Genomic DNA, 116,077 nt, shown 5'->3' with positions numbered 1-116,077 from the left:
AGTGGCTTGTGCGGTATACTCTACGTATTGAATATTGTGGATTACCAGTCCGTGACTTGGGTACAAGGTGGTGTTGTGTAATTATTGTTATGTGCTTGATTCGCTCGACTTGAGGAAGCAAAGGCCTCATGGGCATTGGACACATGCATTATTGTTATTCTATCATGACTATTATATGACTGGATTCGTTGACTCACGTTGTATTATGGTCGTTCATTATCTTTTTGGCATGCCCAGATCCGTCATGGATCCAAATATAAACGTACAAGGCGTAAGCTGACTGTTGATATCATTCTACAATTCCTCAGAGTTAGCTTGGGACGTGGTCAGGAGGCTCGGAGTCCCAACGTAGTTGCAAACCAGTGGATTTGCATTATCTTTTATTTATTGATTTCGTGAGTACCCCGGGGAACCATTTACTCAACCCAAGTTCCAACCCAATGAGGTTCAACCCAACCAGACCCGAGGAACCCTTTTTTCCAACCCGAACCCGACCCAAGTTTTTAAGCTTACTAAAACAATAAAAAAAATGGCAGGTTTCACTTGTGTCAGGTTGCCTAAGCCCTCAATCCGAACTCAGCCTGGGTTGGGAAAACTCAGCTAGAACCTGAACCCGAGTTACCCCCTAAAGAAGAATACAGAGTAAAAAGACAAAGGAAAGCATGGCAAAAGACCATCTCTAATGCCTAGGTGGCATGTTCCTAGAACAACATCTCTGGGAGCCATATATGCCTTCACCTTTTTTAGTTCCACTTCAAGTCCAGACTCTCCCTGGCTTGACCGGTTCTTCTCCGTCTCCAAATTCAGCCCCTCATTTTCAGCCAATATGCCCTGCAGACTGCAGTGCCAGTCCCTTTGTCCCCCAACTTTGCCTTCATGTCTATGATATCTGACTTGTTTTGCTTTAGCTCTGACTCTAGTTTAGCTTCTCTTTGGTTCGATTCGGATTTTGTAAGCTCGACCAACATACAAAACTAATGATAAAAGATTGTCAACATACAAAACAGCCAACACCTAGCAAAATGAAGAAAGTATAATTATTAGGGAGAATGCTAAAATGAAGGATGTCCTTGCCAAAAACCAGCTACAAGGGCACCCCGTGGACCGTCTCACCAAAAAGTGCATTTAGTATTCATCAGAGAAAAGACCACTTTAGGATTTCATTAACCACCAAATGGTTGTATTGGTTTGTTATATATCTTAGTTAAAGGCTTCCAAATTTGCCTCCATGCTATTTGTCAGGGAACCAACGGTTTCTAACTCATTTCGTCAAACACCCTCTATGCAATGCAATTTGGGAAATGATAAATGCGCCCCTTTTCATTAATCATTACCCATGTGATGTACAACTGCCCCTTTCCAGTAATGATTAATGAAAAGGGCAGCATTTATCATTTCCCAAATTTTAATGAAAAGGTAAGGAAGTAAAACTTTCCTGAGCCACCTAATGACGTTCAAGGAATCTCCTTCAACCACCATCCCTTAATGAGCAGCCAGACCTGCAAAAGCCCAAATCACTTCCCCAAGCTCAATTCTTAGAACACCTCCTATCCCAACCAGGCCGAGGTTACCCAAACAAACAATGGAAAGAGGCAAAAACTTTTAAAAGCCCTTCCGAAACGGTCATTTATTTAGGCCGAATTTTCAGAATTTCGGTCGAAATTTCAGTTTTTTAGAAATTTGACCCAAAAAATCGGTTTTTTTTTTTTAATTAATTTAATATTTCACCGAAATTTCAGTAATTTCGGCCGAAATTTAATATTGAATAAAATAAGGCAAATGATTAAAAAAATGCAAAGTTTATGGTAAATTGTGAATAAAAGGTAGATATTATAATTTTGTAAAAAAATGGCTGTGAGGTGAGAGAAAATGAGGTTTGGGACAAATATACCCCCACTTTCATTTTCCCACCATTTTTTATGCTCTATTCCCTATGTTCACGTTTTTCTTTCTTCTTCCTCACCCATCCAACGTGAAAAACACCCAGTGCAGCCATTGACATCATTTGGAAGCTCCAATCCCATTGTATTTTGTTAAAAAAAAACATCATTACTTGTGAGAAATCTGAACTTCGGTGATAAACATAGCTCCAAGTAGGTCTATGCTCCTCTACTTGAATAGAGTTTAGCAGTTTATGAAGGTTTTCATATTTTGTTGGGTTTTAACATTTTATGAAGGTTTTCAGTTTTGTTGGGTTTTAACATTTTATGAAGGTTTTCATTGTTTTCATTGTTTTGTGTTGAAAAAAATAGAGAAATTACCCAAGTTGTTCTAGGTTGTATAATTGTTTTCATTGTTTTCTTGCGTTTTAAAAGAAAGTTAGAACCACCATTTTCTCTGTTGGAAAAAGATCATTACTTGTTTCTACCCAATTTGGTTCTTACTGGTTACGGGGTAGAAAATGTCGCTCCGTACTGGTTCCGGCGTATAAAATGTGGTTCCCCAGTGGTTCCGAGGTATAAATTTTGGTTCTGTACTAGGTTCAAGGGTATAAAATGTGGTTCCCTAGTGGTTCTGGGTATGAAATGTGGTTCCCTAGTGGTTCCGGCGTATAAAATGTGGTTCCGAAGTGGTTCCGGGGTTGAAAATGTGGTTCCCTAGTGGTTCCAGGGTATAAAATGTCGTTCCCTAGTGGTTACAAGGTATAAAATGTGGTTCCGTAATGGTTGTGGAATATAACATGTGGTTCCCTAGTGGTTCCGAGGTATAAAATGTGGTTCCCTAGTGGTTCCGGGGTATAAAATGTGGTTCTCTAGTGGTTCCGAGGTATAAAATGTGGTTCCGTAGTGGTTCAGGGGTATAAAATATGGTTTCCAAGTGGTTCCGGGGTATGAAATGTGGTTCCGTAGTGGTTCCGGCGTATAAAATGTGGTTCCCAAGTGGTTCCGGAGTATAAAATGTTGTTCTGTATTAGTTTCACGGGTATAAAATGTGGTTCCCTAGTGGTTCTAGGGTATGAAATGTGGTTCCCTAGTGGGTCCGGCGTATAAAATGTGGTTCCCAAGTGGTTCTGGGGTAGAAAATGTTGTTCTGTAGTGGTTCCGGGGTATAAAATGTGGTTCCCTAGTGGTTACGAGGTATAAAATGTGGTTCCATAGTGGTTGCGGGGTATAAAATGTGGTTCCGTAGTAGTTCCGGGGTATAAAATGTGGTTCCCTAGTGGTTCTGATGTATAAAATGTGGTTCCGTGGTTCCCTAGTGGTTACGGGGTATGAAATGTGGTGCCCAAGGGGTTCCAGCGTATAAAATGTGGTTTTCAAGTGGTTCCGGGGTATAAGATGTTGTTCCCTAGTGGTTCCGGTGTATAAAATGTGGTTCCCTTGTGGTTCCAGGGTAGAAAATATGGTTCCCTAGTGGTTCCGAGGTATAAAATGTGTTTCCATAATGGTTAGGAGGTATAAAATGTGGTTCCGTAGTGGTTGTGGGGTATAAAATGTGGTTCCGTAGTGGTTCTCGGGTATAAAATGTGGTTCCGTAGTGGTTCAGGGGTCTAAAATATGGCTCCCCAGTGGTTCCGGGGTTTGAAATGATGTTCCCTAGTGGTTCCAGCGTGTAAAATGTGGTTTTCAAGTGGTTCCGAGGTATAAGATGTGGTTCCCTAGTGGCTCCTGGATATAAGATGTGGTTCCCTAGTGGTTTCGGGGTAGAAAATACCGTTCCCTAGTGGGTCCGAGGTATAAAATGTGTTTCCCTAGTGGTTCCGGGGTATAAAATGTGGTTCCCGAGTGGTCACGGGGTAAAAAATGTGGTTCCCTAGTGGTTCTGGGGTAGAAAATGTGGTTCCCTAGTGGTTCCGAGGTATAAAATGTGGTTCCGTAGTAGTTTCGGGGTAGAAAATGTGGTTCCCTGGTGGTTCTGGGGTATGAAATGTGGTTCCCGAGTGGTCCTGGGGTAATAAATGTGCTTCACTAGTGGTTCCGGGGTAGAAAATGTGGTTCTCTAGTGGTTCCGAGGTATAAAATGTGGTTCCGTAGTGGTTCCGAAGTAGAAAATGTGGTTCCCTAGTGGTTCTGGGGTATGAAATGTGGTTCCCGAGTAGTCCCAGGGTAATAAATGTGCTTCCTTAGTGGTTCCGGGGTAGAAAATGTGGTTCCGTAGTGGTTCCGAGGTATAAAATGTGGTTCCGTAGTGGTTCCGGGGTAGAAAATGTGGTTCCCTAGTTGTTCGGAGGTATAAAATGTGGTTCCGTAGTGGTTGCGGGGTATAAAATGTGGTTCCCTAGTGGTTCCGGGGTATGAAGTGTGGTTCCTTAGTGGTTCCGGGGTAGAAAATGTGGTTCGCTAGTGGTTCCGAGGTATAAAATGTGGTTCCGGACTGATTGCGGGGTATAAAATGTGGTTCCCTAGTGGTTTCGAGGTATAAAATGTGTTTCCCTAGTGGTTCCGAGGTATAAAATGTGTTTCCCTAGTGGTTCCGGGGTATAAAATGTGGTTCACGAGTGGTCCCGGGGTAAAATATGTGGTTCCGTAGTGGTTCCGGGGTAGAAAATGTGGTTCCGTAATTGTTCCGAGGTATAAAATGTGGTTCCGTACTGGTTGTGGGGTAGAAAATGTGGTTCCCTAGTGGTTCCGGCGTATGAAATGTGGTTCCCGAGTGGTCCCAGGGTAAGAAATGTGCTTCCCTAGTTGTTCCGGGGTAGAAAATGTGGTTCCCTAGTGGGTCTGTAGTGGTTACGGGGTATATAATGTGCTTCCCTAGTGGTTCCGGTGTATGAAATGTGGTTCCCTAGTGGTTCCGGGGTAGAAAATGTGGTTCCCTAGTGGTTCCGATGTATAAAATATGGTTTCGGACTGGTTGCGGGGTATAAAATGTGGTTCCCTACTGGTTCCGAGGTATAAAATGTGTTTCCCTAGTGGTTCTGAGGTATAAAATGTGTTTCCCTAGTTGTTCCGGGGTATAAAATGTGGTTCACGAGTGGTCCCGGGGTAAAATATGTGGTTCCCTAGTGGTTCCGGGGTAGAAAATGTGGTTCCGTAATTGTTCGGAGGTATAAAATGTGGTTCCGTAGTTGGTTCCGAGGTATAAAATGTGTTTCCCTAGTGGTTCCGAGGTATAAAATGTGTTTCCCTAGTTGTTCTGGGGTATAAAATGTGGTTCACGAGTGGTCCCGGGGTAAAATATGTGGTTCCCTAGTGGTTCCGGGGTAGAAAATGTGGTTCCGTAATTGTTCGGAGGTATAAAATGTGGTTCCGTAGTGGTTGTGGGGTAGAAAATGTGGTTCCCTAGTGGTTCCGGGGTATGAAATGTGGTTCCCGAGTGATCCCGGGGTAATAAATGTGCTTCCCTAGTGTTTCCGGGGTAGAAAATGTGGTTCCCTAGTGGTTCCGATGTATAAAATGTGGTTCCCTAGTGGTTCCGGGGTAGAAAATGTGGTTCCCTAGTGGTTCGGAGGTATAAAAGGTGGTTCCGTAGTGGTTGCGGGGTATAAAATGTGGTTCCGTAGTGGTTCCGGGGTATGAAGTGTGGTTCCCTAGTGGTTCCGGGGTAAAAAATGTGGTTCTCTAATGGTTCCGAAGTATAAAATGTGGTTCCGGACTAGTTGCGGGGTGTAAAATGTGGTTCCCTAGTGGTTTCGAGGTATAAAATGTGTTTCCCTCGTGGTTTTGAGGTATAAAATGTGTTTCCCTAGTGGTTCCGGGGTATAAAATGTGGTTCACGAGTGGTCCCGGGGTAAAATATGTGGTTCCGTAGTGGTTCCGGGGTAGAAAATGTGGTTCCGTAATTGTTCCGAGGTATAAAATGTGGTTCCATACTGGTTGTGGGGTAGAAAATGTGCTTCCCTAGTGGTTCTAGCGTATGAAATGTGGTTCCCGAGTGGTCCCGGGGTAGTAGATGTGCTTCCCTAGTGGTTCCGGGGTAGAAAATGTGGTTCCCTAGTGGTTCCGTAGTGGTTACGAGGTATAAAATGTGGTTCCCTAGTGGTTGCGGTGTATGAAATGTGGTTCGCTAGTGGTTCCGGGGTATGAAATGTGGTTCCCTAGTGGTTGTGGGGTAGAAAATGTGGTTCCGGAGTGGTTCCGAGGTATAAAATGTGGTTCCGGACTGGTTGCGGGGTATAAAATGTGGTTCCCTACTGGTTCCGAGGTATAAAATGTGTTTCCCTAGTGGTTCCGAGGTATAAAATGTGTTTCCCTAGTTGTTTGGGGTATAAAATGTGGTTCACGAGTGGTCCCGAGGTAAAATATGTGGTTCCCTAGTGGTTCCGGGGTAGAAAATGTGGTTCCGTAATTGTTTTGAGGTATAAAATGTGGTTCCGTAGTGGTTGTGGGGCAGAAAATGTGGTTCTCTAGTGGTTCCGGGGTATGGAATGTGGTTCCCGAGTGGTCCCGGGGTAATAAATGTGCTTCCCTAGTGTTTCCGGGGTAGAAAATGTGCTTCATTAGTGGTTCCGAGGTATAAAATGTAGTTCCGTAGTGGTTACGGGGTATAAAATGTGGTTCCCTAGTGGTTCCGGTGTATGAAATGTGGTTCCCTAGTGGTTCCGGGGTAGAAAATGTGGTTCCCTAGTGGTTCTGATGTATAAAATGTGGTTCCGGACTGGTTGCGGGGTATAAAATGTGGTTCCCTACTGGTTCTGAGGTATAAAATTTGTTTCCCTAGTGGTTCCAGGGTATAAAATGTGGATCCGCAGTGGTTCCAAGGTATAAAATGTGGTTCCAAGAGTCTAACTTATTGTCCAATTGTGGTTCTAACATTCTAAAGTGGTTGTATCATTGTAAATGGTTGTTCATAGTTTGTATTCAAATTTTATGAGGGTTTAATAATGGTTCTTATCGTAATAGGGTTTGTGAAAATGGTGGAAAGAAGGGCTTCTTTTATGTTACACGTTGATGGGTACTTGAAGGATGACGTATCATTTCAGTATATTGGTGGGACGAAGATGTCTTTAATTGTGAATCGGCATATAAAATTTTCAGAATTTGACTCTCTAGTTCACCAAAAAATTCAGACCACAGCAACTGGTATCTCACAATCTAAAAAATGTCGATATGTCGTGGATCCATATCAAATCTTGTTGTACGACATTCGAAATGATGATGACCTAGCTATGGTGATGATGCTTTTTGAGAATAGCGTCTTCAATTGTATGAGCCTGTACATAACCAAAGAGTACAAAGTAGGAGGAATTAGTTCTGCACCGATCCCCATCCGGAGGTAAAATATTCAGTCAGGTGGAAATTTTCATTCTTTGAACTCTCATTCGATTACACTATTAGGTGATGTGAAATTTGTCATTGCTCAGGAATATGAGGGATAGAATTGAACATTATGAAGATCCTATTTGATATGGAAATATTTGTGAACCTTCTTCCCGTCCTCTTGAACCGCCATTGAACCCCATAAATAATTCCATCCGTGCAGCCTCAGCAACACCTAATCGAAATGACGTTGCTGGTCCGAAGAACGTACAAATATTGGGCAGAATCCGAGAAGATACCAATATTCCTCGGAATCCGAAAAGATATTCAGTAGACTTGAACCAAGACTATGAGGACCCTATTTTTAATGAGACAGAGGAAAATACAACTCAACATATGAGCACTGCCATGTAATCTTCTAGTTACTAATTACATTTACTTGGCCAGTTCTATGTTTCTCTCATACAATATTCATTCTAACGTAGTCCCTACTGTGCAGGCACGATGCAGAGTTCAGCAGGGATTTCCATAGTGATATGCATGTTAGTGATGGCATTAAATGCGAGGACGGTAACAGTATAAAGGGTGATGATTCATTTGGTGATGATGATTTTGTTGAGGACAGTGTGCGCGAAGGTGACTTTGGTAAGGAAGATGAGTGCGAAGGTGTACGCCTCCTCGTTGGTCTACAGAACGTTGTGGGCGACCCGTTGTGTAATACGTATACAGGGGAGCGCTTGGAAGTAGATGAGATGGTTGTAGATGAATTAAATGAGGGACGTATAGGACTTGAGGAGATCAAGGTGGGGGGAATCTTCCCGAATTTGAAAGTATTTAAGAACAAAGTCAAAGAGTACGCAATTGAATGGAAGTTTGTATTCGTCCCAGTAGATTCAAAGCCTACAAAGTATGCTGTTAGATGCAAGGATAAAAGTTGCCCCTTCAGAATCAGTGGGAGAAATTTTTTGGATCATGTTATGGTAAAAAGGTTTGTGCCAGAACATACATGCTCACGTACTTTGAGGGGTAATGACCATCCCCTTGTCACAGCAGCTTGGGTAGCAGACACCTGCCTTGGGTTATTTCCCTGCCCAGGAGACGTGAGGCCTACTTTGATAAGAGCATACATCAAGGATAAGTGGGGTATAACCATAAGCTATGTGAAGGCTTTCAATGCGACGGTCATTATACACGAAAAAATGTGTGGAAATGCCGAAGCGTCTTACCGCATCCTTCCTACATATGCTGAAGAGATGGAGAGATGCAATCCTGGCACCATTATGTGTCTATATCGAAGTCGGGAGCTATGGACGGGTGGAGATAATACATTTTGTCGTTTATTTTGGTCATTCGGCCCTAGCATACGGGCCTTCAGTCGAACAATTAAACCACTGATACTAATTGATGGGAAACATTTGCGAGTTAAGTATAAAGGAATTTTATTGGCTGTCACTGCTGTAGATGGTGACGGTGGATTATTTCCGTTAGCATGTGCAGTGGTTGAGAATGAGATGTATAAGAGCTGGCTATGGTTTCTTCGTTTACTCCGCCAGAGGGTGATACCAGCAGAAAAAAACAACAACGAATTCACTATTTCCTCTGATCGGATGAAGGGTTTGCCTAGAGCTATAGACGAAGCATTGCCGGATCATACCATAGCTACTGTATTCGTCACCTCAATACCAATTTCCTGAAGACCTTTAAGAGTCAAATACTTTACAAACTATTTTCGAGAGCCGCATATGCTTTAAGGGAGAGAGACTATAAGGAGACGATGGAATGTATTAAAGCGAAGAACGTAAAAGCAGAGAAATGGATATCTGAGATTCCTAAAGAAAACGGGGCTAATGTATACTTTAAAGGGTCTAGGTGGAATATGTTGACAACTAATGCCGCGGAGTCCTTCAACAACGTATTAAAGGGCGCACGGGAGTTACCGATCGCGGCTCTAGTCGATCACACTAGATGAAAAGTACAAGAGTACTTCCACCTTCGCCGCAAGGCTGCTTCTGAATGGAAAACGCATTTGACCCATAATGCAGAAAAATGGTTAGACAGATCATGTCTGTATGGCAGTAAGTTTACACCCCGGCCGTGTAGTTGGAATGAATATGAAGTGATATCGTCAACTAATACGGATCGTGTGGACTTAGAGAAGAGAACGTGTATGTGTGGTCTTTTCCAAATGATGGGATTGCCGTGTGGGCATGCCATAGCAGCCATGTGAGTAAACAAGCTGGATAAATATAGGTACTGCCAGGATTGGTTTTTGGCTTCAACTTATCGGACTACATATGACGACGTGATTCACCTTACTTTAGATCGCACACAATGGCCGGAGCCATCCCATGTTTTAGAAGTAGTGTTGCCACCACGAGTAAGAAGACAGCCTGGACGACCCAAAAAAGTACGAATGGAAAGAGGGCTGCAGTTTGGACAACATCACAACTGCAAATCATGTGGGGAACCTGGACACAACAAAAGAACGTGCAGAAATCCCCCCCTTGTAAATCGTCAGTTAAATATGACGCCCATCGGTCCATCTCACTCGATATGATTTCTCTATCAAACCCATCATTTTATTGATTGTTGCAAGTTTTTCTTATAGGTCCGGTGTCTCCTTCGCACCTCCTTTCTTTGCTTAGGGATGGAGTTGTTGGTTTTTTTGTACAAAGTGGCATTGATTTTGGGACACTTCATACTGCAAATGATATTTACTCACACAGGATTTGTATAAATTAAACGTTATTATAGACTTATAGTAATAAATTGGTTGTACATCTGATCGTGACTGTTGTAAAAGTGATCATCAATGTATCATTGGTGTTGGAAATATCATTGGTTCCAAACACTACCGAAAAGTCAGTCGCCCCACATTGTTTGGATCATCCAAAGCGTTCATTTGATGGCCCGTCACATATATAGGGTGTGCCCAAAAAATCAGGTCCATCGGATCATTTTAATCCTTCCATCTGTGGACCAACAAAGTGTATGTAGGCCTAGTCGGAAGTCTGAACCCAACCTCGGACTTTCGAATGAATCCTACTATAATCGCAATTCCACTGGACTTCATTCGGAAGTCCGACAATTGATTCGGACTTCCGAGCCGGAATTCCGAACAACCGTTCGACTTCCGAATGAAGTCTAGTAGAATCGCAATTCTACTCGAACTCTTTCGGAAGTCCGACGCTGGATTCAGACTTCCGACTCGGAATTCCGACCAAAGTATCGGACTTCCGACGGAAGTCCAGTGAAATTGTTATTCTACTGGAATTCATTCGGAAGTCCGACGATGGGTTCGGAATTCCGAACAAAAGTTCGGACATCCGAAGGAAGTCCAGTACAATTGCGACTCCACAGGTCTTCATTCGGAAGTCCGAAAGGTTTATCGGATGTCCGTTTCGGAAGACTTCCGACTGAAGACCAGTAGAATGGAAAGGCCATTCCAGTGGACTTCATTCGGAAGTCCGAAACAAACTTTCGGATTTTCGATCTAACACCAATTCAAATCCCAGTGTTTGGATATGGGAATAGGGTTCGGAGGGGTGTATGGGGTCTTCATTACCATTGCTTGTGTTTGAAAGAGGGGGCTACCTTATACAAAATGAAACCTTTAAGAGGAGTTCGCCCTAATATCAAAACATTGTAGTGCCAATATCCGCGAAAATAATAAATTGCAGATTACATTTATAAATAGTGAGAGACCAATGGCTGAAAGAAAAATTAGCACCTGCCTCATGGTTTCATTGAAATAGGGACTGAAACAAAAAGTCCCAGCTGTGTCAGTTATGGGTTGAAAATAAACATACAATCAACATTTAAAAGTTAAAACAAATAAAAAATTAGAGTGTGAACAATGAGTACTAGTACTAAAAACTCATATGAGACAATATGTTCTGTAACATCCACGACTTCTTCAACTTCCACTTCTTTGGCTTCATATTCTTCCTCTTCATCACTAGCTTCGCCATCTCATGCAACTGTCTCCAGTGCTTCTCCCATCTCTCCCATTCTTCCTGCAACTTCTTCCGCTTCTCCTGATCCTGCTCACTCAGAAGCTTGCTATTGAAGGAGCAGATGTTGAAGCCATTCTTCATCCACGACTTCTTCAAGTTGCCACTAACGCTGAAGAGAGCTAAGAATTGGAACAAGGCTTACCTGCAAACAAGCACAATTATCATAATGAATAACTAAAACATTTTGATATTTTCCAATTGTTTGAAAAATATCCACTCACCCTAGCAAGTTGATTTCCGCCACCTACTTCTGGAACGAAGAGAGCAAGTATCGGATCAGCTGGCAACCAATTGAAGTCTAATACATGTACAACCAACAACAATGTCTCCCAAGTAAGAATGTCAACAACTTATAGGAATACTGTCCCATAGACCCCATTCAACATTTCTGAAAGTAGCGAAGCTCGCATAGCCGTAATATCTTTCTGTGTGAAATCGAGGCTAGCGTCACGAGTAATGTATTCCATCTCTTTCAAAATGAACAGCCCACAGTCGTGGCTGCAAAATATAAAGAATATATGCAATAATAAGAATTAATCGTTTATGGAGGTTTCGTAAACTGAAGTAATTGCACGTAACATACCTGTTACCTTGTATGGGCCGATCGACCACTACATCAATGGGGAATGCACTTATATCAATGTCTTTCACCCTTCTGAACCATTGAACAAGGTAATCGACCTACAAACCAAGAATTCCGTACGTTAGGGCAGTAGTCAGCATAAATTACTTAATAATTGGCCTACGAATCAAGTTTAGAGTAGTACTCACAAGGGGTTGCACCCTTCTAAAATCCGTACGAGCGACTAGAGAATCATAAAGAAGGAAGGTACGATGCCCCATATCCAACACTAGAAGAACCCAATGAACCATATCTATGTTAATTGGAGTGAATACTTTTCGTATCTCTTGAAGTGGGATGTTCTGTAGACGATTTACGAATCTGGAACATGCATCGGGACGTTCACATCTTTCGTCAAGAATAAGTTGCTGCAACCAGAAAAAGAAATGTTAGAATTGCCCGCAGCTTCAAAAACAAAAACCATTACTTATAAGTGAATTTAATCTCACAGCTAGATGGGTAGTAAGGCAAATGCATGCTCCCTTTTGTTTTGTTCGCAAACATTCGTCCCGCAAGTTCAAGTAATCCGTATATACATTAACAATTTATAGAACAGACCATAAGTCAACGAGAAGGAATTTAAGAAGATATGTGTAGCAACGCATTATTCAATCTTTACGTTACTAAATGAACCATATAACATCTTACCGGAGATGATAACCACCCTCTACGATCGTTTAGTATAAGCAAGTCTTCTTTACACATGTGGTACCCATCACTGTGAATGACTCTGTCACTGCAAATCCAGTAAAAAGTCATCTACCTCTATGGACCTTTGGTCATATAATTGTACTGAAACAACCTATCTATGAAATTAATGGGAGAAATTAGAATTCCAAAACAATGTAGGTTGTACGAAAATTTACCTAGGTTCTAGCGCTGCCAATGCATCCACCTTCATCGTTGCAGGCCCGGTGACATTGCGAAGAGCATAAATGTATTTCCGGTTGCTTATGACATACGGTGAACTGAGTGCTCCACTAGGTTGTAACCTCCTTCGACGTTGCTTCACATTTTTTTCAATGCTCCCAATCAGCTTTTTACCTTCTTTCTTATTTGATTTCTTACTCTGACTGAGGTTCAAATCAGGATTGTCAAGCAAGATAACCATATTAGCTGCAGCATCCCTGACATCCCGAGTAATTAGGCTATCAATAGAGATATGTTCTACGCTATCATCAACTAAATATTTCTCCATATCATCTACAAAAACACCATCCCCTACTTCCCCCTTCGCAGTCACTATCTCGGCTTCGCCATCCTTATTGTCGGCCTCTCCTTCCCTCTTTCTCGTTATCTTCGTTGGGATATCATTCCCTGACTCCAAACCTTCCTTCTTTCTCGAATCTCTCCCGAACAAATGATTTTTTATCTCCCTCATTTCACGTTCAACTTTGGTTATCCTCTCCAACAATGATCTCTTTGTAACAGATTCATCTACTTCGGACTTCTCATGTGCCCCACTTCCTCTCCTACTCCTCCTCCTTCTTTCCATCCCCTGCTCTGCTGCAGTTGGCGCCATTGAATCCCCCACTACAGGCACAATTGGACCCATGCCATCCCCCACTGACCTCTTTGTAACGGATTCATGTACCTCAGACTTCCCATGTTCCCCTCTTCCTCTCCTACTTCTCCTCCTTCGTTCCCTCCTCTGATATGTCGCAATTGGCCTCATTGGATCCCTCAGTACAGGCATAGTTGGACCCATGCAATCCCCCACTGCAACCACAATTGAACCGACTGAATCGTAAGGAATATTAGCATCGTCGTGTTGATCATCGACTCGAAGTAGAGATTCTTCCCTTGCCATAGCTTCGTCCCTCCTAACCACCTGGAATACATTCCATATTATTAATTACAAATACGACTGTAAACATAACACGAAAGACATACAACGACCAACATGCATTATACTCTCACCTCTGAGACTTTCACCGTCACATGAAGAATACAGTTAATCAATTGTTGATGCTCCATCTTCGTATTCATCTGAGCGGTCCACTTAAATAGACGCGGATACGCATGAGGAGAATTAGGTGCCCATAATGTGGTATGCTCAAATAGCCATACCTGATATCAAACTAGATTAGATCCGCATAAGATAGAAAGAAAAAAACTATATGCAATGAATGAAAAATTACCTGTAAAAGGATAGAGCAACCCAATATATGTCCCTTTCCACGGAGTGCAGCATGTGAATCTAATGATCTGACCAAGAACTCATGAACGGGATAAGCCCATGCAACATTTCCTATAGTCTGCAGATCAATATACGGGAAGAGGCAAGAACATGCCTTCTGGTCCCTCTGCGCAAACAAGACAGTGCTGCAAAATAACAATATCAAATGCGTCACAGTCGACTTCACCAAGTCTTCTTCGTCTGAATCCATATCGGCATGAATAACCTTGACCACCTCGTCAAAGGTGGCGGTTGGAGCCCCAAACCTCCAACCATCCACAGTATCCCTGCTAGACCAATCTAATTGTGGCCTTTCCCCAATCATACTTAAACCTAATATTTTCGCTACATCACTAACTAAAAATGGGACTAGAATGCCGCCCAAACGAAATGCTTTCCGTTTGGAATCCCATTTATTTACCAATGTCGTCAAAATCTTCTTCCACAACTCCACATCTTCGAGGCCCTCATACAGAATCAAATCTGTAAATGGGGTCTCCTTTATGAAATCCCTATGCACATCCCGTAACCGAATATTTTTTAGGGACTCGTGAAAGCGTGACGGACAGCACTAGATAAGGCATATTTCGCCTGCAAAAAATGGCACTATTAAACAGTTGAGGTAGAAACAGGAGGAGATGCAAACGGAAAAAAGAACAGTTACTCACCATGACGAAGATGCAAATAATTGATGGGAAAGATCAACAATTTTCTTAACTTCGTCTGTATCTGTCGAAACCAGCAAAAATCACTTCAAACACAATATTAGTTTATTCAAACACCGTATTACTCCATTGAAACAACAAGGATAGAGAAACCATATGTAATCACTTAAAACAACACAGGGCTCCCAAGTAACTTGAAACAACCATACGTAATGATCATCAACACCAAATATGACAACCATCAGAAACATACCATGCAAGCAAGACACAGAAATAGAACCATACTAACATTTCATCCATCCATCCATAATAACATATGAAACCCGTATATAACATAACATCCATCAATCCATAATATCAACCACAACAACCATAATAGCATACGATCCATACACATGCCAAAAACAGTAAAGAAAGAAAAAATTGCACAGCAACGGTCTAATGATCTAGGGGCAACAGACGGCGGACCAAGTTGGTGAGTGAAGAAACCTGCTCCGTGAGTGAGGTGACCGCTGTGCCGTAGTCCTGGCGGAGGGAGGTCACTGCCGTGGTGTAGTCCTGGCGGAGGGTGGAGACCTCGGTGCATAGCCCAGTCAAAGCTTGCTGAATCGCCAATTGGTCCTGATGATGGGATTCTAGAAGCTGATGAACAGCGGTAAACTGCCCGTCAAGGTACTGACGATGTGCACGAAGCTCCTGCGCAAGAAACTCCTGTGATGCAAAACCCTGAGCCGGCTGACGAGGAGGGGGAGCAGGGCCCTGTATATCAAGCCGCATGGCCTTTATAGTTTTAGCATTGAACATAGTAGAGGGACTAAGGCGTTCTTCACCACCTTGTATCAACATCTCATGGTTGAAGACATGCGTGAGAAGCATCCCGAATGGTAGACTAGCCAAGGCCTTCGTCCTCGTGTCCTCCATGAACCTAAGGAGGATATAGCCAAGGTGAAGGGCCGTGCCGCGAAGAAGTCGGTGCATAATAAAAGCCTCAAAAGGCCGGACCATGTCAGCATTGCCTCCGCAAGGCGTGCTCGTCAGAATCTTGTGTAGGACTTTGCACATGGGGCTGAGGGAATTGTACGATACGTTGGTTGACCCGTCAGTAGGTGGGCCTTCGCAACCAAGCTCCCCATAGGCGGCGACCGGATCATGTATACAGGCACTAATGTCATCCATATTACCGGGCCAAAAGTAGATTTCGTCGCCTATGGTGAGAAGAGAGACAACTTCACAAAACTTTTCAAGTGTCATATGGATGGTTTTATTGTTTACTCTGGATTGGAGTCACAGTGAATTTTGAGAAAATTGACCCATCCAAAGGCCAGAAATAAGGGTTTCACATTAAAAACTTCGACATCTTTAAAAATGACTTTCCTACCTCGGAGTATGCCCTTCGTTTCTATACGACCGAGGGACCCAACCTCTACATCTTCATCCTCATTGCCCATATCCTCGTCAGAGGCAGGAGGATTAGGGGAGGGCTCACGGATAGCCTTCCCACGCCGTTTGCGGGTGGAAGACCCTTCATCTACATTCACATTCTTCTTCTTTGCTTCGCGCGCTGCATGACTATAGGGGTTTTGGCTAAGGTGCTTAGTGGGGTTCACAAAGTAAAAAGGGAGCCGCTTCCGGTCCTTATCTGCAAAAAGCAGGAGAATAAACTTGGAGGGGAAGATACTTCAAGTAGAAGATAGTTAAAAAGTTGAAAATAAAGATGCTTCGAAGAAAACCATGTTTCAGATAGTTCGTACGAAACCCACTATTTAGAGACTTCGAACCACTTCAAACCAATGTTAGGATAGAGGAACTACGGAACCACATATTAGAGAGTTCAGAAATACGATAATTGGAACCACATATTAGAAAGTTCAAACCACAATAATTGGATAGAGGAACTACGGAACCACAAATTAGACAGTTTGAACCAGTATTACTGGATACAGGGTCCATGGAATACTGGTTCCAACTTGGGCAGAATATGTGGTATCATGGATCCAACTTCCATGGAATATCGGTTCTAACTTTCAAAGCCCTAATTGAAACCCTTCAAACACATTCAAAACATTGCAACCATTGAAAAGCATTGAAAACCATGGAAACCCCAAATGAAACCCTTCAAACCATTGAAAACCTATATGCAACCATTGAAACCCTAAATGAAACCAGCCAAACCGTTGAAACGCTTTGAAACCAAAAATTAAATTATTGAAACCCTTTGGAACCAAAAATGGTTCCAACTATATACAAAAAAGAAACAAAAGATGAACCCATTGAAAAATGCTGAAATAGAGGATCCTTGTTACGTGCACAATCTGTAGCAGTTATTTAGTTATTTTCTTTTCTGTTATGTGTCTTAAGGGTCAGTCCCATGTATGTATTGGAGTTGGTTTTGAGTCATTGTGGTGTCAGTTATGGAGTCCTGTTACTAGTACATGGAGTCAGTTGTGGTAGTTGTCATTTGGAGAATGGTATTGTACTTAAACTCTTTTGTCATGAATGAAAGGCAGACAACTTTCTTCTCCTAAAAAGTATACTCTTTCCTGCAGGTTGGCTCCCTCGAAGTAGCCATATTTCAGGATAGGAAAATCCAACAAAAAGAACGTAAGAGATTTGGTATCAGAGCTAAATGGTTCTGGTATGGCGGACGGAACCCGCTTAACGAAATTGGATGACCCAGTCACAGAATTGAAGGAGACCACCATGAAAATATAGGGGGACTCTACAGCTTCACTGATGAATGATTTCCTTCGAAGATTTTCCACACTAGACTCCAAGTACGAACAGCTTACATGAGAGCCTTTTCAAGATAGAGCGGAGGATTCAAACCGCCAATCCGTGAATAGGCAACCCACGAGTTCACCAACTGATGGGAGTGGGGGGATCGAAATGCGGTCTACCAGGCTGGACTTTCCTCGGTTCGAAGGCGCAGATCCATCAGGGTGGGTTTATCATGCGGAACAGTTCTTCCGTTATAATCAAACACCCCCAATCAAAAGTTGCAACTAGCTTCTTTCCATTTAGAAGGAAAGGGGCTACAATGGTTCCGATGGATGGAAAAAAACGGAGGTCTTACAGATTGGGACACTTTCTCCAAAGCTCTTGAGGTTCGATTCGGGCCGACAGAGTATGAAGATCCTACAACAGCGCTTGCTAAATTGCTTCAGACCACAAGCGTATCTGAGTACGAAACAGAATTTGAAGCACTCGCGAACCGCACCGAAGGTTTGAACGAGTCATTTATGATAAGTTGCTTCATTGGTGGCCTTAAGGATGAAATTCGCTTCGACGTCCAGATGTTTCGACCACTCTCCCTCTCAGCTGCGTTTGGATTGGCTCGATTACAAGAAGAAAAGATGATAGCTCGTCGCTAGCGAGCCCAAATTGAAGGAAGCAGAGCCTCTTTGTCAACCGGTGCATTGCTCCCTAAACCTTCTAGACCACCAATTAAACGGCTTACCCAAGCTGAGCTGAAGGATCGACGTGATCGGGGACTTTGCTATAATTGTGATTAGAAAAACTCACCCGGACTTCGATGTAAAACTCAAAAACTTTTTCTACTTGATGGTGCTCATCCCGAGGAACCTTTACTGGAGGAAGTGGAAGGAGATGCCAATTTCGAAGCCATTGATGCAGCAAATGTTGAAGGAGATCCCACCCCTGAAATTTCACTACATGCCATTGCGGGTGCACCAACGCCTCAAACTATGAGGCTGAAGGGTGTTATTGGTCAACATCAAATGGTGGTTTTGATTGACTCGAGCAGTAAACATAACTTTCTTCATCCGAGTATTGCTCGTAAGGTGGGACTACCAATTAGTTCGGGTGGCCACTTCAGCGTGATGGTGGCGAATGGAGAAAAGCTTGCAAGTGAAGGCTGTTGTTTGGGAGTTACTATAATCATACAAGGTTTTCCCATAACCACTGATTTTTATTTATTACAATTACGAGGTTATGATGTGGTTCTTGGAGCCCATTGGTTGACGACCCTTGGCCCAATCTTGTGGGATTTTGCTAATCTCTTTATGCAATTTACAATTGATGGGAAGACTCACCAATTTAAGGGTGAGGTGACAAAAGAGCTAATTGTCACTAGTGGGGATGGCATCAAGAAGGCTTCTAAAACTGAAACAAGAGGAGTACTTCTCAAATTATTTAGTGTGGAGGGGACTCTGCCGCAAGTAAATCCTAACTCATATCTCAAGACATTGCTGGCTGAATTCCAAGATGTCTTTGGAGAACCAAAAGGACTACCACCTCAACGCCAAATGACCACAGATTTCCTTTGCTTAATGGAACTCAGCCAATCAGTGTTAGGCCATATAGATACCCTCATTGTCAGAAATCAGAAATTGAGAAGTTAGTAAGAGAGATGATACAACATGGTGTAGTTCGACCAAGCGAAAGCCCCTTTTCCTCACCAGTCTTGCTAGTGAGAAAAAGTGACGGAAGCTAGCGTATGTGCGTGGGTTGTCGTTCTCTCAATCAGGCTACTATCAAAGACAAGTTCCCAATCCCTGTAGTCGAAGAATTGTTGGATGAATTGCATGGTGCCACAATCTTCTCCAACCTTGACCTTCGTTCAGCCTACCATCAGATTCGAGTGCATCCGAACGACATTTGTAAGACAGCCTTCAGGACTCATGAAGGCCACTACGAGTTCCTTCTAATGCCCTTTCGGCTCATCAACTTTTCAAGGTTTGATGAACGAGGTTTTCAAACCCTACCTACGCAAGTTTATTCTTGTTTACTTTGACGACATACTTGTGTAAAGCCAATCATGGGATGCACACCTTTTACATCTTCGTACGACCTTGGAGTTATTAAGATCTCACAAGCTCTATGCAAAAGAGTCTAAATGTAGGTTCGATTGTCACAAAGTGGAGTACCTTGGTCATGTAATATCAAGAGAAGAAGTACCTGCTGACCCAAACAAGATTTCTTGCATACTTAGTTGGCCTTTACCTACTTCAACTAAAGCATTACGCGGGTTTTTGGGGTTAAGTGGGTATTATCGAAAATTTATAAGGGATTATGGTAAAATCGCAGCACCTTTGACAGCTATGCTAAAGAAGGATTCTTTCAAATGGTCTGATGTAGCAAGGGAAGCTTTTGAAGACCTCAAAAAGGCAATGGCTGAACCCCCAGTGTTGGCTCTATCCAACTTCTCCAAACCTTTCACTATTGAGTGTGATGCTTCAAGAAAAGGGGTCAGTGGTGTCCTCATGGAAGAAGGGAGGTCATTGGCCTTCTTCAGTCAACCCAGTATTTTCTTTTCATGTCTCTTTCCTCGAGAAGAAGTTGGGAGAGAGCATTCCAACCCAGACCTCGCTGCCACCAGTTACTGATGAGGGATTAATCCAACCTCAACCTGAAATCATCTTAGATCGTCCAGTTCTGAAGCGTGGGAATCGAACCATGACTGAAGTGCTAGTGAAATGGCAAGGAGCTGAAGTTGAAGATGCAACCTGGGAGCGCTACCATGATCTATTGAAGAGGTTTCCAGATTCAAACCTTCAGGACAAGGTTGCTTGAAGTGGAGGGGAGTGTTACGTGCACAATCTGTAGCAGTTATTTAGTTCTTTTCTTTTCTGTTATGTGTCTCTAGGGTCAGTCCCATGTATGTAATGGAGTTGGTTTTGACTCATTGTCGTGTCAGTTATGGAGTCCTGTTACTAGTACGTGGAGTCAGTTTTGGTAGTTGTCATTTGGAGAATTGAATTGTACTTAAACTCTTTTCTCATGAATGAAAGACGTATAACTTTCTTCTCCTAAAAAGTATACTCTTTCCTGGAGGTTGGCTCCCTCGAAGTACCCATTTTTCACCATAGGAAAATCCAAGATAAAGAACATAACAATCCTTCGAACCATAAATATGAGGGTTCGAACCAGAAGTTACATAGTTAGAACCACAATTGAACCAAAATTGACAATTGAGATAAATATTTCCACAAAAGGAACAATAGGAACCACTATTTTAGGAACAATAGGAACCACCATTTTCAGACTTTTAACCACTTCAAACACAGTATTAGACAGTTGGAATCAAAATCACTGCTTACAAGGATCCTTGGAACCATGCTTACTGGTTTCAAGGGTTCTAAAGTATGAAAAATCCCAAAAATAATGGTTCTGCCTCTTTCCCTTCTGTCAAAAGAGTGCAACACAAAATCGATAACGGTCCTTCTGCCAACAAAATCAAATAATACAATTTAAAAACAACAACCCACCAAAATGAAACCCTTAAAAACCTAAAAATCCTGAATGAAATCCTAACAAACAACAATTACACCTTTCATAACAAATGGAACCCTTTGGAACCCTAAATGAAACCCTTTAAAACATAGAAACCCTAAATTAAATCCTTCTAAAACATAGAAACCCTAAATTAAATCCTTCTAAACCATAGTCAAATACATGGAAACTATGAAAATTTTTGCTTTCTAAAATATATTTCTTTCATTCCATCCAAACCCTAAAAAAACGAAAATCAACAACATCAAACCCTTTCCAAACCATTTCAAACCATTGATAACCTAGAAATCAACTGAAACCCTTTCAAACCCTAACACAGGAACTAATTATAGTTTTATACAATTTCAATAATGGTTCCAACTATTTCATATCCAACCCCCCAACAACAAAACCCAAAAATTGAACCCTAGATTAAATGGTTTAAAAATAACCTTGGGAGAGTTCAAGTAGTGGGATTAAATGGTTTGAAAATAACCTTAGGAGAGTTGAAGTAGTGGTTTCCGCAAGATGAGCTACACTTTCCGACAATGAGCGAATCTTTCCGACGCTGACCGAAGCTTTCCGGCAACAATAGTGACTGTCGGCGAGGTAAAATGAGGAGGAAGAGGGACTACACTTTCCGGCGAGGACCTAACCTTTCTGACGCCGACCGAAGCTTTCCGGCAAGAATAGTCACCGTCTGCGAGGTAAAAGAGGGAGAACGAATGAAGAACACAAGTGAAAAAACAGAGAAAATAAGTGAAAAAACAGGTAAAGGGGGGAGAAGGGTAAAACGCATGGTTAAACTGATGGAAGGTATTTCTGTCATTTTTCATACCCTACCGTACCTGCCAGCCCTTTTCTCATTATTTTGAAAACCCCACCCTTCATTCAGAATATAACGTAAACTTTGCATTTTTTTAATCATTTGCCCAATAAAATATTATTTTCGATTTTTGTATTTCAACCTCGGTCGAAATTTCGAAATTTCAGGGTCCGAAACCGGTGCTGAAACCAAAATTTTAAACCTTGGTTAAATCGTATAGCAAGATACCCATATATCATAAGAATTGCTTAAACATCCCCACTTGCGATAATGAACAAAATACTCCTCATACAAACTAACCAGAATACTATAATCATTGTATGAGAAATGGCCAAAGTACACGTGTCATAAAAATTAACCAACAATTAACACCAATCCACCACATGCAATAAAAACCAACTCCAATCCACAACATGAGGCTTCTGCTTGAACTTCTGCAGCAGCTTCTCCTTGAGACAGCCCAGATAGTTTTGAATCCTTTGAGTATGCTCTTCATTATTGTATCCTTTTTATGCCCGTCTGCCATCATCCTCGGACTACAATCAAACAAGAGAGTCACAGATAATATAAAAACATCAATAAAAAAATAAAAAAGCAGCTAAGACACCTAAAACATAAGTCATTTATAGCAGCTTAGCCAGAAGTGTGCAACATGCTAGCATCTATAATTGGATAACACATGAAAATAGGGACAATTGGCTTTCCATCTAACATGACTCAACTTCTTTCACCCAAAATGTACAAGTCACCATGGAAATGCAGTCAGTGTTTCAGTAAAGATCAAACAGTGATTAGTTGATCATAATCAATCCCAATTACTTGTTAAAAATTCAAAGTGGAAATTGTTAGGCCCGTTCACATAACTGTTTGGCCTGTTTGGAAGGTATTAAGAAACTCTTAGATGGACTTCTCCAAAACTGTCTGCCTTCATCAAAGAAAACAACAGATGCACTATAAGTAGAGTAATGACAAGCTTCCCCTACAAACATTTACAAATAAAAATACACAGTCAAATATCTCGGGGTGCAACTCGGGTCAGGCCGGGTCTAATTTTTTTACAGGAAAACCTGAGTCGTAAACCCGACCCTACCCAAAAATCTTCACCAAATATCTCTAAATTTATGTCATCAAGCGTATAAATTTAAGGACACTATTTTCACATAACAGACATGCTCACCTCAATGAAAACAATTATTTCAATATATTGGAAAATAATTTTCTATGTTAATCAAGAGATATTTAAGAAAGTCACAGTACACCCATATGAGTCGGGTTTTCGGGTTTCGGGTTTTTTTCCTTTAAACCCGGTCCTACCAGAGATTGAGTTAGGTTTTCCAATTTAAAACCGGAACCTACCCAATACCCATGATTTCTAAACCCAGCCCATGTTATTTTCGGGTCGGGTCGATGCGGCTTGGGTAAAACCCAAGTTGCAGCCCTACAAATATCTAAATAGTCAGGTCAGTTATATTCTAAAATATCTAAATTGTCCAGTCAATTACATATAGCACACATGCAAAAGCTTATTCAGTTCTACTGAGATGGTGCTTCTCATCAATGGACTTTTTAACATCATGCGGATTTTATCAGCACATATACACAATGTTTATGTATTGCTCACCATTGATAGAAAATGAACAAAATTAGGACAATGATTGGGATGATTCTTCAAAGGCTTACAAAATTGCACCCAAATAGACCTCATGAACCATGTTGTTAAAACCGTACGCTTCAAATCGAAGATTCAAATCGGAAGGAAGAATCGTTTTCGTAAAAATCGTACAATTCGATTTTGAATCTCGCGATTTTTACGATTCTTATTTATTTGCTTTTTTTTGTGGTGGGCCCTTTACGATTAGAAATAAATCGTCTATAAACTCTTCTCCCCAACTTTTTTTGAAATGGAAACTCTTCTCCCCAACTTATAAACTAAAAGCAAGTAAAGAAAACCCCAACTCCATTCATCTCCTCCTCCTTTTTCTCCTCTTCTTCCCTTCTCCGTATACTTCCTACTTCTACCTATACCGGCCACAAGTTTAGATTACTAATCATGGAATTTTATATTTAATTTAATAGTTTTGAGTGAAAAATAGATAATTACTAATTTTCTTTTTTTTTTAAATGTTGCTTATATTTTTTTAATATTTTTTCAATTTTTAATATAAATCTCAAAAAATCTGACGATTTACGATCCTATATCCGATTTATGATTCGATACGATTTGAAACCTATTACGATTTACGATTCAATTCCAATTTTTATGACCTTGATCATGAATATCATAGATACATCTCTTAACATGGTAGCATTTTGGAACATGAAAGTTTAAAGAAAAGTAGTAAGTCTCTTACTGCTTTCCCATCCACTCTTCAAACCAACTGGAAAATAACCAAAACTGCTGATGTTAACCTCTTTGAGAAGCATGTCAAAATAATCCTTGAAAGATATTTGTCAATTGACAAGTAGGAAAGAAAAAATTTTAAAACGGCTCAAGGATGGTATGCTTACTTGCTCGAGTACTATATGCATAATTTTCAATGCTGCAATGACAAGATCAGGTCGGGAATATGTGCACATTTCTCAAACTCGGTTCAAGTTTTTGTTAATGCGCAGCTGAAAAAAAGGGTATATTGGCAATGTTGTCTACATTTGTCTCTACAGTTTACATCAAGTGAAAGGGAAAAGTTAAAACATCCTACAGTTTTGGTATTTCAATTGAGCTATAATATTGGATACTCGAACCAGAATTGGATGCCTCCCAATTGGTTTGAAATTTGGACTCTTTAAAAAAGGTTAAAACCAAGGTTACCTAGAACGCAGTTTGTTCTAGTACGCGGTACGGGAAAGGGTACGGAGTACAATGGTAGCCCAGTAGGCAGTACGATGAGGGTATGCTAAGTCGGTTAGCTATATGGGGTCGCAGGTCGGTTAGCTAATCCGGGTCGCTCTGGTGCTCACTCTCTAATTTAATGTTATGCCAAGAGATGCTAAAGCATTGGGTTTTTTTTTTTTTTTTTTAAATGAAGAGATGCGAAGGCATTGTTAGGAGTTATCTTAAATATGACGATCAAGCATATCAACCGGTGGCTGCTAACAATTTTTGGGAAAGGTAATCAAATTTGACAGCTATTTAAAAGAGAGATTAAAACTTGTAGTGCCAATATCAGTTTTTTAGAAAGGCAATAACATTGGATAACTTTTAAAAAATACGTTAAAACTAGTAGTGCCAATATCAGTAGGCTTGTGGTCGAATTTTTTGTTTAGGGTTTTAAAGTGGTTGCATGCCTTCCACGGTTTCCCTTTTCCCTTCTCTCTTATGCCATTTACAGCCCCCCTCTTTGCGAAAACAAGGAAGCAGGGAAGGAGGTTTTACAATATTGTACATGGATTGTATTTCGATTGGCGATCTTCAGTAGAAGTTTCTATCAGAACAACATCTGTTTCGGGTTGGTCTCTTTGCCTCTTCTCAATTTCTTCTTTTTTCGGCCTCCAATGAGGTATAAATGATTAGATTAAAGCTGGGAATGAGAGTGTTTTTTTTGTTCTCTTTCCCCCTTCTTCCCCTTCTGCCTCTCTCTCTATGCAATTTTCCCTTTCCTGTGGGTCGTCCGAGTTGCCATTTTTGGAGATCCAAGTCGAAAAAGACCCATGTTTCGGGTCGACGACCCCGGATAGCGGTTCGGAGGGTGGGAGGGCAATCCCGGTAACATTGGTTAAAACATGACATTGTGTTCACATATAGCTCCAAAAAAGCCTAGCTAAGCAATGAGTGCAAGTCAGAGATCGAATAGTGAGAAGGTTAATGTTATTTGATCATTGAAAAAAAAAGGTTTAAGCCTATTTGGTCAGTTATCTGTTAAGGTGTCTGCAAAGTGAAAAGCTCAGCTAGTTGACCAAATTAGGTAGAGTTCTAAACGTGGAGTAATCTCTTAAGGATTCTATGAACAAGTACAGGAAAGCAGGGGAGAATGGAATAGAGAGGTTAGGCAGGAAAAGTTTCCGAGTCAACAAAAGAGTCAATTTATGTAACATAAAGCAAATAGAAGAAAACCAAAACATTCCTAAAAAAATTAGAAAGACCCACAAGAAACTATTCTTCATACTTCTTTAGCATATAAAAAAAAGTGTCAAAAAAGAAAGGAAAAGAGAACTCGATATGAAAATGAGAGAGAGAGAGAGACACACGAAGTTCCTTCCCTACTGAAAAAGTCCTCAAATAACTAGAAACGGAGTAATCTTTCAGTATTAACTTTTAAAAAAAAGTTTAAATCAACATGAAACATTCCCTCCAAATTTGTTATAAAAACCGCCAGTCAATTATAGCAAATGAAATGGAAGTCCTTTGCTTAGCCTGCCAAATGGAATCCGGCACACACAATTCAGACAACAGAGAAATAAGTAAACAAATAAAAATTTATAAACATAAATTTAATTCAAGTAAAACTATGTTCATACCAATCTGTGAAATGTCTTGAACTGGGGCAAAATAAAAGCATGTATGACGTAACCTAAAAATTTTGTTTTGTAAGCCCATATCAAGACTTTGCCTAGAGTGAAAACCCACAAAATGGCCACATCTACAAAAAAATCAATTGATGCAAACAGAAACCCTAGACCTCATCAGATAAAAGCTCCATTTTAGTCATATACCCATCAATCGACAAACCTCTCAAGCAGAGGTGAGGGAAACCCCCAAAAGCATCCTACAAATCATCCATTCACAGACGATATTAGAAAGACCTACACCATGCTCAGCAGATTTCAAGGCAATCAAAGAATTAACTTTCGCTAAATCGATATATATAAAAAAATAAATAAATAAATGATACATAACTGGAAAAAAAAAAGAGCAACAGAGGGATGAAATCGATGAATCTATTTGATCAAACCCTAGAGAGAGAGAGAGAGAGAGAGAGAGCTGCCAACCAGGAAGAACAAAAGAAGAAAGAGTTAGAAGGGATAGGTTGGGAAAATATGAGAGAGAGAGAGAGGGAGGGAGAGAGGGAGAGGAGGAGGTATTTTACCTGCTATGTGTAGCCTAGGACGAGGAGAGGACTCATAGGGGAGATGTGCCATGGTCGACCGAGTTGAGAATGAATGCGATGAGGGTTATCCAAATGCGATTAGGGTTACCCAATATCTTTTTTTTTTAAGAGGGGTTATCCAATATCTGGATTTCTAAATATTGTGTTTTAAAGCAAATTTACAAATCAAAACCTTTCTTGTAATTTGGTTAATTTTGAAATAATGTGGATTTGGCTCAAATCCAGATTCGGATGCCAAAACTGATGTCAGACGCTGGATTTGGATTTAGAAACCCAAATCCAAATCCAAATCCAAGGGCTATCCAAATGGGCCCTTAAGGAAGAGGAAAGCCGCAAAGGTCCCAAGGTAATTAAGAAGACTGGGCTAAGGCCGTACATGGAGTAACAACACTACTAGTAGACTTGTTGAAACATCAGAGGATTGGGAATGGGATCACAGAATAATTGGCTAGTCATTATGGATACCATCCGTAAGCGAAAGATTGATATATGGTAATTGTGGAGTCGAAGGCCGCCGGTGTACTTGATAGTCTCATCAACAATATTGGGGGAAAATGGTATCGCTTGATGCAAGAGGTGCTGCTGGAGGAATTATCATCACTTGGAGGGAAGATAAATTCACTACAGAAGAGATCGAAGAGAAGCAATTTTCATGAAATTTGTTGGCAGCATGAATTCGGATCCCGGTGAGGTGGAAACTAGGCAGTGAAGTAGTTTCTAGTATGAGCTAAAGGAAATTTTTGGAAGTTTGCAAGGTCCATGGATAGTCGATGAAGAGTCAGACTCTCTGGAAGATTGACTACTAGTATGTGGAACTTGTCTGAGTTCATCCAGGAGAACGATGGAGAGCGAACTGATAGATCTACCTCTAGGTGAGAGATTTTACTTGGTCAAATATCCAAGAAAATACCATCTTGTATCTGCTTGATCTAGTACAGAATTCAAAGGAGTGGGAAGAGAGATTTTGCTCGATGTCCAAAAAGGTGTCACCTCTTCCAGTTCCGACCATTGTCCAAAGCTTTTGGAGATGAAGGATTATGAAAGGGAACAAAGGCCATTCAAATTCGACTTGGCGCGTTGTTAGAGAATCCTGGATTCCAAGGTAAGTTTAATTAGTATTGGAGAGGTCTTAAAGTAGAGGGTTAGAAGGGGTTTATCGTGCAGGATGCTGAAATTACTAAAAGCAAAGATAGAGAGGTAAAAAGCATATGACGAGAAACACAAAAATAGAAAAGACCTACTCCCATAGGAAATAGAGGCAATCGATACAAAGGAAGAAGAAAGCAAGATGGGGTAGACAAGGAAAGACGGTCGCTCAAGATGGAATACAAGAGCTTGAGAAGAGAGGAAATAAGTTGGCGCGAAAAACCATGAGTCATTTGGCTTAAGGTGACAAGAATTCTAAATTCTTCCATAGGATAGTGAATGCTAGAAGCAGAATCAACTCGTTTAACTGCCTCATATATCGGGAAGCATTAGTCGATGAGAACGAACGCATCAAGAATATGATCCAACGTTATTTTTCAAAGATCTATTTGAGGGACTACGAGTCAAGGCCTAAGGTGGGGGGTTGGCTTTATAAAAAACTAAGCCATGCACAGAGTGGTTGGAAAGGGCTTTTGAGAAACAAGAGATTAAAACTGAAATCTTCGGCATGAGGAAAGATAAAACTCGAAGTACCAACAGCATTCCAATGGCGTTGTACCAAAAGTTTGGTTTGTGTGTATATTGTGTGTGTGTGTGTGTGTGTGGGATGGGTTGCCCTTTTGACTAGGAGTATGGATTGCAAATGGTGGGAAGCCAAAAAACAGGAAAGGGAACTTCTCTTTAGGTATTAGGGAAACCTAGGTATAAACCCCCCTTTTCTCAACGAAAAAGGGTGTGACCGCTAGAGAGGGGCATGAGAGAGAGACAGCGAAAGAGAAGAATAGATTCTTCCAGGGTTCTTTTCTCATGGTTGTCTCTAGGGTTTTCTATTGGGATTTTCAAGATTTACTTTCATGTATGGTCTTGGTTGAGCAAGACAACGGTTATGGTTCGCAGTTTGCAAGGTTTTTTTTCTGAATGGTAGCAGATTCCATTAAAAAGAAAAAAGGATGGTCGACACAAGAGAAAAACAAACAAAATACAAAACAGGGGAGGATTTCACAAAGAATAAAAGAAACCACATAACAGAGCTATGGAGGAGGGAGAAAATCGAATAGCTCCAAAACCTCCTTCAAAACCCCTTCTCAAGCTAGCCTATCAGCAACTCTGCTGGCAGGCCTTCTAACATGCTGAAAAGTGACTAGAGAGTCGCCCACACGATCCTAGATCTCATCAAAGTATTGAGCAAACCTCCATGGATAAGCGTGTGATCCCCTAAGCCATCTAATGACATGACGGAATCTCCTTCCACCACAACTTTGTCCACGGTTTCTCTCTCCAATAATTTGATGCCTTCATACTGCAAGCACCTCTGTCTCACTAGAATCTGTGAATCCAATGGGGCCTGTAAAAGCCCATCTAAATGATCTAGTTTCATCGCTTGCACTCCCCCAAAACCGGAGCCATCAAAGTTAAGTTTCACTACGCCAGGGGCAGGAGGTTTCCATTCCTGCAATGCCATGGGCCCCTTCTCTATACTAGAGCAAATCTCCTTCCATCTATTCCATAAATCGTATGCAGATACAAATTTGAAACTGGGAAGGATCTTCACCCAGGATATCGTTAGGCCAATCGTTTTGAAGTAAAGGGACGAAGAACTATTTTCTTTTCCTTTGAATACGTGAACTCTTCACCAAGGATATCGTTTGTGGTTTGCAAGTTAATCCTTGTATTTTGCTTTCTCATAGAAGCAGATCGTGTTCTCGCCCGTGGATGTAGGCATCTTGGCTTAACCACAAAAAAATTTGGTACTCATCTTGTGGTTTGCTTCTTTTTACTTTCCCGTTTGTGCACGATCGAATAGGATTTTGCCCTGCAGGTTTTCTCAACAGTGGTAGCAGAGCTGTGGTTGGAGCGATCAATGGTTGAGCCGCGGTTGGAGCATTCGTGAGTATTGTGAGTAGATCGTGGTTAGAGCGATTATCAAGGGTAGAAAGATTGTCCAAGAGATTCTCCTTCGAGGTGGAGGTTTGCATCGTGGGTAATCTGAAATGGTGGTAAATTTGAGTTCTGCCCATTTCAACATCAATAGGTTTAATGGTAAGGGCAGTTTCAACCTATGGAAAATATGGGTGAAGGACATCCATGTTCAACGAGGCCTACCTAAGGCATTAAGGGGAAAGGATGAGAACCCGGAGAAAATAACAGATGCTGAGTGGGAAGACATTGAATCGAAGGCTGTCAGCACAATTTGGCGACGTCTGGCAGATAACGTTATGTTTGACGTTGTGGAAGAAATACCCGCGCCTAAATTATGGGAGAAGTTAGAAAAGCTTTAAATGTAGAAAAACTTGGCCAACCGATTGTATATGAGGTGGCAGTTGTGCAAGTTGAACATGCGAGGCGACGAGAATCTTCTGGAACACATTAGAATGTCAACAGGCATGTGGATCAACCCCACAAGGTTGATGAATAGTTGAAAAAGACAAGGCCCTTTGCTTTTTACTACACTTCCAGATTCGTACGGATATGGCAACCTAATGACGACTCTATTGTATGAAAGGGATACAATGAAGATAGAGAATAGTGGTAAGTAGTGTTTGGCTGCGCGGCAGACTCGAAGAGTAGGGGTATAAGTCAGGGATGTCATTACCAATATAGAGAGGAATGGGGAAGAGAGAGAAAGAATGAAAGAGCAACATTCCTTTCACCTTTTTATGGAACTTGGTTTGAAAGTTATAATGAGGGGTAAAAAAGCCACCTCAGCAGACATGCAATAATTACCCAAGAGTCATATCATGGAGTCTCCGGGGAGTTCAACGCAATATTGGCAACCAAACGAGGAATGGCATTCCAAATCCAACCAAAGTCCTGACGGCTACCGGGATTTTATGCAACCAAACATAGACATTGCAAATCCCGTCCGCAAACCTTCCATCTTTACATAGAATCCCAATCAACCCCACTTCTCCTCAATTTACATTCGATTTTTCTATCAAAGAGTCCGCCCTAATCCGATTCTAACAAACCCCAAAATCCCATTAATTGATTCAGCACAATGGCTATTCTCCTCCTTTATTCCCCTCCTTCCCCTGTGTAATACCCAACTATTAGTCCTCTCTAGACACATCAAAACCTCATAAGAGAAACACATACAAGCTCTCTCTCTCTCTCTCTCTCTCAAGCAATTTCTTCGTTTTTTTCATTTTCATCATTGGGATGTCGGGGCTGCAATCAGTTCATCATCTCCCAGCCTTCAAACAGGATCTCCAAGACCCCCCCCCCCCCCCCCTCCTCTCTTCTCGCAGCTTCACCATTAACTTGGAAATATGCAAAAGGGGAAGGCCTAAACTTATTGATTTAACTAAATATTATTACTTCTTATATTTATTCTCATCTTGTATGATATCTGATGTTGGCTGTTCATTACAATAAAATATCCTACTTGAAAATTTTCATTGATCTCATACAAAGACACAAAATTCCTTATCAGTAGCTAGTGGCTTCACGTATAAAATACTCCCTGCTAGATTGACTTCCCCATATTCAAGTTATCTGATTTCCATTATACCTATTGTTATTACAAAATTTAGGACAAGCATTAATCCTTATTTCTCTTATTTATGTTTTCTCTCAATTATTTGTTTGCATTTCATGTTCGAACGCCTAATCCATTGACTACAAATTTGACCCCTACCCAAGACTCTGTAAGATCCATTTTGTTTTACCTAAATAAGATTCCTTAGGTTGCAAACACAATAAAATACGCAACCAAGCTCATATTCCATGTTTTAAACCTCCTATTTTGAAACCCATCACTTTGCTTTAAAGATAGTTCTCTCAGAAATATTCTCATATTAGTCTAAGCTAAGTACTCTTTTCATTTATTTTATTTATTTATTTTTGAATGGTGGTACTCTCTTCACTTGTCAATAGGGAAAAGTAGTTTTCTTATCTGTTAAGTTGATTGAGTTTATCCTCTCATTAATAACTAATTCCATACCATTAATAATTAGAGTCTTAGTTAATACTAGTCATTCATTCAATTTCTGCATTGGTTGATTAATGATATACGTGCACTCAAGTTCAGTTTGTTTGATGGTTTTAAATTTCGACCGAAACATATCGTTTTCAGTTTCCATGAAGACCGAAACGAAAACCCAAATGATTTATTCCACTTCATCATTTCAGTCGAAGTCAAATCGAGGAAAAAAAAAGAATAGATGTTGCAATTTACAGCATATAAAGTTGTTTTTCTCAAAACAAAAACAAACAAACAAAACAATAGTACTGTAGTCCGCTTTAAATTAAAAATATATATAATATAACATACCTAAAAGCTTCAAGATGAAGCTTGCCGTCGCCGTCGTTGTTGCCATCGCTGCTTTGCTGCTGCTGCATACTGTCGCCATGGTGGTTGGTGCTGACCCACTACCTCCGTTGGTGTCATCAGTGTCGTCGACTGTTGCTGCCACTGCTGTGAGGAGGCCGTGATCGTGATGGGAGGGGCTGGCGTCATGAGCATGAAATAGAAGCGAAAAAAGAGATGAAAGTTAGGCTTTTGAAAACGAGTAAGGTAACCGACTATCAATCTATCTATCTATAGTATATACAAAGCATGTTTCTTTCCATTGTCACTCACTTTTTTAGAAGAAATATTTTTATTGGAAAATATTTTTCCCATGAAAAATAGTCTTTGCTAACATTCACCTCCCTACCTCCCTCTGATAATGCGATAAATACAAAACCCGTGAATTAATGTTTAATACTTCTTTCTTTTTTGTAGAAACTCCTCACATTTTTGTTCTCACCTATGGTTTTTGCTTTTAGACCTACTGTTTCGACGGGATGTGGCCACCATCTCCACCAAAACCATGCATAGGGTACGGCCCACATTTGAACCTCATTTTTATGGGATGGGCCCCCATTTTACACTTCGTATTTTGATAGGTGGGTCCCACCATCTCCAGCTAAACCCATGCATTAGGGTGAGGCCCACCATTGTGCACCAGTGTTTTGATGCAGTGGGGCCCACCATTGTGCACCAGTGTTTTGATGCATAGGATCCTTAGTTGTCGACCTCTTACGAGTCATACGAGTCAACTCCCGAGTTGAGTCGTCTAGTGACTCTTACGAGTCGCTAATCATATCATTTTTCTCTAAATTGAAGAAAAAAAATTCGACCAGAAATGTTTTTTCTTCCAGTCCACATAGGGCCTTAAGTTTGGTATTTTTTTATGTTTTTACTAAAGCCCTTCTATGGGGCCTCGTATGGGCTGCAGGAATTCTTATTAGGCCCCTACTTTTCACTAAAAGAATAGAATGAATCTTACCTGGAAAAGATAAAACTTTTCCAGTTTAATCAAGGCCCATGTTTTTTAACCTTTGATGTGTTGAAAGCCATTCGAATGTATATGATGCAAATAGTGGTATCAATACCAATTGCATGGTATCACAAAGGTAGAAAAACATTTAAGATTTTTTATATTTATCAACATGGTTTGTGGACCCATCCTAGCAGAATCGAAGGTGCCCACTTTTCATTTCAATATGAAGAGTCACGGGAATTTCAAATTTCAAACCTAAGCATCATACAAATAATGAATCTCTAACTAAACACTCAAAGGGGAAATGGCTTTTTTTAGAAGCACTTTACTTTGCCATTCATTTTATTTCATTAATGTAGATAATGATAGTTGGTAGGCAGCATCATTGGACTGCATGGCAAAGTAACCATATGTTATGCATGAGATGCCAAATCGACAAGGGACCAATATCACCTCATAACTCTATGTAGTATTGACAGAGTTGGCTCAGAGGCTCGCGGGATCCCCCGTGGCGTTTTCTTCAATATTTTGATGAGATTAAGGACCTCGTCAAAGAAATGTCGGTATCTTTTCAGCAGGTGAGAAGATCGGCTAATGAGGTGGCTGATAAGTTAGCAAAAGATGGAGTGTCAAATCAAGTTCTCACTCTTTATGATTTCCTCCCTCCTTAATTTCATCTCTTATTTGTTGTATTTGGTTTTGTTTCTCTTCTAGTTCTGTAAGGGGGACTCCCTCAGTCTTCTTTAGTATATCATACTACCATTCAAAAAAAAAGTATTGACAGAGTTGGCTATTGACATAGAGTTGGCATCCATGGAGGGATGGCTAGTCATTGCACTTTTTTATACTTCATTAGTCATTACAATGTTACCTCTTTATTAACTTTATTGTTCCAAACATGTGCAACAACGCATGTCAGTAAGTGTTCGATGTGATGAAGCCATTAAGGATGACTTGCTTGCTTATGTGATGGATTCTTTTTTAATGGTAGAAGAATCTCATTAAGGAGGAAAGAACGGGAAAACCCGCGACCAAGGCGGTCAATGCAAGATAAAAAAATAAGAATACAAACATACACAAACACTACTAGAGGGTCATCAAGGAGAGAGAAAATCAAACAACTCCAAACCTTCCTTAAACATTCCTACTCTAGCTAGCCTATCGGCTTCACTAATTGCTGACCTCCTAAAATGCTAGAAAGAAAGAAAGGACTTGAATCTCATCAAAGTAATGTGCAAATGACCATGGGAAGGAATGGGACCCATTAAGCCACCTTATCATATTGAGGGAGTCTCCTTCCACTATCACTTGATCCAAGATATCGCTCTCTGCAATTTGATACCTTGGAGTACTGGCCTAACTTCAGCCCCATTAGAGTTTGTGATGCCAACGGGGCATGAAAAAGGCAACCTCGCTGATCCGCTTTCGTCTCTAAGAAGCTCGCCTATCCCAGCTGGCTCGAGGTTACCCAAAAACTGTATCCATCAAAGTTCAACTTCAGATGTCATTGCACAAGTGTGTCTCACTCCTAGGAGGTTGTAGTCACCTACTCAATACTAACACAAACCTCCTTCCACCCACACCACAAGTCGTAGGCTGACAAAAATCTAAAGCTAGGTATTCACCTTTAAGAAGACAAAATGAGAACTCTTTACCCAGCCTCTACGGCATTTCTTTACTCTAGGCAACGCTGGAATGTTCTTTATCCTAGCTACTCGTGAGGGCACAGGACAATGTGCAATTTGATGGTAGAATGAATTGACATTGAACTCCCCAGAGGAACTCTAGATCCAACTCCTATTATCTTCTGTAATACCAGGCCCCACCAAGGGTAAAATAAAAGGCTATTTTACTATTCACAGGTAAAAAGGTCATACACTATTCACATTTGCTATTCATATATATCATTTACATTTACTACACATTTACTATTCGCAGCGGGGGTCGCTACCAGCGGGTCCTACCACTGGCTCGTCCCACAACTAGTAGGACCCACCACCACACACGCCCACATCAACTCAACAAAGCCTTTGTCCCAAACTGGTTGGGCTCGGCTAAATGAATCCTTTAGAAAAAATTCGTGAAGAAGGTAAAATGAATCTACCCGGCTCTAATCCTGGTCCTAGTTGGGTTCTTCTACGTGGATCATTTTCTTCCATTCTATCATATCCAAAGTCATGTTCTCTGTTAAGTTCCTAGCTATCAAGTCTTTCCTCATTATTTCTACCCAAGTTGTTTTCGGTCTGCTCCTACCTCTTTTTACTCCATCAATTTGGCACGAGTCGCCTCTTCTCACCGGAGCATCCAAAGGCCTATGTTGGATATGTCCAAACCATCTTAAGCGGTGCTCTCTCATCTTCTCCTCGATTTGAGCCACCCCCACCTTTTCACAAATGTCTTCATTTTTAATTCTATCTAGCCTTGTGTGGCCGCACATCCATCTAAGCATTCGTATCTCCGCTACACTCATCTTATAGGTGGCCCAACATTCTGAGCCGTACAGCATGGCTGACCTCACAACTGTCTTATAAAACTTTCCCTTCAACTTGGTAGGGATTTTACGGTCGCACAGAACTCTTGAGGGAAGCTTCCACTTCAACCAACCTGCTCTTATTCTATGGTTAACATCCTCTTCATCTCTCCTTATGTAGAATTGAACCAAGATTGCGAAAGATATCCCTCTTAGGTACCTCCTGTCCAGTCATATTTACTACATCCTCGTCTCGCCTCCTTACATTACAAAAATTGCATTCCATATATTCTTAGTCCTACTTAGTCTAAAACCTTTAGATTCCAAATTAGTTCTCCATAACTCTAATTTAGCATTTACTCATGCTTTGGTTTCGTCGATTAATACTATGTCATCTGCAAATAACATACACCACGAAACCTTATCCTGGATACCCTCTGTAAGCTCATTCATAATTAGCGTAAAAAGATATGGGCTTAGAGCTGATCCTTGGTGCAGTCATATTGTAATCGGAAACTCAATAGACGTGCCATCTGTGGTTCTGACACTAGTTACTGCTCCATCGTACATGTCCTTAATCACATCAACATATTTAGTAGGCACTTTTTTCCTTTCAAGGACCCACCGCATAACACTCCTGGGAATCATCTCATACACTTTCTCCAAATCAATGAAAACCAAATGAAGGTCCTTTTTATTTTCTCTAAATCTCTCCATTAACAGCCTAATCAAGAAGATAGCTTCCATAGTCGTTCGTCCAAGCATGAAGCCAAACTGATTCTCTGACACCTTAGTCTCTTTTCTTCGCCTATGCTCAATTACCCTCTCCCAAAGCTTCATGGCGTGACTCATTAGCTTAATTCCCCAGTAATTGGTGCAACTCTGAATATCCCCTTTATTCTCATAAGTAGGTACTAATGTACTCTTCCTCCACTCTGCACGCATCTTCTTAGCCTTCAAAATATTGTTAAATAATCTAGTTAACCAAACTAAACCCACACTCCCACCTACTCTAATTAAATCACCAAATAAAATGTTCGTCACCGACGAAATCATAACTCCACCGACAAAATCATAACTCCGCCGACGAAAATCATTCAAATATATTATAAAAATAATATAAAATAATATTAGCCTATCTTGTACTATTCACAAGCCTTTACTATTCATTTATTTTTGCACCTTTACTATTCATTTATTTTCCTCTATCAATAGAGGTTCTCGTAGACAAGGAAAGCAAAAGAAAAAGAAAAAGAGAGAGAGAGAGAGAGAGAGAGAGAGAGAGAGAGGGAAAGAGAAGAGATGTGGAAGGATCCAAGAAGAACAAGGAGAAAAGAGAAAAATCCTCCTCGTCAGTCATAATCCGCAGATTTCTTCTCATAAGTCGGTTTTGAACTAATGTAGGTGACGATAACTCTAAACTTATGCCTTTAGACAATCATTAATTTATTTGCATGCAATGAAAATTCTTAGTTCATGCTAATGAGTTGTGAAAATAATCACTTTTAAGGATATGTATCTTACTTACAAATTTTGCTATACTACTAGCATGAAATTGTGAAATAATAATGTTACATCAGTTTCTTACAAATAATGCAATGTTATGGACACTTGTTAAAGAAAATAAATGACAATAAAGGCATTGAGAATTATGAATTGGTGGATTGGGCGGAGACATGAGTCGTCCGAGAATAATGAAATTCCGCGCCGACTATGGGTTTTTAACGCACCCCCATAATAGTAAATGCATCATCTTAGACAATGATGTTAAGGGGCAGGGTGGCCACTAAGCATGTCGTAAAAAGTCTCACATCCCCACTACCTGTAGACGAGGGCAGTGGAACATATTGGAGGCGGGGTAACAAGCTAAGGAACTGGATTATCTTGGATGAGTCGTCTCTTTCTTTTTCTCTTTTTTCCTCTTTTTCTTTCTCTTTTGTTTTCTCTGTCTACGGGAACCTCTATTTATACGGAAAAATAAATGAATAGTAAAAGTACAAAAATAAATGAATAGTAAAGGCTTATGAACAGTACAAGAACGGCTAATATTATTTTATATTATTTTTATAGTATATTTGATTGATTTTCGTCGATGGAGTAATGATTTTGTCGGTGGAGCTATGATTTTGTCGGTGGCGAACGTTTTAGTCGGTGATTTAATGAGAGTAGGTGGGAGTGGGAGTGGGAGTGGGAGTGGTGGGTCCTACTAGTGGTGGGACCCGCTAGTGGTGGGACCTGGGCCGCATCTGGTGGGCCCCGCTGCGAACAGTAAATGTGAATAGTCTATGACCATTTTATCTGCGAATAGTAAAATAGCTTGTTCTTTTACCCTTAGTGGGGCCGGGTATTACAGTTTCTCCTAACCTTTTGATGTAACCTCTAGCATTTCTAGAAGCCTGGCCCCCTAGGGAACTCTATCAATGAAATTCCTTTTGAAGTTCAACTTCCAAGAAACTGTCCCCATTCCACTCAAATCATTCCTGGACGAAGACATCTTTATTCAAAATCACAATGATAAAGTCAAGAAACACCTCCTTAAGTGGTGCATCTTCACACCACTTTTAATGCCAAAACTTGATTCAATTCCTTGGATACATTCTGAATCTAATCCCTCGGTGAACTTTACTTTTAGTTGTAAAATGTCTCTCCACACGGTCACTACCCATTATTGAAACTATCATCCGAAATCTAGTGGCTCAGGGTAGAACCATACTACTTCAATAACTTTGGCCCAAAGAAGATTGAACTCCTCTCCAAATCTCTACAACCATTTCCCAAAGGTGCATTGTTCACCTCCTTCTCTTCTGATACCTAGTCCCTCAGCCTTAATGGGCTTACAGATCTTCTCCCAGCTAACCAGATATAATATTCTCTTCTCATCAACACCCCCAGCCCCCCCAATAGGAAATCTCCGTTGGATCTCCTCGATTCTCATTATGATTCTCTCAAGGCATTTGAAGATCTATAGTTGGTAGATCGGGATATTTGTTAGATCTGCCTTTACAAGGATCCCACTATCTTTTCTTAGGCCTTCCCGCTCCCGACAGGAGACCTAAGTGGTCGGAAACTTATCTACTTTGCAGCCAAGTAGCCTAGCTAACCCATCAACCTCATTCGCCGACATATTGATGGCAAGCATCCTGAATTTTCGAAAATTCGATCTCTGGCCTGCCACCATCTCGTAGCATTTAAGTGTAATACCTTCTTCACCATTCAAAAAAAAGTGTAATACCTTCTTTACTCACAGAGCACTAAAATCCAATGTGTCATCAGCAAATTGAAGATGAGTTACCTCTTCTTCAGAATTTACTATTTTGAAACCTCCAATCAACCCTTGGGATCTTCCCTTATCGATCATTCTACTTAAGGTCTCTACAACTATTACAAATAAAAAAGGGGATACGGATTTTCCTTGCCTTAGACTCAAAGAAGATTTAAAAAACCTTTCAGTGGTTCATTTATAAGAACCGAGAACTAAGTGAAGGATACACATCTCCTAATCCATGCACGCATTTGTTGTCAAACCCCATTCTCCTTAGTGAATAATCCAGAGATCATATGTTGTTTCCCATATCCAGTTTGCACACGCCACCGAGTCTCTTTTTAGTATATCAGTCCACTAATTCCTTGGCTACCAATGCACAATCCAATATTTGTCTCTCTTGGATGAAAGTTGGCTGGTTTCCTCAAGTAATTCTTTAGAGTACCTTCTTCAGTCGCTCCGCCAGCACCTAGGTAAAACCCTTACAAAGACATCTAACTAAACTGATTGGACGGAAAGTTGTTATTTAGTCGCTCCTTTCACTTTAAGAATTAGAGGAATGAATGTGGCCCTTGTTCATTTATCCAATTCCAATCCTTCGTAGAATTGCTTAAACAATTTTGAGATATCCTCTTTAGCAAAGTCCCAACAACTCTGAAAGAATGCTAAACAAAATCCATCCAGGCCCGCGCTTGATCCCTACTCAACGCAAAGATCCCTAGTCGGCTAGTCTTATTTCCTCTTCTGTGAAGGACTTTTCCAAGGCAGCACTATCTCCATCCTCCAACCTACATTTTTTTTTTTTTTTTTTTGAATAGTGCCATCATCCAGCCTGCTAAACCCTACCTCCTCAAGAATGGGACGAACCAGCTACTATGAGGTATTACAGACCCTTGTAAAACTCAATCTCTTTCACTATTTAGCTCCTAATCTTCTCCAGTTGATCCATTCACATGGAGCACAATGATGCGGTTCCCCGCCCTCTAGCACTTGCTATGCCATGGAAGTATATTGTATTCTTATCCCCTTCCTTTAGACATTTCACTCTTGGATCTTTGCCTCCATGATATCTCCTCTTGGAGCACTAGATGGTTATGTTCTTCCTTTAGAATTCCCATTTTCTCCACCTCCTCCCTACAAGCATAGCCTCGCTCTTCTGCTCTGGCAAGTCCTTGACTCTAGATATTAACCACATTTTTCTTTTTGCTCTTGTTTTCAATTTGTCAAGGCTCCGTCCCTTTTAACCTATTTTTTAACGTAACCAAGTTTCATGCCAATTACCACATCGGCTGGACCTAAAATCGTAGCTTCATTCCACAATCCCCCCAGTGTCACTTCCATATTAGAGACTTCCAACCACGCCAATTCAAACCAGAATGGGTTGTGCCCCCACGACTCTCGTCTAGGACCTAATACAAGCGGGTAATGATCTGAGGTGGTATAGGGCAAAGCTGATTGACAGATGTCCAGTAGCAGAGATGACCACACTGGGACACACAAGGAAGAGATCAATTCTACTTCGACTTGAGTTTCTAAACCAAGTGAATTGTTCCTTGTTTAGAGGTAGATCAACAAGCTCATGTCTATTGATAAAATTAGAAAATGTCCTCATGTACTAACAACTTGCCCTCTCCTCAACTGACCTAACCCTCTTCATAGTTCACCAATGTATACAAATGCACCATCTCTCTAATCATCTTTCTGGGCACTTCAAGTCTTGATGTCTCTAACTGATCCCTCATCTGAAACTCCCTCATCTCCACCTGCCAAAATAGTTGCCTTAAGTTTTCCTGAAAACCAGCATAGGTTAAACCCAGGAATCCACTTGTAGCCAAAACATGATTCACAAGTAGCTCAATTAATCCAGATCTGGGGCCAGCAACGCTATTGGATCTAAATTCTCTTCAACCTGCTGCAACTCAACCAATCTGCTGCCTTCCTCCTCTTCAACCCCATCTAGTCCGCTTAGCCAAACCAATTCATTTCCTTACCAAAACAATCTTCTGCCTCAGAAGTGCGGCTATCTAATTGCTGGGGCCTGAAGGTAAAAGAATTTGGATATATTTTCACTCTTCCAGGGGTATCTATTTCCACATATTCCATCCCTGCACCTAAACCAGCTTTCTGCGAGCAACCGGGGAGACTACAAACCAGAGGTAAACCCAAATAATGTAATCTGCATAAGCGAATGAGTTCCCTGTTACGGACTTGGCTTGATTGGTGTGCCAGCGGATCTCCAAGAATTGAGGGGGCGAGGGTGAACTGATTTGACATGTGTGCTGAAGCTCTCTTATCCGAAGCTAGATCAAAGTATGTGCTTCTGTTTCCCAATGGACGTGCACCGCATTTTATCGAGTTAACACTGTTGGACTGAGTCCTAATATCCTACTACCTGGCAGCCCCAGCCCAAGCGCAAACCAATTCAAGCAGCTTGCGGCTAGAACAGGGCTCACTGTCCCGCATGAAACACTTGAGCTGGACCTGTAGGAGCCCATCTGAACCGGTTTTGAATGCATATTAAGCTAGACATGCTGCTGTGGTTCAACACCATCATAGGCGCTGCCTCTTGTCTGTGTGCTATTGGGCACTCCCACCGACCTAAAAAGAAGTGGTAATGTTCTGAGATATGTAGACATCAGTCGCCCTCATTCTAATAAGTTGGCAAGATACTAATCTTCCTACTCAACTCCATCCAATGAGAGATCGTTGGCGTAGTGTACCTCTGAAGTCTGAACACATGGCGGGAGAGTATGATAGATCGTCGGTGCTTGATCTCTACCATGTGTCAACCTCTCCACCACCAGACAGGATGACGCTCGTCTCTGGTGGACTTGCTCTAGAATGGCGTTGCTCTTGGAGAGGGACCGAATTTTCCCTTTGCATGCATCTCCTCATAACCTCCCTTCCCGATATTCCATTTCGATCTTGGATGACATCTCCCTTCCCGATCTTCCATTTCTATCTTGGATGGCATCTCCCTTCCCAATCTTCCACTTCTAACTTGGATGACATCTCCTGCATCTCCCACGAACTCTCACGTTTCTAGATTTTACCCAGCAAAGGTCTCCAGCAATTTTAACCGGCATGGGCAACGTTTTTGGTGCACCGAGGATGATTTGATCAGAAGCCTTCCACTACTACAACCTCTATAGGCTATTGCAGGATTCGTCCACTGCAAACACTTCCGGTTTTGGTACCGATTAGCCAAAAATTGATTTCACACCAAACATGAGGAGGAACTCCCATAACCTCCCGCCATGTCGCTGTGAGTACATTCGCAAAATTGATAAACCATAGTCCCGTCTCTTCAATGGAGAATCCCAGTTTTGACTGCCAAAATTGTTTCACGTATTCTGCATTAACTTCTGGAAGCCGGGTGATCACCACCTCAAAGGTGACAATCTAATAAATGGCTATTCTTTCGCTAATTCCGCTTGTTCTTTTGAACCAAGTTTCCAACGTGAAGAGGGATCAATTGAAGGGGAATCACTTTCATCCTTTGAGGTATGTATTGGGTCTTTACCATTTGCTGCACTATTCACTTCTCGAACTGCCTTGGTTGCTAATTTTCTCATCTCTACTCGAACAATTTTTTTTCACCGCCAACACTCTTCTTTTAAAATTCAAGAGATTGCAATGGGAGCATTTCCAATCTCCCAAGTTTCTCTCTCTTCTTTCCTTTCTTGCCTTCTCTGGTCTTCTTCCTCTCCTATTCCTCGCAATATCCCATCTTCTTCCTTCCTACACTGAGTCTCTTCGAGTCTCCCTTGTTGATTCTCTTCAAGCGTCCTCCATCACACAGACCTCTTAGGCTATCAAAGAATGTATCTGTGCTTATTCTAGCATTTTACGAAGTTTTGTCTTAAAATTTCATCATTTGCGTATGTTTCCCTACGTTTATGTGATTTTACAAGATTTCTACCAAAATTCCAACCAAAACCGAAATGATTATGTTTCCGTGTCAACCAAAACCGAAACTGAAATTTAAAACCTTGGCTTGTTTTGACCTATTTCCATTTCACGGTCTGTTAACTATTTGTCTTTATAGCTCACTTTATCCTAAGCAAGGTGCATGAGTAAGTAAACTCAACTCAACTCAACTAAGCCTTTGTCCCAAACTAGTTGGGGTCGGCTAATGAATCCTTTAGAAAATTTTCATGAAGAAGGTGAAAGGATCTACTCGGCTCAATTGACTAAGTCTAATCCTGACACTAGTTGGGTTCGTCTACATAGATCAATTTCTTCCATTCTATCCCATCCAAGGTCATGCTCTCTATTATATTCCAAGCCCTCAAGTCTTTCCTTACTGTTCCTACCCAAGTTGTTTTCGGTCTGCCCCTACCTCTTTTTACTCCATCAACTTGGCACGAGTCACTTCTTCAACCTGGAGCATTCAAAGGACTACGTTAGATATGCCCAAACCATCTTAAGCGACCTCAATTGATGCCACCCCCACCTTTTTACGGATGTCTTCATTTTTAATTCGATCTAACCTTGTATGGCAGCACATCCATCTAAGCATTCGCATTTCTACTACACTCATCTTATGCACATGCTGCTTCTTGGTGGCCCAACATTCTGAGCCGTACAGCATGGCTGGCCTGCATGAGTAACTAAATACAAGATAAATGGTTTGCAAGTATATAATATATTCCTCACCATCAATACCATCATATAAGCATTTACTTTGCATTTAAGTTAATCTGTCACAAAAAAAAAACTATGATTTGTGCACACGGACACAAGTGTCGCATGTCGACACAGACATGAAGAGTCGGACACGACAAACCTCCAAAATTTAGAAACGGGTTTTAGGTTTATGGGAGGGGATATAGCAACTAATATTAGTTGAAGAAGAGCTAAAAGTAGAGTTTATAATAAAAGAAGACTTAATAAAAAAATCATTTGAATATTTTTTTTCTTTTTTTAATCTGCTCTCTCTCTCTCTCTCTCTCTCTCTCTCTCTCTCTCTCTCTCTCTCTCTCTCAAAAGAGGTAATAAAATTGAAAGTCACATTTGACATGGTACAAAAATGTGTCCACATGCCCACATTAAGTCTAACACTTCTAGCAATACCTTTAAAAGTATACCAAGGACCACACGTCCACATGTCGTCATGTGTGGAAACAGGTGTCGTGTCGGACGCGACAGGACACGTGTCAGCAATAAATTCAAAGTGTCAGCTAAATCATAGAAAAAAAAATTCAATTGTAGTTTTGAACCATTGGTCTTCGATTAATAGACATCCTAGACAGCCACTGCTGCCCAAAACAGAAGAGTTACCCTTCTCTAAACTCTAACACTGAAACTGGATTTATCTGTCATATCTAGGTCATAATAGCATTTAGTACGTCCAATTCTCAATGCTTAATCCCAACAATCAGCCTTATTGCGTTTATAAGAGTAGTCAGCTTGCACTAAATGCTGAAATTGTGCATACCATAGAAATATTCTCTTCTTGTGTCAGTTAATCACTTCAATCATTAATTTCAGATTTCAGATTGCATCCATTTTATCTAAACCGAATCATTAGCCAAAATAAGTTTAAAATTGACCACTAAAATCATCCAATCAAATAAACCTTGAAAGACATATTACCTCATCAGCTGAAATCTCTCTAGCCTCCTTACTAGTTTCAAATCCAAACTTTCAAAACTCTCTCCTAGCCTCAAATATAGATTCATGATTCAAATTCAATTTTGAAATTCTCATATGGAGACTCAACTCAACTCAACTCAACAAAGCCTTTGTCCCAAACTAGTTGGGGTCGGCTAAATGAATCCTTTGGAAAAAATTCATGAAGAAGGTAAAAGGAATGAAATTCACATATGGAGACTTTCAATTTAAATCCAAACTTCTAAATACACTCATACGGGCCATTTGGATACGCAGATTTTAGAATCTTGGTTTTCCTCAAAATCCTGGATGGGAGACTAGAGGAGACCTTCTGTCGTTTTCTGATTTATCACCCTTCTTTCCGTTGAGCGAGAGTAGGAGATCATCCCGTGTTTCCAGGTTTTAGAAATCTCAGCATGGGGGAGAGATTTCTAAAACCCGGATTTCTTACTTAAAATCCAAGATAATGGATTGTAAAATCCAGAACTTTAAATTGTTTTCAAGCTAAAACCTGGATTCTAAATTCCACATATCCAAACAGCGCCATAGGTTGAAAGTTTCACAAATCGTCTTGCTCTATATGCTGAAATTTTACATAACATAGAAATCTGATCCTCTTGTGCCAATTAATCGCTTCAATCATTAATTCCAGATCGCATCCATTTTATCTAAGCCGAATCGTTAGCCAAAATAAGTTTAAAATTGATTGCTAAATAATCCAATCAAATAAACCTCAAACGTCAATTTACTTCATCAGCTGAAATCTCTCTTTCTTTTAGCTTCCCTACTAGTTTCAAATCCTAACTTTCAAAACTCTCTCCTAGCCTCAAATATAGATTTTAGATTTAAATTCAAATTTGAAATCGTCTTACTGACACTTTAGATTTAAATCCAAACTATACACTCAAAAGTTGAAGCTTCTACACATACGGTTGGGTTAGCTAAACCAAGGTCATTAGGAACTCAAATTCTCCCCTGCTCTAGATTCAAATTCAAATTTTAAACAAAGCCTTCCCCGGTCTAGATTCAAATTCAAAATTTTAAACCCTCTCTTGTTACTAGATTCAAATTCAAAATTTCAAATTTTCAAACTTTTACTTGTTTTCACCTATTAAGCTCAAAAGAAACAAAGAAAAACAAAAATTAAAAAAAAAAATCCATCTATCAGACCTTCGTTGTTTTTCCACTATGTTATTGTTTATCTCTTACCTATCTGTTGAATCGGCAAAACCGCAGACACAACAACAGCCGAAGAAGCAGCAGCCTTCTTCAGCTTCGGATCTTGCTCCAAAGTTGAATTTTCCAAAGCCGCAGCCTTCGCCTTCTCCTCCGCTAATATCTCACAGAAATCCCTATGTGAGATGAAACTATCCTTCCTGCAAAAAAATAATAAAAAATAAATAAATAAACAGAACTTTTAAAGAAAGTTAGATCCTAATCCTAAAATTAAAGAAACAAAGGGGAAATTCAAGGGACCTAGAGAAGAGAGTGCCGCAATTGCATCGATACCCCCTCGGGCCGCAAGTCTTACAATGGGCCTTCCAGTCAGTTTTGACTGCGTACTCCTTTGAGCACTTTTCGCACTTCCATTTCTTCACGCCGTGCTTTCGGCAGTAATGCTTCTTAATACCACTGATATCTCCTAAAGCCCGAGATGGGTCGTGATGAATGCACGAAGTCTCCGGGCACACATAGACGCGTTTTCGGACCTCCTTATTAGACTTTGGCTGGAGCTTCCATGGCAGATTGTGTCCCCTTCTGTGAAGCTGCAGGTTTTGGTCTCTCTGGAACTCTTTGTTGCAGACATCGCACACAAATTTGGCTGACGACATTAGGGTTTTGGGTGACAGGGCAATCACTTCTACCTCAGGATCTGTGGAAAATAAAAAGCATTAGTATTTAAGAGAAATTACAGAGAATTGCCTACATTTCTAGGTTTTATTTCTCTGTATCTTGCCATTTACCTGATATTTCAGCGATACCCCGTTTCTTCTTCTTTGTCTTCACCACCAGTGCTGCTTCTCCCAAAGCCACTTCGGCTGCTTCTCCCGAAGCCGCTTCGGCCGCTTCTCCAGAAGCCACTTCTTCTCCAGAAGCTGCTTCGGCTGCTTCTCCAGAAGCCGCTTCGGCTGCTTCTCCAGAAGCAACTTCTTCTCCAAAAGCAGCTTCGGCTGCTTCTCCAGAGGCCACTTCTTCTATAGAAGCGGCTTCTTCTCCAGAAACAGCTTCGGCTTCTTCTCCAGAACCGACTTCTTCTCCAGAAACCGCTTCTGGAGAAGTCGAATTCTCGTTTGAAACTGCCTTGGAATTCTCAGGTTCCATTGTTTTTTCCGTAGGTATCACCGTGGAATTCTCCTGTTCCAATATTTCTGTAATCATGGGTGCAGGAAATTCCGAGATTTTTCGATATCTCAGCTGGTGTAAGATTCAAAAGATGCTAAATTTCTTGGATTTTTTTTCTAACTAACTTTCAGCCAGTGGAAATCCAAAAAAAAAAAAAAAAACTTGAAATTTCTAGGGTTCTATGATTTTCACTCCAAAAGAGTCACCAAATTTCTAGGGTTTTTCGACCTTCCAAATTCACCAACTCCAAAAACAGGCACCAAAATTCTAGGGTTTTTACTCCCCAGCTACCAGTCACCAAAATTTCTAGGGTTTTTCCAGCAAATTCTAGGGTTTTTACTCCCAAAACAGTCACCAAATTTCTAGGATTTTTACTCCCCAGCTACTAGTGGCAGTAACATCAAAGGCAAAAACGAATTCAACTTCTATTTTATATTTCCAGATCTAACTATCATTCAACCCCGACAAAAAAAACCAGGTTCAGAAGCCCCAAAACCCTAGCACAGAAACCCAGATTTCAAATCACGCCCACAAACAAACTCAGATCGGATTTCTCAAAAAAATCAGAGAGAGAGCGCTTACATTTGTCGGACCTGAAATCCGTATCTCTAATCCCTCGTTTCTTTCCCTGAAACCCTAAAAAGAAAAAACACGATTCACAAACGATTCTTACCGGGTCGGAAAATCCGATTTATCCGGCACGTAAATGGCTGAGATAGAGCTTTAAGGGGTTCCTCCCTTCCTCTTCTTCCCTTTGATTCGAGAGAAAATGCAAGATGAGCTTTCAAACCCTAGCTCTTCAACTCAGAGAACATAATCCCAACCTCGATCCCCGTTCTATAAGATGTGGACAGATCTTATCCGTCCACGTGTACGAAGTGCACGGCTCTGGATTTTTCCAAGGTCGTTTGCCACCATCTTTCTTTGTCGTTTGCGAATGGAATTTGGAATCTTTTGAAATCTCTTGGGTACTGATATTGGCACTACCATTTTTTTATAATTGCACAAAATAGTAAAGGAGAGTGTGAGTTAGTGCGATTATAAAAATATGGCAGTGCAAATATCAGTAGCCTTTTCTTCATGCTATTGATATTGGCACAACCATATTTTGATAATTGCATAAACTCACCTTGTCTTTTCTTTTTCAATCGGCAGGTGAGGACTTTTTGGGAACCGTAATAACCTTTCACAGCTATTTAAATAATAAAAGACAAAAAGGGTTGTTGCAATTATAAAAACATGGTAGTGCCAATATTTTTAGTTGCAAGGAGGAATAACTGTTGCTCAAAATGGGTGTTCTTATAAACAAGGGAGAGTGCTTTTACTATCCCTAACCTTTAGGTACTTTCTGCAAGCCCAAAGGTTCAATGATCACCCTTTGTTTTGATTGATCCCAAACCCAAAGTGATTAGAATTTTTAATCTAATGATTTGCTTGTTAGAACTGTGGATCAAGTTCATGTCAGTATGAAGTTACTACACAAGCAACTCAAATGGAAAGCATCGTGACAAGCACATCAAGGAGTGTCAAAGAATTGTTGATGATGAATCAGAGAGAGAAAACAGCCTTCCGAAGATTCAAAGTCCAAAGCATTCAAGGCTCACGAGTTGAAGACCCTTAGATCAAAGATGTGTTTTCACATTTTAGAATGTAACTCAACCCAACATAGGTCTTAGTGGTATTCAAGTCTCAAATAACTTCTTAAACAGCCATAACACACCCTAAGGAATTACTAGAGGAAACCCAAAAAGAACGAAAAAGTATTTAAAAGAAAGTTGCAAAAATGGTTGGTTTAGACACCCGAATACAAAGAGAGAGTGTTATCCGAGAGACCCAAATACTCAAGGACGCCCGAAGCTACCTTCGGACGCCCGAGCAAAATCTTCAGGCGCTTGAAGATAGTATTTTTCAATTTTTCTTTTTGCAACGGCTATTTTTTCGGACTTCCTAATGGTTTTCAAGAGACTTCTGAACTAGCCGTTGGAAAGACAAAAAATGCTAGTTTTGTGCGTTTTCTATATAAATGCCTCTCCCACCTCATTTATTCTTCTTCCAACCATTGATTATCATTTACTAAGCCTACAAACAACTTGTGATTCATTAATTTGGCATTAAATACCCCACAAATACTCTTGAGCCTTGACTTTCCCACTTTGATTTTTGAGAAGATTTGAGCTAGGATTTTTGTAATCTTTTGAGTTTGTGAGAGAGTGTTATCATTGTATCATTTGCCTACTAAAAGGCACAAGAGAGCTTTTCTATCATCTTCAAGCACTTGTAAAGAAGGGTTGCTACTCTTGGAGAGTTTCAAGACTGGCGTTGTAAAGAGGCCTCGGATCCGGTCATTGTGTGGAGTCCAAATAATGGAAGAGCCTAAGGAGATAAACTCAGAAGAATGGAGTATGTCTTTGGAATAGACCTGACCACTATAAAGTTGCTATCTATTCTGAATGATTCACTCCTTCTTCTCTTCTCTTGGTGATTAATAATATCTCACTTTGCTTGTTTTAAATTTCAAATTAACAAGGGTAAAATTATTGTTTTTTTTTCAAAAACTAAATCACACTTGCAAATTTATAATTACCCAATTCACCCCTCCCCCCCTTGGGTTGCCTTTGGGATTTCACTTTCATTACAAAAAAAAAAAAAAAAAACAAGGACATTGTCGTGATTTTGGACAGTTTATGTCTAATTTGAAAAGGAAAACACTTCTAAAATGGGATCCCTTGCCGAAAAATAAAGAAGGGAAGAGAATCACCGAACGATTCGGAGATTTTTACCGATTTTTTTGGATTTGTGACGATGCGCGCTCTCTTTTTGTCTTATGCGCACGTGTCCCATGCTTTTTTCAACACGGGATCCCATTTTGCTAGGAAATCTCATTTGAAAATTTTAAAATAATCAAAGAGTGTATTTTCTTATTGTAATTCATGGAAGATGACAAGCATGTAAAGTTGGTCTCACTAAAAGTTAATGGTCTAAAATGGTGTAGTTAAACTCTAGAGAAATATGGTCGTCTAGGGTGTCGATGAATACCCAGCTTGGGCAACGAGGGACTTGGGTCCTAAGTAAAAGTTTACTGAACTCTTTGACCACTTTATGTTGTAGCCAAAATCAATCTATACTTATTAATTATACATAAGAGAATTCGAATAGAAAGCCAATGCCCACACTATCCTTAGATATTATTACAAAAAATTAAAACGACTCCGACATAGATTTGAAAGATTAAAACAATACCCACGTAGGTAGAACAACAACTTAAAAAATTAAAAAAATTAGTATAGTTTGACCATACCCAAATATTTTTTCCGCAAACCATGACGAAGTCTCAGTGATAATAAGAATCAAGGGTCTCTGAAATTACTAAAGGCAAGCGCGATGTGATTTTGGAGTGATGAACATCTATAATTGAAACATTTGTTTGGGTTGTATAAGATCATCGTGGCTTGTAAGTGTGTCGTTATATTGTAAGGGGGACCTCCTCAGTCTTCTTTTAATATATTCTGTTACCATTCTCAAAAAAAAAAAGTATGTGTTAGTGTCTATGCCTTAAAAGCCAGTCATTTATATAGTGAACTCATTATTATTAATAATTAAAGAATTTCATTTCATGACATCTATTGGGTAATTTATGGAAATATGTGATGAGCTTATCTACTTTTGGCACATGTTCCTCCCTAGACAGCATAGTAGAAATGGTCATGCTTATGGATTCACAGATCTTAAGCGGGGGGGAGAGATATGACATTCCAGTTCTTTGCAAACCTAAAACGTTCCTAGTAGGGGTTGAGACTGGACATCTCTTCCTAGATACAACTAGCATCAGATTTGCTTTCATAACTAGTTGGGTGGCTTATCTCGGTTACTTGGGTTGTTAACCTTAAGCGAGTAGTATGGGTGCGATGAATGGGTTCATGGTGCATGCACTAAACCAAATCATTTACAAAATAACATGTGGACAGTGTTATGGATAAGGCTATTATGTTAGTTATGACCATTTATATGTCCTTAGACCTGAGGGGTCATATTGGTCTGTGGGCTAGCTTTATGGATTTTGTCTCTCTTAAAGTATTCCTATAGTGGGGTCACTTACGGGTGGTACTGGGCCATAGGGCGTGGGATCAATACGTATGCCCAACAAGGAATCCTCCACCTCAGTTAAAAGAGGAAAGTCATTTACAGAAGCCAACTTAGCTATGCCATTGAAATGAGACTAGGCAGTCGATTTTGATAAAGGGTTTATCAAATGTGTTTTGAAAAACAATCGTTTTTCAAGAGGATTTGCAAATGCATTGTAGGGCCCAACCTAGTAAATGTAGATTTGAAGGAAGGACATACACATTGGACGTGATTAGGGGTATTTAATCTAATGGTCATATTCAAGATAATGTCCTGGTGGGGACCTCTTGGCTAATGCGACTGTAATTCAACTACATTATGTGAGGTTGCAGTAGGGCCCCATCTTGAGGCTTTGCAGGATCGATAATCGGATTCCTGCATCGATCTCACTCTTAACTCGCTTCACCCGTTTCAATCTGTTAAGGATCAGGGTCTCGGATTTATAGATTGCACGGATAGATGGGATTGGTCATTTTAAATACGAGGAGGAATTACACTGCATGTATGGTGTATGCACTATAGTGCCTATAAGGTGTGCATTAATCGATTAATTAATTTATGGATTAATTAATTAATTTGAGTAAAGCTGGAAATTCCAATTAGTGGAGAATTTTGTAGAATAGTTAAAGCAAGAGAGTTTCTAATTTATGAATTTTGTTTTGGGAAACAAATTAAAGGAGCACAATACGTTTTTATTAAAAAGGAAAACACTTTGAAAATGGGATTTTTTTTGGAAAAAAAAGGGTTGAAATGACAATTGATTTCACCCTTTTAAATGTGTATTTATTGTTTTTTTATGGGGATTTGAACTCCCTCCATTTGTCTTTTAGTGGACGTGGCTCAAATGGTCGAAGCCCATTTTTTCCCCAAAACGGAGTCCCATTTTTTTTCTAGCAGTGCTCTATTAACAAAAGGGAAATGATTTCAACACAAACATGTTTTCATACAAGACGCTCATTTTTCTTGTCTTTTAGTATTTAAAGAGCTGTAAAAGGGTTTTTACGGTTCCCAACAAGCACTTACGTGACAATTAAACGCTAAAAGACAGGATACATGAGCGCTTGTATCAAAACATAGTTGTGCTGGACTCATTTCCCTAAAAAAAAGCTAATTTCAGTTTTATTGGAATAAGGACACTAATCCATTTGGTTGCTGGAATTTTTTTGGTTCTTGGGACTTTTGTGGAATTTCCGCAGGAAACCCATGTTTGGTTGCTGGGCCCAAAATAATCCCAGGAACCAAAATAACCCCGCACGAAGCCCTACACTGGAAAAAAAAAAATACTCCTAGGAACCAAAAATAATCTTGCAGAAGAATTTTTTTGTTCCCAACAGTTCAAGCAACCAAACAAAGCATTTTTTTTTCCCCACCATAGTCCGGTTAACCAAACATGGAATTTTTATTTTACCGGGATACTTCCAGGGAGTTTTTTTTTTCCACCAATCTCCCATGGAGTTTTTTGTTCCACAGAAATCCCAAGAACCAAAAAAATTCCGGCAACATTTTGGAAAGCCTTCATATAAAGGTTTTTAGATTTTAGATATGAAGGAGGAACTGTAAAAAAGTTTGTAGACAAAAGCAAGACTCTTACTCTCTTCCTCCATCATTACTTGCATTGGCTATGAGATACATACTTTGTGGCATTTGCTAGTGACCATCCACAGAATGAATTGAGAACAGCCACCTCAGATGTATTACATGAATAAGACACAATCTTAGCCTGTGTGGCTCCTCTCACATGCCACAGCCCACTCGTGAAATGCCTTCTGCGATGGTCTCAAGCAAATCCCACACTTTCTCTATAACACATCGTATTGATGTTATCAATATGGCGACTGATATTCCCACTAGCAAGTTTTGTAAGACAAAGTCACCTTGTCTTTTATTAGTTAAATGGCAGCTTCTAAGCGGTATCTTGATGAAATGACGAAGATGGCAAAAATGCTCTTAAATGCTAATAGAATTCCCCAAAAGCTCTCACCAGTCAATTAAGAAAGAGAAGACAAGCAATTTGGTTAGAGTTATAGATGTATTTTTTATAAAGGCTTGGTGGGGTCTCTTTTGAATTTTATAGATGGATTTTTATATAGGTTTGAAGGGGTCGGTCTCCCTTGAATTTTTGGCTATTTTATGTTTATCCATATTATAAGTTTGTGGTGGGTGTCTACACTTTTTATATCATAGAAAAACCTAAAGGTCTTTCTCATGACCCACTTTCACTTCTTTTGCCTTTTTCTACTTGTTATTATCATATATGTTGACGAGGACCCTCCCATGCCTATAACAGGCTACGAATATATGTTAGGGAAACGACCATTTATTCATTTGATTGTCGTCTTTAGATCTAACTTTTAAAAGGTGCAACCCAAAAGAAAATCGAGAAGGAGAAAGGAAATTGATAGAGACCCACAAGAAGAATATATATAGAGAGAGAGGGGGAGAGATTTTATACGGTGTGGCTGTGGCTGTGTAGTCCAGTATTTTTCAAAGAGGAACTCTGCTGCCCACTTTGTAGGATGATTCAAATTATTCATTTGTTGGTCCACAGCATAGATAGGTTGTGCCCCAAAAATCATTTCCATAGGATGATCCTAACAGTCTGATCTATAGAGGGTCCTATAAAGTGGGCAGTACAGTACTTTTTGAAAAATACTGGACTGTGCGGCTGCGCCATATAAAATCTCAGGTTGAAAAGAGCAATGCTCAATCTTAAGTTGAAAAGAGTTAATAGATCCTAACCATCTGATCTATTAACTCTTAACATTTAAATTGCAAAATCTATTCGATTTTTTTTCTGAATGGTTAAAATCTATTGGAATTAAGCTCATAAACTTTATAGATCTAACTATTATGAATTATTTTCATATATCAGAAAATTATTCTATGAGAGAAGATCACTGGAACAGAGAAAACACTACAAATTACTATCTTAAGAACTTGACGCATAATTAAATAAATCAGACTGAAATCAATTCTAAAAAATTAAAACCTCTTATTTTCAACACCACTTTTATTTTTAAAATCCCCAACACCAATTACTACTTTTTAGCCTTCGATGGGAGCTGATAAAGTTGCCCCTTCGACGATAAATTCGCCCCTTATGAGAATAGATATAATCAGATATAATCAGTTTTCAACTAAAATCAATTCTTAAAACACAAAACCAATAGGTCCTTAGCTAGTAAAACCAATGCTCTACAATCCGTGTGGACAGTCTGCTGATACGTATGCAAACTCTCGTTCACTACAAATGGTTAGCAATGGAGTATTCTAAGCCCATTTTTGTTTTGGATTTTTAGAATTGATTTTTAGTCGAGACCGAGCCTTGGTGCAACAGTATGGTTGCTCTATTATGACATGGTGGCCACGGGTAATGGCTGTGTACATCTAGCCCTCCCCAAGCCCCGCAATGGCGGGAGCCTCGTGCAGTGGGTCGCCCTTTTAGAATAGATTTGTAGTACAAAATTGATAATCCGACGCAAACTAAAACACAATTTCAGTCCAGTAATCAGTTTTTGAATTCAAAATTGATTCTAAAAATCCAAAACCAACACCGCCAATTAAAAAAAATACAAATCCACCGACAATTTGAATGAAAACAATTTGTAATACACTAGATTTAGATTTTAAGAAACTAAAAGAAGCAAACTAAGGAAAGATTGATAATTAAACTAACTGGTAGATCAGAAGGAATTGTGGTCTACATGCATGAATTAAGGTATGAACTAATAAAATTCTAATGTAATCTAAGCTAATTTAATGAGAAGCACTGAAATTAGATAAAATTAAAAAATACCTCAAAATGAAGGTTGAAGGTCAAGAAAAAAAAACCCATTCGCAGTTGATGTGGACTAAAACCCCTGTTAATAATCACTTAACCAATTTCACTTGACAAAATGTAAATTACGGGATGTACTAGTTGTAGTTGTGTCAAAGAATTTGGGTTGAAATTCCTTGAAGCGGGCTAGGTTGGCTTGAAGATTCTTTTGAAATATGATTTGAAATGTTTCACAAATGAATTTTACTCAAGATTCTGTGAAAAGTTTTTAAGAGATTTGGAAATGATTCTTTTAAAAGAGGTTTTAAAAATATGGGTTATTTTAAAAATATTTTGGGTAATATATTCTCTTACCTATAAAAATATATTCAAACTCAAAGATACAAAAACTTATCATAGATTCACCACTTCAAAATCTGTCCAGTGTTAAGGTCGCTGTGAAAGGCAAAATGAGATGTCCACAGAGTGCAGTAACCAAATAACAAGAGATATGCTAAACATTCTGCAACACATTTAGGACGATGACATAGAAAGAATCTTAATATTCTGGAATGATTTTTAGCAAAATCTTGTATGAGCCAAAAGGATCTATATCATACAGAAAGAAGCAAAAGAAACGATACTAAGCATCATATTCCCCTTGAGAGAACTTGTTTTCTGGGTAGAAAACAGCCACAACTTGATTTCCGCCGAATTTCCTTCCATTCAGTCCTGCCCTGGCCTTCGAAGATCCATCTGTGTCTGCAAATTCCAAGAATACCTGAAAAGCTATGTTGCATCAGAACGGATATGTTGAAATCCGACACGGGTACCAAGAGTCAGATTCCGCAAACCTCAAAAAGAATGATTCGTGCATTCGCCAATATAAAATTTTACTTTTTTACATAATAATATGATTGAACAAGTAAAATATTGAAAATTTTAACAGGCTAAGTAGATATATTGTTTTATTTTGCCATTTCAGAACCTTACTACTAGGATGGGTAAAACTTAAAACATGTGATTATCGTAAAATCGTGGTTACAGTATTCAGAAAAAACAGATAAAAGAGATCTACAAGTGTCTCAAAGAATCCTAAAGTACTGCAATCTGAGACGTGTCCGAAATGGATTCTTCGCCCATTTAGAAGAATCCATGTAACTTCGCTGAAAAGCATAAAAAGATGATGTCGTCCGTAAGAATAATATCTCCAAACACACCATGGAAGAACTTCCCAGTTTACCAAATGGCAAACTGGATGGTTTTTCGTGGTTAGTAATGGAAATCCCAAAGTCCAACTTATCTTCCGCACAAACAGGTTAAAGAGATGATTTGGCCCTAATCTCGATCTAGTACTTGAAAAACTCAATCACTCATGTATCAAGAACTAGAAAAATCTGATCATTGTTGTCTTGAGCTTTATAAATTCGAAAAAATTTGATTCAGTACAGGTCAACTTGAGTGAGCTCTTCTCAAGTCTGACCTTCAAGGTTGCAAATTGTTTAAGATGGCCTGTGGTCTAAAAAAAGATGGCCTGCCGTTTATGGGTTGTATAAAGACTGGAGTTTAACAGGCAAAGTTGTGCTTTAAGATCATGGGATTCCAAATGATGAAGAATGTGCATTTTTCTACGGACCTTCCCAACTCCTGCAGAAGGTTCGCCGTTTGGATTTGGTCGAGGGATGACAACATTCACCAATGTACCTGCAAAAGATGTAGGTTGATATTTGGAAACAAAAAAGAATTAAAGTGAAAAAAGAAATTAACATATGAAGATGAAATAAGGCAGAAGTAGTATAAAAACAGAGATCAGGACTTTCGATTATTTATTATAATGCCCACTACTTACCGTATTTTCCGCCTTCTCCTCTCATGTCATCCACGATGTCTTCATATTCCTCATCATCTCTTAATTCGTCAGCGGTAACCACCTGTGTCAAGCATATGACCTTGGTAGGAAGGGCGCCCACTTGGAACACGAGCCTCTGCAAAAAGGTGAACAGAATGTTCAAAGTGTAGATGCAAGTTTGATAACTCAGATCCTCTAAAATACTGCAATTTATCTAAGGGAACTTTTTAAAAAAAAAGTGATTTATAAGGGAAATGATATCAGCACAATGTTTTGATATTTTCACTAATGCATCTTGTCTTTTAGTATTTAAAGAGCTGTAAAAAGGTTATTACAGTTCCCAAAAAGCTCTCACAAACCAATTAAAAAAGAAAAGACAAGCTGGGCCGTGCAATTGTTAAACCATGGTTGTGCTGATATCATTCCCCTTTATGTAATTACCACATTTTATAACCACTATAATGATTTGCAATAATCGTTTCTAGAGAAATGGCAGCATAAAATTTAATACAAGTCTTTTTTTTGTGGGGGTGGGGTATCAATAATTTGCATAAAAAAGGGAAGATCTGCTAAATATTTTCAATAAAATAAAATAAAAATCAAGACAAAAGTTGTCCTTACCTGCAAAGCTATCTGCTGCTGTGCTTGTAATAATACACTCTCCTGTTCAGGTCTAGGTTGGGTAGTACCCTGGTTTGCACGCCGAACAGTGAGAGTTTTATCTCCCATCTTGATGCCATTAAGAGCCGCACATGCAATGTCTGTAACTGAGAGGTCATGGTAAACACAGAAAGCATAGCCTTTTGAATTCCCTGTTTCCCTGTCCTTGACGAGATCGAAACCACGAAGAGGGCCAAAAGATTCCAGCAACTCCCTTATCTGTGATTCCGTGAAGTAATATGGGAGTCCACCCACAAAGATGCGATCAGGTCCCTCAAGGCCGCCAACTGAACCGGGTGTCAGCCCAACTGCACCCAGGTTCAAGTTAGGGTTGGGTTGGCTTGGGCCAAGTGCAGCAGCAAGAGAAGGATTGTAGTCACTGGGCCTCCTCACCTTTACCGGCGCCCCCTGGATATATACACACCAATAATTTAAACAAATCGAGAGCGATTAAACAAACTGACATTGCTCTCAAAGTCATAAATGCTCACACAAGGCATCAGGTACAGAAACAACAGTACACCCGAAAATGCTGACACATCCTATGTCACAAATATCTCCGATATTTTCAAAATATCGCATTTTTATCGCGACATTTTGATAAAACGACAAAATCCCGAAATAATCCCGAGATTTTAAACATAGAGCGATATTTTTATGATATTTTTTAGGGAAAATGATCGAAAAGATAGACCTTTTTTCTGAAATTGTGTGTAAGAGGTTATGCTTTTGAAAATTATCAAAAGAGGGTGAAACGTATCCCAAGACCTTTTTGAGGACCAAAATACCCTTCATCTGTTTTACCTTCACCTCTGTAAAAAACAAATCCCAAGGCACTTTACCAAATCCCTTTTCACCTTTTACCTTCACCTTTTTACCTTTACCTTCTTCTTCCCCAAGCACCATTGCCATTGCCTACCGACCCTCTGAAGCTCCATTGCCGTCCATTTTTTTTTATAGTGGTATAGTTGAGAAATTGCCATTGCCTCTCTTTATTTACTATGACTTTAATGACTCTATCAAGTAGTCATACACGATGTAGGTAGACTATATGTCCCTTTTCCATCTGCACATGCACAGCAACCCTCCACATCTCCACCCATCCCTCTTGCATAAGCTTTCTTCTTTATTTTGGAAGAGAGGTGTCCGTTCAACACTTTTGAAATTGAAATTTTTGTATAAACGCTCTGACTTCGTGTTCAAGATTTTGAAATTGAAGGCTTTTTATCTCTGGAGCTGAAATGGGTGATCAACCACAACTAACCCCAGACTTATAGTTTTTTTTAACTGAATCTTGTGTAACCATATTAAACCATTTACATCTGACCGGTTGTAGTGTTTTATATACTTTGACCATCTCTGCCGTTGCTTCTAATAAATTGGCTGCCATATTTGAAAAAAATAATTATGTAATATTGATATAGATGTCAATCTCAAGACGCCATTTCCACTAGATATAATTCAAAAGCTAGATGTTATAAAAAAAACTCATTTGAGTCAACTTGAACAGGGCCGAGGTTAAGGAATAACTTGATTTTAAGCAAGAAGCCCAACAAAGTACTTGAAAATTCCACCCAATCCAATTTCTACAACCCGATGAGGACATGAAAATATCTAATGAGTACTCAAAATATTATCAACTTGTGTGACTTGATCAAGTTTTACATATGAGCTCGGATGACAAAAATCTTGGAGTACTCTCTTCGTTATTAAGGATCTCAAGTGCTTCACCACTTGTAGCTCCTTTTAGAATGCTAATGTAATGCTTCTTCATAAAGTTCTTCACCATGGTCAAATATGGAAGCTTCTTGGAAGTCAACATCCATAGCCACTTTTTACTTCTTATCATCTGTTCGGCCATTACCTTGAGTCAAATATTGGGTCCGATCTCTGAGCTGGTAAATGGCTTCACTTCCCGGGGAGAATTGATTGTAGTTAGTAATATTTGGGCTGGCCTCTCTTTTGACAATTTGTCCCAAAACTTAGCTTGGTTCTTGGAAGTCAACATCCATAGCCACTTGTCCACAATCTTCAGATATTAATTCTTCCACAACCAAGGGATGAGATACTCGATTGGGAGGTAAATTCTGTTTTTTCTCTTCCACCGAATTGAATACCTAGGTTAAAGCTATATAATTAAAGGGGTTTTCCTAAATTGTCGTCACTGAATATGAGAGTATCACCAACAAATGGATCAGCTATCAAACAGAATATGGGCTTAGAGCTACCGTCAGTACCTGGGTTTTGAGCAGCAATTGTGGGTTAGTCAGACCATTTAATACAAATTTTCACCAATTAATCCCTTGCTAGGCCATTTTATCTCAGATTCTGCCCATTTAACCCATAATCAACATTGTTTAGTTGATTGGGATTGCTATTACTTGTTTGAACAGGGTTTCAGCTTGTGTATTGTGCTCAATTGCTTATGGATGTTTTATTTGTTGTGGTTGCATATTCTGATCAGATCCACCACGAAAATATATAAAATGTAACTTATGGTTACATATTCTTCTTGTGGACCTTGTACTTGTTGTGGTTGTATATTCGGATCAAATTTAATAATATTTTGATTATGTTTTTTTATTTTGGACAAAACTGAGAAATCGTGCAAAAAAAGAAAAGAAAGAGAGTATCAAAAAGGTTGAAGAAAATGCAAAAAAAGAAAAGAAGAACATAGAGGTTTAAGTGTACTATTGTGTTTATTTCCAATCATAGTAAGTCACTTATGCTTTGATGTCAATTGTTTTGCAGGATAAAGTCGTATCAAGATGCTCGCCCTATATGTTTGACAAGGCCTTCGAGAGACTAAAATTGAATGAAGATAATACCAAGACTCTTTCTTCAACTCTTTTTAAGGATTTGGTTGATCTTAAAAAAAGTACAAATGCACAAGCCCATGATAAATGCATTAAATAAAGTTTGGAATCCGGAGTCTAAGAAATTACATTAGGGAAGAAATCAGTTCCATTTATTATTGATGATGTAGCTTTATTTTTGGGTCTTTGCAATAGTGGGGAAAGTGTAGTGGTGAGCAGGAAAGCTCATCAAAATACAAGAGAAGTTCCTTTTAAAGTGGAGGGTTGGATTTTTTTCAAAAGCTTCTACTAGTACAAAAGAAATCGCTGAGGATGCTTTAAAAGTAGTTCAAGGAGTTAAAGAAGATGATATCGAGAAGACCGCAAAATATGTTATATTGCTCCTTTTTGCCATTGGATTTTTTTCCTCCGACATCATATCAAATCAACCAAAAGTTTTGGCCGTACATTAAAGATTTAAAAAATATACGCAAATACAATTGGGCCAAGGCAATCTATGATTGGTTAGTAGATAACTTAAATATGAGGTCGTCATATCTAGGTGGATACTCATTAATATTGCAGGTATGATAAACCCTCTATATTCAAGTTGTTTACTTTTGTAGTTTTATGATAATTAAATATGTTTATCACGATACGCAGGTTTGGCTATATGAGCAGACTAATTTATGGATTCCCATCGAACTAAATAAAAGCCCACGGTTATTCAAGTGGGGATTGGAAAGTGAAAATTACGAAACTTGGGTAAGGATCGAAGTTTGGTTTGATTAAGAAGAAACTTCTAAAAGCATCTCAGGTTAGGTATAAAATTCGATACTATATAGTCTCAATTCAAAAAACTTTGTTAACTAAATGTCTTAATAAAAATTTAGGTGGTGGTCATACTACAACCAACAGGAGATGAGAAAAAATACTTATTACCATCAAGACATCAAGTATTGCAATATTTTTCATGTTATGAATTTACTTTTTAACCAATAGAATTTGATCAATCATTTTTTCTGTCGTTAAGGTGGAGAACTGAACCAAGAATTCTCTTTCTTCATCATCAATCGAATCACTGTTCGCGACCCAAGATTCTATTTTCTCATCAATCCAATCACCGTTCACGTTTTTTCTTTCTTATCAATGCATGTTTGATCAATCCTTTTTTTTTCTGTCGTTAAGGTGGAGAACTGAACCAAGAATTCTCTCTCATCAATGCATGTTTGATCAATCCTTTTTTTTTTTCTATCGTTGAGGTGGAGAACTGAACCAAGAATTCTCTTTCTTATCAATGCATGTTTGATCAATCCTTTTTTTTTTCTGTCGTTAAGGTGGAGAACTGAACGAAGAATTCCCTTTCTTCATCATCACTTGAATCACTGTTCGCGACCCAAGATTCTATTTTCTCATCAATCCAATCATCATTCACGTTTTTCTTTTTCTTTTTAATCAATGCATGTTAAAAAGTAAATTCATAACATGGAAAATATTGCAATACATGATCCCTTAAGGGTAATAGGTATTTTTCTTCATCTCCTGTTGGTTCTAGTATGACCACTACCTAAGCTTTTATTAAGACATTTAGTTAACAATTTTTTTTGAATTGAGACTATATAATATCGAATTTTATGCTTAACCTAAGATGCTTTTAGAAGTTTCTTGTTAATCAAACCAAACTTCAATCATTCCCCAAGTTTCGTAATTTTCACTTTCCAATCCCACTTGAATAATTGTGGGCATTTATTTGGTTCGATGGGAATCCATAAATTGGTATGCTCATATAGCCAAACCTGCGTATCATGATAAACATATTTAATTATAATATAACTACAAGAGTAAATGACTTAAATAGGAAGAATCTATCATACCTCCAATACTAATGAGCATCCACCTAGATATAACGACCGCATATTTAAACTATTTACTAACCAGGCCCAATTGTATTTGCATATATTTTTTAAATCTTTAATGTATGGCCAAAACTCTTGGTTGATTTGATATGATGTAGGACGAAAAAGTACAATGACAAAAAAAAAGCAATACAACATATTTTGTAGTCTTCTCGATATAATCTTATTCAACTCCCTGAACTAGTTTCAAAGCTTCCTCAATGATTTCTTTTATACTAGCAGAAACTTTTGAAAAAATCTAACCCTCCACTTTAGAAGGAACTACTCTTGTGTTTTGATGAACTTTCCTGCTCAACACTACACTTCCCCCACTATTGCAAAGACCCAAAAATAAAGCTACATCATCAACAGTAAATGGAACTGATTTATTTCCTAATGTAAATGTCTTAGACTCTGGATTCCAAACTTTATTTAATGCATTTATCATTAGCTTGTGCATTTGAACATTTTTAAGATCAACAAAATCATTAAAAGGAGTCGAAGAAAGAGCCTTGGTATGATCTCCATTCAATTTTAGTTTCTTGAAGGCCTTGTCAAACATAGAGGGCGAGCATCTTAATACGATTTAATCCTACAAAACAATTTATATTAAAACATAAGCGACTTACTAAGATTGGAAATAAACATCAATCAAGTACACTTAAATCTCTATGTTCTTGTTCTTTTATGTTTTTTGCATTTTCAACCGTTTTGAAACTTCTTTTCCTTTTTTGCACGATTTCTCAATTCTGTCCAAAATAAAAAACACAATTTTCAACGACAACATATACAACATAATCAAAACATTATTAAATCTAATCCGAATATACAACCAAAACAAGTACACCATCCACAAGAAGAATATGCAACCATAAGTTACATTTTATATATTGGCATGATCCTTACTCAAATCTTTGAACACTCTAAAGTACCTCTTGACGGGGAATTAACTAAGGATCTGTTCCCTCCGTTTGGTGGCTCGTCATTGAAGAAGATGAGGATTGATGAAGATGCAACCATTCCATGAGCTCCTCCACAGGATCGACATGGTTTGACTCAGGAGTTCATCGCCCAACAATTCTTGGCGCTCCGTAACATTATGGCCTCTCAGCACAATGTTGTGCTCACGCGCTTAACACAGCAGGATCGACGGATCGACGACCTTGATGAAGAGGTCGTCGGCCTTCAGAATTCCATCAGTGAATTTAGGAGCGAGTTTAACGCTGCGCACCTTACTCTTTCTTTTATTTGTTGGCATGTATTTTATTATTTCTGTATTGTTTAAAACTCTTGGGTATGTTTCTTGTGGAATTGCAACTGATATGAACTGTTTATTCGAAGTGATTTCACCAATTTCAAAACTGTTAAGTTTTTAGATCCCAAATTTACAATAAAATTCACAGAATATGAAACCTTGATGCATATAATAAAGTACCTGATATACAATCGACTAGCTGCCATACCCGGTAAAAAAAAACCAATGGTCGCCTACGAATGCAAGGGCAACATTTTGTACATAAAAAACCAATGAATCCATATTCATCCCTAACAAAAGAATGGAGCTGTGAAGGACACACCTGACCTAAAAAGAAGATTTCATCGATCAATTAAATAATGGATGTATTATGGGAAGTCGTTACAAGGTCCAAGGTAGGCATGTTCATACAAGGTCCAATGCAACAACCAAATGGTGGTCATTTCTAATGTAGTGTCCTTAATTAAGTAGTGTAAAAGTTTTGAAATCACAAATGAGTTGAAAATTGAAGATACTTTAAGCCATTAAGAAACACTAACATTATACAAGGTGGATTACAGGTTCAATCACTTGATTCCCTGCATCTTCAATATGGCTTCTCAGCCATAGCTTATCTACGAGGAAAAGGAAAGGTTAGTGCTATGTCAGACATTTCTGTGCAACTAACAGGAAATTTGCCACTTTTTTGAAACTTTAAGGCAGAATTTACAACGAATAAGGCTTGCCATTTAAAAGCATTAACTGTAATTTAGTTGGTCAGATGAAGAGTAGAAACACTTCATCCATTATGCAAGGAAGCCACCATGAAAAGAAAAAACAAGTGGGGTTGCCTTCCTGTCATTGTTAGTGTGAAGTGCACCGTCAACACCCAAAGAGTTGGAACCTATGATTTGTGGACATGGACACGAGTGTCACATGTCAACCGTGACACAGGTGTCGGACACGGCAAACCCCCAAAATTTAGAAACGGGGACATGGCTAAAATAGAAAGTATATATAATCATAATTTGTCGATACGGATTCGTGTCGAGTTTCGAGACATATATGAGTTGTCTAACATGGCAACATCTAAAAATCTAGAAATAGTGACACACACACATAAAATTATTGATTATTACACAAATACGTGTCCGCACGCCCACATTAATTCTAACACTCCTAGCAATACATTTAAAGTGTCCAAAGGAGTGTCGACATGGGTGGACGCGCATGTCGTGTCGGACACGGCATGACACATTTGTCGACAATAAATTCAAAGTGTCGGCTAAATCATAGGTTGGAACATTTAATTGGACAGTGGTCAAGAAAGTATAAGTACATAGGAAAAGGAAAATTGCAGAACCTCAAAGATGATGCCGTCCAAGGCCATCGCATTACTTGCTTCTTCGACAGACCTCATCTCCACAAAAGCGAACTTCTTTTCATGGTTGATATATACATTGACAACAGCATCACCTGCAAAACAGACAAGCACTTAATGATATACACCACCAAAGGTAAGGTAGTTCTATAAAGGCAAGGCAAGAAAGGAGAAGTATTGGCAAACCTGGACCAGCAGTGTTTCCTCCAATGGCCGACATAACCTGGCTGAAAAAGGTTCCAACAGACTGCAACAAAAGACCAAAACAAATAATCATGAGCTACAAGCAAGCATTGCCATCTTAGTCATCAACAACAGGAAAAATCGAAACTCATAAGCCAAAAGATGGACATGAATTATTTTAGGGATGTGATACCCGGACTCAATGTTGTTAAAATCGTACGATTCATGATTTGTACTGTACGATTCAAATCAAATCGTGGGTAAAACGATTAAAATCGGAAGGAAGAAACGTTTTCTGTAAAAATCGCACAATTTTTAAGATTTTTACAATTCTTTTTACGATTTTTACGATTCCTTTTTTTTTTTTTGCTTGTTTTTTTATACTGGACCATTTGCGATTAGAAATAAATCGTAAATAAACCCCTCGTCCCAACTTACAACCCAAAAACAAGTAAAGAAAACCCTAAATCTATTCTTCTCTTCCTTCCTATTTTTCTCCTCTTCTTTCATTATTCTCCTTGTTACCAACTTATAACCTATAAACCCCTTCTCCTCCTTATTTTATATTTAATTTAATATAATGGTTTTAAATAAAAAATAAAAAATTACTCATTTTGTTCTTATTTTTTACCTTTTTATATTTTTTAATACAGCTTTTCATTTTTGCCATTCAAAAAAAAATATTCTCATTTATATATATAAATCAGAAAAAATCTTATGATTTACAATCCGATTTATGATTCGAACCCTGTTAAGATTTACGATTCAATTCTGATTTTCAGAACCTTGCCCGCACTCCTTTGTTATGATAATGGCACTCCAAACTTTACTAGTCATCTTTTTTATAGGCTTTTAGCAGCTTTTTGGAATAGCAACTGCTTTTACAGCTGATTAAGAAACTGTAAACAGAAGAGCGTGCCATCATTAAAAGATGGAGTGCGATATCAACGCACTTTCTCTTATCATACTTGTCAAACTAGGGGCCCACAGTTCCTGGCCACATGACCCACAACTGATTTCTCTATGAAAGTGGGATGCACTAACAATTATAATTTTTTTACATTTTTTCAGGTTAAATACTAATAAATACAATATATTGATATCAATAGAACAATACATATTTTGAATAATTTAAAAAATGAACTTCAACATTTGAATTACTACCTTTAAAAAATTAAACTTTATATCACCTAGGTGTAATGGAATTTCGGACCTCTTCCACTTAAAACAAACACTTTATCAAACTAATGTTTAAAAATAACACCAACGTTTTGCAATACATGTTACAAAAATTTGGTTAATCAAGTAAACAATTTTTAGCAATTTACCAAAAGGTGCTAAAAAAGCAATTTATTAAAAGGCAACAATGGATTATCTCATATTTTTTAGCATCGTCTACATATCCACTTATCAACCAAATTTTTACTATCACGATTACTATGTGATTTCATTTATCAGTTTTATTACAATGAGATCAATAACTCACGAACAGTATCCCCCATCCTCAGACAAGCCCTAATTTTCCACATGATTTTTCAAGATCATTCACATAGAAAATTAATAATCAATTGCCAAAGAAATTCTTCGTCTTAGCTGTCTCCTCTTCTTTTTCCAGCTACATAAATATAATATAATACGTGCATGTCATAAGTTTGAAAAAAGAAAACATCTTGTGGAGATCACATACTGCACATTTGGACAGTGGATACCCATCGAGGATTTTGTTGGAGATACTTGATCTGTTGGCACGGACGATCGGGTTTGTGGTTGGATGCCGGGCGGATACGACGACTCCGATATGACGTGTCACTGCATGCATCAGCTCTTTACTCGACAGAGTCGAGTTCTTCCCACCCAGGGAGAACTGATGTGATCCAACCGTTGGATCACCACTTTATTATGTTTGCACTTATTTATTTTGGCTAATTGGACTTATTTGGCATTATTGGGATTATCCTAGATGTGGGGGATGTCCACATCATCTAGGGCCCACCTTCGCATGCACCACTCTACCCTTATTTCTTTTGTTTTCCCTATTATGCCCTTAGATGTTTAATTGTTTTTCTTTGCTTTGCAAGGCTGTCTTTTCACCTCATATTAAGTAAGCTAGCAAAGAGGGCCCACTAAAGCATATAAATATGAGTTATTGGGAGAAGAAACCCTAGTTTTCATGAATTGAAGAAATAGAACAAAAAAAAAAGGAGCCGCACGTCTCCCCTTCCTCCACGTCATGGCCGTCCCTCTCCCCTCTCAAGGTAGCCTCTTCTTCCCTACCTCTTCTCATCTCTCTCTCTCTGACCTTTTTCTCTCTCTTCGTATCTTACTGTCCCTCTCTCGTTTCTCCCTCTTCCTCGATCTCTCCCTACGTCTTTTCTCTCTCATTCTCACTCGAACCCTCTCTTTTCTCTCATTCTCACTCGCAATCTCTCTTCTTTCTCCATCTCGCACTCTCTCTTCTCTTCCCTCTTGGTCTCTCTATTTCCCCGTCTATTTCACACACTTTCTTGATTCTTATCTCGTTATCTTCCTCTCTTCTTGATTTCCTTCTCTTATTCTCTTCTCTCATACTCATTTCGTCCCTTCCGTGGAGGCCCACCGCTGTCCGGAATTTCGGAACGTGACCACGAGCTTCTCCCCCATTCTCTTGGTCTCTTTGCTAGCAAGATTCAAAGTGAAAGGACTCTTTTATGGTGAGATTTTTCCTTGATTTCAGCCCTTTTAGGACCCCTTTCTCCTTTGGAAACCCATAGGAACCTTACCCATAAGTTACCCTAGCTTATTTTGAGCATTTTTGTCATTTTCTAATAAAATTTTGGGCCCTAGATCTTTCTTTTATGTTATGGACAGCAATGAATTAGCGAATAAAGTCAGTTATTTGAGCCTTAAATCCTATCCTTGAGTCATTTATTTGATATATTCAATAATTGCTTGAAGTAGAAGTATTTATCATTGATGGTCCGTTGCTTACAGTTCATTTCATGCTTTATTTATGCTGAAATTTGCCATTAAATGTTTCTCTATTTGTTTATGGGTTATGGATGGTTGTATGGATATGAAGATGTGGTCCCATTGAGCTCCTAAAATCCTGGTAGTTATTCGGAGCCTCCGGGTTTGCACCAATGGGCCTAGGGGATACTGATTGTCCACCTCCCATAGGACTCAACCCGATAGATGAGGATCGGAGGAATGACGTAGAGATAAGATGTGATTAGGTGTATTGGATGATCTGACGGTCATCTTCAGGGTTACGTCCAGGTGGGAGCCACTTGCCCAATCCGACTGTAGTGTAACTACAGAGCGAGGTCGTGGTGGGGCCCATCTTGGGTTCTGCGGGATCGACCGTCGGATCCCTTTGACGATCCCACTCAAAACTCGCTTGACCCGTGACGAACCTTGGAGGATCAGGGTCCCAGATTTATAGATTGCACGGATGGATGAGATCCGGTGTATGAGACACAAGGAGTATTTACACTATATATATATATGGTGTATGCGTTTTTGTGCATATACGGCGTATAATATCTAATTAATTAATAAGATTACTTAATTAGTGAGTGATAAATAGGATACTTATCTCTAATTGGTTGGTTAATTGGCTAATACTTCTTAAAACTCTTATTTGATAATTATCAAATTATTGTGTTTTTCAAAACTCCTATATACAGATAATAAATTTTGCATAATGTTTAAATATAATAATTTTAGTATAACCCACATAAACAAGTGTGCAAACAGCTATCCGTGTGCCAGAATTTAACCAGGAGTTTATCCAAACAGATTAACCCATTGTAATTATCTGCACACAAATGCATGCAAAATGGTTGACCAGACTGTAAAGAATTTTTAGAAATTTTCAAAGACAGAATTATAAAGATTTATAAAATTATAAGTAAAATAGAACACAGAGATAACATGTCACCTGTTCATTAGCTGCAGGAGAAAGGCCGCCAACATAAACACGCCGAGCATGTCTAGTAGCCTGTCAAAAAGACACAACAAATTTAGCTTGTATATAAGGATGTGACATGTGTTCGAGAGAAAACCAGATCCGCAAAAGCATGCTTTAATCCATCATACCTGCTGAGTCATTGCCTGGAATGGCATCACAGGGAGGGCCCCAAACTGACACGAGTACCAAATAAAAAATACAAACTGAACGCTGTGAAATCAAAGCATGTAAAGCACAAGAAGGCTTTTTGGATACATGGATTTTATAATCCTGGATTTTACAAGCTAAAGTCTGGATTTTATAAGCTAAAACCTGGATTGTACATTTTCAGGATTGTAAAATCCAGGTTTTAGCTTATAAAATCCAAATCTAGGATTTTACAATCCTGGATTATAAAATCCTTGTACCCAAACAGCCCCAAGATCTCATGAAAAAGGAAGAAAAAAATACCTGTCCTTGTGCTAATGGGAACATGTTAGGGAACATTCCAGGAATGGCTGGTGGTGTGGCCATCATCTGACCTGTAAAAAGTAATTAAATTCCTCCTTGTACATAAAAGCTACAGTAGCCGGCTCACGCCCATTGGCAGCACAGTAGGACAAGTAGCCTAACATTGCCTTCTTACAACATTGTATCGACACAAAAACAAACAAACAAACACCAAAAACAAGAAAACAACCAAAATGGCTCTCAGTTTCAGAATTGCCACGACGTAAATAATATAAAAAAAGAGCATAACCAATCCAGATATTAAATATATAAGTTCCTAAAACCGTGCAAACTACCAAAATATGATAAGAATTTTCATAACCAACAACAGGCAATAAGATACTATAAACACAAAGAGATTACGACTAGAAGGAAAGGGTCATGTACCTGCCGTAGTAGCACCAGCGATCATTGCAGTTGTAAGAGGTGCCATGTCAAAACCACTAATTCGTTTGCTGAAAAACCCAACAGGCCAACACACAGTAAGAAAATAAAATCAAGGCAGATAAGCAATATACACAAATCAGAGGTATATGTGTGTGTGTGTGTGTGTGTGCGCGCCTGAAAATTCTGTGGGCAGCTTTTGCATATGATAGAGTCCAGTAGCCTTGGCACCCTGCAAATTGTGCAGTGTGCTTTTGCACAATGATTGAAACGTCGGTTTCGGTGTCGGTCCGAAACCGAAAAAATTTCAGTTTCGGAAGAAATTTTGGCCGAAATTATGTAAGAAAGTAACAAATTTCAGGTTTTAACTTGAAAAAATTTCATAAATGAATTTTGGCAAAAATTTCCAAACATTTGGCTGAAATTTCCGAAATTTCAGCCTAAATCCGGACCGACATGGAATTAATGTACTTTCGGTGTCAATCTGGACTGTAATCTGAAATTTCGGTATTTCGGCTGAAATTTAAAACCTTGCCTTTGAACGTCGTAAGCACCACATCACGGAAACAACAAACGACAAAATTTGTAGGCGAGGTGGTGGTCACCAGACACAAAAGCACAGTGCAAAATTTCAGTGCATAAGTGGTAGGGCTCTACGCACAAACACACACAATGTGTATCTGTCAAAATATACATATCCATACACATGCATACATTTATGCACTTAACCACCAACCACCATGGAACTCCGCAGCTCCCTCAATGAAGAAAGGAAGGGGTTCCACTTCAAGACTGGCAGCAGTCCATGGCAGTATAAAAGCATCTCCTTACTGTGCTCTCAAACTACAACTGGAAAATGTCCCTGGAGTCCTCACATACACAAAGGGATAGGCTCATTGCAACTTTAAATATGAAGCTATAATACAAAAAAAAACCCACTTATCACTCCATCTGATACAAATTTCATTGCCATGGCCCATTCAATTCTGGTTTTTGATTTGATGTTGAACCGTGAGGAAACAAACACATGGCTGAATTTATTGCAGTCACTGAATGGATAATTCAATTCTTTTCGTAAGACCCGTATCACTACCAGGGTCACATGATTTTTTTAAGGGGTATGGGCATGCATGAAAATTGCAACTCAGACCCTTTTTCCATTTTCCAGCATTTTTTTTTATTTTCATGTGTTTTTACAAGGGGTAAGGGATGTATGACCAAATCCCACACACAAATCACGCATAAAAAACATGAACTGAAGCACAAATCAACGGATCAAAGTCAATTTCGGTTTTTTCTTGTTTTTACTTTTTTTATTGTGTATTTTCATCTTTACATTTCATTTTGTTGATGATAGTGGTTGTAGCAACCATATGATTGGAGATAAAGGGTAATTTGTGGAAATGGATGATCCTGTGAGACCACAGGCGAAAATGGGGGACACACGGTAAGATCAAGCACATGGAAAAGGCGCAATCGCTCTTAATTGGCTCTTGAGTTTCAATCGGATAATAAGTTCATGACCAGCCCTCTCCGGATCAAGGGAAAACTAACCCCGTATTCCATGTGACTCGGTTGACTTAGATTAGACCAGACCAACCCAGAGAGGAGCATGCCCATTTTGTACTAATTTTGTAGTTATGTGAAATATTTTAACTGTTCATTTCTATAGCTGCACACTAATTTCTACAAATTTAGTTAAAGCAGTCAACAGAAAATTGACAGATAAGAAGACAGAATTGTCCAGATAGGCATGTCAACAAACTTACAAACATTATGAATAACAATTATAATTATGTGTGGTGGATACATTGAAAAAAAAAACTAAAATTATCAAAAAACGGATGTCCATTAAAGAACCTGCCAAAATTAATTAAATTAAATAATACACAATTGTTTTTTTTTTTTTTTGAAATGAAAAATACACACGAATTTGTGGAGGAAACATAGCTTATTAATGGTTTTTTGGACCTTGAGAAAGCAAAATAAATGATCCCAGAGGTAAAATGTACTAGGAGATATGCGATATGTATTGACCAATGAGACCAATATGAATAATTTTTTTGCTCAAGTTGGATATGCCTACTGATAGAGATAGTTTGATCCTTCCTTGCAATTAGTAGCAGGCATTCTACTCAAAAAAGGTATGCAACTCAGTGTCTTAAGATTGGTGGAGAAGTCTTTAAACGTTCTTTTCGAGTAAAAAAGCCACCGCATCCCACATCTAAAGATAAGCTTGCCAGTATAGGTATTGGATGCGGACACCTTCCATATATCTACACACATATGTTGCATATGGATTACCTCCATCTATCAGGAGGATATATTTTGATAATAGCAATGAAATAACCAATAAATGGATGAACTTAAAAGACAATTCGAATGATTTTTCAAATACACACACACATGCATACATACATATACAGATATATCCTAGTCCCCTAAGTAGTACGCTACCTTACGGATCCAGAAAAAAAAAAGGTAGTACGCTACCTCTATGACAAAATATATAGAGAAGGCTTGGAGACACGATCATAGACTTACATCCCAATAGTCCCAAAGAGCACACAAAAGAGGATAGTTTAGATGCTATCTACAGGGGCAAACATGATTTCCCTAAGGAACTAAGGTAATCTCTTCAATGAATATTGGACTTGAGGCTCGTGTTGAGATTTCTAAAACTTTACATTAGGAAGCAAATGTCACAATGAATCAGTAAGCCAATTATGGAGTGGGGTGTTAGATGTAAAGGGGGTATTGCCTTACTATTTAGATAGTTGGGAATGATACTACTTGCTTGATCAATATTTGCTCTCCGGGGGGAGGCTACAGCAGGGTACGACCTCATTGCAACACAATAAGAGAAGCCCTCTATTACATACTGGCATCACCCTCAATTGACGGAAGTTCAGAACAGCCCACCCTATTTTAGATCAATAATAACAAAAAATCACGACATCCACACAATCCTAAACCATCCATTCCATGCATATTTGGTGTTTTGGACACTGAAAGTGGAGCATTGCCTATGGGTTTTCTAATCCTATATCGGCTTTGAATTAAACAAGTGTGATCATTAGATAAGCATGTTTTGGATGTCTAAGGTGGGACCACCAAGCAAATAGTCCGGATTCACCAAAGGTTGAGACTCAATGGGTTATAGTGAGTGGGTGTGCCTCAATGTATTACAATGTGGTTGTGCTTACTAGAGCATCCTCTAGCTATTTGTCTGTAATAGCAAATATTTATTGATAACCGACCAAATTCAAGGCTCAAATTCAAGGCTAGAATCCCATCAGGAATGAATTCCATTGATAAACAAATAAAAGAATCAACAGAAGGTACAGAATAAAGTATTGGATGGTACGGAGAAATGCATAGCGACAATATGACCAGGTTTTGAGTATAAAAAACATCGAAAATTTGAGTAATTTAAAGCATGATCCAAGGATTCAATCCAACAAAGAACTCTTGATACATCAAATTGTATTATCCATTTCAACTAACACAATCAATTAACTTTCAAAACAAAACTAACACAATCAATTGTCCTGCAAATAATTTAACGATGTAGAACCATGGCGGCAACCTCGCTTCATATCAAATACAATTTAGTTGGCCAAGAATTTACGAAGTCTAAAATTTTTATTTTATTAAACACATGAACATTGAGAAATATCGAGATTTACCTTTTTGACGGTGAACGTGACCTTGATCGATGCTCAGATCTACCCTTTGAACGAGAACGTGAACTATATTTATGCTGCCCATCCCTATCGCGGTCATAATCTTTGTGCCTGAAATAAACATTGAATCACATGCAACTAAATATTGAATCACATGCAACTGTAAGGTAAAAAATAGCACTCGGACCTCCTTTTTTTTAATGGTAGCACTCGGACATTTTATAATTAGAAAAATATTTGCTCGCTCATAAAAGCAAACCAAGCGTCCCTTATAGTTTTTTGCTTCTTTTTATTCCTTTGGGGGAATCCTATCGCCTCGTTTTCATTATGATCTTTTGTTTTCTGCTGAATTCACTATTTAGTTATCGTTTGGAAAAAAATTAAAAAAATGTACAACCAAATAAATTTTCTCTGACCACTAGGTCTATCACAACTTTGCATGGAGAGGATGAGTTACTACCACAAAGTTACAGAGAAAAAAGCACACATTTATTTCTCAAACTACTTATAACATATTTAAGGGTGCAACTCGGTTGGGTCGGGTTGAGGGCCTGAGGCCAACCCGAGGAACCATTTACTCAACCCGACCTGAGTTCCAACCCGAGGAACCATTTTTTTTTTCAACCCGAATCCGACCCGACCTGAGTTCCAACCCAACCCAACTCAAGTTTTTAAGCTTTATATGTACAAACTAAAAACTAAAAAAATGATAAAACAATGTCGGGTTTCACTCAGGTCGGGTTGCCCAAGCCCTCAACCCGAACCTGACCCGAACTCGACCTGGGTTAGTAAAACTCAACCCGACCCCGACCCCGACCCGTACCCGTAAGAAACCAAACCCAACCCGACTTTTTTTTGGGTTGAACCCGACCTGACTTGCACCCTTAAACATATCTGAAATATCATAGTAAGTTCACATGGTCTGATAGACAATAGACATACAGCTAAAAGAAATAAAAATATACAATGCCATAATAAACTCCCTGAGCAAATTCATAACAAGAAAGAAGATGAATATGAAAGAATGACGTTGTAAATTCAGTCTCATCACCTATCATAATCTCGGCTTCGGTGATAATCACGATCATCTCTGTCTCGGCCCCTTTCCCTCCTATCAGTCCTATCTCTGTAGTGGTCCCTATGATGGCGATCACGGTCCTTTTCTGGTTCCTTGTCCCTATCCTTATCTCTGTCCCTTTCTCTATCCTTCCCCCTCTCCTTTTCTCTTTCTCTATCCCTGCTTTTCGTGTCTCTTTTGTAATCGCGAGAAGCATACTGCAATGAAATGGTTATTAGTAGAACAAACATTAATGAAATATGGTTCAAACAAAAATATGAGTACATTATCATTCAAGAAATGTAAGATAAAAACAAACTATCAATTTCATATATCAAAAAGTCAATTTATGAGATGCGAGTCATGCAACATATGGTAAGATTTCTTTTTCCTTTCTTTTTTGAATGGTGACATATGGCAAGATTTCATATAAGACTGATGCTTATGTTAGACAAACATAAGCATTATCAGCAAGGACGCTCATAGCTTACATAAGACCAGCCTCAAATCACTTAGACATTTGAAACATATCTATGTATCTCTCCAATTCTTTTTGCATAGATTGGTAACTTTGTGTGAATGTTCAATTATCTAGCAAGTAGCAACCTTTGACAGTTGTGAGGATTCCTAGCAATTTACTTGCTTCAAATTGGAATCAAAGTTATGATTCAAGATATCATTTGAGGATTCAAAATGAAGCGAAAGAAGGTTCATGTCAATCCAAATGAAAGAGTTGATTGATTGGAACAAATTCTTCAAGAGGAATTACAAATGTTACATCAACTGGGATATGAAGTGAATTCACTGCATGAAGGGAAATCAAGGCACAAAGGAGAAGATCTCGAAAGCAGTTTGATGAAACTATCAAGATCAACCCTATTCATCATCATGGGACTCTATCCCATAATGATCGTGATTGAGAACATGATGATTAAGATAGGATTTAGGACTGATTTGTTCAAGTGCAACAAGATAATAGGGTCACAAGAATGAAGATTGCAATACCTAATCTCCATCATAACTTTCGTGAGCAGAAGTTTCATTAGACAAAGATTCTGGATGAGATGTTCTCGAATAAAAGATAAGGCTAGTTAAATTGATTCGCCGGAGTTTGGTGATCGAGAATATAACAAGCATCTAATAGGTGAAACAACAAAAAACTTGATTGCGGATACAAAAGACACTCTTATCACCTTCGGAGATCATCGATGAGGAGGCATAAAACAGTACAGCATTCCAAACGAGGTATACCTTGGGAGCCTTGTATCTACTATTACACCTCAATGTCAATATTGCCTATGTCAATGTCGCAGAGTTGAAGCCTTGGTAGTAAAGTGTATTTAGGTAACCTGGGACGCGAGTAAACAGATCCGATGTTTCAGACAGTAAAGCAGGTAAAATTTGCAACTAAAAAATGGTGGCCAAGGGTTTATAATTTTGCAGCTGATAAATCACAATTACCATCCTTTATATGTGTTTTTTTCACAGGTGTTTGTCCATATATCTCTCTTCCACAACACCTGATTTTATTGAAAAGAAAATGAAAAAAACAATTCTAGAATGACATAATCAAGTCACAGCATGCATTCAATGAAATAAGCATTCAATTTCATCCTTTGGTAGTGGCCTCAAAAGCAAGGTTGCCAGGGCGGGAATCAAAAACGGGATTCGATTCGGGATTCGAAAGCGGGATTCAAAGGCTCCGGGGATGGTTGAGAGCTGGATTCGAAATTTCGCCGAGGAATCGTTGGGGAGTCGCCGGAGATTCGCCGAGGATTCGCCGGAGAGTTGCCCGGGACACCCATTGCCAGTGTACTTTGCAATCAAAGCCACTGGATTTTTCTCACATCATGTACATTAGCCCCCTTTGCAATCAAAGCCACTGAATTTTTCTCACCCATTGCCACTGACGATGGGTGTGGGGTGATCAAAATGGGCATAAATATCACTCCCCTAAACCATTCTCAAGCCCAGAAACCTCTCAAGCAGTTAACCATTCACACAGAAACCGTTCAAGAGGGGGGGGGTTATATCCGGGGAATCACCGGGGAAACGGATTTCACGGAATGGGATTCGAAGTTTTGGGTAATGTGAATCCGCGAATTTTATTATCAATGAAACGAGAATCCATAAATGAAGAATCGCGATTCATGTGGAAAAGAAATAGTGATTCCCAAATAGGGATTCGCGTTTCCGATGAAAAGGATTCAGGATTCCCCTAGTTTGGGGAATCGAACTGAATCCCGAATCCGATTTGCGAATCGGGGAATCGTGATTCCCCACCTGTGAAAACGAATCCTGCTTCCTTGCTCAAAAGTCTAAACAATTATGGATAGGATTTGTATATCAGAATCGACTAACTTCAAAATTAAAAAGTAAAAGTACAATCGTTATGATAACTTTGACTTCGTGATTATTCTTTCTTAGTTTTTACTTGTTCTGAATGTTTTCTTATTTATAACTTTCTCTCTGACCTTCCATCCGAATCTAAAATGGCCATAAAACAAGTAGACACTTCTACCTGAAATTTCAAGCAGAACAAGTACTCACAAGCATATTAACCAGCCAAAATGAAATCTATCCAAAATAAAAAGTAGAAAATTTTAAAATAAAATAAGGCAAGTAGTTCTGATTTGTCGCAGCAGAAAATCCGTAAATATTTCAACTGCCCAAGCAAGTTAAAGGGAAAAATACTTTGATTTGATCGTTTCCATGAAAACCGACACATAATCCGAAATTATTCGACCAGAAAATGAAAAATAAAAAAAATCCAGAAACCTCGGATGAATGAGAAAGGGGTAAAGACAAATCTTTTCAAACATAACAAGTACGGGAAAATCAAAAAAAGTACGCATTTGCGTATTAACCAACCAAAATCAAATCTTTCCTACAAAAAAATAATTAAGATTTGCGATGAACCAAAACAGGAACCCTTAGGCCCCAATTACAAACCCCAATAAGTTCGCAATGTGATTGAACTTCTTAGAGGGAAGATCAGATGCTCGGCCCACTTCCAGGGAAGTGTCAGTCCTCTGTGGGCATAAACATAGTTTTGAGTTTGAAATTCTTCATTGATATGAAAAATGGCTGATTACAAGATGTTTATATCAAATAAAATCACTTGACAACCAAGAGACCCAATCCAATAAAACCCCAAAAGACTAAGACCAACTAACCCTTATCATAAAGAGTCCCATTAACTCTAAAAACTAAAACAATATTCATGATAAGATCCTAACTTATTCATCATCCTAGGTACTAGGTACGTAACAGCCCCTCTCAAACGCTCCTACAAAACGAAGAAAAAACTTCATTTGCACCAATTCCATGAAAACTATCCAAAGACAGTCAACTACGTGTTACGTGCCTATTTGGTCGGAAAACAAATAAACAAAGAGAATAGAAAAGAGGGGGAGAGAGGTTGATTTGAGGCAATCAGACCTCCTTAGAAGATCAATTCGAGACGAACCATGGCCAAGGAAGCACGGGTACTCTCTGGAGGCCCACGCACCGTATTGGGTGAGGGTGCGTCCGGGTACTCCCTGGTGTGTATAGGGTATGCACCTAAACAACAAACAAATCAAAACTGTCTGGGGCTCACATTTGGGCTCAAAATTACATTTAGGCCCTGTTCATTTGAGATTGTGACAACCGATTGACAGCCCAAAAGTGATTATTGGAGTCAAAATTATGTTTAATTTTGAGTCCAATAATCTGTTTGGTGCTCAAAATTACATTTAGGCCCTGTTCAATTGAGATTGTGACACTGACAACCGATTGAGAGCCCAAAACTGATTATTGGGGTCGAAATTATGTTTAGTTTTGAGTCCAATAATCTGTTTGGGGCTTACATTCAGTTGGGAGTAGGACAATCCCAAACGAACAGGGCCTTTAATTTTTTAATATTTATAAATATATAATAAAAGAGGAAAGTGTCAAGCGTCTCTGAGCTCGAGCTCAGAAACTCATGTGGGCCCACATTTTTGGGGTGATCCAAAGCATTCATTTGAATGGCCCCTTCATAGATATCATGTGTACAAAAAATCAGGTGGTTAAGATCATCCTAACCCTTCCATTTGTAGAGGGAAAATTGGGCAGATCCGTGGAGAAACAATATCTGTCCATTTTCCCACCACTTTTGGATGGGTTAGGATGATCTTAACAACTTGATTTTTGGTACACAACCTATCTACGAAAGGGTCTTTCAAATGAATGCTTTGGATCACCCCAAAAATGTGGGCCCACATGAGTTTCTGAGCTCGAGCACAGATAAGCTTATCTGAGCTCGAGCTCAGAAACACTTTCCTCATAATAAAATATAAAATATATTATATTTAGCGTACCCCCAATGTACCCGTATCCTTCTTTTTTTTTAAATCACCTATCCACGGACCTGTATCATTCCCGCACCCATAGTTGTCGACCCGTGACTCGACTCATGACTTGATTTCTTAATTTTATGACTAGTAACTCGACTCGTAAGAGTTTTTTACAAGACCAAATATTTAGTTAAAAAATATAATTATATATCAAAAGATGAAGCGCGTAAAAAATATAACCCAATAGCACATAGATAAAGCACTAAACCAAAAATATAAATGACTATATGCTTGTAACTTGCATGCAGAAAAATAATTAATTTTCTGTTAGAACTTAATCATTGGTGAAAAATCCTTCCTTGCTTTAGATTTGTTTCCGCCCACGATTTATGGTATGGTCGGAAGGAGATTTGTGGTGGTTTAGACCAAGAACCCAAGATTGTCCAAGACTGGGAGCCTCCCGCAAATGGTTTTTTGAAGCTAAACTTTGATGGGTCTAGCTTGGGGAACCCTGGTCCTGCCGGAATCGGGGGAGTCTTGAGGGATGAATTTGGAACTGTGAAATGGGCTTTTGCAGGTCTCATTGAAGTCACAGACGCTAATGAGGCTGAAGTGCATGCTATCTACCAAGCATAGTTATCAACCCGTGACTCGACTCTGGACTTGATTTCTTAATTTTATGACTCGTGACTCGACTCGACTCGTGACTAGTAAGAGTTTTTGACAATAACAGAAATTTAGTTCAACAAAATATAATTATATATCAAAAAGATGAAGCACGTAAAAAATATTACCCAATAGCACATAGATAGAGAACTAAGCAATTTTTTTTTTTGAAATGGTAAGGTGATTTCATTAAGGAAGGAAGCGGACCGAGATGGACCACCCCCAAATTACAAAGGACAGAATAACAAAACAAAAACAAGAAAACACTCAAGGATTAAGGAAATCGAACCACTCCAACTCCACCCGACTAACCCCACCCCTAGCCAAACAATCTGCCTCCCTCTTTGCCGATCTTCGCACATGGTTAAAGACAATTGAAGACCCCGCAATTAAGTCATCTATTTCATCAAAAAAATGAGAAAATCTCCAAGGAAGCTCTCCCAAACTTTTCAACCAACGTATCACGTTTAGAGAATCACCCTCCACAATAGTACGATCCATTTTTTCTGTATCAATCCTTTTTATGCCTTGATATGCCGCCTTCACTTCGGCCTCAATGGCATCACATACTACAAAGGGGCGGAATAAGCCCATACAACGACACCATCATCATCTCGACACAAGCCACCCGTCCCGGCCAGTCCCGGATTTCCAAGACTCTAGCCATCAAAATAAACTTTGAACATTCCACAAGGCGGAGATTCCCATCTCTGAACAACATTAGGGCGATCCTCCCTACTAAAGCATGCATCCCTCCAACCCTCCCATAAGTCAAAAGCCGATACAAACCGAAATGACGTAAGACTCCTCGCCCAAGAAATAGAAAGAGCAATAATTTTCATATAAAACCAATACGGAGATTTTGCAACCCACTTGAAGACTCTAGAATTTCTTTCTTTCCATATCACCCACCATGTAGCAAGAAGACAAATATTCCACAACATAATGCCTTTCTTTTTCCACGTCACAAAGCTCCAATGATGAAACACATCCGGGATAGAAAATGGGAAAACCCAACTAATACCGAATCTCAGAAATATATGACTCCATACCTGATGAGAGAAGGAGCAATGCATGCAAGATGACTCACGGATTCACCATCTTCCAAGCATAGAGGACAATGGTCAACAAGCTAAAAATATAATTACCTATATGCTTGTAACTTGCATGCACAAAGATAATTAAGTTTTGGTTGGAACTTATTCATGGGTGAAAACCCTTCCTTGCTTTAGATTTGTATCCGCCCATGATTTATGTTATGGTTGGAAGGAGATTTGTGGTGCTTCAGGCTAAGAACCCAAGATTGTCTAAGACTGGGAGCCTCCGACACATGGTTTTTTGAAACTAAAATTTGACGGGTCTAACAAGGGGAACCCTGGTCCTGCCTGAATTGGGGGAGTCTTGAGCGATGAATTTGGAGCTATGAAGTGGGCTTTTGCGGATCCCATTGGAGTCGCAGACGCTAATGAAGCTAAAGTTCGTGCTATCAACCAAGGAATAAGGTATCATGAGAATGAAGATTTGAATAAGGTAGTGGTAGAAGAGACTCGCTCAATGTGATAAGATGGCATAGTGGCTCTCATTCCTTCCCTTGGAGATTTACCTCTTTCTTCGATGGGATCCAAGACAGGACGGGGGATGCATCAATTTCTTTCCATCATGTTAGGCGGTCAGCTAATGGTGTAGCGAACCATTTAGTTAGAGATGGTGTCTCTAAGGAGGGGGTTGAGCTATTTGACTTTATTCCTCCTTGACCCTTTCAGGGGGGCTTGTTCTTATCTTTCTTTCTTTTTCTTTCTCTTTATTTGTATAGACCCACTCGGTGTTTTTTTCTCATTAAATGTAATTGCCTACAATTAAAAAATAATAATAGTTAAGTTCTAAGTTCCAACTTCCAAGTTTTTAACCATCAAAACAAAAAATCACAGGCCCAGCTACTCGACTTGACTCGTAAGAGTCTTATTTTTTCGACTCGACTCACAGTGACTTGTAAGAGTCACCAGACGACTCGTAAGAGACTTCAACAGAGGCAAGTCGCCCATGCGACTCGACTCGAAAGCCCAACGACTTGACTCGAGAGTTGACTCGTACGACTCATAAGAGTTTGACAACTATGCCCGCACCCCGTACCTGTATCCGTGCTTCATAGACCATGACTCTCCTAAAACAAAGTTTCTGCTATAAAATTCTCTACATTTCCTTGTAATACAGCTATTTAAAAGCAAGAACAAAGGTAGTTACACATCATCAATCCATTTAACCACTTACAAAACACATCATAAAAAACTAACACCCACTGCCCTAAAAACACATAAGCCATAACTAGATAAAAATTACATTCTAACCCACCCCACTTACATCATAATAACATGCACATAAGTTACGTGACTAATTGGCCGTAACACAAATAAATAAACAAAAATAGAAAAAAGAGTGGGGGAGAGGTTGATTCAAGGCAACCGGTCCTCCTAACGGCTCAATTTGAGAGGAGCCATGACTCTCCTAAACAAAGTTGGAAGAGGTACATATCATTCCACCCCCCTTAGAAACAACCTTGTCCTGAAGGTTGATTTGTTGGAGAAAAGATTGTATTCCACCGGGGTCCCAAATTCTATTGGACACACTTTAGTTGAGAAACACAGTCAACTTTGGACCTCCGCATTCCACAAAAATAACGACCGTGATCTCTCGAACCGCACCTTCCATATTTGTTGCTATCAAAGTAGGAAGGAAATACGAATTTTCATCTCATTCGCCAGCTATTTTTGCGTTTTCCTCTACACGAACATCAGTTCTCTCAAGATTCAATTTTTCTTCATCTTTACGCATTTCTTTGATCGCTTTGCTAATTTTTTCCACTCCTTCTGCAAATCGCCGGTGTTCTTCCATCATTTTCAAAACAAGAACTTTGATTTGCCGGACATCATCACGAATGGATTCCAAAAGCTCCGATGACGTAGCCATTGCGCATGATCGACAGCTCTGATACCATTTGTTACGTGCCTAATTGTCCGCAATACAAATAAAAAAACAGAAAGTAGAAAAAAGAGTGGAGGAGACAGGTTGATTCAAGGCAACCGGACCTCCAACCGGCTCAATTCGAGAGGAACCATGACTCTCCTAAACAAACTCTCCTTTGCTGCTGTCAAATTTCTCTTCTTCCTCATTTCATTCAGCGACAAGAACTTAAATACATGCATAAAGAGAACGCCACATCAACATTCAACAACCCATTTACCCACAAACTTTACACACTACCATGACACATAATAAAACTAACACCCACAACCCTACATAAATAACTACTTTGCAACTACAACACATACACCATAAAGAAGTAACTTTTGGGCTGTTCATTTTAAAACTGAAATATTACATCAAAGGAATGAGAAAAGGGGAGAAATCAAGAAACAGAAGAAATCAAAGAAAGAGAGGATTCGATCAGTATTACCTGAGACTTGGAATCTCCGTGATCGTCAAATCCACCATTACGGTCGTTGTATCCTTCGCCATTACGGTCGTATCTCCCACTGTAATCCGGCATTCTCTCTCAGAGAAAGAAAAACCCTAGTTTCTAGGGTTTCTAGATGAATTTCTAGGGTTTTAAAAAAAAATACTCGCAAAAAACGGTCTCTAGGGTTTCTAGGGTTTCCAGATGACTTTCTACACTGGGTTTTAAAGAGAAAGGCGAGATGAGAAGTTTTTAGACAGAGAAGAGTTTGGTCACACTAGCACCATGAAGGATGAAAGTATATCAATCAGGGGGAGCATAGTGGGGCCACCTTTGATTTATCTGAACCGTCCATTTTTTAGGGCTTCTATTAGATGTTAGGATTGATGGATTTGGCGTAATTTTTGGGACATTGGAGGTCCTAGCAAAGCACAACAATTTAGATCAATGGTGGGACCCACTATGATGGTTTGGTTTGAAGGAGGCAAGTAAGGAGACAATTATATTAGGTTATTGATATTGGCACTACCATGTTTTAATAATTGTTCACACACAGCTTGTCTTTTCTGTTTCAATTGGCTTGGGGGAGCTTTTTGGGAACTATAATAAAATTTTGACAGCTGTTTAAATAATAAAAGACAAGAAAAGTTGGTGAAATTAATTAAAACATGATAGTATTAGTAGAGGTTGTGCTCTAGTATTAATTAAAACATGAGGATCACCTTTTGTACCTCACATGGATGTGGTCATGTCCATTGATCCAAACCACCAAATACAATTTCGTCCCATTACCATTAATCCTATTTTGATCCGTTGATCTTAACCCCTTAATATTCTAATCCTCATTTTAGGGTTCCACATAAAGAGGTTGAAGCATTGTTTTTTGTTAGGGGTGTAACTTGGGTCAGGGATCAACCCAAACCATATATGGGTTCAACCTGATTTCGGCTCAAGGGTTGGGTCGGGTCGGGGAAAGCCAACCCGATTTAATTTCTGGTCGATATAGGGTTGAGGCCTTGGCAACCCGACCCAAACCCAACCTCCATCCTCTAATTTTATTATTGATTTTCAAATTTTAGGGTCATGTCTTTGTTTTCTTTTCTTTCTTTCTCTTGTATTTTGCTCTAGGCTAACCCAAACCCAACCCAACCCAACCTACTTTGTAAAAGACGGGTTTGACAGGTCAGGTTAGGGTGGAAAGATTTAGAGGTGGGTTAGGCTAGGGTTGACCATCCTCAATCAACCTAAGGTTTGGGTTGGATCGGATTAGGGCTGAGGGAATGCTATGAGCTAGGGTTGACCTCAACCCGACCAACCGGCCCGAGTTGCACCTCTAATTTTTGTAGGCCTTAATCTTATTGATGGGATGTCTGTTCAGCATGGGACCAAGTTAGTTTTTTTAAACTGAGAATTTATTTAGGATCCCGGGCAGCACCTTAAATTTTATTTTAAAAAAAATAAAATTACACGAGGAGGACATATGTCCTTTCCTCTAAGGCCATGTTTGGCAACCATGAATTTTTTTTCATAATAAATTAGTTTCTCAAGTGGTGATTAAGGGTTCCTTGTTTTTAGGCTTTTCTTACCGTCTAGGACGGGTGGAAGGAGGAGAGACTTGAGAGAGCAACTATGAGTAGAACGTGGGAAGTGGCCAAAAAACAAGGAAAACATAAATCATATTTTGAGGGGAGTTTTTTGTTTCCTTATTTTTTTGGCTTTACTTACCCCCTAGGATAGAATGAAGGAGAGACTTGAGAGAGCATGAATGAGTGAGTAGAGGGTGAGAAGTGGCTAAAAAAAGACTTGAGAGAACATGAATGAGTGAGGGTGAGGAGTGGCTAAAAAACTGGTAAAAAACCAATCATATTTTGAGGGGAGTTTTTTGTTTCCTTGGTTTTTAGGCTTTTCTTAGCCTCTCTTCACTCAGTCCCTCTTATGTCTATCCCTCTCCCTCCCTCTCTCACCATTGGGTTAGCTAATAATCCTATCATATAATTCTTGCCTTAGGATGCAGAATGCGAAATAGTATGTTCGTATGATATATTCTACTTGGGACAGCTCCTGAAGTGTATGGCTGTCCCAAGTTTAGAAGCAGGAATCTTCCCTCGGGGTGCCGCTCCTTGGGAAGGAGCTTTCAGGGAGCGTGATCCCTAAGAGATGGAAACCGATCCCAACCAGCTTCTATTACTCAATTAGTAACCCCCTCACCAACTTACTTGCATCAAACTTCTCTAACTATTCAAAGTACTTCATTGGAGCAAGCACGGAGGAAAATCTTCAGAAGGCATGAGGAAAGAGGGCATGAAAATGAAGACAGTTAGAAATTACTACTTTTAATGAACTAAATTTTGAAAGATTATATAAGATAATTAAAAGGGATTTGCTAGGGTCCATCGCAAGACGCATTTCGTGACTTGTCTGTTGCACGTCAGACCAGCCACCTCGTGATTGAAGACAACAACTTTTGCCTCCATGCACGAGGTGGCTAGTCTGACTTGCGACAGAGCAGCCGCGAAATGCCTTTTGCAATGGACGTTAGCAATTCCCTAGTTTAAAAATGTTATTTTTATGTATTTGGATTTTGAAAGACATATGATGAAAATGTTACATTAACGCTCCCAACCTTAGACTCTACTAGACCGCACTCTTCCTCACCCCCCGTTATGTACTTCTATAGTCCCAAGTAAAAAAAGGGTGAATAAATCATTTCCCACGTAGAAAATGAAAGAGGGTTTTTTTTATCCAAATGCTTAATCTGAATTCCTATCTGTGGATCGAATCCTGGTAATCGGATCCAAGATCCTGACCCCGACCATGCTATTTCAGTCAGCCTGCCTCCATGCCGACCATGAAGCAAAATATCATACAGGCAAAGAATTCCCTTCACTCATTGGCTCCACGCCCTTTGGATGGATTCATTTTCATCGTATCTGAAAGGACACTAACAAGACTAGACATGTTGCTCCGCCCAACTAATGGAAAATAAGATGATTTTGAAAATTTGAAGATTATGGGTTGGCTGTTGTTATCAGCACTACCATATTTTGATGATCACACTCCTCGCTTTATTAAAAAGTAAGGTATGGCTCTTACCATAGAATGGGCCACAGCCTAAATAGGGTTGTGCCCCAAAAATCATTTCCATTGATCCTAACCCTCCATTCTATAGAGGGACTGAATCTTAGAGGGTTGATCCTAACCCTCTATAGATCGGATGGTTAGTATCAACCTATGAAAATGATTTTTGGGGCACAACCTATTTAGGCTGCGGCCCATCTAATGGACGGTTTGGATCATCCTATGGTGCCAGCCACACTGTACTTTTTAATAAGGTGAGGAGTGCAATCAGCAAAATATCGTAGTGCTGCCTATAAATTTCAAACGCCAAAAAGAAAAAAAAAACACTATACCGCCTTCCATGAACTTCTACGACTGTCCAAGGTGGCGCCATTGAGAATTCAGCATTCATTTTTGGATTTTGAGACCAAAACTGATTACTGTGTTTGAGTGCAATTATCAGTTTTGGACTCAAAATTCAATTATCTGCAATTCAGGAACTATAACGCCCTCATCCCCCCCGCCCCATTCTTCTCTCTCTCTATCTCTCTCTCTCTCCCCCTCTCACTACTTTTTTTTTTTCACGAAGCAGAACAAGAGCCAATATTTTCTCAGGGTTTATATAGAGTCATGTATATAGGAGGAGCCATCAGGGAAATAGGACCTTTTAACAGTTCTGCATAAATGAAAATTTATATAAGGCGTACAATGGGCGAAATATACAGAGAATCAAGGCCACGTTTGGCAACTATTAAATTTTTTCAGGGAATAGGGAATAATATTAGTTTCCCGACCGGGGGGGGGGGAGAGTAGAAAGAGTGTGTGTGTGTGGCTAAGTGGCCCAAAAAAAAATAAAACTCTATTTTGAGTAGAATTTTTCTTTCCCCTTTTTTCAACCAATTCTACACGGCCAGCACAGAAAAGTGTATGGTTAGCAGACACCAAAAATTGCTGCACCAGGGGCTTCACATTTTGTGCGCATTTGAACCGAACCGTTGGTGTCAGCCATCAATGGCTGATTATGTCCCATATGTAGCTTTCAGAGCTCAACAGTCTGCAGCTAAAAGGATACTTTGTTTCTTTCTCCACTGGTTTTTTCTTCTTCTTCTTCTTCCTCATCTTTGAAACCATACCTGAGTCTGCTGCAAATTTATGTATCAAAGTTTCACTTTGGCTTAAACTGATGGAATGCCACTTTGGCATTGACTAAGCGGACGGTAACAAACAGTTAGTCTCGAACCGATGTTACTTAGGCTAAGGAATGCCACTTTGGCTTGAGATTTGGATAACGCTGTGTGTGTCTGTGTTGGGATTTTACACCTTATTAAGAGCTACGGTTCCATAGCTTTTGATGGGGATGAACACTTGGATGTATCTTTTCCACTTTGTAAGAGCACATCATAATTAATGGAGGCCAACTGTGACAAGTTCTGCAAAACAAATGCCATGTCAGAATTTGAGCAGGCATGGTGGGATAAATGGTAGAAGATCTATGCACAATTCTGTTGCATTTTGGCTTAAGCCTTAAACTGATAATCTCACATAACAATTGTACTCTTGCATGTTCAGGGTCTGCATACATTGCAGAAAAGGAAGAGTAATGAGGGTGGAATAGGATGAGCTTACCTTGAAAGAGAAATTGATTAAGGAGAGATCTAGAGGAGACGAAGCATCAAACTCGGGCAGCTCACCACATTCATCCATCTGAGTATCAGTCTTAAAAAAAGCAAAATTCAGGAAGCAGTTAATAACATTTTCTTAAACATCTCCCTCAGCCATGTGGAAGCACTAGTGTAATTAGTGGAAACATTAAGATTTTTATGTCAATTAACTGAAGAGTAAAGGTCGTTGCCAGCAACAAACAGAGCTCGTTTCTTGATACCATTAACAATAGTACAATCAAAGTATGGCAATTGAACACACAAGAAATACCTTCTCTAAGTTCAAATTTTCAGTCTACTGCTCAGAATTAATGGCAGAAACTTCAATTTAGAAATGAAAATGGTCTAATAGGAAAGTGTTAGAGAAAGCATGTATAGGATGATGCATTCTGAAGTTTACAGATGCTCTAGGATTGTGATGATCTTGTAATGGTATAAAAGCATTCAGGCCCTGTTCGTTTTGGATTTTGAGAATAGATTGAGTCCAAAAATGATATTTGACTCAATTATTTTTAATTTTGAGTCCAATTATCAGTTTTGATACTCAAAATCCAAAATGAACAGGGACTACGAGTTAGATGTTATTTACTCATGATAATCATCAATTGTTATCACCATACTTGGTTGATTTTAGAAAATGAGAATTATTCATTTCTCAATGATACTTCTCACTCCAGGCAATTGGAATGTGCAATTGGTGAGAAAAATAAAGTAGAAAATTGGTTGGCTGGGTTCCACAAAAAACAATGAACTCATAAAAAAATATTGTTAGATTACTGTCAGTCACATGGTTGTCAGTAAATTTTGAGGTCGAATTGAAATCTCTCCAAACACAGACTTACCTTAATTCTGCTCTTCCATAAAGTATCTCTTTCGTTATGCCAAAATAAACAGGTGATAGCTAATAATAAGGGGTAGAACAAAGTTGGTAAAACTCCTACATAATGCACACAAATTAACATAATGCATCTCTTGACTGTGCTAAAACATCCACATAATATAACATATCTTAATATTGCTAAAACTTCTCAATAACTATGCAAAACCAAAAAATAATTAAAAATAATGAGCATCTCTTACCCCTTTTTTGAAAAATTCAGCTTATTAATAGACTGGATGCTATAAATTTCAGGAATATTGGAAAAATAAAATAGAGATGTCAGACATGAGTGGTGATTCAGAACATTGATCCTTATAGAAAAGCTTGCTTTCTGATTTCCGACAATAAGTACTGAACTAAGGGAGCCTTTAAATTTCATTTTAACCAGGCGACAATTATTATATATACGTCAATTTTTATTTCCATTTCAAAAAAATATATTATATATACGTACATCTGCTTCGAGGCCAGTATTTGAGTCAGAATCAGTCGTGTCTGAAGCACATTCACTGAAGTTTTGATCTTCTGGTAATCCACAAGAAGTTTGAGAAAAACGTGATATAAAGTAGCTTGTATCATCCACACTCTCAGGGTTTGGTACGAAGGCAGCCTACAGACAAATTTTAGTGGCCACACTGAAAACATATAAAATAAATAATATTTACATTGTGGCAAAACGAAAATAACTCAACCAGATGCATGGAGGATTGGAAATTACAATGAAATAAAAGAACTGCAATGACATCACAGAAGACTAAGGGCGATTTCCACAAAGAAGGGAGGTATACAAGACAGTTCTGGTAGGTAAATATAAGACATTGAAGTTGAGGCTTGATGGCTAATTAATGTTATATATTATCCAAAGCAATACCCATGGAAAACATCATTATGAACCCATACTTTTTGGCACTGTAAGAATATATTTGGAACAGGATGGATTTCCCATCAAACCATCAAAAACTGAATCATTAGGCACTTGAAAAGGTTCATATACTGATTGGAACTGTAAATAAGAACAAGTTGCCAAAATTTTGGTTACAATACACCCCACTTTGAGCCAATTAACTACAAAAAAGTACAAGTATTACTGATTTAGCAATGACTTCCAAACCCTAAACCTAGTTAGGAAGTTTCAAATTTTACTGAAAGTGAACCTTTTAAGTAGCTCAAATAATGATTCAGTTTGAAATCCATTTCACATACTCACACACAAGAAAGAAAAGAAAAAAAGAATCCCAGGTTTGAAATGGTTGCTATTGTGAATGGAAATACAAAGAACGAATATAGAAGGTATTGTCAATGATTCAAAAATGAGAAATGATTGGTTGGGATGGGTGGGACTTCCATAACAATTATAAAACTACGAAGTTACAAGAGCCCAACATAAGCTATCACTTCTTGGCTCTCCTCATTGTGGAAGACAAAACCAACACATCCAGCCTGTTGTTATCTCAAAGAAACTACAAGGAGAGCATCATTTCTCAAAAGGAAAGAGAAAACCCTACTAAGTATTACTTTAGTTGCAAGTGGCTACCTAAGTTAATCACTTACAATAGATCTACAAAAGTAGCCTATTTTGAAAAAAAAAAGACTTCAATATAGGAGATCACATGGTTACCTTTTGTAAGGAAAGAGTGTCCCAGTTGATCCCCTTGAAGAAAGGATGTGCTTTGACCTACAAATACATACATAGCAAGTAAGAATGCAACAAATTGCACATCATTAAGTTTTAGCTATTTCAGATTTCCTAGAGCAGTGAACTGAAATTTATTGAAAACTGATGTTAAATTGATCAATAGATAGGAAATAGATAGAAAACGACCTCTGATGCTCCATTTGCTCCAAGGCGTTCCTCTGGGTCATGATTGAGAAACCTGGAAAAACATTATAACAGAGTAAGCATTCCCTGCTAAGATAATATTACAATCCAATGGAGGAAGTCAGTTTTAATTCTTATGTTCTTATAATCTAAACATATTCATACTAAACTAATGAGTGGGAAGTGGATCTAAGTAATAGAATATGCATATTACGGCCCAAGGGAAACCGAGCCACTGAAGCACCACTTATTTGCTTCTTTGCTTCAATCATTTTCAAGCATATTCGGAGATCGGCTAATAACGTGGCAGATAGTCTTGCTCGTCAAGGAGTGGGGAGGACGAGTTTGGAGAAGTTTGATTTCCTTCCTCCGTAGTTGTGTTTTCTTGCTTTCGCATTTTCTATTTTTGTTCTTCATTTCTTGTATTATGGAGTTTGACCTGCTTGGTATTCTCCTTTTTCATTAATGAAATCTCTACCATTCAAAAAAAGTTATTTCCATGTAGGTACACTAGAAAGGTAGTTATCCTAAGCTGTATGCCTGTACCTATCACTATTTGCAGGGACTCAGAGGAGAATCAAATTGATGAATACAAGATATTAACATATGCCATATGTAGGTAATGGAGATTCTAGGAAGCATGTTTCTCTTTCAACAATTTTTTATTTTTCCTCACTCTAACATTCCAATTCTATTAAAATCATACAATCGACAGTTCAGATCCCCGGAAAAATGAATCAAGATACAAAACGAATCTTGTTTGGCAAAAACCATACATGAATTGTATTGTTCCCACACAAAAGAAAATGCACGTAGATTTCAGTTCTGATAATATCATACAATCGACAGTTCAGATCCCAGGAAAAATGAATTAAGATTCAAAACGATTGGCAAAAAACTATGATTGTTCCCACAAAAATGACAATGCATATAGATACATGAGTGTTACACAGGTGACATCTTAAGACCTTTCACATGTCTGATAAACATGGACTCTGAATGCTCTATATCATCGCTCAAAAGCTCCTCTCGACTCAGAAAGGGGTCAAGTCGAGTAAACTTCACAGAGTTTCTGGCAACCCTTTAAAACTTTTTTTTAAATTAAGACTGATGTACTTCCTATAATATAACAGAAGCAGAGAACATATCACAGCAGATAGGCATGCTTCAATTTCAAAGCAATAGGTTGTGGGTTTGATACCTATCATCCAACCAAGTTGTTTGACGAGTAGAGATCAATTGAGTACACCAGGTTTTTCAAATTGACTCCGTGGTTTCAGTACTAGGCTCTATAGTTCAGTATCACGTGGAAATGCAACTAAATGCTATAAACTAATTGAAACTCGATGGAAAATATGAGAATATTGTTGTTTGGATGCCTCCGTTTTTATATAAGAACATGCATTTGTAACATTGTTACTTTAATAAAAAAAATGGAGAGACGTGATGAAACTAAATATGTAAAGAACTCAAAAATATGCCAACATACCTGTTAATCAAGTCTTGAGCCTCATATGACATATCATTAGGAATGTCAGGCCAAGGAATCTTTTGGTTTAGGATGTTGTCGAAGATTATCTGCACAACAATGAAAAATTGGAAAATTAATTAAAATTCAACTCTGGATCCTTAATTTTAACCCAAAATTTTGACAAAGGGAAAAGAAACACAAGAGAGCTAACATTAAAGTTGGCAATTACTATAATTAAGCCTAACATGGAAAGAATATTGGAAGAGACTTAAGAACAAGCTATTGTGTATGCATAAGTTAGCGTGCGTGGGTTGCATGGGCTTAGTAAAACGAATGTTGACTTAATAGTTGCACCACAATATTTAATGTATGGATGATAATGAAGCACTTGTACACTGATAATTTTCATGTTCATATTTGTACTTTATTCATTTCATAAACCTATAGTGATTTTTGAGTCTATTACTCCCGATACGTGCAAGACTCCAATTTGTTCGGTACATTGCTAGGCATAGACCCATTTAAAGGAGGTTATCAAGGTTCTCTCTGGTCCTATCGGTGTAAAAAAATCCAATGAAGCGAAAGGATGGGCTCTTCTTATCAGCTAACATAATTTCAAGGCTGAATTAGGTCATTCGTTGGTGGAAGGAGATTCATCTAGAGTCATTTGTTTGTGGACGGTGATTCATCTAGGGTCATTTGTTAGTGGAAGGAGATTCACCTAGTGTGATTGATTGGCGAAGAGATCCATCTAGTGTGATTGCTTGGCAAAGAGGTCAAGCTTGCACCCACAGAAGTTAGCTATCATTGCATTGGAAATTATTTATCTTGCTAGAGTTAGCGCCCTCCTTTATACATATATCCTGCAAAGCGCCGATAAGGTGCATCGGAAATTTCATTCCTCTCTAGTAGTTTTGTCCGCAACAAATTTCACGTGCATGAAAAAGAAAATCACACATAAAATGCATTGAGATCAAATTTCCCTCTTGAGAGAAGAGGTTTTATTAATTTTGTGGGAACGTACACTTCCGCCTCTATCGGCCATTAATTACAATTCTTGAAGAAAGAAAATTCCTCTGATCATCCATCAAGAAGTTCCCTATCTAAATACGACTTTTGATTATTTATCCTCCCAAAAGAGGAGCTTTGTGGAAAATCTAATATTTTTTTGTAAACTGATCCTCTCGGATGTGGAGTTTTTTTTAGTCCTGGAGAGATGGTGAATTTGACTCTGACGATTTTGTTTCCGGGTCATCCGCGATGATTTTATTTCGACTTTTTTGTAATAGAGTCCTCGCGGAAGAGGGTCCCTTGAGTCGTATCTCAAACTCATTTTATAAGGGGTCCTCCCAGAAGAGGAGCTCCCTTGAGTCATCTTATCTTTCTCTTGAAAGAGATAGGATTTCTTTGCTCTTTGATTCTCCCAGAAGGGACTCTAGAGAGGTCTTCATCATCTTTCTCCCGGAAGAGAAATGTCTTCTTTGCTCATTGAGTCTCCCAGAAGGGATTCTAAAGAGGTCTTCATCATCTTTCTCCTGGAAGAGAAAATGTCTTCTTTGCTCATTGAGTCTCCAAGAAGGGACTCTAAAGAGGTCTTCATCATCTTTCTCCCGGAAGAGAAAGGTCTTCTTTGCTCTTTGAGTATCTAGGTAGAGACTCTAAAGAGGTCTTCATCATCTTTCTCCCGAAAGAGAAAGGTCTTCTCCCTTTTGAGTCTCCCAAAAGAGACTCTAAAGAGGTCTTCATGATCTTTTTCCAGGAAGAGAAAGGTATTCTTTGCTCTTTGAGTCCCCCAGAAGGGACTCTAAAGAGGTCTTTATCATCTTTCTCCAAGAAGAGAAATGTCTTCTTTGCTCTTTGAGTATCTCGGAAGAAACTATAAAGAGGTCTTCATCATCTTTCTCCCGGAAGAGAAAAATCTTCTCCCTTTTGAGTCTCCCGAAAAGAGAAATGTCTTCTCCCTTTTGAGTCTCCAAGAGGAGATTCTAAAGAGATCTTCTTCATCATCTTTCTCCCGAAAGAGAAAGGTCTTCTCCAGGAGGAGATTCTAAGGAATCTTCATCATCTTTCTCCTGAAAGAGAAAGGTTTTCTTCCTTCTGAGTCTCCCAGAAGAGACTCAAAAGGACTTATCTCATTCTCAGAGAAAGTCTGCACAAGGGGTAAAGAAAAAAACTGATAGTGTTGGAGATAACTTTTTACCTTTTCTCTCTTTCCGGCTTCTTTTGTTCTTCTCTTCTTTTGCATCCCTCTTTTCCTCCAAAAGATCAGAAATCCTTTTCCAAAGAATCTTCCCTCTATTTATAGAATTTCCTCTGAGTTGTTTGCTACTTCCACCTCATCCCTTATCTTCAATTTCACGATCTCCACTTTCTCTTATTAGAGCCGTTAGGAATTGCCACCTCACCCCCATCTTTGGTTCCACGATCTCAACTTCCTATGATGGGGAGTTACGCAACTTCTATTTTTTGAAATGGAGATAACTTATTTCTTTCTCCGCAAAAGTTTCTTTTTTATATTTTCACTTCCTTTAATTTAGGAATTCCCTTTAGTCAACATTTCCTTCTTTTCTTTTCTTTCTTAAAAGTATTTTTATTTTACTTACCCATTTTCTTATCTTAATTTTCCTTGAATTTAGGAATAGGCATAATGTACGTTCCTTTTACTTTTACTCATTTTCCTAAATAAAATTTTGAGTTCAACAAATGCCCCCTCGAGTCTTGTAAGTGGAAGAGTTTTGAGGCTTGCAAGACTTGATTTAAATTTTATCAGAACTTTGGAATTATTTTGGTTACTTCACCTGACATAGGTGTATTCCGACAATTTCCGGCGATTTGAGGTATTCGGGTCATTTTTACCCAATTCAAAGTATTTTGATCACTTTTATACCATAGGGCATTTTGGTAATTTTCTTGACTCAGGGGTATTTGGTCTTTTTTACCCGATAAAGGGTCATTTATGTCATTTCTCTTGACTCGGGGGTATTCTGATCATTTTTACCCAATTGGGATATTTTGGTCGTTTCCTTTGACTTGGGGGTGTTCTCGTCGTTTTTACCCGATATAGGAGTACTCAGTCATTTCCCTTGACTTGGGGGTATTTCAGTAATTTCCCTTGACTCGGGGGTATTCTGGTCATTTTTACCTAATTTGGGGTATTTTGACAATTTTCAGTCAAGGGTATTCTGGTCATTTATTTCTACATAATTCGGGGTATTTTAACCATTTTCCTTGACTCGAGGGTATTCTGGTCATTTTTACCTGATTCGGGGCATTTTAAACACTTTCCTTGACTCGAGGGTATTTTGGTGTTTTTTTACCGAATTTGGGAAATTGGTATATTTAGACCATTTTTACATTATGGGGGTATTTGACATTTTTCTTGCCTCTGGGGTATTTTGGTAATTTTACCATATTTGGGGCATTTTGACCATTTTATGTCATGGGGGCATTTTAGTCTTTTCCTTGACTCAAAGGGTTATTTTGGTGATTTTTGAATGGTGAAATAGCCTCTTTGCAAAGTAGGGGTAAGGCTGCGTACATCTAGCCCTCCCCAGAGTCCCAGACCCCGCAATGGTGGGAGCCTCGTGCACCGGGCTGCCCTTTTTTGGTATTACACCTCATGTTTGGATATAAATGGGCCCACCAACTCCACCCATCTTATGCATGGGTGGGGTCCACCATTTTATAGAGGTGGAGGTCCACAATTTCACCTTAGGCTTTTGATGCAGTGGAATCCACTATTTTACACCTTATGTGTTAATGTAGTGGGCCACTACGCTTTAAACCTAATAGGATTCGGGAGAAGATGTTTTCATAGAGGAATCCACTATTTTACACCTTATGTGTTAATGTAGTGGGCCACCATGTTTTAAACCTAATAGGATTCGGGAGAAGATGTTTTCATAGTGGAATTCATTATTTCACCTTATGCGTTGGCCACTTCGTTTTAAACCTGTAACGACCCAGATTTTTACTACACGGATCGCTACGGACAACAAAACATATTTATTCCTGTAGTTACACAGCGGAAGGTTAATGTACATTCTGAATTTACAAAAAAATCCCAAGTATCACATATTTAAAACCTTTTTACATCTGAGGAGATTAACTAGGTTCATCATTTCCGTATTTCCTCAAGTTGCTTTCACACTTCTCATAACTAAGGTTCCTCATTGACAAATACTCTCGCATCCAAATTTTCAAATCCTGGTGGGAAAAGTGGGTTAGGAGAGCAGGTATATAGAAGCTTCGACAAGTAGCTGAAATCAATAATAAGAGACAGTTCTATAAAAATATGCAGTATTTTGTATAGAACATAATGTGAATTTAAAACTAATAGTAATAGGATTTTTTTATAGAAACAATTTAACCAGATAGTAAAACAAACCATTTAAAACCCAATAGTTTCCAACTGTTTCTATTTCTGAAGTATCCTGTAACGATCCGTCTCACTCTCGTATTGTCCGCTTTGGACTTGGCCGCTTCTACTTTTGGGTAAGTCGACGGCTCAGAGGTATAAACACGTCACACGAGAGAGACTATCGCACATTTACCTCTTCTATTTCTCATTTTCGTTCAAAATTTTCATGCATATGAAATCTAACATTTCATTTCATTTTCCAGAATGAAACACATTTCATCATTTTGAAACAAATATGATTTGATATTTCCCAAATGTAAACAATGAATATTTGAAGTAAAACAGATAAGAGATATCTGAATAAAACAACATATAATCATATCCCCATCACTTTCATTGAGAAAAGATACCAGTCGAGTCTAGCTATCACCTGCCATATCAAACCTGAGAAGTGGGAATTTGAAGATGCTTGACCTTGAAGATGACAACGATCAGGGAGAAGTGATTCTCCTAGCCTTTTCCTTCTTCTCCCTCTCTTCCTCCCTTTTCTTTCTCTTTCTTCCTTTTCTCTTCCTGGCTGCTCTATTTATAGGAAAAACTGAGGGGAATAGTAATATGTGAATAGTTTTTATGCATAATAACTATTCTTTTTACCAGGTATTACAAAACCTAATAGGAATCGGGAGATGTTTTCATGAAGATGAGACTTTAGTGATGAGATCATAGGGAGGTAATTAAGGTGAGATAGAGATAAAGAAGAAACAAAAAGATCAGAATCTAGAGATCCTAATCCTGGGAAAACTGGAGTCATAAGAGTCCTTCCACGAAATATTTTGTTTCTCTTTATATATACCGCATGTCCTTTTTAATCCCCAAATCTACTTCCATGCTCTTCTAATCAAAGCTCTCAATTTCTTAAGTTTTTTCTTTTTTCAGTTTCTCTAAAGCTACATTTGAAGAGTCAAGATTATGAGCCAAGACTACGCTTGACAGCATATCAATCGGAGACTTCAACTCCATTAAACCTGCTAAAGCACGTAGTACTCTCTTTACCTTCTTTGCAAAGAATCCTCTTTTGTTGTTGCTGGCCTCATGGTTTTAAATTTCGGCCGAAACGAAACGTTTCGGTGGAAAACGAAACGAAATTCACAATGAGTCGGAAAAGTACCAAACTTCGCCGTAACGTTTCGGAAATTTCGGTGAAACGTTTCGGTGAAGTACAAAATTTCGGTGAAACGTTTCGGAAATTTTCGAAATTTCACCGAAATTTCGGGGAAATTTTCGAAATTTCACCGAAATTTCGGTGAAATTTTTACAAGATTTTGTCCGAAATCTCGTACCGAAACGTTTCGGTTTCGCTGATGACCGAAACCGAAACCGAGATTTAAAACCTTGGCTGGCCTACAAGGGATTTAGTGAAAGCAAGATCTTTGCTACCCATCTTCTAATAAAGCTTCATCGAGGTGTTTTTCTTGTCTTCAATCCGATTTTTTTTTTCGTTTTTTTATCAGCAATTTGAAATCTATTCAGAGGAGTTTATCTAAACTCTTTTTTTATTTAATAAGGAAAGTTCACCTGTTTCATTGGAAACCCCGTTCAGCCACCAAGTGTTCGACCTTGAGATGGATGCCCTTCAGGCAAATCAGACTTGGGATTTAGTTCCACTGCCTCCTGGTGCACGCCCCGTTGGGTGTCGTTGGGTCTCTACTGTGAAATATTTGCCTGATGGCTCTGTTGAGCGCCTTAAGGTGCGCTTGGTTGCCAAAGGATACACTCAGACGTTTGGGGTGGACTATGGTGAGACATTTTCTCTTGTGGCGAAGATTCCTTCAGTGTGTGTTCTACTTTCTCTTGCTGTTAATCAGGGCTGGCCTCTACATCAGTTGGATGTCAAAAATGCTTTTCTTCATGGTGAACTCACAGAGGAAGTTTACGTGGAGCAACCTCCTGGGTATGTTGCTCAGGGGAAGATGTCATCCTCTGTGTGTCGATTCAAGAAAGCCATTTACGGTCTTAAGGAGTCTCCTTGAGCATGGTTTGGAAGGTTCAGTGATGCCATTATGCGCTTTGGAATGAAGCAGTGTACAGTTGATCATTCTGTCTTCAGCTGTCAGTCTACAGTTGGTTGTGTACTCTTGATAGTCTATGTCGATGACATCATCATCACTGGCAGTGATACAACTGGGATCCAGAAATTGAAGACATTCTTGCAAAATGAGTTCTCTACCAAGGATTTAGGTTGTCTTAGATACTTCTTGGGTATTGAAGTTGCATATTCGATAAAGGAGATTTCTCTCTCACAGAGGAAATATGTCTTAGACCTGCTTGAGGAGACAGGTTCTCTTGGAATGAAACCTGCCTCAGTTCCCATGGACACAAATGTGAAGTTATTACTTGAAGAGGGAGACTTGTTAGATGACCCAGGCAGATACAGGAGGCTGGTTGGTAAACTTATCTACCTTACAGTCACACGCCCAGATATCTCCTTTGTTGTTGGTGCTGTCAGCCAACATATGAGTTCACCTCGTACTTCACACTGGGCAGCAGTTTTTCAGATTCTTTGGTATTTAAAAAGTGCTCCAGGTAGAGGGTTGTTATTCAAGAAACATGGACATCAGATGATAGAAGGGTACACAAATGCAGATTGGGCAGGATCTCCAGCTGATAGGAGATCTACCACAGGATACTGCACATTTGTGGGAGGTAACCTTGTGTCATGGCGGAGTAAGAAACAGGATGTTATTTCCAAATCTAGGGCAGATGTGGAGTATAGAGCTATGGCACACACAAGTGGAGAGTTCATTTGGTTACGTTCTCTCTTTTCAGAGATCGGTTTCTCCCCATCATCTCCTTCTTAGTTATATTGCGACAACAAGGCAGCGATTCACATTGCCACAAATCCAGTCTTTCATGAGAGAACTAAACATATCGAGGCAGCGATTCACATTGCCACAAATCCAGTCTTTCATGAGAGAACTAAACATATCGAGGTTGATTGCCACTTCATTCGGCACCGGATTCAAAAAGGAGAAATCTGCACAGTGTTCACTAGATCAGTGGACCAATTAGCGGATATGTTTACCTAGCCATTGAACAAAGCTAAATTCAGTGATAATTGTAGCAAGCTAGGAATGTTTGACACATACATTCCAGCTTGAGGGGGAGTGTTAGTGTATGGGCATATCCGTCTTTTGTACATTTCTCATTATATATAAATGCATAAGTAAGGGGGAGACTCCCTAACTCACAATTTCTTTCTCTCATTCTCTTCCTCAACAAAAGGGTTCCAAGATACAACTCAAGGGAGCTTCTTCCAGAAGGAGTCTCTTACAAAAGAGTCGAAATAAAATCATTATGGATGACTCGGAAACAAAATCGTTAAGAGAGTCAATTTACCATGTCTCCAGAAGAAACCCTGCATCCGAGAGGAACAGTTTACAAAAAGAAAAAGTCAGATTTTCCGCAAAGCTCCTCTTTTAGGAGGATGAACAATCAAAAGTTGTATTTAGATAGGGCACCTCTTGATGGATAATCAGAGGTATTTTCTTTCTTCAAGAAATGTAATTAACGACCGATAGAGCCGAAAGTGTACGTTCCCACAAAAATAATAGAACATCTTCTTGCAAGAGAGAAATTTGATCTCAATGCATTTTGTGTGATTTTCTTTTTCATGCACGTGAAATTTGTTGCGGACATGCTAGTATATATATTTTTGTTTCTTTTTGGGTTCACCTCAACACTGGGTATTTTTACTTTTTATCTTCAATTTAATGCATTGAAATCTAATGAGATCATGAGTTCATGACATGGAATGCAGAAGTTTAGGAACGAAATCTAATGAGATCATAGTTACAGAATTCATTTCAAATTTTCAATCCACAAAGAACCTTTAAGGCACATAACTAGTTTGAGAAACTAGGCTTCTCTTTCATCATTTCACATGGACATAACAAACTAAAGATCACGAAGTTGAAACTGAATAATGAAATACTTATGCTATTAACACGCTCATTATTTTCTTTTTACTAAGTTAAAAAAATGTCAGTTTACAACAGCATAGAGCATTATCTTGCAATTCTGTTGGTTGTACAAAGAACATGAATCACTTTCTCGTACCAACCAACTGCAAATGTGGGCCTACTCTGGCAACTGACTGAACAGACAGAGACAGTTACATACCTAGAATACTACGAAACCATACAGTTTAACACAATCTTTTTTCTTTGTAAAGGTAAATAAACCAGTGAGTTTTGGGCTTTCTGGTAATGATCTTCCCATTCCTCCTTCCATAAATAGGTAGTACGTTTATTTGATATTGCATATCCTCATATTGATCTTTGTTTTCCACTAAGGGAGACTTAACATAAGTGGGCTTCTGTTGTTTCCGCTTTTATTTTCTTGATAAAATCTCATTGCCATTACAAAAAATGATTGAAAGGCACACAGCTCAAAACCAACATTCACAAGACAGACAGAAGCTCTATTGTTCTATGGCAGTTGGTTTTATCTGTTACTCTGGTGTCCCAAGACGGAAAAGAAGATTTCCCTGGTGTAATTATGTTGTCTTTCACAAATTCTAAAAAGAAACAATCAACAAAGCTGGTGAATGAGTATGGGCCTACAGATACCATGAGCTAGAAATGAAGATGCCTAATATATGCGAGATACATAGCCCAATATTCTGAATGTTCCTGAATGTCACACTATTACTGAGCTCGGCTCATTCCTTCTCATGTGCATGAATGCTAAGTTTTTAGAATTCCACATCAATGCTAATCGAATCAATGCTGATGGCTAAAACAAGCTGATATCAAAACTTTAAATAGTCTGATTTTTTTCCCAATTACTGACAGCATAATAATCATCCTTAGAAAAAAAATGTAAAAAGAGACCATGGAAAGCCAAATTCCGTTAGGTTCCGTTTCTTTTGATGTTAAATGGGCATACAACAAATTTTACACCCAATTTTCCACTTTAAAATAAGCATCAAATTTGCTTTACACCCATTTTACACCGAAAGAAACAGAGCCTGTATACAAGCATATAGAGATTAGATAGTACCTCAGGAAGTCTAGCAGCGAATGGTGGAACTCCTGTTATGAACTCATATAGGATAATCCCCACTGACCACCAGTCTGCAGCATAACCTGCAGGAACGCCCAGGGGGAGTGACTTCAAGTGTTTAGTTACTTTAGTATACTCGGAAAATATCTGGGGTGCAGATTGGGTCCAAACCATGCTCAGTTCCAAGAAGGATTTCAGGTGCCAAATAGTCAGGTGTCCCAACAGCCAACTGCTCACTCCCCTCCCCTCCCCGGTGAGTATTTTTCGGAGGGGAGTGCAGATTTTCGCAATCTCCTAGACTAGCACCATTTGTCCCAGATCCAGACAAGTCAACTGTGCTATTGATAAGGCCAATTTTCGACAGCCCAAAGTCTGTCAGCTGGTGATACAAATAAATATCAGTATTTTTATTCGTAACATAAAAACGTCCCAACTCATTAATAGAACTGGTCGGCTTGGGAAATGATGTGTATGAAACAACCAATTACTCCAAAAGCTTAAGCTGTTGGAGTTGGCGTTATTTAATCTTTACTCTTCAACACTTCCCCTCACGTGTGGCCCCTTTTTTTAGGGTTGGCCTACACGTGGCACATGTGGCCCCTCTTTTTGGGTGGCCATTACATGTGGATTTTTAATGTGAAAGTAGTGAAACAACCAATTACCCCAAAAGCTTAAGCTGTTGGTGATGGCGTTATTTAATCTTTTATACTTAAAGAATGTGAAACTGTAAAGACAGTCTAAAATGTCATGAGTCATGACATATGTTAATCCACATATACACCCTACGCTAATACAGAAAGATATGGTTTTAACAACGTAATCCCATTTTTATCTCAGCAGTGTAAATATAAACCACCAACTACAAAAATGATGCTTCATCTTACTAATTCACATGCCACAAGATCTACAATGAAGAGTACAAGACTACTGATCAGCGGGCATATGGTTTTAGTATTGGATAATAAGCCATTAAATTGTAGTATTGAAGGTCGCAGAATGAGGTACATGCCATTATTTTCATATTTGCATGTAAATAGGAAATCTGAGGTTATGTTTCAAGGGCTACTACCCTCGACCAACTTTAATAGAAACATAACTGATAGCTTTATATATATATAATATCCATACCTTGATGTGACCATCGTGTGCAACTAATATGTTGTCTGGTTTCAAATCCCGATGCACGATCCCCAGGGAATGGAGATATTCCAATGCAAGAACCTATATATGATGTAACTTCCATAAGGTGGGCCCTACAAGAGCAAATGAGCTTATTTGCACACAATAAATTATGAACAAACCAGTTCGGCAATATAGATACGAGCTACATCCTCCTCCAAGCAACTGACTTTTCTAAGCAATGAATATAGGTCGCCTCCATTGAGATATTCCATTACCAAATAAAGGTTATCTCTGCATGTGAACGAATAAAAAAATCTCACCTGCTCAAAGATGAGAGAAAAATAGAACTATTATTTGTACCAACTTAAGATATTGGGAAAGAACAACAACTAAACTTGAAAATTACCACAAATGGATTTCTAACTGTAATCAATATGTTACGCTCTGCCAATATACGTTCAATGTCATTTTTCCGTATCATATCCAATTTCTTGAGTACCTGCACTGACAACCAACTTATAGTATTTCATGAACCAAGACAAGAAAATATTTAACCAAGACATTTAGATAAGAAAAAGGAAAAAATCATCTATTCACAACACGGCAAGTCTTTTATGTGCACCTTTATTGCAAATAGATCCCCTGTAGTTCGCTTCCGTGCAAGAAAGACTTCACCAAAGGCACCTCTGCTAATGGGTTTAATAATCTCAAAATCGTCAATGCTTGTCCGTTCTTTATGCGTGGGATGTAAGGGCCTTAATAACATACTCTGGGATGCAGAACCCACTAGAAATCCAATTCCTTCTTTTTGTTTGCTCGTGTTCTTAAAACTCTTGTCATCCATCAGCTCACAAGAAAGTGCGTATTTTTCTCTGAGAATATTTTGTTTTTTAGGAGGGAAAATTAGATCAGTTAGGGATTGTTCTTAAATAATGGAATTGATACCTTTTAACACAATGTGAAACCGTAAAATGCTCTCTTGAACATAAGAACTAAAGCTAACCTCAGCAGATTCAATATCCGGCCACCAAATGTGTCTATTACTAGAGCTTTTGGCTTGCTATGCTGTAGAATATCATGTAAATCATGCATACAAGGAAGCAAATACTCGGAAGCCCCTTCCTTTGTAAGATCCGTGCTTGCGACACGACGGGCTATGTCAGCAAGTTCAGTCATCTGCATAAGTTAATTACATCTAAGACAAGGAGATGGTTTCCCAATTTCGTTTTAAGTCATAAACCCTATTCATAAAGAGAAGATGATGATTATATAATGCAATAATAAATGCATCCCCAATTAAGGAGGACAATTGACGCCAGACCAAAGCAAATAGAAGTTTGGGGTAGTTATTACTCACATATTACCCAACAAGACATTATTTAGCTGAAAGATTTATTTTTATAGAAGGCTGCAGCATATATATACTACAACTTAAAAAGTCAAGCACCAACCATTCCAAATTTTATTCAGTAATGGATTAAAAAATGGTTCAAATATGTTTTGCATGAAGATAAATATATGCATCTCATCAATAGTCAAAGCTCCATTGCTTATACTCCCATTGGTTCGATCTCCTAAGAAAGTACAATTGCTAAAATGATGCAAATCCATTTTCAAGGAATATTCTCTCTGCATGAGAAGGTTGGTAGTTAATTGTCTCAAAAGTTACATCTCACATGAAGGAATTTGGGAATATTCAACATGAAAATAAATAAATGGAATGATGAAATATCTTATAAAAAGAAATCATTAGAGGGAGATTTTCGTTATCTTCAACAAATCCAACTGTCAAAGTTTAGGATGCATGAGATTTTTTTCCAGCATTAAAATAATAAGAGCCTCTTAATGATTTTAGAAACCATTTTCTTCCTATCACGAGTTGCTCCTTCATGCAATAAATTCATGACATTGTTCCCATTATCATAAGATGCCACTGCACCTTTTCAGTTTTTACTAGCACCAAATAGCAGATGGACTAAATTACATCAAGTTTAGGTAATTCCCAAAGAGATTGCAGTGTTTTACCACGCTGTAGCTGCGAGAAGGCAGGCCCTAGGAAGTTCAAATGAGTTTTCGCTCATCTTTCTGAGTAGTAAGCAAACAAGATTTTTCTCTCGAGGATCATGATGATGAGACGGTCTGGTCTTCAAAGCAAAGTGAGGTTTTCTTCATTAACTCCTTCTATGCTTTGTCCATTAGCACATTCCCAAGTCCAAGACTTCTCAATACTAGGAAATCCCAGGTATCCCCGGAGCCACAGTTTTTCTTGTGGTGTGTGCTTCATGATATCCCCACTAGGGACCAACTAGTAAAGAGATATAATTGTGACTCATGATTACATGCATTGTGGCTTCCCTTTGAAGAACCCCAATCATTGGTTTATTTATTACCTCAGAGTGATTGAGATATGGAGTTTCATCTTTGGCATGTTCAATATCTTGCAAAATAGCCCCGGTGGAGGAGAAAATAATTGCAGAAAATAGAGAAATATGGTAGAAATGAAAGAAAGAGTAATGGAGAAAGGAACAAAGGCAAACCACACAAACGAGACAACAAATTTAACGTGATTCGGTGTAGCCTACGTCCACGGTAAGGATCTTCTTTAACAATGGCAACAACAACAAACTAAAGTAGAAATATATGGAGATGAACCTAGCTCCTCTAAGAGAAATGAGCGTCAAAGCTTCCTTTGTTTTTCCTCCGCCAAAAAGGATGCATATTAGGGTTCCCATATATAAACCCCTTTTCATGTCAGAACATGTCCCTTTTATATTTTCAACCCAAAACCTTCCCTTTTCGGTGCTAACTTCACCTTTGTCGCCTCCCTTTTCCTTTTACCACCGCTGCTTCCATTTACGTCGTTTCCACTTTAGGCGTAAAATGGGCACAAACTTTCCGTAGTTCCATCTTTGGATGTAAAGAGAGATTTTTCTCGTTTCCATTTTATACGTAAAATGGGCACAAACTATCCGTAGTTCCATCTTTGGACGTAAAGAGAGATTTTCTCTTTCCAGCCATCGACACCTTTTACACATTTCTACTTAAACTCATCTTTATGCTATTTCCATCATAAAAGGGGGAAATTCTGCGTTAACATGTTTTCTGCACCAACATTCTCCCACTTGAAGACATGTTTCGCCATGAAGGGAAAATAACCAAGAGACCACTCCACAAGCCCCCTCCTTGTCAAGTAGCTTCAAGTCCAAGAGAACTTCTCCCGACTCACCTGCTTTGTTTACATTTCTGTTGGATTCTCGTTGGTATGCACCTTTTGCAATAGAAGCTGGACATCTTCTTCCACATGACGTACAAAATGATACCGAACATCAATGTGCTTCATCCAAGAGTGAAATCCTGGATTTCTCACCAAGTGTATAGCACTTTGAATATCACAATGCACTCTCATCAAATTCTATTCTATCTTGAATTCTCCAAGTAGCCTCTTCAACCAAATGACTTCCGCACAAGCATGTGTAGCTTCCATATACTCATGTGCCAAGGAGAAAACACAACCGATAGTAGATTTCCTTCCCTTGGTGACTAGGAAAATCAGCATCAACAAAACCAATGCTATCTAATTCCTTGCTTCTATAGCAAATAGCAGTATCAAAAGTGCCCCTTAATAGAGAAAGATCCACTTCACTACTGCCCAATGATAGCAACCCGGATTTGTCATGTACTTGCTCTCAACTCTCATTGCTTGTGCAATGTCCGGCCTAGTACATACCATGGCAAACACAAGGCTCCATACTGTTGATGAATATAGCACGTGAGCATGTCTGCCTCCTCTACTCCTATGCTAAGAGAATATACCATAGACAATTTAATATGGGTAGGGAATGGAGTACTCGATGGTTTAGCATTCTACATATTGAAGCGCCGCAGAATCTTCTGCACATAATTTTTCTGTGTCAGATAGATATTCCTACTCTCTCTCCCCCTAAGTGCATTCGTCCCAAGAATCTGAATCACGACCCCTAAATCTTCCATTTTTCACTAGCCAATTGAGCTTTTAATGTAGAAATTTGTTTCTTGCTATTACCTGCAACAATTCTGCCATCGACATATAGTAGCAAGATAATGAAGCAACCATCACCACAATTACAAAAGTATTCAAAGTGATCAGTCTCACATCTACGAAAGCCAAAGCTCACCATGAAGGAATAAAATCGCTTATACCAACATCTCGACACTTGCTTTAAACCATACAACGACTTATTCAACAGACAAACCAAATTACTATTGTTTCTCTCAACAAAGTCTTTAGGTAGTGTCATATAAATTTCATCCTTGAGCTCCCCATGCAAAAGTGTTGCTTTTACATCCACCTGCTCTAGCTCCAAATAAAGAACTGCCAGAGCAAAACAAATATAATGGTGGCAATTCGAACAACTAGTAAACCCACCTACAACCAATTGCCTTACGCCCCTCGGGTAACTCGACGAGATCCCTTATCTTGTTTCTAAGCAAGGTCTCCATCTTCTCCTCCATGGATCATCAACATTCTTTAACATTGAGTGCCTCACAAGCCTCTTGGTAGGAAGTTGGCTCATGCTCCCACGCATAAGCACTAATACTATTGCTAAACAACCAGTTACTCCAAAAGCTTAAGCTGTTGGAGAAAGGCGTTATTTATTTTTGTACTTACACTCCCCCGCACGTGTGGCCCACTTGGTGAACACATGGTACATGTAGTCCCACTTTGGGCTGATCATTGCATGTGGATTTTTGCTATCCGGGAGGTTTGAACTCGAGACCTTTGGCTCTGATACCATGTTAAACAACCAGTTAAGCTGTTGGAGAAAGGCATTATTTATCTTTTATGCTTTAACAACTATTATATTAAGACTCGAAAGATTTAACATAGTCAACCTAATAGTAGGCCTTATTGTCCTTTTAGGCATACTGGAACTGGCTTGGGCTTCCCCAAGTAGAGTCTCATCATGTTGTAGGTCTTGATGTTCTTCTTCTTCAGGCTCAACTTCAAGTTCTTGATCTTTAACAATCTCTTGTTGATCTTCAAGAGCATCAGGCTGCCTATGATCTCTATCAAAAAAATGCTTGAACTCAACCACTCGTTTCTGGCTCACTTGCATTTCTCTCAATTGAGTCTTCATGGAAGATAACATCTCGGCTAATAACAAGTTTGCATACAGTAGGATCCCTCAATCTGTACACTCTCGTTCAACTTTCATAGCCAAGAAAAATGCACCTCTTGACGTTCATATCCAGTTTTGATCTCTTCTCCTTGAGAACCCACACATAAGCATCACAGAGAAACACATGGAGGAAGGAGTAATATGCAGGATTTGGCTGTCCAAACTTCTTTTGGAGTTTTCAAGTCAAGAGAAATAGCATGCGACCTATTCATCAAGAAGCAATTTGTATTAACAACCTCAGCTCAAAAACATTTCTCTAATTTTGCAGTGCTCAAATACTCCTGGCACGCTCCATAAGAATCTGGTCGATCCTTTCAGCCACACCATTTTGTAGTGGTGTACCCGGAACCATAAAGTACCTTTGGCAACCATACTTACTACAAATTCCTTAAACTCCTTAGAACAAAACTCTTCTCTGTTATCGGTCCTTAGACACTTAATCTTCAAAACCTTTTGGTTCTTCACCAAAGCTTTAAAGTTCTTAAAACTTTTCAAAAGCATCAAAGTTTCTTCTCAGCATAAAAACCCACATTCCGTGAAAAGTCATTAATTAAAGAGACAAAGTATGAAGAACCTCCTAATGATTCTACCGGTGCTTCCCATATATCGACATGAATCAATTCAAGAAAGTTTACTTCTACTGTGTTGCTTTCCAAAGAAGAAGCCTTTACAAAAATCTAACGAAGCAGACTTCAAACTTCAAACTGAAGAGGAGATTTCGCTTGGAACATGCCTGAAGTCTTCTTTTAACTCATGTGACCAAACGGCTTGTGCCACAACATGGAAGACTCCATCTTGGTGCTTTCAATGATTACATTACATATATGGGTTGAAAAAAAAATTCCAATAATGCCATTAATGAAATTGAGCCTATCATAACCCACATCATTATCTATGAATCTTGTTAACTTACCAACTTCTCCAAAAGCTTAAGCTGTTGGAGAAAGGCGTTATTTATCTTTTATACGTTAACACTCCTCCGCATGTGTGGCCCACTTGGCAAACACGTGGCTCATGTGGTCCCACTTTGGGTCGACCATCGCATGTGGATTTTTCTATCCGGGAGGTTTGAACTCGAGACCTTTGGCTCTGATACCATGTTAACTTACCAACTTCTCCAAAAGCTTAAGCTGTTGGAGAGAGGCGTTAATTATCTTTTATACTTTAACAAATCTAATCGCTAAAACATACAATATAACACTAAAAACACATTTTAATCTCAACACAACTGTTACCCACATTTAAATGAAAAAAATAATCAATGGGTTAGTAAAGAAAGTGAAATAACCAAGTATTTAAACAATAAAGAAAGACACAAGAACGTCAAAGATGTCCATTTAATGTCAGCATCATACCCCATATTTAACTATGCATAAAGAAAAATACTCTTATTTTTCATGCTAACAGCATAAAGAACTGAAGTGTAATGACAAATGACAGGAAGTAGTATTGATGTCCAAATACATTCTCATTTGAATTACTAGACCAACTATTATTTACATGCAAGTATTGAAATGTCGGTTCAGGTTTCGGCCAGAACCAAAACCGGTTTTTTTTTGTTTCGGCCGAAATTATGTAAAAAAAATAATATTTCGGTTTTTCAGAAATTTCGGTGGAAATCTTGTAAAAAAGCTAAAAATCCGAAATTCGGAAAATTTTGAAATTTCGGTTACGGCTGAAATTTAAAACTTTGTTTACATGGAAAATGCTAGTTCCAAGGTTATGGAACAAGATTATGGACAAATGTAATAAATTCAGAACAGTAAAGTATGGGCCAAGAACAGAGCCGTCATCCAAATAACTCACCTGCAACACATCCTCTGGCTCGGAGGGATTATTGTGCTCTAGCCAAAACAGGTCAAAGTGGCTCCCACGAGGCGTATTTGTAGACGAAATTGAAGTCATGCTGCCAGCAGAAGATGGTTCAATGGAGTTGACAAGTTTCATACTTAAAAGGCCCTTCCAATTATTATTGCTTGCAAGGTGAGAGTCATCTATGCAAGCCGTATCCATCTCGTGCAGATCTTCAAACATTCCCTCCGTACCTTTATTGTGCCACTCAGTGATTTTAGGAGAATGACCTCGAGAACCATATGCTGAGTCAGCAGTTTGCAATCTTGAAATCTCAGGGCTGTCATAAGAGGCACGAAAGCTTGGAGTATATGACTCTACAATTTGTTCCAATATTTCCGCTAAATTTGACAGCCGTTCATCTATATCGGAACCTTTCAAATCACACTTGTCAGCATAAGCACATATATAGGAATGAGACTCCAAATGAGAAGCTGGTACAATCTCCTCACATATCCTACAAATTACTGAATCAAACCCTTGCAAAAATTGCTCTTGTTCACGAAGTGAACCTGTACTGCATTCATGTGACAATCTAGGCAGAGTACCTTCAACCTGATGAGATTGCAGAATAGCATCCTCCTGGTAAGAGTTGAACATCCTCATACCTTTCTGGAAGCCAAGGTATAAAATTTCAGTTTCAGTATCAGTTTCGGACATCGCCGAAACCGAAAAATTCGGTAAAAAGGAAAAAAAAATCGGCAAAATCTGAAAATTTTACCAAACTTTAGGCCGAAATTTCAGTAAAAAAATGAAATTTCAAAAATAAAAAATTTTAAAAAAAAGAAAGAAAAATGCCGAAATTTCTGACAGTTGTGAAGACCTACACCAAGTTCTCTCCGAGAGAGGGAATACCTTTGTGTGCCCGGCACTATCCTTCTCCTTATGTTTGACATTATTCTTATCATTCAAAGAATTTTCTGAAAAATCAGCATTGCTTGGCTTGGGCACCCAGCTCATCTCAACGGCTGGGATGCTTTCCAAACACTGCTTAAATTTATGAAGACAATCCTCATTGCTGGGCTCACTACCTCTCTGAAACTGCAAAAGCCTTGTACAGCGTGTCAAAATGAAAAGAATACGTGTGAACAGTTGCTTCAGTAATTCTGCTTGACATTGCTGCCTTCTCTCAACAAGATCCCGCACAATTCCTTCACATTTCCCACGGAACTCACAGGCAGTCATCTCCGAGCACTGCTGGGAAAGAACTAGAAGTTCCTCAGTTACTTCCTGGAATTTTGAAGGTAAGTCTTCCCTCTCAAGAGCTTCTACGATATCCCTTGCAAAAGCAACCAACTCTACATTAACTACTTCTTTAGCAGCATCAAACCTCGAACGTAATGATCCCAAAAGCTCCTGAACATCAAGTCAACCAGAATGAGGCATGGAATGTAAAAGAATCAATCCTCAGAGAATAAAAATAAAAGCATAACAAATTGAAGCAATTGAAGAAGAAAATGAAGACCACATTAGAGTTAGTCTGCCTGCTGAAGATTTCACCATATGAAAGACGTAAAAGGTAAGGGAATTTCAATCTTGCTCTTTTGGTCAATGAAAGGTTAACAATCCCAGTGATCACCCAAGCAATAATACCTTCAATTCGTTATAGCTGTGAGCTCGATGAAGGGGAGGTTGAATACCGCCCTTTGGACCTAATTCATGTGAAAAACTTTTTAAATTTCTTACACGAACACTCTGTACTGATGATTGCTTGTCCATCAAATCCTTCCATTCCACGCCATTTTTAGCACCCGAAAAATCCTCCTTACCAATGATCTTAACTTCTGAATCATTGACCTGTCAATTAGAGGTATCTCTCATTCTTACAAATAGTAGAAAGCTTAAATATTGTGTTACATGCAAGAGTAACTTAAGACCAACCTATCTCACCTCACTGCTTGGACGAAGATCACCGAATGCTTTATTAGAATCCTTGGACAGATATGATGTGAACCAACGAGCTATCTTCCTTCCCTTACGAAGTCCTGAATAAATACACAACCAGGCCACCTAAGTGTTTCTCTAATATTCGTGTTCTCGTAGGGGGCAATGAAATTAGTAAGAACTATATTTTTCTAAAATTGGCAACAAAGAAAAATATATTTAGCTTAAATGCATAATTTAGATTAAACCATGCTCTTGTAGTGCGCAATGAAATTAGTAAGAGCAATATTTAGCTCAAATTACCAACAAAGAAAAATATATTTATTCAAATGCGTAACTTAGATGATGAGTTACATTAAAAAAATGATCTGACAAATAGTGAAACAACCAATTACTCCAAAAGCTTAAGTTGTTAGAGTTGGTGTTATTTAACCATTTATATTTCAACACACCCCCCTCACGTGTGGCCCCTCTTCTTTGCATCGGCTGTACACATGAATTTCTACTATCAAGGAGTTGTTGGGTTTTGAACCTAGGACCTGCCGTGAGGCAATGGCTTTGATACCATGTGAAACAACCAATTACTCCAAAAGCTTAAGCTGTTAGGGTTTGTGTTATAAAATCATTTATACTTCAACACTAATAGGGGTTTGTGTTATAATCATTTATACTTCAACACTAATATACTGCAGTAAATGGAAAATGCATTTATCATTCAAAAAAATGGAAAAAATTATGAATAATGACCTCCAAAAGCTGTTAGAGTTGGTGTTATTTTTTTCTTTTTCAAAAAAAAAAAACATGACCTCAACAATAATGGATCACATGTTACATGGATTCTTCTAAATGGGTGAAGAATCAGTGTCGGATTTCAATACTTCAGTATTCTTTGAGACACTTCAAGATCTCTTTTATCTATTTTTTCTGCATACCACTACCACAAATTTACAATTACCTCATGTTTTGAGTTTTACCCATCCTACTAGTAAGTTTTGTAAATAGAAATAAAATATTATATCTGCTTGACCGATTAGAATTTCCAATACATTTCGAGAAATGATACCCCCCCCCCCCCAACGGTTTCTGTGAGAATGGTTCGCTGCTTGAGGATAAATTCACCCCCTTTAACTTTTTCCTTTGCCTTTAAAACTTAATGGATAACGATAAACGGGGGGATTTTATCCGTCAGAGGGGGGAAAATATCAGTTCCCTATATTTCTTGTTATAACTTATTATGTTAGAAAATAAGCTTTGAAAATGTTGAGTTGGTGATACAAAATCACCGGTTCTATTTCATTCTTGAAGTGGGTCTCACTTGGCCCTCTTAAGTGGGATGTGTTTTCTCTCTATATATGTGGTTGGTGTATGAAAGAGAGGGTTTGAAGAAGAAGGAAAATGTAGAGAGGAGAGGAGAAAATGTTAGGGCAAGGCAACAGGATTTTCTCTTGGGGGCCCCTATGAGGGCTTTTGTGATGGAGCAAAAGCAAGGTTCTTCTTCTTGAGGTGAAAGCTAGGCCAATGCAAGAGGGGTTTTCTCTTGGGGGCTCTAGGAGGGCTTTTGTGGTGAAGCAAAAGCAAGGTTCATCTACTCAAGGTTGAGGAGAAGGTTTAGGGCAAAAGAGGGGTGTTCTCTTGGGCTCTTGTAAGGCCTTTTTGTGGAGGAGCAAAAGGGGGGTTTTCTCCTCTTGGTTATTAAGGTGTATTCTTCTTCTTCCATTGTTCTTCTCAATTGGATTTTGTCTATTGTAGCACAAGCATCGTGTTGGAGGTTTTTCCAACTACTTCTCGAAGGAGGGTTTTTCCATGTACTCAGTGTAGAGATTTAGAGGTTATTTTGTGGCTACATAGAAGGTTGTGGAGAAGGGTTTTATCAGTGGATTTTACCGGTGGAGGTAACATTGTACTATTTTAGTTCTAAATAGTGGAATGAGTGTTGCCTTGTCCATAGAGTAGCCCATTCTGTAGTGAACAACATATATTCATGTCTTCTTGTGGTTGCTTGTGATTTGCTCCTTTTGTGGTTGTGGTTTGTTCGCATATATTTTCTCCATCTTGTAGTGCAAGATCTTGGGAATTTCCTCGCTGGTGGTAGATTGGCGGATGTTATTGGCAGTAGGTTTTGGAAAATTGTTTAAAATATTTTGGTAAATCCACGAATTGTTCTCTTTTAGGTTTCCCCGTTTCGGATTCTGACCCTCATATCTGTACTGATGCAACATAGAATGTATCAAACTCAAAATTAAAGTGAAAGACTTACATGCTCCTAATCAAATTACAGGCTCCTAATCGAATTTTACAAAAAATTAAAAGAAATAGATAATCCACGCATGTTACGAACTCGAATGATTGATCTTCTTAGAGGGAAGATCAGCCACTTGATCCACTTCGAGGGAAGGATCAATCCTCCTTTGTGCAAAAAGACACAATTCCAAGATAATTTCTTCATTCATTTTTATTAATGATAACATATGCATATATAAAGCACTTAATGATAAACATAGAAAGATCTTATTATAAGAATAGAAATAGCTAATTAGAGACTATCCTAATCAAACCTAACTACTAAATATATCAAGAAATGATCTTATTCACTAAAATCTCTAATTAATCTATTCCACTAAGTGGGATCCATCTAGGTACGTATCAACGCACCTTTTTTACCATCATTGCTACTTCCGATCAGCTTGTTTTTCGCCGGAGGGGGCCGATGAACTCCGGCGCCGGACACCGACGATTTAGTTTGCGATTTGAGCGCGTCCGGCATCAAATCGTCTGCATCGGAACTCAATCGACGGGGAGTCTTAATTCGATTCAATCCCGAAGGAATACCAATCTCAGAGCAATCATTTTCTGCCATCGAAACAAATACTAGTAATCTGGTTTTGGTGTTTAGAGAACAGAATCGATTCTCCTCCACGGATTGAAGCTAGGATTTTGAAATTGAAAAGAAAGTTGTCAAGAAAGAAATAGATAAAATCAGAGATTTCAGAGATTGTATTTATGTATTTTTTTAAACTTTTGTAACGGAAGGGATAGAGATTCGAAGGCTTAGAAGTCCGAAAATATACGTTATTTGTCTAACTTCGTTTCTTCTTCCAACGGAAAAATGATTTTCCCACAGAGAGAGAGAGAGAGAGAGAGAGAGAGAGAGAGTAACGGGAGATGAGAAGTATGTTTTCATCCGATAAATTAACATTAAACTCTGCCGTCTACCTGTTTTGGTCTTTTCCACCCACATAGAAATCCTTGGATTGCAAGAAAATCATTTTAAAGGAAATTTTTTTTCTAGAATTTTTTCTTTCTTTCCACAATTTAGATGGAAATGATCTGGTTGAAGTAAAGAGAAAATTGTTTCTGAGCTCGAGCTCAAATAGCTTATCTGTGTCAAAAACTCATGTTGGCCTAACCCATCCAAAAGTGGAGGGCAAAATGGACATATACTATTTTTCTACAAATCTGCCCCCTTTTCCCTCCGCAAATGTAAGGGTTAGGATAATCCTAACCACCTGATTTTTTATGAACAACTTATGTATATAAGAGCCTTTCAAATGAATGCTTTGGATCACCCAAAAAATATGGGTCCACACCGTTTTGGAGCTCAAGCTCGGAAACAATTTTCTCTAAAGTTGATCTAGAGAGAGAATATGATAAATTGAAGGTTCCCTTTCGTAAAAATTAAATAGGATTCATTCATCTTATCTTTTTAGTGTGTAAAACATGTAGGGATTGTTAACAAAATTTTCCTTTCCAAACCTTTCCAAAAATTTCCTGGCAAGAAAATTATGAAAAGTAATATTCTTTATGAAAAAAATATTCCGTGAAAATAAAATTCCAATGTCTATTAGGTTTACAATTTTCCTTGGAAATAAAGAAAAACCTTTTATTTTGAAAAGAATTCCACTAGAAAATAGGTAACATTATAGGAAAAATATTCATAGCAACGAAACGTGCCCTAGAGCGTGACTATTAATGTCATAGACATATCATAGACATGACTTTTTTCAGAGTCTGTTGTTGGATCAAATATCAAGGGCAGTACTTCACAAGGGACTTCAAGGGCACCATATAATTTTTCAATAGATCAAGGGGAGCGGAAATATCAACTCACCTATGCTTTGGATATTTCCGCTCCACTTTTAGACTAGTCTAAAAGTGGAGCGGAAATATCAGCTCCCTAGATCAAACCAATAAAAAGAAAAAAAGAAAAGGGGATATGTTTTGTCATTTATGAAAGAAGAGAAGGTATTACTGGCCAAATGAAGTAGTCACTATTGCATGCGTGGATTTTTCTACGTGGCTGTTAGGAAGCTCCCTCACTCTTGCGCGTTTTATTTGAGTGACGCGAGAGAGGTGGGAACGACTAAAAGAAGAGGGTGGCAATATCATTCCAATATTGAAGAGAGGAACATAAATAAGGGCATGATAAATTCGCACTGACAGGAGGATAATTCGCACCCCTGATTACATGAATTGAAGGTGATTTGACATCCAAAAGCAATAATGCCCGGCACAATTCATGTTATAAGGGGTGCGAATTATTCTACAGTGGATGTGAATTTATCATCTCCCAGCCGATAACTTGAGATTTTGAAATCTCGCGAGAATTTGCTTTTAAGGAAAGGAAAGATTCGATGTTGACTCGAATAAGTCAAATCACAAGTTTGCAACTCAATCGTGGCTGTCCGATTGTGGGACCCACTGCTTCATTTTATAGTGCTTGAGAATGTTCGACACGTCACTCGTTATTTGCAAAAGGAAATTAGACATAAGGGAGCCAAATAAAAGGCATAATATCAGAGGGGTCAAGGGTTTGTTGGAAATGACAGAAGGGGGTCAAAATTTGGATTTCGAAATTTCGAATGATGAGAATGCCCCTCTGGCAGAAACAGTGAAATGACTTAGAAAAAATAAAATAAAAAACATTTACGTTTTCCCTCCTCTCTCTTTCCTCTTCTCTCCTCTCGTCTCTGTTAAATTTATTTCGTCCTCTCCTCCCTCCGGCGATCTCTACGGCAATCACTCCGGCGATCTCGACCAAGGTGAAG

General features: G+C 38.9%; 4 protein-coding genes across 6 annotated transcripts; all 4 read right to left on the bottom strand.

The window, feature by feature from the left end:
- Positions 1-10,851: 10,851 nt before the first annotated feature.
- Positions 10,852-21,848, bottom strand: LOC143857836 (uncharacterized). Of its 2 annotated transcripts, XM_077368353.1 has the most exons (10): positions 21,349-21,848; positions 14,625-14,685; positions 13,919-14,547; positions 13,698-13,847; positions 12,644-13,608; positions 12,426-12,513; positions 11,927-12,145; positions 11,739-11,836; positions 11,377-11,653; positions 10,852-11,297 (listed from the first exon to the last, which is right to left on the bottom strand). In XM_077368353.1, the coding sequence occupies exons 3-9, from the start codon at positions 14,279-14,281 to the stop codon at positions 11,506-11,508; spliced, it is 2,031 nt and encodes a 676-aa protein (XP_077224468.1). In that variant the 5' UTR covers positions 14,282-14,547; positions 14,625-14,685; positions 21,349-21,848; the 3' UTR covers positions 10,852-11,297; positions 11,377-11,505. The 2 variants fall into 2 exon arrangements, with proteins under 2 accessions (XP_077224468.1, XP_077224469.1); XM_077368354.1 differs by lacking the exon at positions 10,852-11,297 and having other exon boundaries at positions 11,500-11,653; positions 11,746-11,836.
- A 119-nt stretch (positions 21,849-21,967) lies between these two features.
- LOC143857837 (uncharacterized) lies at positions 21,968-47,638 on the bottom strand. Its single transcript, XM_077368356.1, has 5 exons — positions 46,449-47,638; positions 45,961-46,357; positions 45,694-45,860; positions 32,143-32,318; positions 21,968-22,214 (listed from the first exon to the last, which is right to left on the bottom strand). Exons 1-4 carry the CDS (start codon positions 46,861-46,863, stop codon positions 32,152-32,154), a joined length of 1,146 nt encoding a protein of 381 aa, XP_077224471.1. The 5' UTR covers positions 46,864-47,638; the 3' UTR covers positions 21,968-22,214; positions 32,143-32,151.
- Positions 47,639-55,108: 7,470 nt separating this feature from the next.
- Positions 55,109-82,994, bottom strand: LOC143857485 (splicing factor U2af large subunit A-like). Of its 2 annotated transcripts, XM_077367901.1 has the most exons (13): positions 82,705-82,994; positions 74,263-74,486; positions 73,215-73,322; positions 69,529-69,596; positions 69,103-69,173; positions 68,781-68,825; positions 68,623-68,682; positions 64,707-64,767; positions 64,503-64,615; positions 57,177-57,623; positions 56,556-56,691; positions 56,343-56,410; positions 55,109-55,487 (listed from the first exon to the last, which is right to left on the bottom strand). In XM_077367901.1, exons 1-13 carry the CDS (start codon positions 82,795-82,797, stop codon positions 55,350-55,352), a joined length of 1,632 nt encoding a protein of 543 aa, XP_077224016.1. In that variant the 5' UTR covers positions 82,798-82,994; the 3' UTR covers positions 55,109-55,349. The 2 variants fall into 2 exon arrangements, with proteins under 2 accessions (XP_077224016.1, XP_077224018.1); XM_077367903.1 differs by lacking the exon at positions 68,781-68,825.
- A 3,416-nt stretch (positions 82,995-86,410) lies between these two features.
- On the bottom strand, positions 86,411-114,166 carry LOC143857545 (Protein kinase superfamily protein). Its single transcript, XM_077368014.1, has 18 exons — positions 113,685-114,166; positions 111,039-111,133; positions 110,742-110,945; positions 110,004-110,504; positions 109,104-109,760; positions 103,142-103,314; positions 102,761-103,010; positions 102,545-102,637; positions 102,318-102,458; positions 102,145-102,237; positions 101,188-101,395; positions 101,014-101,099; positions 91,611-91,699; positions 90,125-90,176; positions 89,921-89,977; positions 88,757-88,912; positions 87,388-87,477; positions 86,411-87,191 (listed from the first exon to the last, which is right to left on the bottom strand). Exons 1-18 carry the CDS (start codon positions 113,887-113,889, stop codon positions 87,093-87,095), a joined length of 3,249 nt encoding a protein of 1,082 aa, XP_077224129.1. The 5' UTR covers positions 113,890-114,166; the 3' UTR covers positions 86,411-87,092.
- Between the last annotated feature and the right edge of the window lie 1,911 nt (positions 114,167-116,077).

The sequence above is a fragment of the Tasmannia lanceolata genome, unplaced genomic scaffold, assembly GCF_043159265.1.
Source record: "Tasmannia lanceolata isolate RefF3 unplaced genomic scaffold, GAP_Taslan_0.1 ptg000025l, whole genome shotgun sequence".
Classification (NCBI taxonomy): Eukaryota; Viridiplantae; Streptophyta; class Magnoliopsida; order Canellales; family Winteraceae; genus Tasmannia; species Tasmannia lanceolata.
Note: the sequence above shows the minus strand (reverse complement) of the source record. Positions and strands in the feature narration are given on the sequence as shown.

Bases quoted from the DNA above. Each gene is read 5' to 3' on its own strand.
- LOC143857837 (XM_077368356.1), bottom strand. From the start codon at position 46,863: ATGATTACAGAAATATTGGAACAGGAGAATTCCACGGTGATACCTACG. The intron at 46,358-46,448 runs GTAAATGGCAAG...TATTTTCCACAG, and splicing joins GGGTATCGCTGAAATATCAG to ATCCTGAGGTAGAAGTGATT. The intron at 45,861-45,960 runs GTCCCTTGAATT...ATTTTTTTGCAG, and splicing joins TGCGGCACTCTCTTCTCTAG to GAAGGATAGTTTCATCTCAC.
- LOC143857836 (XM_077368353.1), bottom strand. From the start codon at position 14,281: ATGATTGGGGAAAGGCCACAATTAGATTGGTCTAGCAGGGATACTGTG. The intron at 13,609-13,697 runs GTGAGAGTATAA...AATGTATTCCAG, and splicing joins TGACGGTGAAAGTCTCAGAG to GTGGTTAGGAGGGACGAAGC. The intron at 12,514-12,643 runs GTAAATTTTCGT...CTGGATTTGCAG, and splicing joins TTGGCAGCGCTAGAACCTAG to TGACAGAGTCATTCACAGTG.
- LOC143857485 (XM_077367901.1), bottom strand. From the start codon at position 82,797: ATGCCGGATTACAGTGGGAGATACGACCGTAATGGCGAAGGATACAAC. The intron at 68,683-68,780 runs GTATGATGGATT...TCTTTTTGACAG, and splicing joins TCCAGGCAATGACTCAGCAG to GCTACTAGACATGCTCGGCG. The intron at 56,692-57,176 runs GTAAGGACAACT...ACCTTTTTGCAG, and splicing joins AGCAGCAGATAGCTTTGCAG to AGGCTCGTGTTCCAAGTGGG.
- LOC143857545 (XM_077368014.1), bottom strand. From the start codon at position 113,889: ATGGCAGAAAATGATTGCTCTGAGATTGGTATTCCTTCGGGATTGAAT. The intron at 110,946-111,038 runs GTGAGATAGGTT...TCTAATTGACAG, and splicing joins ATCTTCGTCCAAGCAGTGAG to GTCAATGATTCAGAAGTTAA. The intron at 103,011-103,141 runs GTTAGCTTTAGT...AAATATTCTCAG, and splicing joins CGGATATTGAATCTGCTGAG to AGAAAAATACGCACTTTCTT.